The sequence below is a fragment of the Athene noctua genome, chromosome 28, assembly GCF_965140245.1.
Source record: "Athene noctua chromosome 28, bAthNoc1.hap1.1, whole genome shotgun sequence".
NCBI lineage: Eukaryota > Metazoa > Chordata > Aves > Strigiformes > Strigidae > Athene > Athene noctua.
The window spans coordinates 6,137,541-6,271,287 of record NC_134064.1 but is presented as its reverse complement, the minus strand read 5'-3'; the positions used below and the strand labels follow the sequence as shown (position 1 = coordinate 6,271,287).

At 59.4% G+C, this 133,747-nt stretch overlaps 10 protein-coding genes and 1 long non-coding RNA gene across 13 annotated transcripts; 6 read left to right on the top strand and 5 right to left on the bottom strand.

Moving 5' to 3' along the window:
- Positions 1-1,369: 1,369 nt before the first annotated feature.
- On the top strand, positions 1,370-3,635 carry ADRB3 (adrenoceptor beta 3). The gene is made up of 2 exons (XM_074928603.1): positions 1,370-2,646; positions 3,596-3,635. The coding sequence occupies exons 1-2, from the start codon at positions 1,370-1,372 to the stop codon at positions 3,633-3,635; spliced, it is 1,317 nt and encodes a 438-aa protein (XP_074784704.1).
- Positions 3,636-6,820: 3,185 nt separating this feature from the next.
- LOC141971196 (nucleoplasmin-like) lies at positions 6,821-7,935 on the top strand. Its single transcript, XM_074928363.1, has 5 exons — positions 6,821-6,875; positions 7,062-7,144; positions 7,238-7,357; positions 7,431-7,524; positions 7,850-7,935. The coding sequence occupies exons 1-5, from the start codon at positions 6,821-6,823 to the stop codon at positions 7,933-7,935; spliced, it is 438 nt and encodes a 145-aa protein (XP_074784464.1).
- Positions 7,936-12,689: 4,754 nt separating this feature from the next.
- Positions 12,690-21,411, top strand: LOC141971195 (prolactin-releasing peptide receptor-like). The gene is made up of 2 exons (XM_074928362.1): positions 12,690-13,096; positions 20,778-21,411. The coding sequence occupies exons 1-2, from the start codon at positions 12,690-12,692 to the stop codon at positions 21,409-21,411; spliced, it is 1,041 nt and encodes a 346-aa protein (XP_074784463.1).
- Positions 21,412-23,127: 1,716 nt separating this feature from the next.
- Positions 23,128-34,571, top strand: RAB11FIP1 (RAB11 family interacting protein 1). 2 transcript variants are annotated; one of them, XM_074928619.1, is made up of 5 exons: positions 23,128-23,507; positions 26,236-26,678; positions 27,090-27,882; positions 32,184-32,289; positions 34,083-34,571. In XM_074928619.1, the coding sequence occupies exons 1-5, from the start codon at positions 23,167-23,169 to the stop codon at positions 34,299-34,301; spliced, it is 1,902 nt and encodes a 633-aa protein (XP_074784720.1). In that variant the 5' UTR covers positions 23,128-23,166; the 3' UTR covers positions 34,302-34,571. The 2 variants fall into 2 exon arrangements, with proteins under 2 accessions (XP_074784720.1, XP_074784721.1); XM_074928620.1 differs by having other exon boundaries at positions 26,236-26,682; positions 27,130-27,882.
- Positions 34,572-34,694: 123 nt separating this feature from the next.
- Positions 34,695-37,124, bottom strand: LOC141971334 (uncharacterized). Its single transcript, XR_012635269.1, has 2 exons — positions 36,946-37,124; positions 34,695-36,723 (listed from the first exon to the last, which is right to left on the bottom strand). It is a non-coding gene; the product is annotated as an uncharacterized LOC141971334 (long non-coding RNA).
- A 612-nt stretch (positions 37,125-37,736) lies between these two features.
- On the top strand, positions 37,737-40,898 carry BRF2 (BRF2 general transcription factor IIIB subunit). Its single transcript, XM_074928367.1, has 4 exons — positions 37,737-37,897; positions 38,441-38,500; positions 38,813-39,134; positions 39,757-40,898. The coding sequence occupies exons 1-4, from the start codon at positions 37,744-37,746 to the stop codon at positions 40,442-40,444; spliced, it is 1,224 nt and encodes a 407-aa protein (XP_074784468.1). The 5' UTR covers positions 37,737-37,743; the 3' UTR covers positions 40,445-40,898.
- Positions 40,899-41,034: 136 nt separating this feature from the next.
- ADGRA2 (adhesion G protein-coupled receptor A2) lies at positions 41,035-60,874 on the bottom strand. Its single transcript, XM_074928366.1, has 19 exons — positions 60,531-60,874; positions 53,191-53,262; positions 49,463-49,534; positions 49,306-49,377; positions 49,042-49,113; positions 48,774-48,937; positions 48,484-48,697; positions 47,981-48,145; positions 47,300-47,501; positions 47,061-47,210; positions 46,766-46,927; positions 46,157-46,366; positions 45,884-46,085; positions 45,477-45,685; positions 45,232-45,359; positions 44,908-45,031; positions 44,648-44,793; positions 44,368-44,457; positions 41,035-44,114 (listed from the first exon to the last, which is right to left on the bottom strand). Exons 1-19 carry the CDS (start codon positions 60,776-60,778, stop codon positions 42,896-42,898), a joined length of 3,921 nt encoding a protein of 1,306 aa, XP_074784467.1. The 5' UTR covers positions 60,779-60,874; the 3' UTR covers positions 41,035-42,895.
- A 119-nt stretch (positions 60,875-60,993) lies between these two features.
- Positions 60,994-63,066, top strand: LOC141971194 (uncharacterized). The gene is made up of 3 exons (XM_074928361.1): positions 60,994-61,026; positions 61,100-62,020; positions 62,114-63,066. The coding sequence occupies exons 1-3, from the start codon at positions 60,994-60,996 to the stop codon at positions 62,330-62,332; spliced, it is 1,173 nt and encodes a 390-aa protein (XP_074784462.1). The 3' UTR covers positions 62,333-63,066.
- A 2,817-nt stretch (positions 63,067-65,883) lies between these two features.
- PLPBP (pyridoxal phosphate binding protein) lies at positions 65,884-70,794 on the bottom strand. Of its 2 annotated transcripts, none has more exons than XM_074928688.1 (8): positions 70,686-70,794; positions 70,109-70,216; positions 69,869-69,904; positions 69,201-69,276; positions 68,904-69,038; positions 68,563-68,735; positions 67,857-67,955; positions 65,884-67,586 (listed from the first exon to the last, which is right to left on the bottom strand). In XM_074928688.1, the coding sequence occupies exons 1-8, from the start codon at positions 70,779-70,781 to the stop codon at positions 67,449-67,451; spliced, it is 861 nt and encodes a 286-aa protein (XP_074784789.1). In that variant the 5' UTR covers positions 70,782-70,794; the 3' UTR covers positions 65,884-67,448. The 2 variants fall into 2 exon arrangements, with proteins under 2 accessions (XP_074784789.1, XP_074784791.1); XM_074928690.1 differs by having other exon boundaries at positions 68,563-68,705.
- A 1,219-nt stretch (positions 70,795-72,013) lies between these two features.
- On the bottom strand, positions 72,014-84,905 carry ERLIN2 (ER lipid raft associated 2). Its single transcript, XM_074928443.1, has 11 exons — positions 84,738-84,905; positions 84,545-84,626; positions 84,101-84,147; positions 83,572-83,633; positions 82,570-82,695; positions 80,612-80,685; positions 80,150-80,208; positions 78,777-78,868; positions 78,346-78,435; positions 75,980-76,059; positions 72,014-74,905 (listed from the first exon to the last, which is right to left on the bottom strand). The coding sequence occupies exons 1-11, from the start codon at positions 84,842-84,844 to the stop codon at positions 74,696-74,698; spliced, it is 1,029 nt and encodes a 342-aa protein (XP_074784544.1). The 5' UTR covers positions 84,845-84,905; the 3' UTR covers positions 72,014-74,695.
- Positions 84,906-98,372: 13,467 nt separating this feature from the next.
- Positions 98,373-100,554, bottom strand: ZNF703 (zinc finger protein 703). Its single transcript, XM_074928460.1, has 2 exons — positions 100,342-100,554; positions 98,373-99,966 (listed from the first exon to the last, which is right to left on the bottom strand). Exons 1-2 carry the CDS (start codon positions 100,552-100,554, stop codon positions 98,587-98,589), a joined length of 1,593 nt encoding a protein of 530 aa, XP_074784561.1. The 3' UTR covers positions 98,373-98,586.
- Positions 100,555-133,747: the final 33,193 nt, after the last annotated feature.

The window sequence follows — 133,747 nt, the reverse complement described above, 5'->3', positions numbered from 1 at the left end:
GAAAAGGACGAGTCCAGGGCTCGGCCCCCGGCAGAATCGCTGCCAGGGCTGGGAGCTGAGGGGGGTTGCAGCAAGCCCTGGTCTGGCTGCTCGGAAAAACCAAAACAGTCTTGTAAAGATCAGGCTTGTAAAAACGGGGCTCTGTCTCGCTAGCTCATGAATGGGAAGAAATGCCAACTGGATAATTTTTTACACATATTTTTTTCCACTTTGTCAACATTCCCCCATCTGGCTGAAACTTCAAAATGCCATATTTGGAGAGCGCCCCTCTTAGAAGTTCCAGTATTTGTATAAATAGCTGATAGTGAAAAAATTACCCGCTCTGGAGTCTGCCCAGGGGCCCTCAGGAGGAGTGGAGCTGGGGGCAGCGGTGGGGCAGCCCAGTGCCTCCCAGTCTGAGGTGGTTCCCCACTGCCATGTGTGAGCGGAGGAAGGGGGGGGTGTCTCCAGAGCCCCAGCACCCACCCAAATGCATCAGCAAAGGTCCGTCCGTTCTCCTCCATCAGCTGGGAAGGAGGTTTGGGCAGTAAACGTGGAAGTGAAATGGTGACTGTGAGGTGCCCTGAATGTTGGGGGGACGGGGGTGTCGCTGTCCTCACCAGGGACAGCCTGACCTGGCCAGGGAGAGCCTGAGCGTGGCGAGGGGCGTACGGAGAGGGCGCGTGGTGAGGGACACGTGGAGAGGGCGACGTAGCACGGCCCTGGGGTGACGGTGAGGGGTTTGGAGCAGGGGGTGCAGGGCGAGATGCTGAAGTGCAGGGAGAAGGACCAGAGCAGGCGGTGAGGGGTGCACAGAGGGAATGGGGGGCACAGAGGGAACGAGGGGTGCACCCAGAAGGACCAGGGCACGTGGCGAGGGGCTGGTGTGCGCATGGCACGGTGCGGGTGTGGGGAGAACAAGGACAGATGGTGGGGGACCGGGATGCACAGAGAGGGGTGCAGGGGGCGCGGTGAGGGGTCGGGGTGCACGGAGAGGGGCTGGGGAGCAGTGTAAGGGGCTGGAGGGCACGGAGAGGGGTGCAGGGGCACGGGGAGGGTCTCCTGGGGAGGGGCGGGGAGGCAGGGGAAGGGTGCCGGCAGGGGCAGGGCGCAGGGCGAGGGGCCGGGGTGCACCGCGGGGATGCCGGCGGGGAGCGGGGCGGGCCGGGGGGTGCCCGGCCGGGGCGGGGGGGCGGTGCCGCAGCCCGCTCTTCTTTCATTGATGTCCGGAGCGGGGCAGCCCGGGGCCGCCCCCCCGCCTTTAAAGGCTCCTCCTCCCCGCCGCGGCCCCGCCGGTGCGCCCCGGGGGCTGCTTCGGGCTCCGCGGGGAGGCGGCGGGGCTGCGCCCGTCGGGGGTGCGGGACCCGCGGCCCCCCCCAGCCCGGCGGAGATGGGTCCCCTGCCCGCGGGCAACGGCAGCGCCTGGGGGGCGGCAGCCGCGGGCAACGGCGGCAACTGCAGCGGGGCCACCAGCCTGAGCCGGCAGTGGGTGGTGGGGGCCGCCCTGAGCCTCACCGTGCTGGTCATCGTGGCCGGCAACTTGCTGGTGATCGTGGCCATCGCCAAGACGCCGCGGCTGCAGACCATGACCAACGTGTTCATCACCTCGCTGGCTTGCGCCGACCTCATCATGGGCTTGCTGGTGGTGCCGCCGGGGGCCACCATCCTGCTGAGCGGCCACTGGCCCTACGGCACGGTGGTGTGCGAGCTGTGGACCTCGCTGGACGTGCTGTGCGTCACGGCCAGCATCGAGACGCTCTGCGCCATCGCCGTGGACCGCTACCTCGCCATCACCTCGCCGCTGCAGTACGAGGCGCTGGTGACCAAGGGCAGGGCGCGGGCCGTGGTCTGCCTGGTGTGGGCCATCTCCGCCTTCATCTCCTTCCTGCCCATCATGAACCACTGGTGGCGGGACGGGGCGGACGAGCAGGCGCTGCGCTGCTACGACGACCCGCGCTGCTGTGACTTTGTCACCAACGTGACCTACGCCATCATCTCCTCCACCATCTCCTTCTACGTGCCCCTGCTCGTCATGATCTTCGTCTACGTCCGCGTCTTCGCCGTGGCCACGCGGCACGTCCAGGTCATCGGCAAGGACAAGGTGAGGTTCCTGCAGGAGCCCCCCAGCTCCAGGAGCAGCCGGCGGAGGCGGCCGTCCCGTCTGCTGGCTATCAAGGAGCACAAGGCGCTCAAGACCCTGGGCATCATCATGGGCACCTTCACGCTCTGCTGGTTGCCCTTCTTCGTGGCCAACATCATCAAGGTCTTCTGCCGGCCGCTGGTGCCGGATCAGCTCTTCCTCTTCCTCAACTGGCTGGGCTACGTCAACTCAGCCTTCAACCCCATCATCTACTGCCGCAGCCCCGACTTCAGGAGCGCCTTCCGCAAGCTGCTGTGCTGCCCGCGCCGCGCCGACCGCCGGCTCCACGCCGTCTCGCAGGACCTGCAGCGCTGCCCCTGTGCCTTCAGCCCCCGGGGGGGCCCCGCGGAGAACGGCAAGGCGGCGGCCCCCGGGCGCCCCGGGGAGGACGGCGAGGCCGGGGGCAGCGGCAGCAGCAGCCGGGTGGAGGAGACCAGCCTGTCCTGGGGCAGTGGCCACCGGCAGCGGCCCCTGGGCGAGTCCCAGCTGCAGGGCACCCAGACCACACTGTGCTCCCAGCTTGACGAGTAGGTATTTGGGGGGGGGCCCGGGGGACCAGCCCTTTGGGGTGCGGCCAGGGGGGGCTGTCGGTGGCGGGGCCGCGGTCTGACGGTGCAGTGTGGAGCTGGGGGGCAGGCGGACCCCGGGGCGCGTGGGAGAGGTGCTGGGGTGTGGGGCTGGGAACCCCTGCCCTCTGCCTTTGGGTTCCCCTAAAACCCCGACCCCTCTGCTGGGCTGCAAAACCGGGGTCGCACCTTCTCCCTTCCTGGGGGGGCCCCCAGCGCGGCAGGACGGGGTCTGGTGATCCTGGGTAAAAAAACCCGCTGGTGGTGAGAAGGGAAGGGCAGGAGCTGAACAAGAACGTGTCCCAAAGCCGGGAGTGCCGCCTCCTCCCACCCCCCCGCGCTTTCTGCTGTTAAAGAGGGGAATCGCGGGCAGCCCCTCCGCAGCGAGGCCGCCAGCCTGGGCTCTGCCGGTCTCTGCCCCCCGACGGAGCGTAAATCTGGGACGGGAATTGATTCTGTCGCCCTCCGTCCCTCGCTGCCCTCAGCCCCACGGCCGGGAGACGGGCGGCCCCGTGCCAGGGCGGGGGGCTGGCAGGGGATGCCAGTGCTGTGGCTCTGCCCTGCCAGCCCCCCGCCTGCACCCTCATACGGATTTACACCTCCCTCTGCAGATTACAGGGCGGGGCTTTTTTCCCCCTGAGTTTTTTATTAGTCTGACAAAATTTGAATTATTCTGGTTACTGTGGATTTTAACCGACTTTCTCTGGTCCGAAACCCCTCCTGAGGCCTGAGGGCAGGAGCGGCTCCTGCCAGCCGGCACAGGCAGAGCTGCAGCCGGCAGAGACGTGCAGACAGAAAGTGTTTCGTGAAGTTGCGTGTCCCGAGGAAGGATTCATCCACCCTGGGAACACAGGAGAGTAAATCGTGGGAAAGGTCTGGGCTCGTCACGCACTGTGCTCTCCCGTTCAAGGTTTGCCAGCAGAGAGATGCCAGCGGGTCCGTCCGTCTGAGCGGGAGCAGCGAGAGCCGGGCAGACGGTGAGCGTGTGTCCCCCCGGGGGGGGCTGCGCCGGGGCCGGGGCCGTCAGCCCTCGCCGCGTCTCCTCCGCCCGCTTTGGCCGGTGCCTGCCCCGGGGAGCGCGGCCTCTGGCCTGGCGCCAGCCCGGGGCTCCTGACGCCTCCCTGCCCGCCCCGGGACGCTTTCGCCCCCGTTGGGGCGGCTGCCGCTGCTCCAGACCTTCCGCGTGGCCCCGTCCCGGATCCCCCAATTATCCAATTTACTGTGCACGCTGCTCCCCTTCCTTTTCCCCCTTTTTTTTTTTTTCCCCCCGGGGTGGTGGCGTCCGGTCCCTGTCCCCGGGGCTGTGTGGCTGTGAGGGTTGAGCCCGGTGGGTGATGCCGCGTCACCTCCCACCCTCTCCTTGCAGGGCCGGGTGTTGTGAAGGGGACAGAGGAGCGGCGCTGCGGGTGACGGCGCTGGAAGGCCCCCCCGGTGCAGGCACCAGCCCGGAGAGGAGAGGGGGTCCCCTCGGGAGCGCTCGCAGGGCCCGAGGAGCCGGCTCCCCTGTGCCGTTGGTGCTGGAGAGCTGGAGCCCGCCGGGAAAAAGCTCTGGCCAAGAGGCAGAGCATCCTCAGGGGCGTGCTCGCAGTGGGGACGGGGGGCGACGCTCTCCCACCCGGGGGGTGTTTCTGGGCATGGCTGGCAGCAGGCCGTGGTGGCTGGCGGCTCTGCTCTCTTGGAGGATGAAGGACCTCATCGCCCCGGGCTCGCGGGGCTCGGGGCAGCCCGTCGGGAAGGGGAGAAGAACCTCCCGCAGGCACCAGCCGCAGTCCCGGGGCTGGGGGGTCCCGGGAGCCGCAGCAACGCCTTCAGCGAAGGGGAAGCGCAGGGGAGCGAGGGGAGCTCTGAGCACGCGGGACCAGGCAAAAAAAAGCGAATTATGCTCTTAAATCTCCTCCTTCTCTCCCTCGCCGCTCGGGGCAGAGCACTGGGGCAGATGCCCGTGTCTCTGTGCCGCTCGGGGGTGGGAGGGGTGGATGAGGCCGGAGGAGCAGCCGCAGCAGCGGGGTCGGGCGGGGAGAGCGCTGTCACAGGGCGGTTTCCATCCCTGCGGGATCGCCCGGGCCCGTGGGGCGCGGGGGCCAGGGCAGGGGGTTTAAGCTCTTGTTTTAAAGCCCTTGGTGCTGCCAGTGTGGCGGGAGGCGGCAGGGCCGGTGCCACCCCCAGGTGCAGCCGTGGGTGCTGAGCCCGCGCCACGCGGCCACGCAGCGACCTCGGGGATAACGGTGGCTGTAGATACGTCACGGTGACTGTAAAGTTTCTGTCCTGTTTTGTCTCCCCCCACCCTCTGTGTGAAATAAACCTTCAAATCTCTGCGGTGCCTCCGAGTCTGTGCCAAGCAGAGGGACGCTGCCTCCACCTGCCCGGGGCTGGGGGGCGCATCCCCCTCCCGGGGCTGTGGCTGGCAGGGCCCGGCTGGGTGGGCAGGAAGGGAAAAGCCGGGCTCTGGGCGTGCCAGGCTGCCAGCCCCGCGCCCTGCTGCATCTCCCCGGGCTCCCTGGCAGGCAGGGCTGTCCCTCCCCAGGGCTGAGCACAGCAGCTTTGTGCCCCCCCGGGGGTTTGCCAGCGTGGGAAAGCACCCGAAAGCGGGCACCGCCATCCCATCACACTCCAGGGGGTTTATTCCCACGTGAACATTTGCTTGGGAGAGGCAGAGCGCCCCGTGTCAGGATGATGCTCAAGGCTTTGGGGCACCCCACGTACCCACAGCCCCCCGAGCTGCCCCGGCCGCCATGGTGCTCCCCGGGAGCTCGTGCAGAGGTGCCCAGTGCCCCCTCCCAGTGCCCCCTCCCGGGGCCGGAGAAGTCCCAGCACCCACACGGAGCCTGCAGGGTCTGGGTGCAGCCCCAGGGACCAGGGTGCTGGGGGTGTCCCCTGCTGGGGTCCTCCCTTGGTACGTTTTGCTTTTAACAGCCAGCAGGTGTGAAATCCCTAAAAAAAGGGAAAAGTGAAGCTCTGGCTGTTTCTGTTTTGGAGCTTCAGACCTCGTTTTGGTGGTTTTTGGGGGGCTGGTGGCTGATCCCTGCAGCTGACCCTGAGCACAAGCAGGTCCTGTGCGTCCCCCAGCCCCCCCCCCCGGCCTCATCCTCCTCAGGGTGCCCTCGGTGACCCGCCGCCGAGCCGAGACCCAGCCCAGGAGTTGTTCATTAGCCCCCCAAAAGCCCTGGTGTTAATGAGCAATTTCCCGACGCCCAGGCAGGGGGTGAAGGGGGGGCTGTCCCAGGGCATGGGGGGCCCTGGGTCTCTCCCGCATGTCCTCGTCTCCAGTCCAGCTGCTGGGCCAGCTTGTCTAGAGGGGCTTTTGCCAGGAAGGGTTGGACCAGATGATCCCTGAGGTCCCTCCCAACCCGGGATTGTGATAAAGTTTGCTCAGGTGGAGCTGCTTCTGCCTTCAGGCTTAAATGTTTGCTGCGGGCCCTCCTGGGGGGTGATGGTGGGTGCATTGGTGCCACCTGCCCCCCCCAAGCACCTGCGCTGGGTTCCCAAGCTGCACCCCCCGGCGGGGTCCCCTTGGCTTTATCAGCAGCCGGTGCTGGGGGCTGGTGCCTGTTGCTGTCTGGGGGGGGGTTTGTGTTCCCTGGGGTTGCTCTGAGGGGTGGGGGGCAGCTCCCCCGATACCCTAGTCCTCAGGCTGGGTTGTGCCGCTGGATTAAGCTGGTCCCTGGGGCTCGTGTGGTGTTGGGGGGCCCCCGAGTGCTCTCTCTGTGCGACGCTCCTTGGAGGCGTTTGCCACGGCGGCGCTGCGCTGGGAGGGTGCAGCGACTGCCCCGAGCCGCCTCTGCTGCGGGGACGCTGCTCCCCTCGGAGCTGGTTTGGCCTGTAAAGGCATTTAAGTGGCTTTTCCTTTCCCTGGGGACTGCCCGAGCAGCTGAGCGGTTTTATTCTCCGCTCAGCAGTGCTGTCCTGCCGGGGGAGGCTGCGCCTGCTGCTGTCACCGCCGGCAGAAAGCGAGCGCGCGGGTGTGAGCTGCCTGCGCGCTGCCTCCCGGCTCTGGGGGACCCAGGGTTTGCTCCCACGGCTCCAAAGTCACGTTTCTTCCCTGTGTTTCTGCTCCAGAGCAGCTGAATGCTGTTCTCTCTGGTGTTTGCTCCCCAGGAGCTGGTTTCTGCTGCCGGCGTTGGACCCGCTGCGGAGGATGAGCAGCTCCTCCTGGTTGCTGTCGGAGGAGAGGCCTGTGGCTGCGCTGTGGGGTACGGAGCTGCACCCCCCGGGCCGCTTGGGTGGGACCTGCGGGTTGGGGGCACAGTGGGTGTGCACGGGGGGTGTTTCCCCCTTTCCTGTGGTGTGGGCGCCCAGGGAAGCCTCCCTGTTGCTTTCGGCTCGCCCGAGGCTTGGCCGGGGGGGCACAAATGCAGAGTCCGGCCGTGTCCCCGCAGGCTGCCAGCTGACCACGGGCGCCCGCAGCTGCGTGGTGAAGGAGGACGATGACTTCTTGGAGCACTTGGTCCTGCTGAGAACGGTGAGACCCGGGCTCGCCGGAGAGCCTGTGCCCCAGCAGCGGGGCCGGCTGACGGCCGGGCTCCTTGCCGCGGGTCTGTGCTTGCCTCCGCAGATCTGCCTGGGGGCCGACGCCAGGGACGAGCTGCACGTGGTGGCCGTGGATTCGAAGAACACCTACGGAGAGCACAAGCCGGTGCCCATCGCGGCGCTGCGCAGCTCGGTGCTGCCCACGGTGAGGGCGGCCGTGGGGCGGGAGCTTCGCCCCGGCCCGGGGTCGGGGGTCGCTGAGCTCTGACTCTTTGCAGATCAGCCTCAAAGGTCTGGAGCTGGTCCCTCCCGTCACCTTCGTGCTCCAGTGTGGAGCGGGGCCAGTCTACCTCAGCGGGCAGCACGTCACCTGTGAGTGGCACCGAGCTGTGGGGCCGGGGCGGTGGGGGCTGGGGGCTCCGCTGGGGGCGCTCCGGGGTCCCACCGTGGCTTTAGCGGCGGCTCGTGCCCTCACCAGGGCAGTTTTGCCCCAGGGAGGGGGGATTGCTGGGCTGTGGGGGGATCGGTGCTTGTCTGCGTTCGTGGGCTCGGTGCCAGCTCTGCCGCTGCAGGGAGGGACGTGCCTGTATTCCCGGGGGGGGGGATCGCTGGCCCTGCTTGTGGCTGGGGGGTTTTGCCTCCCTCGGTGGGGCAGGGTCACCCCCTCCCGCTGCAGCTCTGCACCTTCTCTCCCCAGTGGAAGATGATGCCGCGTCCCAGCCCCACAAGGAAGAGCTCTGGGAGGAAGACGCGGGCGATGAGGATGACTGCGGGGCAGTGTAGGGTGGCCGCTGCTCTGAGAAGGCTCCGTGGGGCTGGTGTGGGGCGTGACAGTGGGGACACCCCGTGCTGGAGCTGCAGGTGCCTTGTGCCAAACGGGACAGATCCCTGCAGGGGGACACAAACTCTCTGGGCTTTTGAATATCATCCCGTGTCTCCCCTCCTTGTTGTCCCCCCGCCCTGTCCCACCATGCTCGGAGAAATTTTTCTTCTTCTTTTTACTGCAACAACACTGGGGAAGTGCGAATACCCCTGGGCTGTGTTCTGGTGCTCCGGCACCGGCCTCTCCCTGCCCACTGCCCCCAGCCGCTCTCTGCCTCCTCTCAGGAAAACATATTCCATGTGTGTAACCACCGTGATGCTGCGGGTCACGGCTCCAAGCCACGGCTCTGGGGGCCTGGGGGTCCCAGCAGCAGCCCCTGGGGAGCTGCAGGCTGCTGCCAGGGCAGGAGGCTGGGGGTCTCCCAGCCCCGTTGTGTCTGGAGGAGGAGGAAGCTGCCCCGTGCTCTGCCTCGGGGCTCGTGTGTCCACACAAGCTCAGTGGCCTCTCTGGGGGAGGACACGATGCTCTGAGGCCGAGGTGCTCGTGACCCCCCCCCCCGGCTCAGCCCTGGCACCAATTATCCTGCGAGCTCCCTTCTAACAGCCCTTTTGTTCCGGCTCTGTCTCCTGTTTGGATCAACAGGGCAGAGCTGCGTTGCTGCCTTCACGGCAGCCCGGGGAAACGCGGCCAAAAGCCTCCCAGAACAAGCAGCCACTGCGATAATACAATTACAATTCCTAATTGAGAAAATTGCCCAAATCCATTATAGGCAGGATGTTACCTGGCAGCAAGGTTGACTTTGAGGGGAGCCCTCAGTCTGCAGGTGGGGGGGCTGGGGAGGGAGTACGGGGGCTTTTTCTTTTTTTATATTCCCCACTTAAAATGGAAAAAGCCGCAGAGCCGAGCTGGTCGGCGGGTGGGGGGACGGGTGGTGTCATCAGGCTGTAATGGCTGGGGAGAGGCCGGGGGGGAGCAGCTGCCAGCCCTGACGGGCTGCAGCGTGTTGGCCACTGGCACGGGCTCTGCCCGGCCCCGGGGCCACGTGGGACAGGATCCCAGGGACAGGATCCCAGGGACAGGATCACACGCGGCCTTCGCCCCGGGCAGAGCCTTCTCGGGCATCACCTCCTGCAAGGCAAGTGTGCGCCCCGACCCCCTCCCCGCGCGGGGCTTTGGGCCGTGCCCTGGGACGGGGAGCAGGAAGGTGCCGCTGTGCGCAGCCCCGAGCTCGGGGGGTGAAAGGGGGGGAGAGCAAAACCTTAACGAGCAACGAACTCATCCAGCCTCGCTCCCAGCACACAACACTCCGTGCTACTCCCGGAGAGGGGATCAGAGCCAGGGCTGGGGCGTTTCTCATGGAAATGGTGACTCCAGCCGCTTTTCCCCGGGATCGGCTCTGGGACCTGTCGGTGTGACAGCGTGTGGCCCGAGGGGTGAGCCCCGCTGCCAGGGCTGCTCCGCGTCTCGTGGGGGCCAGAGCGTCCCGCGGCCCCTCTCGGGGGGTTCTAGGGGTGCTGGGTGCAGATGGATTCCTTGCTCCCCTTTCCTCGGGCGCTGTGCAGTGGGAAGCTCGCTGCTCGGCGTCAGCCAGCAGCTGCATCAGGACGTTTCGCTGGGCGCAGATTAAGCCCGAGAGAAACCCAGGAATGGAAGAAATGTAAAGCAGATTAAGGTCAGAACCAGAGGATTTGCACAGTGGCCTCTGACACCCAGAGCGTGTCGGGAGAGCTCCCGGCACCGACGTGCACAAGCAGCAGCCGTGGTGCTGGCTGACCTGCGGGCGCTTCCCCGAGAGCGGTGGGAGCCCGGGACACGGCCCCCCCGGCCCTCCCAGAGCGAGGACTGACTCCCCGGTGGGTGCGTGGGGACAGAGCTGTCCCCCCATGCCAGCCACAAGCCTGGTCTGCAGGACAGCGTGCCCAGCCCCTGCCGCAAATGCCGCGGGGACCCCCCAGAGCCACAGCTGGGGGCTGGAGTCAGCTGGGGGGGAGATGCTCTGTCCCCGCTCCTGCAGCCCCTGGCAGCAGTGAGCTCACCCCGTCCTGCAGCATCTGGAGGGCTTTGGCATAACCATGGCAACTGCCAGGTAATTAATAGCCGAGTCTCGATGTCATGGAGACAAAACAGGCCCAGACAAGCCCTCGGTCACGCTGCATGTGGCTGGTGCTGTGTCCACCCACCCAGCACCGAAACGGGCTCTGTTCCCCCCCGCCAGGGTCGTCCCCTCGTCACTCTCTGCCAGGGGTGCAGGAAATGCTCCTGTTGAAGCTAAAAGTTGCTTCAGAGCTTTTTCCCAGGCTAACTGGTTCCCCAGGAGTTTGTGGGGCTGATGGGCAGGATGGTCCTGGGCTCAGCCCCGGGCGCTCGCAGCACCGCAGCCCGCCGGGGCCAGGAGCCGTTCTGGGGCGGCTTTGCCGGGTGCCTGGGATGGGATAGCGGGTGCACGACCTCCACATGTTCCCCGTCACACCCCACAGCCCAGGGGGGCGGCGTGAGACCCCCCGAGAGCCGGGGCTCAGCCGGGTTTTGTCTCTGCAGAACCGTTCGGGGCTGGACCCTGCGCCGCCACCGGGCACAGGTCGCAGCCTCTCCCGCCTTTTTGCACGAGCAAATTCCAGTGAACGACCGCAGGACAGCCCTTTGATTTTCTGCGTGAGCGGCCAATTATCTGATGCGTGAGCACCCCATCAGCTCACCCGCGAGCACCCAAGTAATTGCGTGAGGGGTTAAACGGTGCAAACCTGGGTGCACGCCTGAGCGCCCCGTTAACGCCCTTGGGTGCCCGGCTACCCCCAGTGTGACCCCCCCCTTATCTCAGGGGTCTGGTGCAGGGCAGAGAGGGCAGGAGGAGGCCTGAGCCTGGGGGTGTAGGAGACATTTCCCCAAATAGCTTTTAATTACCTAAATTTTCTGTGGTCTCAATAGTCACGGCAAGGATGAGGAGCTTGTGTTAACTGCAATAAACTAAATTAAGTAAAACTTCCCCCAGTTGAAATTATTTTGCCCCGATCCCCCTCCTCACCGGGATGGCTGCTGAGGGGGGCACTGGGGGGGGGGTCTGCTCCCCTCTGCAGCCCCAGGGCAGCCCCCGAGCAGGACCCTGCCCAGCTTGCGGGGGGGCAGCTGCCTTGGAACGCTGCTGGGCTGAGCACAACTTAACTCTGTGCCGCCGGCGCCGGGTTTGGACACGGGGCCCTGGGTCTGGGGACCCGCGGCTGGGGCTCAGGAGGAGGCTTCTGCACATGGTACTTTATTTACGGGAGGGGTTTTTTACCTGATGATGCTCAGCCTGTAAAATCCCTCCCCGAGCAGAACCAAGAGCGGCGGGGGGGCGGCTTCACGGCTTTGGATCCAGCTGTAAGCGTTCGGTAAGAGGCACTTTGTGCCCAAACGCCTCTCCTGCCTCCGCACGCGCCCTTCGAGGTCAGGCGCCTCACAAAGGCGCGGGGTGAAGCGGGCACGGCGGGTGGAAGTTGATCTAAAAACCCCCCCTTAATGCAAATTGGGGCTGTGGAGCTCTTGGGGGGCTGCTGAGACGCGACACGAAACTCCGCGGCCGGGTGCGGCTCCGCGCTGGGCTCCCCTGGGGACTCCCAAAACCCGCCCGGTGCGTCTCGGTCTGAGCGGGTCAGGTACGTGAAGGCTTGAGGGTGAAATAACGTCTGGTGCGGAGAGCAATAAACAGGGCGGGAGGTCCTGTGCTGGGCGAGAGCGAGGGATAGCGTGGGAAATAGCCCAGGGAATTAAAGTTGGGCCGCGGCGGGTGGTGAGACGATGCAGCGGGCGGGGGGCAGGTGGGGATGCGGGAGGGGGCTGCCCCGGGCAGGGGCCCGCGGGGGTCCGGCAGCGCGCTCTGTGCCGGGGATGGGGAAGGTGCTGCCTCTTCCAGGACTGATCTGGTTTTTGCCCCCGAATTTCCTCCTCGCCCCCCGTCCCGTTCCCTTCGCAGTCGATTCCGTGACAACCCGGCGGCGCTTTCGGTGGGACCGTGCCGGGGTCTCCGGAAAGGTCTCGGCTGAGCCCCCCGACCCGCAGCGGCGGTGGCGGCGCCCGGGCTGGCTGCTGCCGGACTCGGCGTCCGAGGGGAGCCTGGCTCATCTCGTGAGGGGGTGGATGAGCGGGGTGCAGGCGCACGAGGCTTTGAGTCAGCGCAAAAGTAGCAGAGCGTCTTTATTCGTTTATCCATTAACGTCGTTTGTTATTTCCAGAAACATTAGGAGCTATTTTCTGGCTCCGCTGCCGCTTCCCTTTTCCTCCTGCCAGCAGCTTTCCCTCCGCGCCGGCTGGGCTGGGGCAGAGGCAGGATTGCTGCGAACGCTTCGTTAGAGGGGTGTCAGGGAGACCAGATCTCGGTAAGTGCTTTTCCCGAGCCCGCGCACAGCCCCGCTGCTTTCCCCCTTCTCCTCTTCCCCCTGAGCTGTAACTGCTGTTGCGCTTGGGGCTGTCTCTCCCTCCCCGTGCAGGGCTGCTCGCCGGCATCGCCCCTTTTCTGAGCCGGATTTTCCATTTCCCTCCCCGGGAGCCCCCAGGACGAAGCCGCCGTCCTGAGGAGCCTCCCCGGGTGCAGGGTGGGGGGCAGCCGCAGCAGAGCCGTGATGAGGAGCAGGATGCACCCCGTGGGCCCCTAAAACAGCTGCTGGATTTTGGGGTGCTGAGGCTGGTCGAGTCAGGGGTTTTCCCTCCTGCCTGCAGGCAGAGGGGCTGAGCCGCAGCCATGGAGGGGGACGGGGACGAGGCCAACGCCACCGTCTACAAGCTCGCCCTGCAGAACCGCCCCAACGCCAGCGCGCAGTTCACCGGGGTGCAGCTCATCCAGTCCTTCAAACCCCTCATCATCCCCTGCTACGCCCTGGTCGTCCTCGTCGGCATCTTCGGCAACTACCTGCTCCTCTACGTCATCTGTAAGACGAAGAAGATGCACAACGTCACCAACTTCTTCATCGGCAACCTGGCTTTCTCCGACATGCTGATGTGTGCCACGTGCGTGCCCTTCACCCTGGCCTACGCCTTCAACCCCCAGGGCTGGGTTTTCGGGAAGTTTTTGTGCTATTTTGTGTTTCTGATGCAGCCCATGACGGTTTACGTCTCCGTCTTCACACTCACGGCTATCGCGGTTGACAGGTAAGCGGTGGCGGGGCGGGAGGTTTGAGGGTCTGGGTCTCTCCCCCCTCGTCCTCTCGAGCTCTGCTCAGGGTGTTAAGTGCCAAAACACTCAAAATGGGAAACGGGAAAATCCAAGGGATCTTGGCAGTCTCTCTGCAACCTTCTCTTTAGCGTCAGGGCCCAGTCTCGGGGGGAGGAAGCGTAGCGGGGTGCTCGGCCGGCGGCCGGTTGGCATCGGGAAATGATCTTGTGCAGTTTCACGCCTGCCTGTGCAAAGCCGCCTCTACGGAAACGGGTCCGTGCTCCCGGCAGGGACGGCTCTCGCGCAAGGGCTCCTTGGACTTTCCACCCGATTCTTCATCCTTTGCTGGATAAACGTGCAGCCCAGTCACGCCGCGTTCTGGCCCCCGCGTGGAGAGTGCTTGGGCCTCCCTGAGTGCACCTGGGCAGGGTCTGATGGGGGGGTGTTATAAAAACCGTGTTTCCATAGAGACCTCCTCTTGTAAATGATGCTCCAAACCCTGCCGGGATGGGTGCGATGCCGGCAGCACGGAGAGATCCTCTCATGCTGGTTTGCCTCTGCCCCTGGGGGAGAGCAGGGCTGGACCATCATGGGAAGGGAAAAAGAAAAAAAAAAAATAAAAAGGGGAAAATTTGAGCTGAGAAAAGCCTGGACTGCCGGCAGAGCTGTGCTGCCCTCGTCGGGGGCTCGAAACATCCCCAAGAGTGCTGGAGTTCTTTTGCTCTTCAACAAAGCGCCTTTTATTTTTTGGGGGTGAAAACGATTTGCTTGTTTCTCCTGCTCAGGAGGCAGCCACCGGGTTACAGTGTCCTCAGCACGTTCCCAAAACGTCATCGGGATTTGTCGCAAAGGGATGATTTTAGCCCCAGTCCTCCAGTTCCAACGCGGGCGGGCGCAGCGGGGCTTTGCTGGTGTTATAATCAGACAAAGCCAATTTTTATAAAAATATATAATTTTATTTGGGTTCAATCAATTGAGGGTGGGAAGCAATAGGCAAAGCAGCGCTGGGTGCATGGAGAGCCGCAGCTCTGCCACACGCACCCCGAATTTCAAAAACCCCGCGTTCTTATACTCTTGTGTCATCGTCTTTAACCAGTCTTTCTCGTCAGATGATTGTCCTGCTCTTTTTCGTTGGGTCATTTGGGTTGCTGGGGTGCGTGTCCTCCTCCTGTTGGGTCTTCTGAAAGTTTCGAAACCTTGGTCTCTTGGCGCGCTTTTCTCCTATTGGATTTTTTTTTTTAAAGCCTCATGATCTCATCCTTTTGGCGGGCTTTTTTTTTTTTTTTTCTCTCAAACAGAAATTACTTATCAGTTCTTGGTGGAGTTTTTTTTTTTTAAGGCATAGTTACATTGTTCCCATCTAATGTTAGGTGGGGTTTGGGAGACACGGTTCCATTGTTCCAATCTGAATGGCCCATTTTACATTTAATTGTCTAACATTTACAGGTCGTTCAAGTGTACCGTACCGCCTTGCCCCGCCCAGCAGATTAGGTACAGTAGTTTTATTACAACACCCACCCTGCTTAATTTAGCAAATTAGTTACAATAAATTATTACAATCCCCCCTTTTTTTTTTTTTTTTTTTTTTTTTTATACCCTAATTTGCTGGTTAAGCTTTAAAATAGCTTCTCTAGTAGCCTCTAAAAGGGCCGTATCTTCTGGTTCAGTCTCTAGTCGGTGTTCTTCTTGTTGGGCTAAACCAGTGTATTGTTGCCTTAACATCATGAGCTGGACAGCTTCAATCCTGTTCTTAACAAGGTTAATTAATTTGTTCAAGATACAAAGTCCAAAAGTGAGAATTAATAACAAATAATCAGGGATCCAGTTAAGGTTGTTTTTATCTCCTAAAGGACTGAAAACTTCATTCAAAATTATCATTTATCTGTATATTGCAATACCAGGATCCCATATCATTTTTCCATACACAGGTTCGATTATAAAAGCTATTTCTGTATAATTTAGCATGTTCAGTTTTATTTTTATCTGACCAAAATCCCTTGAATCCGTTGCTATGTCCCTGTTCATTAAGCCATAACCATATATAAATACCTCTGTCTTTGTTGATCAATTTATGTGTAAGTGTCCACTGGCACTTACTCTCCCCTACATCAGTTCCTCCTTTCTGAGTTTGGTTCACACAAAATCTGCCCTGATTTGGAAACTGGATTGGCCATGCTCCGTTTTCTTCCCAGACAGTGTTGTTAATATCACTGTAATTACTCACAGTCTGCGATGGAGTAAGGGGTACAGAGACCCACGGCCAGCTGGACAGTCCTACAGGTCCTCCACAGACCCAGCAGTGGCTTCGATTGAAAGTTCTGCTCATTGTCTTGGCTAATAAAACAAACTCATTATCTTCAAGGGGACCATATGGAGTACTTCGATTTTCTGTATCCATTACAGGGCTGATACATATAATTAGGAGAAAAAGGAAACCCCTATAGTGAGGTCCGGTATGGCACATTTTTCTGTTTGTCCCTAGACCCACCGGGTTGCTGCCAACGGCCGGGTGTTTTTCTTCTCAACAGCAAAAATGGAGGCCAACCCGGTCTTGCCCTCACTTCGAATTTATTTTTAGTCTTCTCCTTTTTGTAACTCTTATTCAATTTCTTATTCAACTGTATACAACGGCTTATACACTTATTTATAAAGCAGACACCACAACTTATTATAACAAACATTCAGGATTTTACAAAACTTCATAAGAAATACCTTAAATGTTCTGGTTACCCACATAGAGTCCTTTAATTATTCAGTTGGCCTTAATCGGTCCATCCCTTTGTTGATTCCGCTGCATTCGAAGCTTTAGGTCTCCCGGCGTTGATTCAATCTTCCACTGAGGCTTTTCTGTAACCGGTCCTTTCACCCTGAAACTCGAGTCCACCCTCTCTCAGCAGTTCTTACAGCAGTTTTTGTGGTTAACAGTACTCGGAATGGTCCTTCTTATCCATGAGATAAGCTTTCCTCCTTCCAGGTTTTAATCATTACTTCACCTCCAGGTTGTATTTTGTGTACTGCAAATCCTAAAGGAGGTGTCTGGGCTAATATGATCCGAATTAAATGCTCTTAGAATTCCAAATCGTGGCAGAATTTGTTCCAGTACTATTTTGGTTACTGACTGAGCAGTTGCTCTGGTGGTAGGGAAGGCTTCTACCCAGTGAGTTAATTGATCTACCATTACCAGCAAATATTTATATCTCCCAACTTTTGGTGTTTCTGTGAGATCTATCTGGACCCTCTCAAAAGGTTGATAAGCTGTTTTCCTTCCACCAGCTGCGGTCTGTCTCATAGTTCTTTTATTAATCCTTTAACATGTTAAACAACCGTATGTAGTTTGGTTTGCAATTTCATATATTCCAATGCAGCCAAAATATCTCAAGAAATGATCACTCAAAGCCCTAGTGCCCCAAGGACTTCATTTTCTACAATTCGTAATTTAGATTTTGAAACCTTTAATTTATTTATTTTTTTTTTTACAAAGTTCAGCAGTTCTATAGTCCCCATCCTGACATCATTCTCAGTTTGTCCAGCTATTAATAAATAATCTACATATTGTAAAAGCTTTATTTTTGAGGATGGCTTGAACGTCTGCAGTACTTTTTTTTTTTTTTTAATGCCTGCCCAAAAAGGTTAGGCGATTCTGTAAACCCTTGGGGAAGCCCTGTCCCTCTGAGTTGTTGTTTTCCATTATTAGATGGATCTTCCCATTCAAATGCAAAATAGTCTCTGCTCCCCTTGTCCAGGGGGGGGTAGGATCAAAATGCATCCTTTAAGTCAATTACACTGTACCAAATATAGTTAGGGGTAGTTGGTTCAACAGCATCGAGGGGTTTGCTACCACAGGGAAACGAGCCACAGTTTGCTGATTTACAGCCCTGAAATCTTGCACCCATCTGTAAGATCTATCTGATTTAAAAACCGGTAAAACAGATATATTATATGGAGACATACAAGGTTCCAATGTGCCTTTACTTAATAATTCGTCTGTAATTGGTTTCAGCCCCTCTCGACCCTTTAGGGGAATGGGGTATTGTTTTATCTGAATTGGTGTCTCCGGATCAATTATATCAATTTTAATAGGCTTTATTTTAAGCTTTCCAATCTCTCCTTTTGTATACCAGACTTTAGGATTTATCTGTTGCTCGTCTTTTCCCATTAATGTATATTTTTTAAAAATTTTTCTTGTACTATTATTTTTTTAATTTCAGCTTCTGGTAGCAATAATAAATCCCCTCGGAATATTTTTTACAGTTGATTTTTTTTTTTTCCGCACCCCTATTTGCTGAAAATCCAAACTCTTCTCTCTGGGGCTTCATTTTATTTTTATCAAGCACTCCTTTGACGCCTTTGTCCCCAGAAAACAGAGCTCCCGACTCCGTTATTCTTCTTTAAACATCCTTTTATCCTGCTCCTGTTTTCTACAGTTCTGCTGTAAATGTCCCTTCTTTCCACAATAATAGCATGCTAATTCGTTTCCTCTAATTACTGCCCCTTGCTTTTCACCACCCAAAGCTGCAGGTAAAGCCATTAGAATGAGATCTCAGAGGTTTCTCTGACTGCTGCAAATATTTTCGCCTTTGCTTTCTGCTTTTACACTTTCTGTGTTTCTTTTAATAGTTCCTGCAGACTCCGGTCTTGCAAATTGTATACTTTTTCTAAATTTTTCCTGATGGCACCTCACGAATTGGCTACGAATTGAGTGGGTTGGGGGGTGTGTGTGTGGTTTTTTTTTTTTTTTTTTTTTTTTTTTTTAATGAAGCCTCTCCCAAGGGGCGTGTCGGCTCTACCCCCGAATACATTTGTAAATTCCTTCTTAATCTTTCCAGCCAATCAGTGGGTGATTCATCTCTCCCTTGATGTTCGCTAAAGACTATATTAATGTTTTGCCCCCGAGGAACTGCTTCTCTAATGCCGGCCACTGTTCAATTTCTGAGGTCCCTCATATTCTGCCGGCCCTGTTCTTGGTGACCCCAGTGAGGGCGGACACTGGGCCAGTTCTGACCCGCCGGCGGCCCCGCTTGGTTTTGCAGTTCCCACAAACACATTCCGGCTGGTCTAATCATTTGCCTTTCCTTGGTTGTAAATAAAATGCTCTAAAATGGACTGTACTTCTTCCCAGGTGTAAGTATTGGGACCTAAAAATTGATCTAACCTCTCAGCTACTCCGAGAGGATCATCTAATAGTCCTTTTTTTTTTTTTTTTTTTTTTTTAATTTCGTCCATCGGAGGTGTTTAACGGGACTGCCACAAATCCGATGCCTCCTTGGTTGCCTCCGAGGGGCACCTCCCGTGAGGGATAAAGACGCTCCCTCAGTTACGGCAGTTTTACCTCCTGTACCTGCAGCCGGAGGCAGAAGGGAACCGCCGGGGGTGTTAAAGCCGCCGGGGCTGTTAAATTGAAGTATGGGGGCGGCAAGTTATCTAGTGGTTCCCATTCATCATCTTTCTCTGTCCCTTTCTTGTTCTTGTCCCCTTTTGCTACAGATTTCTCATTCTTTTTTTAGTGTAAATATTGAAACTGGATAGGGACGTGAAGCCCTGATCCACAATTTTGCGTAATCACTTTCTTCTTGACTAAAAGGTCTTTTTGAGTGAACATATGTACATAAAGCCTGGCAAATCCAGTCTTCAAAAGATCCAAAAGTAGGCCAGAAGACATGTGGTTTTAAAGGTTTCTTTGGCCATTCAACCATACAATATTGGACTAATTTTAATTTACTTTTTCCTTTTCTAGGACCATCTTCATTCCAATTTCTAATCATTATGCCTAATGGGCTATCTGGTGGTATATCTGGTAATTTATTCATTTTTTTCTGGTCCCGGTTTTTTGATTCTCTTTGACCCATCTAGGGGTTTTACTGTGGCAGTTTCTCTCACCCTTGTAGGGGGTTAGATCCAGGGAGCTGAATATCTTACCCACCCACGTACCTCCTGGGAATTTTATACGGCAATTCCTCTCGCCTGGGAGTTTTCTATGGCAGTTCCTTTTGCCTTGGGAATTTTCTACGGCAATTCCTCTCGCCTTGGGAATTTTCTACGGCAATTCCTCTCGCCCTTGGTTACCTGTGAGAGTGTCCTGCGGGGGGGCTGAACCCTTTACCCACCCGCGTACCCCTAGAACCCGTGCTCCCACCCACGAGTCCTATAGGATCCGCTTCGGTCCTTCACCGGCCAAATCCCTCGCGGGAGTTTGGAACCGCGGTTAGAAGACCTCCACACTCGATTCGGAACTCAAATCCTGGCTCCAAAACTACTTTTGTTTCCAAAATGAGGTTCCGTCTCAATCACACTCTCACACACAAGCAACCGAATCCCACCCAACCGAACGGTGTGCCTTATCCTCACGACTCCATCGTCTGCGTTCGGATCTTCGCGCACCAGAATTCCGGGTATTAATACTGCGGTCTTTCCTTTGGAGCTCCGATTCTTTTGACTATTGCTTCTCTTTTTGTTCGTTGATCTCTGGAGACTGACCCAGACTGCTACTTTCGAGCCACAATCTGTGGGGCGCCCCTCGAGAAGCCACAGTCCAGGAAAGCACACTGAGATCACGTCGGGGTCACCAAATTGTTATAATCAGACAAAGCCAATTTTTATAAAAATATATAATTTTATTTGGGTTCAATCAATTGAGGGTGGGAAGCAATAGGCAAAGCAGCGCTGGGTGCATGGAGAGCCGCAGCTCTGCCACACGCACCCCGAATTTCAAAAACCCCGCGTTCTTATACTCGTGTGTCATCGTCTTTAACCAGCCTTTCTCATCAGATGATTGTCCTGCTCTTTTTCACTGGGTCATTTGGGTTGCTGGGGTGCGTGTCCTCCTCCTGTTGGGTCTTCTGAAAGTTTCGAAACCTTGGTCTCTTGGCGCGCTTTTCTCCTATTGGATTTTTTTTTTTTTTTTAAAGCCTCATGATCTCATCCTTTTGGCGGGCTTTTTTTTTTTTTTTCTCTCAAACAGAAATTACTTATCAGTTCTTGGTGGAGTTTTTTTTAAGGCATAGTTACATTGTTCCCATCTAATGTTAGGTGGGGTTTGGGAGACACGGTTCCATTGTTCCAATCTGAATGGCCCATTTTACATTTAATTGTCTAACATTTACAGGTCGTTCAAGTGTACCGTACCGCCTTGCCCAGCCCAGCAGATTAGTTGCAGTAGTTTTATTACAACACCCACCCTGCTTAACTTAGCAAATTAGTTACAATAAATTATTACACTGGTCTGGGACTCCAGCGCGAGGAGCCGCCGGGGCGCGGGGCTGGGCCGGGGCGGGGGGCAGAGCTCCGTCCGTCCGCGAGAGCCGCGGAAAATCAAACGGTGGCCTCGGGAGACACCTCGGTGGGAGCTTTCTGGGGCCAAGCCTTGGTCGTAAGGTGAGGGGGCGCGGAGAGGAGAGGAAGGTGCTCGGGGGGAGGAAGTAAAAGAGGAATTTTCGGCTTTTTGCTGCCGCTCGCCGAGGGCTGCTGCGGTCCTCGAGGCAGGGCCGGGCCTGGCTGCCCCCCAGGCTCCTGTGACCCTTCCACAGCGCCTGTGGCAGAGCCAGGGGACGCCGTCACCCCCCCCCGTCCCCAGCCCTGTCCCAGCAGCCGCTCGGGGCCGTGTCCCTGCTCCCAGAGGCGCCTCCCCCCACCACTGAGGGGCTGCTCTGGGGCCGGGTTCCCCCGTTTCTCTCCCCGCAGGTACTACGCCACCGTGCACCCCCTGAAGAAGCGCATCTCGGTCACCAGCTGCATCTCCGTGGTGGGGGGCATCTGGCTGCTCTCCTGCGGGCTGGTGGCCCCCGCCGTCGCCCACACGTACCACGTGGAGTTCCGGCAGGAGGGCTTCGCCATCTGCGAGGAGTTCTGGATGGAGAAGGAGACGCAGCGCCTGGCCTACGCCTACGGCACCCTGATCGTCACCTACATCCTGCCCCTCTCCGCCGTCTCCCTCTCCTACATCTGCATCTCGGTGAAGCTGAGGAACCGGGTGCTGCCCGGCCACCCCACGCGGAGCCAGGCCGCCTTCGACCGCCTGAGGAAGAGGAAGATCTTCCGCCTCATCGTGCTGGTGGTGGCGGCCTTCGGGGTCTGCTGGCTGCCCATCCACGTCTTCAACGTCATCCGGGACATCGACATCGACCTCATCGACAAGCGCCACTTCCTCCTCATCCAGCTGCTCTGCCACTGGTTCGCCATGAGCTCCTCCTGCTGCAACCCCTTCCTCTACGCGTGGCTGCACGACCGCTTCCGCGGGGAGCTCCGCAGGATCCTCGCCTGCCAGCGGCACATCGGCCCCGCCAAGGGCTGCGGGGCGGCCGGGGCCGCGCTCTGAGCCCCCCGCTTTGCCCCCGGGCTTTGCCCTTCCCGGCGCGGGGCTGCGGCGCCTCGCGGGGTCGTTATTTTAAATTAACGCAGGGAAGGGGCCCGCGGGAGCGCGGGGAAGGCGCCAGAAGCGTTTTGCCGGAGCGACAGCCGTGAGCAGCTGCCGCTTCCATTAAACGCATCGCACGGCTCGTTAAATCCGTTCCCGCGTTTGGGAAAGGGCGTTTCTCCCGTGTTCAGAGAAGCGTCGGCGCTTCCGCGGGCGGGGCCAGGCCTGCCGCCCCCCGCACGGCCCCCGTGTCACCCGACAGCTCCCGTGCCCCTGGACACGCACCCCCCTGTGACACCAACACACACGCGCCCACCACACCCCCCCTGTACCTACACCCGTGTGGGCCACACACCCTTGTACACCCTGTCCACGCTTGTACATACACTTGTGCATGCTGCACACACCTGTTCCTACACCTGTCCACCCCTGCACACGCCTGTGCACACTCATCATACACCTGCACAGGCCGTGCACTCTGGTGCACCCCTGTACAGACCTGTACACCCCTTCACATACACCTGCACACACCTGTACATGCCACGCCCCCTCTGCATACCTGTACACCCCTGCGCGTGCCACACGCTCTGGTACACCCCTGTACCTACACCTGTACACGCCGCACACCCCTACACATACCCCTGTACACCCCTGCACACACTTGTGCATACACCTGTACACCCCTGCAAACACGTACACCCCTGTCCCCACACCCGTACATGCCACACACTCTGGTACACTCCTGTACGCACTTGTACATACACCTGTGCACACTTGTACACCCCTGTACATACACCTGCACCCACCTGTACATACACTTGTACACACACCTACACACCTCCCTGCACACCCCCCTGCACACACACATGTGTACAAACACTTGTACACATCCCTGTACACACACTTGCATAGGCACTGGCACACACACCTGTACATACCCCTGTACACACACCCCTGCACACACACGTGTACACACACTCGTACACATCCCTGTACACACACACATGCACACACAACTGTACATACACTTGTACACATCCCTGTACACCCCCCCTGCACACACCCGTGCACAGCCCCCCCTGCACACAGACAGACACACACCCCCCTGTACACACACACACACTCCCCTGTACACAGACACCCCCCCAAACCTGTACACACACACCCCCTGCACACACACATGTGTACATACACTTGTACACATCCCTGTACACCCCCCCTGCACACACACCCCTGCACACAGACACACACACCTGTACACACACACCCGTGTACACACACCTGCACACACACTTGTACACATCCCTGTACAACCGTGTACACACACCCCTGCACACACACGTGTACACACACTCGTACACACCCCCGTACACCCGTGTACACACACACCTTTACACACACCTGCACACACACTTGTACACATCCCCGTACACCCGTGTACACACACCCCTGCACACACACGTGTACACACACTCGTACACACCCCCGTACACCCGTGTACACACACCCCTGCACACACACGTGTACACACACTCGTACACATCCCTGTACACACACACCTGTACACCCCCCACCTGCACACACCTCCAGGCCCCGCCCCTCCCGCAGGCCCCGCCCCTGCTCTCGCGAGAGGGGCGGGGCGGGAGCGCACCGGGGCCGCACCGGGCACCGCCGCCCCGCTCCGCTCCGCTCCGCTCCTCTCCCGCTCCCGCCGCCATGTCCGCCGCGGCCCCGGCCTGGGCGCCCACCCACGTCCAGGTGACGGTGCTGCGGGCGCGGGGGCTGCGGGCCAAGGCGGCGGCGGGCGGCGGCGGCAGCGATGCCTACACCGTGATGGCGCTGGGCCGCGACAAGTTCTCCACGTCGGTGGCGGAGCGGTGCCAGGGGCAGCCGGTCTGGCGGGAGGAGGCCACCTTCGAGCTGCCGCCGCCGCCGCGGGCCGCCGCCCTCCGCCTCACCGTGCTGCACCGCGCCCTCGTCGGCCTCGACAAGTTCCTGGGCCGCGCCGAGGTGGATCTGGCGGCGCTGAGGGCCGAGGGCGGCCGGCGGGACTCCAGGTGGGCCCGGGGCGGCGGGACCGCGGGGCGGGGGGGGCTCCGGGCCCTGGGGGGGCTGGAGAGAGGGATGGGGAGACCAGGGAGAGGGGTTTGGGGGCTCTGTGCCGTGGGGGGGCCGGGAAGAGGGATGGGGAGACAAGAGAGAGGGGCTGGGGGGGCTCTGTGCCCCACGGGGGCCGGGGATAGAGACTGGGGGGGCCCTGTGCGCTCCCCGGGGCCCGAGGAGAGGGACTGGGGGGCCCTGTGTGCCCCATGGGGCCTGGGGAGAGGGATGGGGGGACCCCCGTTCCCCGTGGGATGTCCCTGTGCCCCACGGGTGTGTGTGGATCTGCGGGGACCCCTGTGCCCCACGGGGACCCCCTGACGCCCTGGGAGGGCCCATGGGGTGACCCCTCGGGGCAGGGGCCCACAGCTCGGGGGGCCTGGCACCCGCGGCTGCCGTCCGGTGGCTTTTCTGGCAGCTCTGCCTCGCGCTTGGCCTGGGGTTTGAACCCTGGGAGCGCCGGCAGCGGCCGCTGGGAACGGGCAGAGTGACCCCGGGAACTTCACGTCTTTGAAACGCTTTCGCCTGGCAGGCGGCAGCCAGCTCTTGATGGTTTTTTAATAAATAGTTAGAGCGCGCGTGAGAGTCGGTAACCCACGGGCTGACACCGACCGGGGAGATGTTTCCTTCAGCGCCCAGCGCCAGCTCCGTGTCATGCCTGCTCCTTTGAACGCAGACACGGGCGGCTGTGCCCAAGTCCCCGGGGCGGTTACTGGGAGGGTTTTACTGGGAGTCAGCAGCCTTGTAATGGGGCTTGTGGTGGCGGGTGAGTCACCTTCCTCTTGCTCACCCGAGCAGATCCAGGTATGAACACCGGCTCGGCCGACGCCGAGATCTGCGTCGTGTTTCCTGACGGCTGGCAGAGCCGTCGGGGTTTATGAAGCCTTAATTACAGCGCGGCCTTCGTTAAGGTTGTGTCAGGCACGGATGTGTTTACAGTGCGGAGGGGTCAGGGAGTCAGCCCTGCGAGGCCAGCGTCCTGGCTCATCCCAGGCTCCTCCTTTCTTTGTGCCTGGGCCAAAGGAAAATTGAGGGGGGTGAAAAAAGATAACTTTGATGCTCCTGGGAAAACTTTTGATCTTTCCAGCTGTTGGTGTCGCGTCCCCCCCAGCCCTGGTTTCCTGTTTGGAGCCGTTTCTTTTGTCATCGCGTAGCTGCCGTGGTGTACAGCCAGCTGGTTTTATTCGGAAAATAAACGTGCGTTGATTGGCAGGTGCACGCTAACGTAACAAATTAATGAGATTCTATATTTTGGAGGTTTGGCGGGGAGGCTGTGGGTACGTTATTTGCTTTCAGCCGCTCCGAGGCGGACGTGGCGCCGCGATCCTCCAAGCGACGGCCCCGTGTCGGGGCTAAGCCGCCTTTCGCTGAACACGTAGTTTGTATTTTGGGTGCTGTCAGAGCAGGGCCTGCTCTTTCCCCGGGGCAGAGAGCGTGCAGAATGGATTGTGGCGCCGTACGAACGCAGGATGCTCCCAGAAATCACGCGCTTCAGAACAAAAGTGCCCCGTGCTGGCTTGGCGCTGCGGGACTGCGGCCGCGGGGACCTGACGAAGCCAAACACCTTATAAAATCCCTTCCCTGGTGCTGGCGTCGGGTCTGAGCATCGGCTGTGGCGTGGTGCCTGAGCGTCCCTTACCCTCTTGTGTGTTTCTCAGCAGCACATTTTGGAATTCTTCTCCCCCAGTTAACGCTCGTTAGTTTTGAATTGTCTCTGAAGCAGCTTCCCTGTTCCCACTCTCTGTCGGCGCCTTCAGAGGACGGGGCTGCAAATTTGATGGAGAGGCAGGTCATGCTCTGTTCGCTTCCCTTATTTCCCGTGCGGCAGCCGGCGAGGAGGGAGACGCTGGTGTTTTCTGGGCGGCTTTTCCTACCGGTTCTGCGGAGTCGGGAGCTCTGTGGCTCCGGCAATAGACAGAAAATCTTGGTGGCGCAGCGCCGATAATTTTCTTTGCCAGCCCTGCTGTGGTTTGAGTGTCACCGAGTGGTTAATCGGGCCCGTGTGATGATGGAGGGGTGGGTTTGCAGTTTAGGATACCCCGAGCGCGTGTTTAACGGGCAGCGCTCGATGTTGTGGAGCTGCCTTTCAGAAAAGGGGGAAGGTTGTGTCCGTGTGGAATGTCCCTCCTGGTGCACTCCAGTCCCCAGCTGGCAGAGGCGAGTGGAAATCCCCAGCCCGTCTGTGAGGCTTGGTCTGCCTCTCCTCGGGTTGATTAGGGGTTTCTTAGCTTAAGAGGCATTAAGATAGCGACTGAAAAGAGGCTGGAATGAAAGGTATGAGGGCGTGGGACGTGTGTGCAAGCTCCCTGGTACCAGGTCAGCTCTCTTTCGAACCCACTTCAAAGTCCAAGCCTCTGCGGGTTTCGGGAAGCCAGATAAAAGCACAGAAGAGGGCAGCCGAGCTGAAATACAGGAATTCCATGTTGTGTTTCTTTTCTTCTTTTTTTTAACCCTTCCTGGTCTGGGTTTTAAAACAAATTTTGCTAATTTTCTATTTGCGATAAGAAATGTTTTCCTTGGTGCCTGAGGCCATATGATTATGACATAGTTGTAAGATTAAAGGCTTTTCTTTTTTTTCCTAACACTGTAGTCTTACTTGATTTTTAAAACATAAACACCCTCTGTTCTAAATTACCCGGGCCTCTCAAAAACTGGTTTCTAAAAGGAATCTTGGTGTTTCTGCAGGTGGTACAAGCTTCGCTCCAAACCAGGGAAGAAGGAAAAGGAGAGAGGGGAGATCGAAGTGGATATCCAGTTCATGAGGAGCAACATGACAGCCAGTATGTTTGATCTGTCCATGAAAGACAAGTCTCGCTCTCCCTTCGGCAAGCTCAAGGACAAGCTCAAGGGGAAGAGGAGCAGCGGCCTTTCCGACACGGCCTCAGCGATCGTTCCCAGCACCACTCACTCCCCTGCTGACAGCGAAGATGAATCAGTCGAGAAGGAAAAGAAGAAATCGAAGTTCAAAACCCTGTTTTCCAAACCTGGCCTGCAGAAGACCTCCCTCTCCCAGTCCATGTCAGTCCTGCCGACGCAGCAGCCTGTCACCGAGAGGGTTCGGCTCCGGCCCAGCGACTTCCAGTCGCGGTGGGACGACGAGGAGTCCGAGACCTCTCCGACGTCCGACAGTGAGTATCGGCGCTCGCTGCGCTGGAGAAGCACAAAGCCTTTCTGCAGAGGTTTGCCTGCACTTGTCAGAGCACCAGCTAAATTCTCCTCGCGGAACAAACCTGCAGAAAGTCACTTGTGTGCGCGGCGGGCGGTAGGCGCAGCCAAGCTGACCCGGGGGGACGCGGTGCTGGCTGGGCGGCCCACGGGACGTGCTCTGTGGTGGTTTTAGGTCACTGAACGGCGCGTGAGACCTGTCTGCGGAGGGCTGGCGGGGTCGGGGACCCAGCAGGTTTGGAAGCGGCTGGTGGAGTCACGCTGGGGATTGTTGCCGCAGTCTGTTAGTGATGGTGAAGTGCTGGGGTCAGCAGTGAGTGTCAGAGGAAAGGAGGTTCTCACATCTTGAATTTCTCCCCGTTTATTTCTTCCAGAAGCCTTTGGAAATGCCCTGGAAGAGAAGTCGTCTCCTCCTGTATTTAAATCTCGTAAAACAGCTACTTTGGACAGCAGGCAACTCAACCAAGTAGCCACTAACCACACCAAGAGAGAAGGGCTCTCTCTGTTCAGTGGCCTTAAATCCAAAAGCGATCCCGTGTCCAAGTCTAGTCTGTGTATCAATGGCAGTCACGTTTATATGGAAGAGAGCACGACGAAGGACAACACTCCAGCCTCTTCCCCCTCTCCTCACAACTTCAGGAGGAAGCAGCTCTTTGCTTCGGAAGAGAACCTGTCTTCCAGACCTGCTAAAGGACCTGAAGAGACGGGAAGAACATCTCCTAGTCACGCCTTCTCTGGGTCTGCATCCTTGGAGACCTTCAAATCTATGACATTGCCGTCATACAGATTGCTTGGCAGCGAAGAATACCTGGAAACCAGCGTTCCTCCGAGTGTCGAGGTTATTAAAGAGACCAAAAAAACGGACCACAGAAAGTCTGCCTTGCTCTCCCTGGTCACTGGGAAGAAGGAGGCGGTGAAGACCAGTGATGCTGAGAATCTTCCTGGCAGGACCCTGCAGGATGAGGAGAACAAAGTTCCAGAAGCAAAGAGTGAACAAGAGGCCAAACATCCTGAAATTCCAGCAGATTTAAGCAGAGGGAACCCTTCAGAAGGCAGTCACCGTGCAGAAGAGATCTTTGCAAATAAGCAGCCGCTCAACCCTTTCGAGGAAGAACGGAAACCTGAGAGAGCTCCCGCGCCGGCCAAGACCAAAGCTGTCAAGCCCAGGTGAGTGGCGTTTGCTTCCGAGGCTGCTCCAAATCGTGATGAGCCGCGGGGGCCGCAGGCTTTACCCGGGCTGCTTCCACCCCAGAGCGTCCTGCCTGCCCCGTGGCTTGAACCTGCCCTTTGGGCGCTTTGATAACAAATAACCGCTCCAAGTTCTTTCTCCTTATGAGAGAGATCCATGGAGGGGTAAGTGCTCCGTGTAAGTGATGCCGAAATAGTGGTTCTCTGAGCGCAAGCGTCTTTGCAGGTACCGTAGGGGTGACTTTTCTTGCTGGATCTTTTGCAGAAACTAACGTTCTTCTGAGCCGTGTGGCCCGAACTACCCAGGGGCTGACATACCAGTTCTAACGTCTCTACTTTTCTCTTCTGTGTTTGGCTGTGGTCTTCAAAAATGTTAATCTTGGAGCCCTTCTGCTTTTGCTGTTGTTCACAGCAACGTGAAGGGTGTTTGTGTGAATTGGTACACGAGGCTTTTTCGGAAATTCTGCTCCTTTATCCTTCATTTTTATATATACATATATATATATATACACACACACGTGTGGTTTTTATATATATATATGGGTGTGTCCTACTAATAAGGCTACATTTGGTGTCTCTTTCTAACTCTTTATTTTCAGTTCTTCTCGTGTTTAAACCTCCTGCATATGAAGTGTCATACTAATTGCTTGGGGTGCAAAAGATGAGACAGTGCTACTGCAGTAACTCTGCGAACCCTACAGCAGAAGTGCTCCGACATAAACCGAGCGCTTGGCAGAGACGCCTTTAAGTGTGCAAAGTCTGTCTGATAGGCTCTGGGGTCCCTTGCAAGTGTAACTCATCTCCAGCGTTAGGAGTTGATGGAGTCTGGTGCTAAAGCTTGTCTGTTCCTGCCTCGTGTTGCATCCACAAGTGACATGCGAGTTTTTTGTCCCTTTTTGCAGACTGGGCGTGTCTTCAGAGGAGGAAACCAAAGCCACGCTTCCTACTCTTGCACCTGATTCCCTTCCTGCTTTTCTTTCTGTACACCGGATCAGTAGTGACAATAATCCTTTTATTTCTAAAACGGGACAGAAAGTCCAAGTGCCAGACTCTGAGAACATTACTAGTTCTGCATCTCTTCCTTCTCCTCCTTTTGCTGCAGGGCTGCTGAATGGCAAGAACCCCTTTACTGCCGAGTGGGACCGGGCATCCGCAGCCCTGGATCCCGAACAAATCGCCCATTTCCCTCCATCCCATCATCTTGCAGCCTCTGTTCCCAAAGCGCCTCTTCCTGGGCAGGTCTCTGGTAGTGGGAATAATCCTTTTGCTTCTGAGTGGGGGGAGAGCTCTTGGGGCCGCAGTCCCGAAAGCTCAGATGCGGGACCTTCCCGGGGTCCCTCTCGCCTACCTGCTCCTTCCCTCCCCTCTGATTGTCATTTTAATGACAATAATCCCTTTGTGTCCAAGCTTGGGTGGGGAGCAGAAGCGCCAGGTTTCGAAGCTGTCGCCAGCTCTTCCCCTTTCTGCTCTCCTCGTGATGAAGACTGTTCCTCAGCACAGCACCCTGCTGAGCTGGAGCGCTCTGGTCGCGGTGCTTCAGGGAGCTCTTCAGACGTGGCTTTAACTGGTAATGGCAAAGCTGGATCAGAGCCTCTCGCACCTGGCAGCCCTGCTCTGGCTCCAGAGAAGCAGCACGATTCTCCCCAGCTTCAGGTTGGGAGTTCTTCGAGGAGCGGGAAGCTAGAGAACAGGAAATCCCTGTCCCTTCTCCCCGATGGGTCGGGGGGTGTCCCAGCAGGCGGTGAGGGTGTGGGTGGGCAGGACGGTGAGAGGCAGCGCTCTGATTTCCGTGAAATGTTACTTACGGGTTCAGGTGCAGCAGGAGAGCGAGCAGGGTTGGCTCGTGGGCTGGAAGCGGGGCAGTGCCCACGGTCAGAGCTCTCTGCTGACAGCACAGGTCCCACCCGAACCGGCGAGGCCGCTGCTGGGGGTGGAAATACTGAGCCCGGCACAAAGGACGAGGGCTTCGTGTCTCTCTCCGAGGGTAGGGGTGGCCTCTCGCCAGAGCCGGGAGCTGAAGAGGCGCCTTCCCCCGGGAGTGAGCTGAAAGAGAAGCAGGAGATCTTTGGTGAAAAGAGATGGCAAGAGTGTGTGCCCGTGTTAGAGCCCCGAGCAGCTCCGCTTGATAAAAATGACTCATTTTCTCAAGGAGGAGCTGCCAGACCGACCTGGGGAGCTGCCCCTCGGGAAGCCGGTGGGGGGGGGCCTGGCGCTGGGGCCCCGGAGCCAGCGCCTCGGCTGTCCGTAACTCCCAGCAAGTGCTCAGCAGTTTCTGCAGCTGGTGAGTTAAGTGGTGACGTGCGTTCCTCGGGCGACAGCGCAAGATCTGCGCCTGGGCTCCCGTTACCTCGTGATAAAGGCTCAGACGATGCTCACGGGTGCCTCCCCCAAAGTGGCTCATTAGAGACTCTCACTCCCTCAGTGGTGCTCAGAGATGACAGCACTAACAGGCGTTTAAAAAACAAAGGGGACGACGATTTATTTGACTGTCTTACAAATCTAAAGTCTGCCATTCCCTTTACTGGAGACCGTGGCTCCAAACTGGCCGGTCTTCCAGTTATTCTGGAGGGAGGCTCTGATGACGAGCTGCTGGGTGACTGTCAGGAGAACTGTGGTGTCACTGCAGGTGATAAAAACGTTTCAGAGACTGGAAAGCAGTCCCTAGGTTTAATGCCTTTGCATGAAGAGCTGCAAGAGTGCTCTGCTGGCGCCCGAGTGACCCCGGCTGCTTGGGGAGGAGGAGGAGGAGGAGGAGGGAGTGCTCCTGGTGCTGGCGGGCCCCCTGTGCTGCCTGCCCAGGCGGGTGGTCACACGGCCAGTCACCAGGTAGCTGACTCGGGCTCGGGTGTCAGGTCTCATTCCAGGGGGTGTAGTGGTTGTTTTGAGAAACAAGAACTGAAAATGAGTGCAGGCGATGAGGAGCGTGCAGCGTGTGACTTCTTTGAGCCTTCTGCTTCCTCTTCCTCCCTGTCAAGTCCTTGCCAGCCCTACTCTTCCTCTCATTTCCCTCTCTCTGACACCCCAAGTCGTAGAGCAGAGTCTCCGAAAAAGCCAACAGCCGAGGGCTTCGCAGATAAAGCAGGAAATTCTGGCAAGAAGAAGCTTCTTCAGGCACGGGTTTCACCCTCTGAAACATACCCTAACCAAACTCAGCAGAGTGGTGAAACCGTGTCTCCTAAGCACAGGTGAGAACATGGGAAGAACACGGAAGTGTCTCAGTGCTGGCGTGAGCCCTGCGTGTCCTTCCCCTGAGGGCAGAGCTGTCTCCAGCTGCGGGGATTTACTGGGCTCTGCAGTGACCTGGCATCGTCCAGCTGTGACCTCCTCTGGCCCGTGGTCTGTCAGCGTCACTGGCGCCAGAGAAATCGGTGTAATTAGGGATGCCCAGAGCTCCAGGGGACCTGCCATTCATCACATTCTCTTCGGGAAAATGTCAGGGACACTTGGTCACGGTTTAAGAAACAGGGTCACTGCACTGAATGGGGAATGGGCTGCAGTTCAGCCCTTGTCAGCAGCAGAACGGTCCCGGGAAGGCTGCTAAACCGGGGTGCTTGCTCTCCTGCCCGAAGGGGCTCCTGAGCCGCGCAGCGAGGCGCAGCTAAAGCCCCCAGAGCTCTGCAGCTCCTGCGGTGCTGCGGGACGCGAGGCACAGCGCTGCCGACCCGCCAGCCCCGGCCCTTCGTCCGCAGCACCCCGGGGTCTGGTGCGCTTCTGGGCCGGCATTTGCCGAGGTACGAGTAAAATGTTCTTCCTGTACTAAAATTGGCACTCAGTCCTGCTCGAGCCAATGAAGAGGGCGCCTTTTGGCAGCTTACAGCTGAAGTTCAGACTGGAAAAGGCATCACACGTGCTTGTCCCGGGATGGTGGATGCATTTGTGTGTTGCAAGAACCACAGATGTGTTCTCGTTAGGACGGTCAGGCTCAAACACTAGTGTGTGAGCTCCGAGGAACTGCTGCCGTGTCCTGCCTTCTCGTGTAGACAGACCTGCCTTTTCTTTGCGAGGAACCGTTCGGGATGGGTTTCCCTTGTCACTGCTGCTTTATCTCCTTAAATCAATAGGGACGGTAGGAAGAATACTGGGGTATACTTAAAAAAAAAAAAGCCTCTAGGTGAGACACAAATGCTTTGTCTTCCTGAAGCTGAATCTCTTAGCTCTCTGGAGATAAGGGCAGGAGTTTTCCCCAATTTCTTGCGATATTTGCTTTTAGTCTGAAGATCTGCGTAGTGCTGGTGTTACGTGTACTGCCTCAATAACATGAGCCTGTTTTAACGTTACAGACTCCATCCTGTGAAGCCAATGAATGCCACAGCAAACAAGTCTCAGAGTAAAAACCTGAATGTCATCAGCACGATGAATGAAAAGCTGCTCGAGGTGAACATGAAGGTATGGAGGACAGTGGCACGTTAAACCAGAAGTTAAGCATTAAACTGAACAGAATTTGTGTATTCAGGATAATTTGCATAGGCTCACGTCTCGTATATCCTGAGCAGAAAGGAACTGTGGTTATTAGACCGTGAGGAGCATGAACTTCCCTTTTGTCAGTTCCCAAAGGTGGAGACAGTCTTTAAATATTTTTTTTTTTTTCTTGCAAACTGATCAATAATAGAATTGGTGCCTCTTGTTGGTGCAGGGAGCTGCCTGACTTGGATCTGCACAGAGGATTGGACAAATTGGTCACTGTTGTCAGACGTGATTAGTCCCCAAAGCTCATTTTCAGCCCGAAATAAGTATGTGGCTCTTAAAGCTGAGAAGGTGGGGAGAGCAACCTTGGGGTGGCTGTTGCCTTGAAACGTGCTGCGTTAATACCCTGTGCAGAGTGAGAGAGCAGGCGCCTGCCACTGAGGCACGGCTGCTTCCTGACAGCGTAGCTCTGCAGCTTGTGTTGTCACGTGGATTTAAAGGAGCTTTTTGCATAATTTTGGTCTCAAAAGAGACCCCCAGGCTTGAGGTGTAGCTTAAAAGCCACATTGATCAGAATGGCTAGAAGCATCTCTGGGTCAGCAGGGAAGAACCCTGCGCACCGTTATTGTCCCTAAGGGGTTTTTGGGGAAAACGAAAAGCTACTGAGGAAATAACTGTGGTGCCTCCTTCTGGCGGCTAGTGGGAAGGAAGAAAATGCGAGTGAGATGAATCAAACTGACGAGCTGCTATTCTGAACGAGTTGAAAACTTGTAATTAGTATTCCGTTCTGCGTAAGACGTGGTGCCCGGTGCAGCCACGCGAGCCTCCTGTACACGTGCTCTCCGGGAAAGAAAAGCCTGGGCTGGGGTTCTGGTTTCCCGTCCCAGGAGGTGGCGGGAGGAACTGGCAGAAGCTGCTGAGTGCCCGTCAGATTTGCTTAAAAGTTAAAAGCAAACTTTTCAGAGAAGCTGCGCTGTGTTCTCACAGCGATAACTACAGTAAGAAGGAAATGCCAAAGGCCTCAGAGGTTTATTGCTGCTTAACCTGAATTTGGTGTGTTTTAAACAACATCTGTCCCGGTGCTCGTCTGCAAACGATGGCAGGTGGTGGCGCAGGGCTGTAAGCTCCGTGTGTCTTCCCCTGGGGTCGGCAGGACGTTCTTTCAAAGTAAATTGGAGAAGAGTTGAATTTCAGAACTGACACTGTGCAAAGATTTTATGCTAAAACCAGTGGCCTGGTCACCATCCCCCTCGCTCTGAGCCTGCCTCCTATTCTGGTGCGACTGCCTAAGCTCTGTAAATCGTGTCTCTGTGCCATAAGGAGCACGCGCTGACTCTGAGGCAGTTGCTGTTTTTTCCTCCAGATACCTTTGAAAAGCTGTTCCGCGGTCTGGAAGTGCACGAGGAGGTAGTGTTTTGTATGGATTTTCCCAGGCTGGGTTTGCTAACGGCCCAAGGGGCTCTGTCGCAGAAGGCGTGCCTGGCCTGCCAGCCTCGCCCTGCCGTCAGAGCCTTGGCTGTTGTGCAGCTTGGCTCTGGGCAGCTGGCTCTTCCTGATCCTGGTTGATGTCCCTGAAAGATGGTTTGGATGGAACTTATTTATTAAAAGTTACAAAGCACGGTAATACTTCTGAAGAGCAGCTGTGGTTCTGCAAACCAGTGTAACGTTGTTCATTGGTGCTTTAAATCCCCCAAGCCAGCTCCCAGCTCCCGTTCTGTGGCTGTTTGGAAATGCCTGTATGTCTGTAATGACCCTGCCTTTCCTCCCTCTCTCAGAAATACAACCCTTCAGATCCTGCCTACGCTTACGCTCAGCTAACGCACGATGAGCTGATCCAGCTGGTCTTGAAACAGAAGGATACAATTACCAAGAAAGATCTCCAGGTACGCGAGCTTGAAGATTACATCGACAACTTGCTTGTCAGAGTCATGGAAGAAACCCCCAACATCCTTCGTGTTTCAACGTCTGGAAACAAAAAAGCTGGAAAGATGTGAGAAAGCTTGAAGCGAGGGCTGAATCCCCGCCAGCGGAGTTTGATCAGTCAGCAGCCGATGTGAAGTGGGTGGTACCGGCTGTGCTGCCCACAGACAGTGACCTCTTTCCTCTTTCTGCCTTGAGCAACTCTCAGTTTGATCGGTAGTGACAGCAGGTCTTGTATGTGGAGTCCAGAAGTGGAGTCAACTTACCGTATTTATTTTTTTGGTTTCTTCCCATTCTCTGGGAAGATTCTTTCAGGCATCTAATCCAAAGACTGATGGTGGTAGGAAGGATGAAGGGTTTTTGATGTGTTTTGCTTGCCAGCAAGGCGCTGATGATCCTTTATGAAGCTGTTTTTTAAAATGGTTTTCTTTTGTAGCAGCTTTGATAGATCAATTACTCTTCTTTCCATATCTTAGGCTGTAGTGCAATATGAAATCTTATACCTGTGCTTGAGAATTTGATTGTTTTTTTTTAAAAAATTAATAACTACACTGGAGAAGTCCAAAGATGTGTGCTTCAGACCAGGGCTGTGTGGGCTGGATTTTCAAAGTGATTAATGCCCTGAAAGTTGAATGCAAGTTAAACCTTAGACTGGAGAGGACGAAGCAAAGCTTAGCTGATCTCATAAAGTACATATTGCTTCAGAGCAGTTCTCCAAGGGGAAGGTTTACAGGCTTTTTTGTTATCGGGAACGCCGAGGTGTCGTGGTACGTTTGGCTACCATGGGAATGGGAGCAATGAGCTGGGGCCGAAGGTGCATTTTAAATCGGAGGCTGTTCTCTTACAGGCTTCAAATTCCTGACTCAAAGGTCGCTCAAACGAGAGAGACAAAGGTACACCTGGCTCCTGTAGTCTTAACTCGGTGTGGATTTCACAGTACACGTGCGTGGCCCGTGGCCCTTGCTGTAAGGGAGTTCTGTGGCGATTTTCCCTCTACACCACTGCAGTTTATTAAATTTAAATATCTTGGGTTTTGGAGCTGGGGCTTACCCTGGAACGACCTCCAAAGGTGATCAGCCTTACAACACTTCCTTCTGGGCATTCCTGACACAGGCAGGAGAGGAACCAAGCCGCCCTCCCCTGTCACGGCACTGGTGCTCGGGTCTGGTTTGGTTTTCTTTGTGACTTGCTGCTCCGAGCGGAATGAAAATTCCACAGAGCTGAGAGTGCTGCTTTTGCTAAACAGCCAGTGCCTCTGATTGCCTCTGAAGTCAGAAGGGTCTCTTGGGTCATTCCTGGCTTAGCTCCAAAGGGGTGAGTTTCTAACTCAGTTTTTCTACAGCAAAGCACTTTATCGAGGGACTAGACCAGCTGATTGACTATCAACCTCTTTGTAGGCTGCTTACTATTTTCTTATAGTAACTGTTTTCATATAGTTTCATATATAACACTGAAAACTGCTGGAGACTTCTCAGATACTGTATTTTTGTAGTGAAAAGTAGTTTAATATATTTGCCTAGAGATGTATACATTCACTGGAAAATTCAAAAAAATGCTGTTAATTAGCTTTTTATTACTGTAAACTGACTAACTTCCAAAGCCTGGAGCTTTTCTGACAGAGCTGGCCTTCACAGGAAGCTTGAGCTGAAACAAGCCTTAAGCATTAAGAGTCTCCTAAGACTTCAGGTACTTTTGTCTAGTTTTATTTTTATTTGAGCGGATGTCTTCAGTGAAGGGGTTATTTCTTTTCTGCTGTACCCTCTTCTGTGAATGACGGGTCTGAAACGCAGGTCTTAGTGGCATCTTCCAGCTCTTGGCTGGTGTTTTTAATTTGGACTGGTACTGGTTGGCCTTGCTGACAACTGCTGCTGCTTCTTGTGCCTTGAAATAGTGGGGAAGATGAAGGATTAATTTGTTCCCTCCTTGTGCCTCAGTGGATCTCTGGAAAGAAACAGTTGCCTATACCTCACTAACAAACTTGTCTTCTAGACTTTATTCCACAGCTCTCTGATGTTCTAGGTCAGAGAGTTGGAAAAACCAGTTGTGCCTTTGAACGGCGGCTGAATGGTTCAAAAAAAAGTGGTTTTATCGGTGGTCGTAACTGGGCACGTGGGAAGCAAGGCCGGACTCTTGCTTTTTGCTCATTTTAAAGCAATATGGGTGCTGCTGAAGGCACCGTGGTGCTGCCTGCAATGCTTTGGAGCGTGGATTCTCTGAAGTCTGGGGAATGTGCATTCCTGGTGGCAAGAACGCTACAGACGCAGAAAGGAAGCGTGGTATGGGCTCTGAAGTGTTCTCCTCGGAGGTGAAGCCTTAAAACTTGTAATATCCTCCCCTGGCAACTTTTTTGCCAGCTGCAGCCGTGTCCGTTGAGGTGGACCCCGGGTCGTGTCTGGCTTTTGCCCCGGGGTGGTTCTGTGGTGGCTGCAGGCATGGAGCCTGCCGTGGGGTCACGCTTCGACGTCCACGGATCGCACGCAGAGCTTGTACCTCGGTCTGGTAGGGGCAACACTAGTTAAAGCCTTTCTTTGGTGTAAGGGGACGGCATTTTACGTCCGTGCTTCACCTTGACTCTAAGGGCCTTAAGAATCAAATGTATTGTTTTATTATTGAAGGATCGGAATGTATTTTTCCTTGTTCGTGGTGTCTGCTTTCAGCCTGGGTACCTGTTTGTTTTTAAATGCCTCTTGGTTTCATGGAACACTAAAATAAATATACCTTAAATCCAGTGTTCTGATCGCATTGTCTTTTTTCCTGAGAGAGTGGTTTCAAAAGGGCCTCACATCCCCTCCGCGTGACCAGCTCTGCTGCCCAAAACTCCTCATCCTCAAGGTATTTTTGGGCGGGTTCCATCCCAGCGAGCTGCCTGTGCAGGAAGTTCACGGTAAACACCTCGCGGGGTGGGGAAACCTGATGGACGAGCTCATCCGCATCACGAGAAGCGAGAGTTTCTGTGAAGCAAGAAAAAAATGTGTGAAAGGTTCTCGGCCAGGAGCCAGTTCAGTGACCCCAGTCCCAGCGCTGGTGGTGATGGCTCGGAGATGGCGGGCAGGGGATGAAAAGCGGCAGTCAGCCTCCTGCTGTCTCGGGGCCGTTCAGCCCCAGCCCTGCCCGCGCCATCCTCCTCCTCCTCCTCCTCGGCGCGGGGGGGCCGCCCGCAGCGCCCCGGCACCCGAGAGCTCCACCGGCGCCCCCGAGCTGGGCCTGACGCGTCCCCCGAGAGGCCGGGTTTTACAGTCCGGCGCTTCCCCGCCGAGCGAGGCGCGCGGTGTCCGCTCCGCCCCTCTCCCGGCTCCTCCGCGGCTGCCCGGGACCCGCCGCCGCCTCCTGCCCGGGGTCGGTGCGTCGGCCCGGGCGGAACTCGCGGCGCCCGGAACGCGGCGGGCGGGGGAGGGGCCTCGGCCGGGCGGGCGGCGGTACGGACCGCGGGCGGGCGCCGCTATTGGTGGGCGGTGCCGGGTGGCCCCGCCCCCGCGTCCGTCCCCTCAGCGCTCCGCTCCCGCCCGCCCTCCCGTGATGGCGGCGCGGGGCAGCTGCCCGGCCTGCGGCTCCGCGGCGCTGGTGGAGGACTCGCACTACGCGCAGCAGCAGCTGGTCTGCGCCGCCTGCGGCTGCGTCCTCGCCGAGGGGCTCCTCACCACCACCTACGCCGAGGAGGAGCATCTCCGAGGTGCGGCCGCGCCCGCCGTCACCGCGGTTCTGAGCCCGGCGGGGTCACCGGCGCGGCGCGGGGAGCGTCCCGGCAGCGTTTGCAGTCGGCCTGGGGCAAAAGTGCCGGTGAAAAGCTCGATTTGACCCTTCCGAGTCGGTCTGAGCAGCCAAGCGCTCCCCACGCGGCCATTTTAGTCAGCCCGGGGGTTGTGTCCTCCCACACCGGGCCCTGCTTAGAGCCGCCGCTCTCGCCCTCCCTCCCGAAGCGAAAAACCAGCCCTGCCCTGCCGGGTTTGCGCCTTGGAGCCGGTGCTGAGCTCCTCGGTGGCATTTAAGTCTCTTGAAAGCGCTGTGGAGGAGCTCCGAGGCCATTTGCTGGTTCTGGGATGGCTTGAAGGGATCCTGCTCCTCACTAGTACTTACCCTGTGCTGCCCCCTCTAGCTTAGTGCCCTCACAGGCCTGTCGATTCTGATAATGGGCATCTGCTTGCCCGGACTCTGCGTGACACCGTCCCCCGGGGTGACTGCGAGACTGTCTGCCCTAACACTCCCTGTTTTTCAGAGGTGGCCTATTCCCAGAGCACTGGCCAGAAAGAGCAGCTGAGCCGCTGCCTGCAGCGAGGTAAGAGCGTGCTGTTCGCTTCCCTTCACACACAGATTCTCTCTTGCTGCTCTAGTTTGTTGAACATGTTTCTAATGCTCTCTAAAGCAGTAAAAGCCTTCAGAGCTGCAGTAAAGCATGAAGGTGGCCGCTGGTTCTGTGTCCAGCCAGTGCCTGCCTTCACCAAACCGCCACACTAAGGGGTTTGGGCGATATTTTCACGCTGGGCTGCTCTCCTGCCTTTGCCTGGGGCTGGGCGAATGCTGCCTGTGCCGTTATATCGTGTTTTGGAAGCTGCTTGAGCTGATCTTTAAGACCAGTGTCTTCTCACAGGGATCAGGCGGGTCCAGGATCTCTGTAAAGTCCTCCAGCTCCCGACGGTGTTTGAGGAAACGGCGGTGTCGTACGTCCAGAGAGCTCTGCAGCACCCCTCCTTCCACCTGGTCAGTCTGGAGAAGAAGGAGCTCCTGGGGGGCTGCTGCGTCTTCGTGACTTGTCGACAGCACAACTGGCCCCTGACGATGGGGACGATCTGCTCCCTCCTTTACGCGAAGCAGGAGCTGTTTGCCAGCGTCTACCTGAGCCTGCAGAAAGAGCTCGAGCTCTCTGTGCCGGCCCTGAGCCTGGCGGATCTGGTGAAGACTCACCTGAACAGGTAACGGGGCCCCTTTCAGCCGTTTCGGAGTCTGTGTTTGACACCAGAGGGTGGAAAAGCTTCTGAAACGCAGCCGTGGCCAGGGCAGAAGTCCGTGAGCGCAGACGGAGTGACCTGTGCTGCTGCCTGGGCACGTTGTTGCTGAGTGCTCTAAGGCAAAACCAGATCATCTGGAAAAGTATTCACAGCCCCCTGTGCCGAGGGGGGGGGCATAGCTTTTGGGCTGGCTGGCAGTGCGGGTGCAGCAGCATCTAAAATTCATGAGTGGGAGTGCACTCTGTTGTCCCTGGAAGGACAAACTCCACCGGGTTCTCTCTCCAGCCGGTGGTCGTAGCGTGGCAGAGCCGCCCAGAGGGGGGTGTCAGCAGGGCTGGTGTGGGCTGGGGGGAGCAGCCCGCTGATTTTACCGACTGTGGTGGCTTTTGTGCCTCCTGCAGCCTGGGCTGTGGTTCTTCTCTTCCTGCCCCTTTCTCCTCCGTTTGGAGCACGGGCAGCGCAACGCGTAGCGAGGTAGCACGAGCCCTTCGCAGGGTGGGGGGTGTTTGTCCTAAAGGACCTCACAGCCCAGCCCCCCCGCCCGGCTGCATTCCCCAGGCGCTGACGACGCCCTTTGCTCTTCCAGTTTTCGGCTGTTCCAGCACGCGGCTGACATCCCGGCCCCTTTTGTGGAGAACAAGGAGAAGGTGGTGGCCCGAACGATGCAGATCGTGGAGCTGGCCAGCGAGACGTGGCTGGTGACCGGCCGGCACCCTGTCCCCATCGTCACGGCCGCGGCGTTCCTGTCGTGGCAGTCGCTGCAGCCGGCCGCCCGCCTCGCCTGCACCCTGGCACGCTTCTGCAAGCTGGCGGGCGTGGACCTGCCGCCGCCGGCGCACCTGAGGCTGAAGGAGCTCCTCGAGATCCTCCTGAGAATGGCCTCCCAGCTCGCCTGGCTGCGGGTGTTTAACCTGGACAAGAAAACTGTGGTCAAGCACATCGGGGACCTGCTGCAACACCGAATTTTCCTGCTGAAAAGCGCCTTCTGCCCGGAGGATGAGGAGGAGCAGCAGTGTGCGGCGGCCCCGGGTGAGGCCTCCCCCGGGTCAGCGGGGGGGGCAGTGCAGGGCGGGGGCTGTCCCTCGGCGGGGAAGCGCCGGCCCTTGCTGCCGCCCTGCCTCGTCAATCCGAGGAAGAGGCTGCGCACGGCAGCGCCGAGCGCTTCGGACTCTGCCGTCACCGGCGAGGAGCCCATCTCCGACGGCGAGATCGAGCAGTACCTGCGCGGCCCGGAGGAGATCCGGGCCTTCAGGAAGGCCCAGGCCTGGCTGTGAGGATGGTCCATCCCAGCGTGGGCCCGGGGCTGCAGGGGCTGCGGCACCAGAAGTGTGAAACCTGCTGGTGACGGAGCCGTCGCACGACGAGGGAGCGGGGTGGTGGGGAGGGCGCGGGCTCTGTCCTCTTCCGTGTTCTGGACCAAAATGGGGCTTTTTCTGGAGTGACTGCTTTGGGTTGTGTTACATTTCTGTTAGAAATAAACAGGAGTGCAGGTGCCAGGGCGGGTTTCGGGGTTCTCTCTCTCTGCAGCCTCTGGTTAAAGGTTTTGGTGTGTCCCAGCCCTGCGGGGCGGCGTCGGTGAGGCCTTACAGCGGGGTGAGGCCCGGGGCAGGCCTCCAGCACCTTCACCGACGCTGCTTTTCCGGGTCTCACCTTCTTGTGCTTCGCCTCCTTCGGCAGAATGGGTTTGTGAGGGTCACGGAGGCACCTGAAGTGGCTGGGACAGAACGACCCCGTCCTTGGTGAAATAAGGGAGGTGAAAGCGCTGGCGATCTGTGTACAGTGCTGCTGCTCCATCAACACTGCCCGCTCCCTGCCTGGCCACCTGTTGTATTTGAACACAAATTCTGCGAGAAATACCAGTAGATCTTGGCAGATTGGCAAATCTTTAATATATTAAACAAAACATATCTGCTAGAAAACATTCTATTTATATAAAAATGCAAAAAGACCCCTTTAAAGACATTTCTTTGGCATACTTTCCCCTCCCTCCCCCACGTATATTGCAAGAAGCTCTCTGTTGATATGTCATTTGCTTGTAATGTAAACAGACAAAAAAAAAAAGTGTAATTAATAATACAAAGCTTTTTCTATAATACTGTCACAGTGCAGCAAGCATATATAACAACTCAGCATCAGCACGACCGTGTAGGCTGCGGTCTCGGCAATAAGGATCTAAACTGTGTTAAATACCGGGGGCAGCGAAAGGTGGTTGAAGCCGGTGGTTGGGCAGAGAGGGGGAGGCAGGCGGGGAGCGGCAGGGTGGGCTGGGGGCTCCCCGAGGGTTGCTGGAGGAGAGAGAAATCCACCACGAAGTGCTTTTTCCTCCACGGCCTTGTGGCTCCCCGGCCCCTGCCTGCCCCTCGTGGCCCCTCGGGAGGTAGCTAACTAATTAAACTCATTTGCACGCAGGAGAAAACTGGGGCGGGGGGGAGGCTGAAGGGCAGAGGAGGCACCAGGCTCCCATCCCGCCGCCTCTGTGTCACTCGGGGCCGACCGCCGGACACGGGGTGACATACAGCCCCCGGCTGCGGGGTACCCCACCTCCCCGTGGGCTAAGAAACCTCCCCGAGCCTGCTGCTGCCTGCAGCGGGGCTCAGAGGCTAGGAAAAAAAAAAGGGGGGACTTGTTTATAAATGGGGAAAAAATAAGTGCTTATCCAAGTTCCTGCCCTTTGGATGCATCAACGGGAACTGCCCGAGGAAGGGCCCGAATTAACTGGCGGCATTCTCCCGTTTTCTCAGGGACGGCCCCAGCTCCCCGGCGCTTTCCTCCCATCTTAGAGGAGGCCGGTGGCCGGGGGCGTTTCTCTGCCTTCCCAAGAGCCAGCCCAAGTATTTCCTGAGCACGCGGCCCCGGTTAAGGACGAGGCCCTGCGCTGGGTCTCTGCCCTTTGGTTCTTTGGTGCTTTGGGAGAGGGTCAGTCTCAGCTCCGGCAGCGCCGCGGCTCTGCCAGCCCCCCCGTGGCGTAGCCTGTGCCTCCGAGGGCTCGGGAGCCTTTTCTGGGCGTGATTTCCGCGCCTGGCACCGCAGCAGCACAGACGCGCCTCGGCGCCTCGGCTCCGCTCACCTTGTGCTTGCTTTGCAATATGGCTTTTACCTTGGCAGCCGCGTAACCCACAGGGCTAAACGCCGGCGTCTTAACGCACGCGGATAGAAACTTTTGCGTGTAAAAATTTTTCAGCCGGAGAAGCTGCTCTCTGACTGGCTCCGAAGCCGCCTGGGGATGGCACAGGCGTCGGCGTGGCGATGCCCGTACGTGAAGGGCACTTGGTGTGGTCCCCTCGGAGGGACTATTGCAGTCACGGCACCGGTGGGCCAGGGCCGGAGAACACTGGTCGGTAACGAGGCACTCGCATCACTTACTGATCTGTCTATACATATATACATTCAATAATATAGCTTTGAAAAATAGACATTTGTTTCCTCTGTATAATATAAAATAGCATTTAGGCTCAGTCTGAAGTGACATGCAGGAGCGATTAACGTAAGGTTGCAATTCAGGCTGCTGAAGAGCAAGGATTGCCTTTCGCCTTGAGACCCCGGCGCCGCCGCGGGAAGCTTTGAGCCTCCTCTGGGGGAGCGGGTGGGCCCGGGCTGAGCCGGAGCCCCCGGCCGTGCCGCCCGTCCCCGCTAGTGCACGTGGCGATTCCCGCAGCGCCGCCTCCTCGCAGACGCTCCCGGAGGAAAACGCGGCGGCGCTGCGGCCGTCCGGTCCTTCCCCACCTTTACACGGTGGTTTCGCTCTTCCAGAGGCCGGTCTTCATCCCGGCCACGCTGTCGGCGCTGGCCAGGTTGATGTCGTACTTGCTGCCCTTGAGGCCGCCGTTGTGGCTGGCCACGTTGAGGGGGTAGGACCGGCGCTTCGCCTCCTTCTCGGCGGCGCCGGCTTGCCGCAGGTTGTCCCTGCTGGCGCTCCTCCGGCGAGCCTCGGCGAAATCGGGCGCCCGCCGGCCGCCGTCGCTGCCCTCGGAGTGGCTGGGCGCCGTCTCCCCGTCGTGGGGGCCCCGCGGCGCCGCGCGGCCGCTGCTGACGGGGCTGTTCCTGCCGCTGGGGTAGCTCTCGGAGTGGCTGTTGTGGAGGCTCCCGCTCTCGCTGGAGGGATGCTCCGAGGAGGGGCCCCGCAGCATTTTCAAGCGATGGTGCTTCCCGTCCCGGCACTGCTTAGTTCTGCCGCGGTGGTTCCTGCGGCCGTGGAGGTTGCTGGCGTGTCTGCCGGCACCGCCGGGCTTGCTGTCGCCGGGGTCCGGCTCCAGGCAAGCGGCCGGGCGAGCGTCCGCCTGGCTCTGGGCTACCTGCAGGTTGGTGAGCTTGCAGCGGCCCCCGGCCGAGCCGGCGCTGCTGGGCGAGGAGGAGGAGGAGGCGCCAGAGTGAGCCGCCTCCGGGTCGCAGCCGATGAAGACCTGCGAGCCGTCCTCGGGCACCAGCCCGGGGTGGACGTACGCCTGCATGGGCAGCGCGTTCCTGTAGGAAGGGCAGCACGAGAACCAGGAGTTGAGGACGTCGCGGCGCCGGAGGCAGTGGTGGGTGAAGATGAAGAGTCCCAGCACCACGGCGGTGATGCCGTAGAGGCAGCTGAAGACGATGTTCAGGTACCAGCGCTGGGACACGGCCATGGCGCCGAACGTCCACAGGGCGACGTACAAGGCGTGGGTGGTCACCAGCGCCCAGAACTGCACCTGCAGCGAGTGGACACCGTCGGCCTCGGGGCAGGGCGGCCCCGAGTTCAGCGTGACCGAGATGGACCCCGAGTCCGTCAGGAGGTCACTGGTACCCCCCAGCCGCGGCGGCGGCGGCGGCTCCGGCGGCTCCGGGACGTCTTTCCGGCGTGATGGTCGGCACTGGAGGCTCAGCCCGGCGCAGAGGAAGTAAATCCAGGTGACGAGCAAGATGAAAGCCACGGGGACGTAAAAAGCTCCCAGGCTGGGCCGCCACACCAGCCAGCAGCTGCACGGGAGGGAAGGGCCTTTGATGAGTACCTGGGTGCCCGCGCAGCCGGCAGCCACGTGCGCTGCACTGCTGGGGCTCCGCGGAGGCCTGCTGGCTGCCGGTTCTCCCTGTGGATTGCTCTTGGGGAAAAAAAAATCTCACCGGCCTTTCCCCAAGCTTGCCCGAATTCCTGGTGCTACCAGATGCCCTGCCCCGGCGGAGCGAGGCCGCCCGTTTGGGGAGGGAGGCACGGTCAGGCAGGGACACTTACTAGGGGTTGTTGTCGTGGTAGTTGTGGATGTTGACGGCTGCCGTGATCCCGCAGATGATGAGGGGGATCCCGCCGGCGATCAGGTAGAACCTGCACGGGGCGGGGGAACACACGGTGTCACCGCACACCCAGAGGAGCCCCCGGGAGCGCACGGCAGGGCTGCGGGCAGCGCGGGCAGCACGGACGAGCCCTGCCCCAGCCTCTGCATGTGGGGCTGGGGAAGCTCCCGCGGGTCCCTGCTCCCCCGCGGGGCCGCGGCGAGGGTCAGGGGTGTCGGTACCGTAGCATGGGTCTGGGGGCCAGCTGGGACGCGTCCCCGTCCGGCTGCCGCGGCGCCTTCCAGGTCAGCTCCTTGTAGAGCACCCTGGCTTTGACCGCCATCCACAGCAGCGTGGAGAGCGAGGAGTAGTGCAGGATGATGCCGACCTGCGGGCGAGAGCGGCGGCTGGGAGGGGGGAGGCCGCAGACACCCGGCCGGGCGCGTCCTCGCGAATGGCAGAGCGGCCCCGGGCAGCGGCCGCCCCCGTCCCCGGTACCCACCGCCTGGCAGACGATCAGGTACCCGGTGAGGGTGATGCCTCCCGCGAAGACGGCGGCCGTCATGGCGATGTGGAAGCAGAGGTTAAGCAGCATGTGCCAGCCCTTCCGCGGGATGAGGATGGTGCTGGAAGAGGCACAACGGGCGCCCGTCAGCTCCTGCCCGGCACAAATCCTGCCCCGGGGGGGGGCTCCGACACAGCCCGTCCCTGCCCAGGCGAGGGAGCGTGGCCGGTAAGGGCGTGCGCGGGGGCAAAGCCGTCCCCAGGCCCCTCCGGCCGCCTCCCCCCGAGGCCAGCCCGCGCCGGCGCCGAGCCGCGCGCTCACCCGTGGTTGACGATGTAGGTGATGATGGTGGTGAAGAGGCAGAGCAGCAGCACGGCCGTGCAGGTGTACATGGCGGGGTGCAGCACCTCCGCCGCGCCTCGCGCCTCGCTGGGGAACCCGCTCAGCTCCTGCGCGGCGCGGCACAGCCTGTCAGAGCTGCCCCAGCCCACCGCCGCCCCGCGGCCCCCCGGCTCCGCGCCCTTCCCGGGCAGGGCTCCCGGCCCCGTTGCTCGCCCCCCACCTACCATGAGCACAGCCACGTTGCTGAGGTGCCGGCAGTGCAGGGAGGTGACGTTGGGCTCGCGGGCGGCCAGCTGGCAGCCCTCGGCGCTCCATCCCCCCATGCCCCCCAGCACCTCGAAGTTCCAGTACGCGGCCACGGGGTCCGCGCCCTCCCCGGGGTGCCGCAGCGACACAGCGACCGGCTCCGACAAGTTCCCCACCCCGCAGCCGTCTGCAACAACAGAGAAACCTGGTCAGGAGGACATGACACCCCTCACCTGCACCCCCAAAGGAGGTTGCCACCTGCCCACGAGGGGCCCAGGGATGGCAGGAGCCCCCGGGCACACCCCAGGGCGCCCCATGGAGCTCCATCCCCCAAGAAAAGCCCCACGTAGGGCCCCCCAAGCCCCCCGCCAACAGCAGCCCTTACAGGTCCCCGCGTAGATGACTGGGGTGGCCACGCTGCGGCGCTTGCCGTCGTCGGCCAGGCGGGAGGAGTTGCCCGTGCTGCAGAAGAGCTTGCCGTTGCGGAAGACCAGGAGCTGGAGCTTGCAGTCGGCCAGCGGCGTGGCCGGGGCAGGGCTGGCGAAGAGGCTGGGCGGCAGCTGGATGGAGGCCAGGGCGATGCTGTTCTGCGGGCGCACGGTCACTGGTGAGCAGGGATCACCCCCCCGTCCCCCCCTGCTCCCCGGCTTACCCGTACCTTGATGTGGAAGCTGGTCAGGGAGACGTTGGGGCGTCCCGTGGTGCAGCGCAGCCTCAGCTGCTGGTCGGGCACAGGCTCGGCCCCCCGCTCGGCCGGGGGGGGACGCCCGGCCGGACCCCCCTCCCGCCGCTGGAAAGCCACGCAGCTCAGCCCCACGTAGCTCTCGGGCTTCACCACGTACGCCTCGAAGGCGATGTTGCGGGAGTTCTGCCAGGCACAGTGCCGCGGGGCGGCATCAGCCCTGGCACGGCCAGAGACCCCCCAGCATGAGCAGAGACCCCCCCCAGCATGGGCTGTAACCCTTGGCATGGCCAGAGACCCCCCAGCATGGCCACAGACCTCCCAGCATGGCCAGGGACCCCCCACCATGGGCAGTGAGCCCCCCCGGCATGGCCACAGAGACCCCCAGCATAGCCAAAGACCCCCAGCAAGGAAGAGACACCCAAGGCACAGCCAGAGCCACCCCAGCACGAGCAGAGACCCCCGGCATGGCCAGAGAGACCTCCAGCACAGGCAGAGACTCCACACCAGCAGCCCAACCACCTCCTCCTCCCTCTTCAGCCCACCCCCCCGTGTCCAGGCAGCCCCCCCTCGCCCCCCACTCACCACCGCCATGTGCTGGGAGTTGCTGCCGAGCGTGTGGGCAGCGATCTTCTCGAGGGAGCGGACGATGCTGGTGCAAGCCTTCTCCTCCTTCTGCGACATCCACAGGATGTGGTCGTCCACCAGCATGATGTTGCTGGCCATCTCCACGATCACGTCCGTCAGCTGCGAGGGCAGCAAGCGGCTCCGCAAAGAGCTACCGCTGTCCCCAGTGGCAAACACCCCAATTCATGCTTTTCCACCCCAAAAATACCCGGCGGGGCTAGGGCAAGCAGGGGGCCGGAGCGGCGCTCGTTACCTGCTTGATCTGGTCCACGTAGCCGATAAACTTCTCTATCATCTGGGCCACGTAGAGGACATCAACCATGTCCGAGAAGTTGGCCGCCTCGGCCGTGTAGACGCGGAGCTGGTGAGCCAGGGTCAGGGCGTTGGAGGCGTTGATGGGCATCTGCAGAGCGGCACGGCCACGGCGGGGTGACGGTCACCAGCTGCGACAGCCCCCCGGCACGGCCGAGCCCCCCCCGCTCCCTGGCTCACCAACACGAAGGTGTAGAGGACGCGGGTGATGTCGTTGGTGTAGAGGCAGTGGGAGTAGTCGCCCTCCTCCCAGCGCCCGGCGCGGTCGCAGCGCCGCCACGCCTGCTTCTCCGCCGCCGAGCCGCTGCCGGCCGGCCCCGCGGCGAAGGGGTACTGCAGGCAGGGCTGGTAGGCCGTGATGCCGGCCAGGGTGCGGGGCCACCTGCGGGCACAGCCACGGGGTGACCGCGGGGCACCCACCGCTGGCACCCCCCGGCCCGCTCCCCCAGCCCAGCCCCACGCCACGGCCCCCAAATCCCCCCCTTGGCGCCGGGGGGTGTGTGTGTGAGGGTGATGCTGCCCCCCGCCCCGTCCTGCATCCCGCTCAGCACAGCGCTGAGGGAAGCAGCAGGCGGGGGGCAATGCTAATTTAAGCCACATTGACTGTCCCAGTAATTTATATTCCGTAAGAGCCTCGCCGGGGTTACGGCGGGCGCCCGGAGCCTTTCGTCTCGTGCCAGAGAAATTCCAACACCTCCGCCGCTGGAGCCGGGCTGCGCCGCCGGCACGGGAAGCCCTTCAAAGGCGCTGGCGCTCCCCGCAGCCGCTAATCGCTACCAGACGCCCGGTCACCTGTGGGGACCCCCCGCCCCGGCACGCACCGCTCGCACCCTACGTGCCACGCGCACCGCCGGCCCCCACCTGAAGTCCCCGCGGTTGTTGGTGACCCGCTCGGCGGGGCAGTAGGACGCGGAGGTCTCCAGCACCACGATCTCCACCTTCTTGCTGACGTTGCCCTGGGAGGTGGAGACGGCGCATTCCCACTCGCCGTTGGCGGAGACGTGGATGTTGGAGAGGATGAGCTCGCTGCGGGCAGAGGGGACGGGCTGGCACGGCGGGTCTGCCCCACTGAGAACGCGGGGCAGCGGTTTCCCGAGCTTGGGGACGTGGAGGGACACACCACGAAGCAGAGGAGGCGCTTGGCATCCCACCCACAGCACCTGGTACCCACAGAACAGCAGGCCCTGCGGCCACAAGTGTCCGTCCCCATCCCCATCCCAGCTCTGTCCCTGTCCCCATCTCCACCCCAGCCCCATCCCCATCCCATCTCCATCCCTGTCCCCATCCCACATCCCCAGCTCATCTCCATCCCCATCCCCACTTCCACCTCCACCGCCGTTCCCATCCCCGTCCCCCTCCCTGACCTGGTGATGAAGGTGCAGTCATGGATGAGGCTCTCCTCCACGATGACGCCCGTCCGCTCGTCCTCCTCCACGGGCTCGCGGTTGTGGAACCACCGGATCTGGGTGCTGTTGTCCAGGTAAGTGGCGGTGCACTGGAAGGGCAGCCGGTCGCCCTGGAAAACCACCTGGCGCAGCGACGGGATGAGGTGGTGGGTGTGCAGCTCCGGGGCGCCCGCTGCGGGGGACACAGCCGGCGGGGTGAGCCCGCGCCCCCGCCCGCCGCCGCCGCCCCCGCCCCGGCCCCGGCTCACCGCAGCGGAGCTGCCCGTCCCGCACGCTGCGCAGGGGCACGGCCTGGAGGTGCCGGGGGTAGACGCACGCCGTCCGCTCCGAGATCTGCGCCGAGCGGTTGCGGGCCCAGGGCAGCACCCAGCGCAGGTTGCAGTCACACGTCAGGTACTCGGTGGCAAAGTCCCTGCAAGGGCCGGCGTCACGGGGCGCCCGAGGCACGCCCCAGCCCCGGGGCTCTCTGGCAGGGACCCCCCCTCCTGATGCCGAAATCCTGGGGCACAAACTCACACGACTTTCAGGGAGGGGAGCTCGTCAAAGACGCCGGGTGGGAGGCTGGAGAAAATGTTGCCTGACATGTTCCTGTGGGACAGGAGGGAAGGGCAGTGTGGACGGGACCGGACACCTCCCAGGCCCCGCACACCCCGCGGCAAGGGTGGGCACAGGGCGTGAGCCCCCGCGCCAGCCGCAGGCAAAGGGTAAGGACCAGCCTTGGGCCACGGCGCAGGGACGGCCCAGGGGGGCTGGCCCGGGGGTCCCCAGGGTGATGCTTACAGCCTGAGGAGGTTGGGGAGCCCCTGGAAGACGCTGGCGCTCAGGCAGCCGATGCGGTTGTTGGAGAGGTCCCTGCGGGGCAAGTGGAGGGGCCGTCAGGGCTGGGGGTGCCCCACTGGCCCCGGGGGGCTGTCGGGGGGGCTGCGCTGGCACTTACAGACGCTTCAGCTCGGGGAGGCCGAGGAAGGCGCCCGGCTGGACCGTGCTGATCAGGTTGTTCTTCAGGTCCCTGCGGGGAGACAGACACAGACCTCAGGAGCCCCAGTGGGGTGGGGGCACGAGCGCACCCCGATCCACCCCCCCCAGCCCCCATCTCCCAGGCGCAGGTTCCCCAGCAGCCCCAAGCGCTGCAGAACCCCCCGCAAGAGCCTCATTAGCCGCTTTCCATCCCATTTCCCTCTCGGCTCTCCGAAGGGCGCCGGGGAGGCGAGAGGCCCCTCCACAGGCCGGCGGTGGCCGCCGTCGCCTCCTGCGCAGCCCCGTCCCGGCGCGTTATCTCCGGCGGGCGGGGTAAGACCACGCCGCAATGGCCAGCGCTGAAAGGGCTTTGCGGCCCTCGGGAAGCTCGTTTGGGTGATTAGCCTGATTGCAGGCGCGTATCTCATCGGAGGCTCGCCGGGCGTGCGCTGGCGCGGGGCGTTGGCTGGTGGCTTCGGTTGCTCCGTCCACAGCCCCGGGGACCGGTGAGGTGGCTCCTGCCGAGCACCGGCACTGGCCGGGAGAGGAAACGGGATCCACCTGGCAGCGCCGCGGTTGTTTGTAGCGATCTCCGGGGTGCTGGGGTCACCCGCTGCTCCGTGCGGGGCCCCTGGGAGGGGGCAGTGGGGCAAAGCCTTGGGGCAGAGCCGGGGGCGCAGGTGGGCACGGGGGGTCCCACCGGCGAGACACGAGGAGCCGCTGCCGTGAACACGCAGAGGTGTTTTGTCTCCGGAGGAACAGTCACCCCGCTGGGGTCCCCGGGGAGCCCCAAACGGGCCGGGCGGGGCGCGGGGGTGCACGGCCCTGGGGTGCAAACCCGCGGAAGGGAAATGGTGAGGCCTTCCCGGCCGGCATCACCCCCGCCCTGCTCGGCCGACGCGACAGCTCTGCCCACGCCTGGCAGCTCCGACGGAGCGGGAGTGCGGGCAGGAGTGCGGGCAGGGTGCGGGCAGGGGTGCGGGCAGGAGTGCGGGCAGGAGTGCGGGCAGGGTGCGGGCAGGAGTGCGGGCAGGGGTGCGGGCAGGAGTGCGGGCAGGAGTGCGGGCAGGGTGCGGGCAGGAGTGCGGGCAGGGTGCGGGCAGGAGTGCGGGCAGGGGTGCGGGCAGGAGTGCGGGCAGGAGTGCGGGCAGGGTGCGGGCAGGAGTGCGGGCAGGGGTGCGGGCAGGTGAGTGCTGGTGCTGAAGGAACAGCTCCGCTCACCTGCACCGCCAGCAGCCGCTGCACCAACACCCGCCCCGCAGACACCCGCCCCGCAGACACCCGCCCCGCAAACACCCGCCCCGCAAACACCCGCCCCGCAGACACCCGCCCCGCAGACACCCGCCCCGCAAACACCCGCCCCGCAGACACCCGCCCCGCAGACACCCGTCCATACGCACCAAGAGGGACCACCGGTGCCAGCCCCTCTCCCCGCCGGGGAGCAGCCCAGGTCCCCAGGGACCCCCAGACCCCCCTCCCCGCACCCACCACCAGCAGGGCCCGCAGCGGTCGGGGACGCAGCGGCCAAAACCCGTCCCCCGCCAAAACTTCGCACCCCGGGCTCTGGTCTGGGGGTTGGGGGCTGCAGGGAACCATCGCCCCGGGGTGGGACCCTCCGGGGGCTGCGTGGGGCCCCGGCGGGGAGCCTTCCTCGCTCAGGAACATCCTCCCCGCCGGCCGGGGGCCCGGGGCTGCTGCTGATTTACGATAAGGCTCCTCTCTCCGCACTGCGGTTGTTTGCCTTCGCGTTTCCGCTGGCCCCGAGCCCCCTCCTCCCCCTGCCCCCGCGGGGTGACGCGTCGCAGCCACGAGAGCCGTCGGCGACGCGGTGCCACGTGCGCGCGGGGACCCCCCTGCCACCGCGGGCACCCTGCGCGGCCGCCGCCTCGGGCCTCGACGCACCCCGAGCCCCCTCGCTGCCCGAAGCCCCCCCCGGGGGAAGCGCTGGCCCCGGCGCAGGGCAGGAGGTTCCCAAGCGGGGCTGCGCTAATGAGCGCGGCCCCCCCAGCCGCATACCGGCCCCGCTCAGACTCATTAATCTCATTACGCCGCTACAAATCACCGGAGATGCCAAGCTGCGAGGCCGGAGAGGGGCGGCGGTCCGTGGGGGGACCCTGCACACCGCTGAGACCCTGGGAACGGGGGACCCCCGTCACGCTGGGACACCAAAGCCCCCGCAGTGGGCACCCAGGGCGGGCGGGGGCCCCAGGACGAGAAGCGAGGGGCCCCCGGAGCCCCCGCCGCGTCCCGCCACGCCAGCGCTGTCGCTCCACGGGGCACGTCTGTGCCACGGCCCCAAACCGACCCGATGAAAACAATTACGGCTCCTGTCGAGAGCAATCAGGCGCGGCGCGGCGCGATGCCGGCCCGGGACGGGGGAGCTCTGCCCGCTGCCCCCCCCCCAAAACCCGCCAGCGCTCCCGCTCCGACGCGCGTGGGGCCTTGGCGCAGCAGAGATGAGCGGGAGGTGACACGGGCGGGTGCTCTCCCAGAGCACGGAGACTTTTAGGGGGTCCCCGGGCACCCCGGGGGCTGCAGAGCCGCAGTCCCCCCAGGGTGTTGGCCCCCCCGGCTCTGCCACGGCCCTTCCCAGCGAGCACAGCGCCCGCGGTGGCCCCGGCTGCTCCCTGCCCGCGCGCACGTTAATCCCCCCGTTAATGAGAGCTCGGTGCCAGGAGCAGGAGGAGGGGGAGGAGGTGACGCCACACCTGGAGCCATGCCCGCGGTGCAGCCCCGTGCCCACCAGTACAGCCCCGTGCCCACCAGTACAGCCCCCAGTGGGCACCACTGGGCCCCACTGCGGGCCGGGGCAGGTGCACGGCCTGTAACTCGAACAAGATCCGCGTTAATAAACGCTTCCTCGTTTGGGCTAACGAAAGGCAGATTCTGCAGGTCCCGCTGCCCGTGGGGAGCTCCCCCTGAGCCCCACGAGCCCCCCGGCCACTGTTGTGGGGCTGTGACTGACAGACCCCAGACCCGCTGCCGGCCAAGTGTGGCTGCAGCGGTGGGTGCCCAAGGCCCGGGCGTGCTGCCTGCCCCTGCCTGCACTCTCCGCTGCCCTCACCTCCCCGCTGCCCCTGGCCGCCGCCCGGCCGCACCCAGAGCGATGCCCGGAGAGAAAATCCCAGGGCAGGGACCCACCGCCCGAGGGCAGGGGACCCCCACAGCCCAGCCCGGGCCGCCCGGGCCGTGGGGGATGCCCAGGGTCAAGGCCACCGCCACACCGGGTGAGCGCCCGGCGGCAGGAGCCCACCCGGCCCCGCTCAGCGCAGGAATGTGCGAGACCCTCGCGGGGCCGCGGCGGGGAACAAAACGCCCTCAGTGCGCCGGTCCCCGCTCCTGCATACCTACGGATCAAACCCATCTGGGGGCCATAAATCTCCCCTTATTACAGCTCCCTCCATAGAGATGCCTTTCATGGAGAGATAAGAAAGTTGACTTTGTTCGGGGGGACAATGTCGCTTTTCATACCAGCCCCCACGGAGCGCGGCCCCCCCCGGTGCTTCCCGCCCCAGCGCAGCTCCCGGGGTCCCTGGGATGCCCGTGGGTGCCAGTGACAAACCCTGCGCTCTGGTGCCGGCCCCACCGCGGCACCCGGGAGCGACGTCGGGAGCAGGACCCATGGGGTGCTGCTGGCACCCGCCCCGCAGAAGCCCTGCCGGCACCCCGCTGCCCGCCCTGACCCCCAGCCGCCCGCCGGGCACTCACAGCTTCTCCAGCGCCCGCAGCCCGAAGAAGGAGCCGTTCTCCAGCACCGTGATCTTGTTGTTACTCAGCAGCCTGTGGGAAGAGCAGAGGGGCAGCCCCGTCACCCGACCTGCCGGGGAGCCCCAGCCGTGCCCCCGTGACCCGCGGGGCTGGGGAGGGAGCGGGGACGGCCAGCCCCCGCCCTGGTTGTGCCGCCGGGACGGTGGCGGCGATGGTGAAGTCCCAAGGCCAGGTTTGCACGGTCGCGTGGCCATGCCGGGATGCCGCGCCGTGGCCAACGTGCATGGCAGCTCCGGGCTGGAGGGGCCAGGGCCGTGCCGGCTCCCAGGGCATCGCTGTGGGCCTGGGTGCAAGGAGCTGCACGTGTGGGCAACAAGGTCCCCACCCCAGCGCCTGCCCCGAGAGGGCACCCCAGGGACCTGCACCCAGGAGGGGACCCCACGGCACCCCCAGCTCTTGCCCCGCACCGACCTGACCCCCTCTGCTCACAGCACTGTGGCTGTCGCGGGAGCCTCGGAGCCCTGAGAATTTATTCCACAATAAAGAGCTCTGCCATGGGGGCCCTTGCGGGGTGACAGGAGAGGGAGGGAGGGCACAAGCACCCCACAATTCAGCCGGGAGCTCATTAAAGCACCTCAGTGGCAATTAGCAGAGCCAGACCCCGGCCCGGGGACAGGAGCCGGCTCTCGGGGAGCAGAGGTGCTTCCCTGGAGCTCCGGGGTGGCCGCGGGGGCACCGGCGGCGCTCCCGCCGACAAACGTCACCCAAAAGCAGAGCGGGGGCAGGTGCCAGCCGGGGCCAGGAGGGCACCCTGGAGCCCCGGCCGGGGGAAAAAAAGGCTCATTGAGGGCCGGAGCCGGGGCTGTTTACACACGGGGGGGCTCTGCGGCCCGGCTGAATGGCGGCTGTGTGCGGCCGAGCCCCGGCTCCCCCGAACACCCACCCTGCGGCCGCCGCCGCCAACCGCGCTGGGCTCTCCCTGTCCCACACCGGGGCTGCCCGGGGAGCGGACGGGACCAGGACAGCCGAAACCCCCGGAGCGCAGTGGCGGGAAGGGTTGGGGGGCAGCCCCCCGCTCCCTGCCGCGTCCTGCGCTAACGAGGAGCCGCGGGGCCCTGCGGCCTGGCCGGCGGTGGGGAGCGGAAGCGGCCGGCGGCCCCACCGGCCTGCAAATTGCTTCCACACGCCGGCGGCCGGAGCTGCCGCGGCCGGGGCCACGTCTCGCCCTTTCCTCCCTGCGGGGACCCTGCCTCGGCGGGGCCTGGTCCCCCGGCCAGCTCCACGCGCAGCCCCGCGGCCCCGCCCGAGCGGGGGGCGGCAGCGACGCTCCCGGCGTGGCGATGGCGGGGGCTGTTGCTCGAGGCCCCAACAGCTCCAGAAGGTTTTCATTCCATCGGCAGCGGATTTCACAACCCAGCGAAACCTCCGCAGGCTGCGCGCGCAGGGGGGGACCTGGGGGCTCCCTGCTAAAGCGAGGGCAAGCAGAAACCCCCGGCTGGGGGGGCCGAGCTGGGGTGCGTGAAGGACCCCACTGGAACAGCCCTGGGGGCTGCACGAGCTGCGAATGCAGAAACCAGACCCTGGTCTCACACCTCCCGTGCCCTGGGGGCGCAGGGGGGTCCCCAACAAGGATATGCGGAGCCTTTGGGCAGGGGGGAGCCGGGCACCCCTCGAGCAAGCCAGACCCAGCCACCCCAGGGCCTCCCAGAGCTGAGCCCAACTGGGAGCGCAGCCCCCAGGGCTGAGCCCCGGCGTGGGCGACGCTCGCTTTGTTCACAGACCCCCGGGACCGCCCGCGCCTCCGCCATCAGAACAGATCTCCTGCCTCAAAAGGCCCCGCTCCGGTGGGATCGGCCTCCCCTGGGCTCTGCAGCCGCGGGACACCCTCCCCGCGGGGCACTTGGGCCAAGGGTGAAGCCACCCCCGGAGCCCCCCGGGACCGGCTGTCGGGGACCCCTGAGCCACGGGCACTGCCCGTCCATGCGACGCCCTGCTGCTCGCCACCCCGTCTGCCCTTCCTTAAGGAAAACAGTGCCTTGACCAAAACGAGGGTTTGTCACACAAAAACTGCCCTGACAGCAGGGGTTTGACTGAAAGTTTTCTTCCTGACAAAACTTTTATCGATCCTGGCTCTTCCTTTCCCCATCCTGTAGAAGCCAGCCGGGTCGCGTTCCCCTGGTACAACTCACATCCTTAGCCGCGGTTTTATTTTGTTTTCTCTAGTTTTATGGATATTCTGTTCCAAAATGTTTTCTGTTTTGATTTTTTTTTTTTTTTCCAGGAAGTTCTCATCAGGCTCCACGGGATTTTCCGTTCCCGTGCGTCCGCAGGCGGCAGAGCCGAGTGTGGGTCCCGGCACTGTCCCCGCACAGGAGATGAGCTGAGAAACGCCAAAATACGACGGATAAGTGTGTCCGCGAGGCCACCCCGACCCAGCACACGGGGGTCAGGGGTGAGCAGCCCCCGAGCTGCTCCAGGGCAGCAGAACCCCACCCTGGGGCCCAGCCCTCGGCTCCTCATCCTCGGCAGCGCTGGCAAGCGCCCCGCCAAGAGGTGGTCGCCCAAAACCCAGCCCAGCAGCCACGCGCCTGGGAAAAGTCCCGGGGACTCCACGCACGCCCCCAGCGTCCTCCCCGTTCGAATCGGTGCCTTCATCCCGCCCCGAGACCCTCCGGCATCGTGGGGTGTGGGCAGGGGGGCAGCTCCCGGGACATCCCCACCCCTGCCACAGTAATCGGCTGCTTGAGCGACGGCTGGAAAAGTCTCTCCGGACAATGTGGGGGTCAAGGACCAGAGCGTCGAGTCAAATGGAAGCGATGGGGGGGATGCGTGACGGGGACGGGGGCAGCGGGAGGGAACCCCCGGGGAGCATCCTCCCACCCTGGGGGGTTCAGCATCCTCGCTCCGACCCGCCCGCGCCGAGGCTCTCAGGGCTCGGAGCCCTCGAGGCTGCAGGCGGGAGATAGAGAGATCCCTTCTTCTTCTTCTTGTCCTTTTTTTTTTTTTTTTTTCAATCTCAAAAAGAGCCAAAAGCGAAAAAAACAAGATTGTTTTTTCAAGCGTGCTGGAATCCACTTGGATAAATAACGGCTCCAGAAACTGGGCTGCTGAAACAATAAACTTCCTCTGGACCCAACCAAAAAAGGACGCGGGGAGACGGTGGCTCCCCAGCCCGGGCAGGCAGGGGAACGGCGCAGGCAGCGGCACGGAGGTTAATAAGGGGGGGCCGCGGTGGGGGCGGGGAGGCCGGCTACGCTTTGCTCTCCAAGTGCCTTAATTCAAAGCATATGCTCGCAGCAGATACGGCGCAGGCTGCGCCCCGAGCAGAGCTCGCTGCTTTGCAGAGGGATTTTAGGAAGGAAAAAAAGGGGCCCTGGGGCTGGCAAGAGGTGCCGAGGGCTCCAGCACCGGGAAGGGCTCCGGCAGCGTCTCGGGGGGGACCCCGCATCTCCCAGCCCAGTGGGGCCGGAGACCCCCCAGACCTGGTGGGAGCTGCCCCCTCCCCACTTTGTTTGGGCGCTTGGGGGCTCTTCCCCTCCCCGTGACGTGCCCGGGGCGTTGCCTCCAGTTTCACGTCACGCCGGGCTATTTTGGATGGTGAAAATTATTGTTCCAACCCTCGGCTTTTGTTAGCACAGGAAAAATAAGCCCCGGAGAGGAGGCGAAACCTCCCCGAGCCGACGCGCGGCATCGGGGCTGGGATGCTCCGACGCGACCCCCAGCCCCCGGAAACACCAAACCTGCCGGACCTGCAGCCCAACAAATAACAAATAAGAAGCTGAAAAAAGGTTTGAAAAAGAAACCATCTGCAGGGCCCAGGATAAACCGGCCTCGGAGAGGGGAGTTCAAGTAGAACTGGAAATTGGTCATAAGTCAAAGCCCTCTATTCCCTGCAGACAATCTGTAATTTCAGTGCAATCAAGCTGTGCACATAAATGAGGCCTGGGCTGGGATTCCACATCTGGAAGAGGTTTGGGCTCCCGCCTGTGTGACAGCGGGGCCGGCCGCGGCCGGCGTGGCTATCTGGGTCTCGTTAGGGTACAGGGCTTTTTCCATTAGGTGATTAGCACGGGGGTCAGCTGGAGGGGGAGGGAATTAAAGCCTTGTTAATACACGTCTGCAGAGCCCCGGCACCTCGCAGCCATGCCGGACGGACGCCCCGAGAGGTGCCAGATCCCCCGGCCCTGGACCACGGGGAGACCACAGTCCTGGGAGACCACGACGGAGGGGCTGGGGGATGCCGTGTGCCCCAGGCATCGGTCTGCAGGGCTACGAGCCAAAAAAAGGGGAAAAGCCAATCTGCTAGGGCTGGCATCCCTCCTTCCTCCCCGCGAGGGGGCAAGAACTGACCTCCAGGTATAAAACAGGGCGGGTGTCAGAGCGCCCTGTAACGCCTGCTGGGGGTGCACGGGGATATCGGGAGCATCGTCCCGCTCGCCGGACGCCACAGCAGCTCCCTGCCCCGCTCCGCGGTGAAGGCGGCACTTCTGCCCTCACTGCTCCTGGCGCGAGTTCCTCGGGTGGGACCGAAGGCCGGCAGGACACGGCCGGCACAGCCAGGGGTGTTTAGGCACGAACCCAAGTGCCCCAAGCCCCTGCCCCGCCGCCACCCTGCAACTCAAGGGGCTCTGGCACTGGAACCCCGGACCAGGGCCGCCGGTCCCCAGCACCCCCGGCTCTGCTCCCCGCCACCGCGGCCTCCCCACATGGAGTTAATTTCTGCAGCTCCACATCTGCGGGCACCGCCGGGGCCGCGGAGCAGCGCGCGAGGGGCCGAGGGGAGAGGAGAGGAGCCGCGGCTCCGCTCGGCGAAGGGGTCCCGGTGAGGAACCGCCACGTTCCCCGGGACACGGTGGCCGAGCCCAGCGCGGGCTGTGGGGCAGGTCCCGGGGCCGTGGGCGCCCCTCGCCCCCCGCTCTGCCCGTCTGCAGGCTGCGATGCCAGCGAGCGTTTCCCAGGCGCGGGGGGTAAATAAGCAGCAGCTGCCACGGAGGCAGCCCTGGATTCCTCAGTGCAGGCCTAATAATTAAAGATAAATAAAGAAGTAAATTGAGAGTGTGGGAAAAATCCAAATGAGAGCCAGAGTGAGGGACGGCCGGGTGCCCGTACACCCCCAGCTGTCGCCCGGGTGGCCGGGGCAGCAGCGATCCCGCGCCGGGAGCCCTCGTTAGCGCTAACGCGGCCTCCTCCAGGCAAGGCCGGACGACGGCTGGAGCCGGGCTCCGCTGTTAAGCCTTTTCCTGAACAAAACACACCACTCGGTGCCTGCGACTGGGGCAGCGCCGACGTGGAGCATCCCCGGGGTGCAGGCGGGACCGGAGCATCCCTGGGGACAGAGGCAGGAGCCCTGCCCCGATCCGGCTCACCCGCGAGGCTCAAAATTTGCCAGTCCCCAGCGGGGCGTCCCCCGAGGCACGTGCAGCCCTTGCCATGTGCCCAGGCCCTGCGGCCGCCTCCGCTCCCCGCCCGCACCCCAGCAGCTCGAGGAGACGCTCCCAAAGCTGGAGCCTCTGGTTTTGATTGTTCCATCTGGAAAGGGTTTAGAATAAATCATGTTTACTGCGCGCGAGCAGAGCCCAGGGTCACCGCATATTTGTAGGTTTCTGCCTACGCCTGTAGGTTTCATGTCGCGTTTTAGTGGGATCGTGTAATGCCCTAATGCTTCGGCACGGCCATCCCGGCCCCTCCGAGGGAGCCGGCACGGGGGCTCCAAACCCCCCCGTCCCGCCGGGCACGGCCCACCTCGGCCGCTCCGCCGGCGCGGGGCTGCAGGGGGGCTCCACAGCCCGGTTACGCTCCCTCACGCTGGAGAAAGCACCCGGACGGGCAGCTGAGGGGACCCTTCTCCCTAACACGGACTGACAAAGGACTCAAACATCCCTGCGGGTGTCACCGGGGTGCTGTCGTATAAGGAAGGGCCGTAGGAGGAGAGAAACGAAGAGGAAAGCCCACCCGGGCCTCACCTGCCCTGCAGCCTCCCAGCGTGCCCCCGCCCCGGGCAGCCCGGGACACGCGTCGGTGCTGGCGCTCCGGGCTGATCGACGCTTTTATCGCGACCGTCGCGCTCCGGCCCAGCTCGCGGCAGCCGCGTGCGCAGGCCTCTCCCGCGGCCGCGCTCCACGCACGGGTAGTGCCGCCGGTTGGGTGTCCCGAGCCGCCACCCCCTTTGCAGAAAGCAGCCGCTGCCCCCCCGGAGCGAAGCCCCTTTGCAGCACGTGGGGAGCCAAGAGACGCTCGGAAACAGCAGCGGCTCCGGCGCGTGAGCGGCCACGCGGCCAAGCGGGTTCAAGCACGCGAGAGCGGACGGGAGCAGGCGCGCCGCAGCCCCCCACCCTGCCCCTCGCTCCGCAGCCCCCCACCCTGCCCCTCGCTCCGCAGCCAAGAGAACCCCCCGAGGAGCAGACGGGGAGCGGCCAGGCCGCGGGCGGGCAGGCACGGCCGCCCCCGCGGGACGACGCTCCGGGAGACTTTCCCTCCAGCAACGGCGCTGCCGGCCCTGCCCTCCACAACCAGATTTTAATTCAAACGTTTCTGCTGGAGTTATAAATAACCCTGCAACCCGCCGCTGCAGCGAGCAGGCGCACGGGCTGCCAGCGCCGGCCGAAACCCCGACACCCCCCCGGCACCGAGGGCCCGAGGGAACTTTTCGGAAGCGAGAGGCAGCTGTAGCCCCTCTGCGCAAACCCCAGGCCCCTCGCTGCCCCGGGGCGACTCCCAGCCGATGCTCCCCGAGAGAGCGGCCGCCTGCGGCCCAAACCGTCCCCCCCCCGCGCTCAGCCAGCCGAGGCTGCGGGGGGAGCGGGACCAGGAGCCCGGTGCCTGGATTTCCAGCTCCCGTCCACGCCGCGACCGCGGGGCCCTGCCCCTTATTCCACCCCCCCCCCCGCGCCGCTGGGAGTTCGAGGGTCGCGCAGAGCCCAGCAACGCTTCCGTCGGTGCGGAGCCGCTTCTCCAGGGGGAAAAATAACTGAGGAAAGTAACGGTTCGCGCTGCGCCCCCCCCACCGCGGGACTTTGTCCCCCGTCCCCCTCGTCCCCGCCAGCACCTGCCCGCCCGTGGGAGCGCAGCCCCGGGTGGCTCCACCGGCGGGGGGGGATGCGGGGGTCTCCCCGCTGCGCGCTGCTCCAGGGCCCCCCCCCCGTCCCGTCCCTTCCCCGGGCCGCCCCCCACGAGTGGGTTCCCATCCCTCTCAAGGCGCAGCAGATGTCCGGGGCTGAGGGGGGGATGCCCAGGGCCGGGGGGGGATGCCGGGGCGCGGGGAGGATGCCCGGGACCGGGGGGGGCGATGTCAGGGGGTGATACCCGGGGCCGGGGGGGCGATGCCGGGGCGCGGTACTCACAGCGTGGCGGTGCCGTCGGGCAGCAGGCGCGGCTCGGGGGGGGCCGGCAGCCCCCCGCCGCTGCAGACCACCCTCCGGCGGGGCGCGGCGGGGCCGCCGGGCGCCTTGGGCCGTTCGGCCGAGCACTTGCAGCCCAGACTCTGCGCGGGGCAGCTCCGCGCCGCCCCCCCGCCGCTCCGCGCCGGCACCAGCGGCACCAGTAACACCAGTAACACCAGCAGCGGCACCGGCGCCGCCGCCCGCCGCATGGCCCCGGCCCCGGGGCGACGGGCTCCTCCGGGCTCCGGCTCCGGCTCCGGCTCCGCCGCCGCCCCGCTCCCCGGGGCGGCTCCGGCGGCGCCGCCTCCCCCGCTCGCCGCGCTCCGCCGGCCCTGGCGCCTCCCCCGCCCCGCCCCGGCCCGCCCCGGCCCCGGCCCCGCCGCGGGCACCGGCTCGCCTCCCCCCCAGAACGGCTGGGAGAGGGATGGGGGTCCCCCGGGGCCGGGGCTGGAGCTCCGTGGGGTCCTGGAGCTGCGAGGGAGAGAGACGGAGCCGCCCGTGGACAGGGGCTGGACCCCCGTGGGCTGCAGCTCAGAGGGGTCCCGGGGCCTGCGAGGGAGAGAGCGGGACCCCCGTGTGCTGGGGCGGGACCCCCGTGGGGTCCCACAGCCCCACGAGCCCCCGCGGACCGGAGCATCCTCCGGGGCCGGCGGGTCCCGAGCGGAGCCCCCGGCAGCAGCGGTGAGGGCCGGAGCCCTGCGCGGCCTGTACGGGACCTCGCTGTAGCACCCCGGCCGCGACGGGCCCCAGGCGCTGGGTCCAGGGCAGGGACACGCAGGTCCCACGTGCCGGCACCCCATGCCACCGAGGAACCCCCTGCCCGAGCTCCCGCAGCCGCTCCGACCCCTCCCGGCCTCCGCTCCGCCATTAACCCTCTTCCCTTCTCGCCTTCCCCCTTCGCTTCACCAAGTTCAAGATTTTTCTTCCCACTCCTCCCTCCCACGTCCCCTCTGCCTCCAGCGCTGCCCCCAGCCCCCGGCCCCCCCCGGGGCTCAGCCCCGAGTCACTGCAGCTTCAAATCAAAAGGGATCAAAAGCAGCAGCGAAGTCCCCGGGCCCCCGTGCCAGGGCGCGGAGGAAGAGGGTCATGGAAGGACGACGAGAGGCGACTCTGGGAATGCGGTTTCTCCCCAGGACCAACAGTTCCTGGAGGGGAAGAGAAATTTACTCCTTTCTCCAAATAAATACGCCTTGCTGCGGCAGTGGGCGTCGGAAGGAGGGGACACTCCTCGGCGCACGCTCCCGAGCTGGTTCCACACGACGCGCTGTGGTGCGGCCGCTCCTCAGCTGCTTCTCCAGCTCCTCCCTGCCCCGGCGCCCGCGGCCTCCAGCCAGGCAGGGACAGGGACCGAGGCCCCGGGGCTCCTCCGTGGGCAGCAGCACCCCCCGCAGACCCCCCAGCCCCTGGGGTCAGCCACAGGGCCCCAGAGCCCCAGAGCCCGGCATCATCCTGTTAGTAAAAAGCCGACAATCAACAGCGTACCCACATCTCCCCCCCTTTTTTTTTTCTTTCCTTTTTTCCACTGAGCAAAATTTCCACTGCAGAAGCGACTCTCCCGTGCTCAGCGCTGCAGGATGCTGGTCCCAGATCCTGGAAGAGCAACAGGAAACTGCTTGTGTCCAGTATCCGCTCAGAGATCCTGCGAGCATCTGCTCAGCGTGAAACCCCTCCCCAAAACCCAAACAGCGACTGTGCCTCCCACTTCAAAAGCTGCAGAAAGCACGAGTGGTTTTTCCTCCTCCTCCTCCTCCTGCAGCAGATGAGCGTGCGGGCCGGAGCCCACGGCTCTCCCCGGGTGCCCCAAACGCATGCCAAGCCCAGCCCCAAACGGGGACACGATCCCAAATGCTGCAGCACACAGGGCTCAGCCACCTCCTGCCGCCGGATCAAGCCCTAAAAAAAGAAATTCTTGTCTCCCAGCGCTCAGGCGCCCGCAGCCACCGCGCCGCACTGCCCACCCCTGCGCCCGTCAGCGCAAGACGCGAGATTTGAGCGTCTCGTCCCTGAGGGAACGGCCCGATGCCGCGGTGCCGAGGGCCCCCGAGCAGAGCCCAGGCTCGCAGCTCGAGCGGGTGACCCGCCTGCTCCGGAGCGCTCTCCCCCCGCGGGATTCTGCGTTGCCTCAATGGCCTGTTTGGTTTCTCCTCTGTGGGGAGAGCCGGGGAGCTGCTCACACTCCTGTTCCTCCCGAGCTCTGACCTTGACCCAAAGCACAGCCGCTGCCCCGCTTGGCCTCCCTTTCCTTGGGGCAGCAGCTCTGCCACCGGGCCGGGAGGGGCCCAGGGAGCCCCCAGCGTTCAGCCGAGAATGGGGACAGGAACGGGACTGGGCACGGAGCTCGGGCCCTGGAGGGTGTTGGTCAGTGCTGGCAGCATCCAGGGGCAATCAGAGCTCTGGAGCTGTCTCCACGACACATTGAAGCAATCAAGCCACTGTACGTGGTCTTCAGAATTTCAATCTCCTATAAAAGCACCTCCAAGAACAGTCGAAACCTTGTCCAAACTACTAACAAATGTGAAATACCCGGCCCCAGCCCTGCTACGAGGGACGAGCTCAAGCAACACTTCCCACATGCTTCAAGCCCGACGGAGTTCATGTTCTTTCAACTACTTCCAAGTCCCTCTTGGTGCTCTCCCAGCCCCGACCCCTCCTGATGCCTCCTGCCCCGGAGAGAACAAGGCAACCTGTTTGAAACTCCATCACCACGGACGTGCCGGTGCCGGGAGCCAAATCCCCCTGCCCCTCGCTCCCATTCAAAGGTAAAAACGCTCCTCAACCGCTGCAGGCACAGGGAAAGACAACAAGCACAGGACTCTCTAAAAATTCCTTTCACTGGGATCCAATAAAAACCTTGGCAGTTGCCGGCCTTCCTGCCGGAAACCCGATATCCCAGAAATAAACACACTTTCCACTTTGAAGGGCTGCAGCGGGCTCTGCCCCGGGCCGAGCGGCTCCCGGCCGCCCCCGGGCTCTCACCTGCCCGCAGCATCCCCGGCCGCAGCGGGAGCCCGAGGCAGAGCGGGGAACTGACCCAAATCCCCCGATTTTCTCCAGCAAGCCGAGGCCTGGCTGCGGCAGCGGGTGCCGCGTCGGGGAGCAGGCGCGTTGGTGCCCCCCCAGCCCTCCCGCCGCCTCCCAGCACATCTGCTGCCTGCAGCGCACCCCCAGCTCGCGCCGCGATCTGGCAGGGAGGCCAAGCTTGGCTCCAGACACCGCAGCACAAAGGATATTATCGGATAAAAAATAAATGAAGCCTGGCTTTGTAGGGGAAGGGGAGCGAAGGACGCCGGGACTCTCACCTAAGGGGTAACCGGAGCCTGCAGAGCTCAGCAGCTTCAGTTTCTCTAACAAGAGAGGCTGCTGCTTCTTCCCCGAGGATGAGGATGGCCTCGGGCAGGCAGCCCGTCTCCCCAGGAGCCCGGAAAGGAGAAGCAGCAGCACATCACCCCGTCCAGCACAACCGGCAGTTCTATTCCTTTCAGAGGCAGCCAAGTCTGCCCACGGACGCTCCCCAGCCCCCCCGGAAGGTTTTTCTCCGCGGCACATGGGAAGCGCTGCTCCGCGTGCTGGCACGGCTTGGGGGGGGGTCAGCTGGGCCAGCCCCCATCCAAGGGGCAGCGTGGAAACAAGGGTCACCTCGGGGGACAGCCAGGAAAGCCGGTGCCTCTGCCCCGGGAGGGGAGACGGCGCCTGCGCCATGGGCCGGCAGCAAGGGCCGCGGGTCACGAGGGAGGAGGAGCGCCTCTGGCCCACAACCAGGCTCCGTCTGCCGGGCGCATTCCTCCAAGGCAAATATTGACAGTGACATTGCCCCGAGGCGCGGGGAAGGAGAGCACTGCTGCTTCAATAAACCGCCCGAGAGCTTTTAATAGACGTAAATAAAGCTGGGGTGGCGGGGGGCCGAGGTGCCTGCGCGGGGAGCGGTTCATTAAGAGGCCAGGGAGCCTTTCATCTCCCACTCCTTGGCTCCACGGCAGTGACCAGCAGCCCCCATCTGCCGGGTGACCTCTGCGGAAGGAGTGGGTGGTCTGCGCCCCGCTCCCCCCGGGCAGGTGTCCGGCAGCACCTCGAGGAGGAACGAAGGTGCCGGCGGGCGCCGCGGGCGCAGCCACGGGAGGAGCAGGGCAAAGCTCCGCGGCACGACACGGTCAGGAAGGGAAAAAGCCTGCTGGAAGCGGGACGGGCGAGAGAAGCAGCCGCAGGGCAGGGAGCAGAAGCTGACGCCGGTCTCCTCGGCACAGCACCCAAACCGCTCCCCGCAGGCCACTGCGCGGCCCGGCCGGAGGGGAGGGGGTCCCGCAGCAGAGAGCACCCCCAGAACCACCGAGACACGCACGGTCCCCCCGGCCAAAGCTGAGGGAGTCCCAAACGTTTTAGCAGACGCTACGGAGGCAGCTCAGAAATCCAGAGGACCGTGCGCTCTCCCGAGCCAGGCCGCTCCTCTGAGCCAGAGCGCCCGGGCACGGAAACGGGGACGAGCCTGGCCCAGCCCCGCAGCCTCACCTCCCCGTTTACACACCGACTGCTCCGCTAGGCTTGGCTAGGGCCCAGTTTCAACTCGGGAAATAAACACAAAATGACTGGAAGAGGAAAAGCAAAAGGGCACGTGAGCCAGTGTGAGCCCGTCCCGCATTCCCGCGCGGGCAGAGCGAGCTGCAGGTCAGTGAGGGGCGAGCAGAGCTGGGGGGCTTGATCCCCCCCTCAGGCTCACAACCCCGGGGCTGTGTCAGCACAGCAGCCGATCGCCTTCGCTCCTCGCTTGCTGCGGAGAGCTCCAGCCGCGTTCGAGAGCTCCAGCCGCGTTCGGCGGGCAGCACAGGCGCTGCAGGGACGCTGCAGTCCGTCCACGCTGGAGCCAAATTCTGCCAGAGCGGGCGTCCTGCCTTCTGTCAAATAAACCAAAGGCTTTAAACGTGGTGAAATCTGCAGGTCTGCGGGCAGTGCGCGGTGCTGAAATTGTGGGGAGAGATGTGGAAGAGGAAGGGCTTCGCTTCAACCGTCAGGTGGGAAATGAGAGTTAATTTTTGAGGCTCATTTTCGATCCCTATCCGTCAGGCGGCCAAGGAGGGGCTGTGCCTCCCCCGCGGGCCAGGGGAGCAGTGCCACCCAGAGGGCTTCTCCAGAAACACCTCTCACCCGCCGGCACCTCGCCCCGCTCCGCAGAGGGTCTTTTCTCCCCTTCCCAGGCCAGCGCTGCCTCCGCCGTCCTTCCAACCACCCGCTCCCTCCAGCCCCGGCCACGCAAATCTCACTCAACCGCAGCTCCGCGTGAGGGGAACAGCTTCAGCGACAACTCAGGGCACTGACAACGCTGGAACGTAAAAATAACATCTTTAATAGCTTTATGGTTGGCACAGATGGTATTAAAATTCACCACTTTTTGTTAATAGACTATGAAACACCACATGGTGCAGTGCCGAGGGCAGCTCAGACTGCACGTTGCTTCTAAACCACGTAGCTATGACAGGTTGGTGTTAGAGTTGACTCTTTTCATTTACATTCAGCGTTTAGAGTAAAACCAACAGCTAGATTTACTAGAAAGTAAAACCAACAGCTAGATTTAACCACACGCACACAGAGAAAAGCCTGGGAAGGATGTTCCTGCTGGCAGCCAATGTCTCCTCCTCTTCACAGCACACAAAAGCCCCAAAACGTGGTTGAACACAGGTTACAAGAGACTTGCTGTAGCTACCGTTGGCCAAAACCAGCACGAGACAGCGCAGGAGCTTCTGCTCACACCCGAATGAAAGTTACTGCACTGAGAGTCCCGTTTCCCTCCTCCAGAAGCCAAGGCTAGACCAGCGCTTAAGATATCAAGAGGCAGCCTAGGAGCTCTGTCGGTGGCACTAGGATTTTTTTTTTTGCAGGAACCTAGAACACAGTGGAACAGTAATACTTGACTTTCTGAAGTACTTTTCCCGCAGGGCTTCCAGCAAACCGCGCTGCTGCCCCGTGCTCATGCAAATATTCTCCTCGTACAGATGCAGACGGGGCGGTGGAGGCACCCGATGGTGAAGTGACTTGCCCTGGAAAGCAACAGCGAGCCGATGGCAGAGCAAGGACCTGGCGGAAAGGCCCCTTTCTGACCCAAAAAAGAACGTACAGCGTCAAGAACTACTACGCAGGATGAAAATAACTCCTAACAACACGTCACAAGAGGGGAGGGGGAAGGTTGAAAGCATCCCAGATCTCAGCAGACGCAGAACCAATGGGAAAAGTTCGCAGTGTCAGCCTGAAAAGAACAAACATAAGCTCCAGCCGAAAAGACACTCCCACGCTTGTGATCTGCATCCAAAACGTTCCGCCAGGATCTCATGCTGGCAGCTGTGTTCCTCCTCCGTCCTCGGGTGCCTGCTGTCTGTTCAAACGGGTACGGCCTCTCCACTGTCCCAGTCTGTCTCTGTCACCGGTTCTATTCTCTCAGTAGTGACCACGCACAAAACTTGTATTTGGGGAAACATTTATACGTCGCTGGCAAGATTATAACTTGTTTAATGAAAACTTTAGTCCTCAGTGAAAAACGTAATCACTGACACTGCTGCAGATACATCTTCCTCATTAGCAGCTCCGTCCTGGCAAGTATTTAAGTTTGTTCCCCTCAGTTATCCAAGAGTCACTGTTCTTAACGACCCCGAAGGAGCCAAGCCACCACAGTCACTTCCAACCATAAATTTTCTTATCATTTGTTGGTTATAAAAATTTCCCATTTCTATGGGTACTCTATAATCACAATAAATCATGAGGCATTTCTGGCCTCTGTTCTGTTCTGAGGAATTCCCTCTCACCATCATGATCGGTGCCGATACAGAGGGAGGTGAGGATGCATAGTGAGGTCTCCCATCATCTGTCCTCTCTCGAGGCCACTTTTTTTTCCCCCATCTAATGACCCTGCACTGTCAAGGTCTCCGTTTTGCCTTTTGTTTCAGCAGGGGCCTTGCCACCACCTGCTTTGTTGGAATAATCTCGCTCTCCGAAAATAGTGCTTCCAATCCTGACGTTTGTGGATCCAACCTCTATCTATGAAGAGACAGAAAGGAGGAGTTCAGGGGGGGCTGCCCCCACACTCGCCGTCTCCCAGGACGGGTCCCCGCACTACAGCCGGGGGCTGTTCTGAACCCCAGAACCCCACCCCAGGGCCAGGAGAGCTGTTTCTCAGGGAACGGCCCCGTTGGGATCTCCAGCCAAGGTGAGGCCCAAGAGGCCCAGATGGGCGACGCTGGGCTGGGCTTTGGGGCGCCCGCTGCTTGTCTCCCGAGAGAAAGGGGGGCAGGAGGAAACCAGACTTACTGCGTGCTGGAAGTCCGTGGACATGCCCATGCTCAGCTCCACCTTCTCAACGGGGAGATTGAGCTTTTCACACACTTCCTGCCGCAAAGACAGCAGCATCTAGAAGGCAGGAGGAAAGAGGAGAGGATCAGAGCTTGAGAGCCACGCCAGCTCAGGTTCAGGTTTCACAGATCTCCGTTTCTGCCTTCCTTTGAAGTCTCCTTCACACAGAACGTGAAGCTCCCACACTTCCCACTGAAGCTGGCTCCGCAGCACCGTGACAGCGCCTGGAAATTTCCCGTTACAGGCTACGTTACTGACAACACGCACACTTACAAGTCTACACATTGCCTGAAGACATCCAATTATCACACCAGCGTGACAGACGAGGAAGGCAGACCCAGTTCCTCTGCCTGATGCAGCCCTGAACACTTGGTGTGCAAAGGGCGGCTGCAAACCTCGTCTGAACACAGCACGGAGGATCCGGGACAGCAGTCGCTGCCCTGCCAACACCCTGGCTACAGCTTCAGAGAAACAAATGCAAACGGGCACCGGGCCTCTGCAGAAAAGAGCCCAACAGCTGCGTTATCACCGGTACTTCAGAGCTCTGTACTGCTCTGAGCAGGAGTTTCTGCTGAGAACACCCCGTCAGACTGACAGCTGGCCCGCACGCCGGTTTGGCCGCGACAGGCGACAGGCAGCTGACATTTTTCGTAGAAAGTCTTACCTGGAAGTCGGGATTTGGCCCCTTACTGAGGTCGTGCCCAACGCTGCCGATCGTCATCAGCCCCACAAACTCCAGGCTTGGACACTTGTTGAGGACGTGCTCCACAGCCGCCGTGGTGTCTCTGGGAGGAAGGCCGTGCTTACCTGGCAAAGAGCAGGGAGATCTGTGCCAAGCTCCGCCAGAGACCTCCCCTCCCCGCAGCCAGGCAGAGCTGACAGATGAACAAGTTTCACCTCAGCTCAGAGAAAGGCTGTAAGAGCACAAATCAACCCATCCCGTTCAGGTTGCTTCCATCAAGCCAGCAGGAGGAACCTGTACATCAAGAGAAAAAACCCACTTACTGTCTTCTCCACTCGTGTTAACTTGCACCATGACCTTCAGCTTCTGCGACGCCCCTTTTTTCTGCCATGAGCTGTTGACTCTGTCAGCCAGTTTCACAGAATCCACCGTTTCCAACATGAACAGGTTAGGGACAGCTGGGGAGAAAACACAGGCTGAGGGCAATTCTGCTGGTGCAGAAATTTTTGTACCTACGACTCGGCTCGCTCTGGTGAGTTAATGTACGTGAGGTTGTTATTATTTGAACACTGGAAGACTATCGCCCACAGGGTCACTGCACATAAGAATCAGTGGTTTACCGATCAACTTGTTGACGTTATTTTTCTGCAGATGGCCAATAAAATGCCACTTAATCTCCGGACAAGAGGACAGAATCTGAAAGCAGAGAGGAACAGTTAGGTTTGAATGGCAATTCCCTCTTCCCCCACACAGTCCTTAAGTCTTAGTTTTCCCACAAACAAAATACCAGACACCCAATCTTCTTCTTTTGTTTACCCTGAGAGACAGGGCCCAGGCAGTGTCGTGGTGTGCACTGAGATTGCTTCACAGTCTGGAGAGGAACAGGGCTGTGGCTGCAGAGCGTTACACAGTGAACGGGGAAGGCAAAGCTCTTTTGTAACTGAACAATCACAAAATTATATGTTTTCTCCAAACTGAGTGCTACCATTTTTTTCAAGGAGGACTGCTGTGTCTCCTACAGCAGAAAGCACAAAAGGTAACGCACTGTTCAGACAAATACTTTATGACTAAGGTTCACGTATTCACAGAATCCTCCGGAGCCAGCAAGGCAAGGAGGGGGAGCGGGGCAGAAGCAGAGAGATAAGACTAACCCCACTGTTTATCTGAAAAGACAGGGATCAAACAGCCTCCATCGCCAAATCCCTAACAAAACCCAGGACTTTTCCTAAACAGCTCTCAGGACACAGCTGTATAAGAAGAGAGATCATATAAGGAACTGAGTACTCACTCTGGAATCTGATGCCTTTTCTAGCAACTCTTGAACCTAGGGGAACACAAGACAATCTCTCGTTAGAACCACGCCAGGCCTGCCTGCACCGGCAGAACGGTCTCTCTGGAGTGGATGTTCCTGGGGCCAACGCGCGCTCATGAACCCCAGGCCAGGGGCCTGAGCCTGGCTCCCCACCCGCGTCGGGCTGCCCGGTGCGGGGGGACCCACCCGCACACCCGGGGGGCCCAGCCAACTCACGTAGTTCTCCCCGAAGCTGCGCTGCCCGTGGCTGTAGGCATCGATCACCATCTCCGCCGGCTTCGTCTTGCTGACGGCCACCAGCCGCGGCTGCACGGCCGGGAGCCCCTGCAGAACGAGACGGGGGTGCTCGGGGGAGGCTCTGACCTGCCCCACGCAATCCCCAGCGTCCTGCAGCGCCCAGCCAGGCCCCGCAGCCCCAACTCAGGTGGCCCCAGAGCCTGGGGCTGCCGTGGGAGGGGGTGAGGTGGCCTCCATGGGGACGAGGGGCCCGTCCCTACGCAGCCCTGACCCTAGTGGGGGGGAGGCCTATCTCTGAGGACCATGATGGGGTCCTGCCTCCTTTGCTGGGGGGAACAGGGGCCTGCCTCTATGCTGGGCCCGTCTCAGCGGTGATGGGGGCTGTCTCCATGGTGACGAGGGACCTGCCCTCGCGATGCGGGGCCCGTCTCTATGGTGATGGAGGACCCGCCGCCATGGCGAGCGGGCCTACCCCGGCGGGGTACGGGCTCCCGCCCACCGCCGACGCGCCCCCGGCCCCCTCCGCGCCCCGCCGGGCGGCCCCGCCGCCCCTCACCTGCGGCCTCCGCGCCGCCGCCTGCTGCACCTGCTCGGTGACGGCCCGCAGCGCCGGGCCCAGCCCGTCGGCGGCGGCCATGCCCGCTCTCCACATCCCCGGGCCCCGCCCCGCCTCTCCCCCGCCGCGCCGCCAATGGGATCGCGCCGCCGCGCACCGCCGACCAATGGGAGCGGCGGGGCGGGGCCCGCCGCCATCTTGGTAAGGTCGCGGGCGCCATGGCGGGAGGCGCCGAGGGCAGCGCCAAGGCCCGGCCCAGGGGCTCGGGGCCAGCCCGGCCCGACCGCGCTCCCCGCGGGCTCCTGAGGGGAGAGCCTGGGCCGCAGGGCCTGGCGGGGGCTCCCCTTCCCGCCCCGCACACCCGTCCTGGGCTTTGGCCAAAATTAGTGGCAAATCCGGGGTCCCGGCTGCAACAGCTGCGAGCGGCCTCAGCGCTGTCTCTGCCCCAACCTCCCTTCTGCGGGAGAGGGGAAGGTTCTGCCACCTGCAGCTGTGGGAGATCTGGGCGAGAGGCATCTTTCCGCTAGGGGGAAGGCGTCTGCAGAACCCCTCGGGATCGGGAAGAAAATCCGGCAGCCAAGAGCCTTGTTTGGTCCGTGGGCGAGTGCTGCCCCTCACGACACCACAGAGCTGATTTTGACCCACGTACCTCGCGTGCTCCACGAAAAAAACCACCCCAAACCAAAAAAGTCCACGCAACGCACCCCCAAAAAACTACATTCTTCCCACCTGCATGAAGAACAGTCTTCCCCGGGGTGCAAATTTGAATTATTCCAGGAAAGAAACTTCATGAAAGCGGGGCAGGTGACACCATTTGGCGCTGGGGAGCGCCTGGAGCGCAGCCACGCAGGCGGAGAGGGCGCGGGCGGCCCCGGCGCCGCGGACAATGCCAGCCTTTATCGCGGCGAGTCAGCCGGAAAGAATGGGAAACTGCCAGCTGGAACCCATTAGCTAAAATATTTGTCTTAATGGGCAGAACTTGCACTCCCTCCCCGTATTCTGAGCAGCGACAGTATTTACACAGCTGTTTAAAAATACCCAGGAGGGTCCTGCCATTTGTCTGGTAAAACGTGACAATGATTTTCTGCAAACTTTACCAAATCCTAGATGTTTGCCACTGAAGTCTTGTTACTGTTTTTCACCGATCCGATTAGCAAAACAAGGCTGGAAGACGCTCGCAGCCCTCCTCGACTCACCGGAAAGGGAGCAGCAGCCCCGCGCAGCGGCACGGGAGGCACGGCACCTTGGGGCTGCCCCTGGCAAACCTTCCCCTGCAGACACACCTGCGCTTTGTGTTAAAGGTTATCCATAAAAAACCCAGGTGATACTAAAATTGAAGGCCATTTTATTGTCATAGCAAATACCAAAATAAAAAGGCTTTTAATTCAATACGTAGTAAGATCAACGACTGTACTGGTAAAGCATCGCCATGCTCCCGCCAGCAACTCCCAGGTATCAGCAGTGCCACAAACGTGTGTTTAATTTTGTTATACAGAGCGCTTTGAAAACTCAGATCTTCATTTCCATAACCCGAAATCTTGAAATGAGGACAAAATGTCCGATAAATGCAACAAAGATTTATATGTAGTGACATATCTACTCTGGAAAATTAAGGAAATTATACAAATGATGAAGAAACCTGAATGAAAACGCAACAGTGGATTCTGGCTTGTGAAAATTATATGAATTAACTTTGTTTTTGCTTTTTTTGCTGTTATTACAGTTTAACTAAATTACAAGAATACCTTAGCAATAATGTTTTCAATTACAAAAAAAAAATCATTAAGACCTATTTATTCCAAACTATTGTCTTGCTGTAGAGTCATACAAAAACATTTTATAATACCACTTTGGCTTATTTGGGTCTTTTAATTAGTGAAGAATACTCATGTAAAAAGTTGGGTTTAGTTACCAATGGAAATCTCTAACATGAGTGTGGAACAATCCCAAATGAGATCACCCTCCAAGGTGTAGGTACCATTACCTCACTGCTTTCTGTACTCCCTGTCCATCACCTCCCTGCAGGGAGCGATTTATAAAGGGCTGCGTTGTCGACCGGAGCACATCCCTCTGGAGATGGAACTCCCCTTCGCTCGTCTTTTCCAACAAATACAAAGACGACACACAGGAGACGGGACTTTTCTCCAGCAGAAACTGATGCTTATCTCTTATTTTGTGTTTTCAAATATCAATAGTCACTTTCCTAACAGGGAAAACTGAAGTAAAAATACTAGAACCAGCAGCTGAAATTAATCAGATTTCTCTCTTAGTGTGATCGCCTTATTAAAAAGGCTAATGCATATTTAAAACACTGAAGAACAAAACCAAGTGTAGTAGGTAGCAAGTGTTTGGGGCACAAGTTTGTAAATGCAATAGGCTGGTCTCTGACAACTAAGTTAGCACTTAAACTTGCATCATCTCTATTAGTATGTTGGCTGCAAATTATAACAGCAATTAATAAACAGGCTTTCCTGCCAAGTGGCAGATGGATTAGGGAGAGAGAAAAAAAAAAATGTTCTCTCTAGGTCTGAGCTTTTGTCTTTAACACCCCCTCAAGTTTTGCACGTGTGTAAAATAAAACCCTATTACCTCTTTGCATCTGGTATGTGAAGAATTCATCAGTTTTCTGAAGTGAAAGGTACATTATACAGCATTGTTCTGAGCAAAAAAGGAAAATTTCTCTTTGGACAGTTCAGAGACAAGAGGTTCTTTTCTTTGCCCTGGGACTTTTCAGTACGATGTTTTGTGTCCTTTGCTACTGGTAAATCTGCCTTTCACGAGGTCTGTTCAGAAAAAAAACCCAACCCAAACCAACAGTAACTTGGTTCCATTCATTTCAGTTTACCTGAATGTCCTATTTCTAATAAGACACTGTAAACACTAAAATACAGTCAGTCTTGCAGAGGCAGATAACGTCCTGTAATGACCGCGGGAGGAGTCATTCCAGCAGTTACTTGCCAGCAAGGAGTTTGTAAAAAGCAAAGTCAGGGTCCCTGAGACAAAAATTCTTTTCTCCCTAGTTTTTCTAACTATGACAGCCGTGACAAGTACCGTGCTTGCAGCCTGGTTTCACTGAAGATCAAGTCCAATTATCCACTGGCAGGACGCTGCCCCCATCAGCATACCTACACCCCCCAACTAGCAGCTAAACCGCTGGGAAGAGCCTCAAAGCACAGACTACTTTGCCCTCCTCAAATACGACAAATGGAAAACAAACCAGTGTTAAGATGCAGAAAATGAAGAGTTTGGGCCACTACCTGCGCGACAGACGGTCTAAGGCTTAGATCCCCCCATGGTAAGTAGGTGACCCGCAGGATTTCAGCTGAACTTCTGTAACTCGCTGCGCGCGTGGTCTCAGCTGCCCTACCAAGGCAAAAACACATCGGCTCAGACCTCGGTAAAAGGGGGTTTTGTGCATTTGCTACACCCTGCACTCAGGACGGACCTGGGGCACAGACAGAGGCCGTTCGGTGGTCCCAGTGCCCCACACAACGGGCACTAACCTGCCATCTGGGCAAGGTCCGGGCCTTCGAGCAGACACACGTAGTGTACAAAAGCCTAGCACCTTTTGTTTTTTAAAAGGGGATTGAAATAAAGTATGCGAAATTTCCAACAAGAAAAACAAAACAACAAGTTGTAGCAGCAATTCCCCTTCCTCCAAAACCTCAAAGTTTCTTTACTGCCAACTGCTACGAGCCACCTCAACCCAAAGGGAAGCGCCCACCTAAGCTGGCTGTGGGACAGCAGCCTGCCCAGCCTCTCCAGAGTCACCTGGTCTGCGTGTCCAAGAGCAGGGAGAGGTGTGTCTAGAGGACACACCTGGAGCTGGCTGCTTAGAAGTTATCAGAAAAAACACCCCATGAATACCAAAGTCTTTGGGTCTAATTGTCATAGAAAAGATCGAAAGGATTAAATCTGATTCATCTTTTTCAGTACAGGAAAGGGGGAAAAGAAAAAGGAACTTCCCAGTTCATGATTTTTTGATATAAAATGAATAGAAATCTTTCTTTTCAGTTGACGTTATGAAGTAGTTTTGTGTCCTCGCTGGTTCCTGCCCCGTCCTCTTCTTGGATCCCTTCTGCCAGCCCCTCTGCAAATTTGGTCTGGCTCCCCGCATAGTCCATGAACATGTTGGGAATATCTTTGCCGAAATATATCTTGCTGTTTGCTGCGATAGCCTTGTATTTCATCAGCTGCAAGTACTCAGGAGTTAACTTCAGCTGCACAAAAAGAAAACAGATCACCAACAGCTCGGATTCAGTCAAAAGCAAATTTCTGTCAGGAGCATGCGAGGCATCTCCTTTTCCACACCACTAGCAGGCACGCTCATCCTCTCTTCCGCTGAAAAGACGGAGTGCCCAGATGAAGGCTCTCTTTCAGTATGTCTAAGTGAAGCTCTAAATCCCAGTGACTAAATGGCAAAATGAGAAAGTGATGGAGGCAGCTGGGGAAACGTTCAAGCCAAATGTACCGGAGATGGAGATGCTCGAAAGCACATAACTCACTGAGAGCCCTTGCAATGCAAGCTACCGGAGAGAAAAATACAACTGGCTTTTTTCCAGAGAGTAGATTGACGAGGCTGTTTCGGAGAGCAGAGCTCATTCGTTCAGGATAATGACATTATAACAGAGAGGATAGAATAACCGGGACAAAACCTGTGCACAAACATCCCAGACCTCTGCCCATTCTCACTGACCCTTACAAAAACTAAAAGTCTCCCTGCTGGGATGTCCTGGGAACCTGCTGTAGGCAGCAACAACCGGGCAGTTCAGTCTCTGTCTCCAGGGGGTTTTGGGGGGTTTTTTGCTTTTGCAGTACCAAGGCTTTGCCAGGCTACTTAGCCTGGGGTATAAGATCAGCTCCATTTGTTCTTCACCTGAACACCCGTTTACTCGAAGGCTGCCTGTCACTCTAGAGATGTCCCTGCTCTGATGGCTCGCCAGCTCGCAGACCAGAATGAACCGACATTTCTGGTTACAACAGTGTGAAAGGGCAACGCTGAAACTGGTATTTTATCTACAGAGGGAGCCACGGCCCCATCAGCCAATAGCAGAGCTGTCTCCAGAGATGACCAGATATTTTATGTATCTTGACCTAAATTCGTCCGTCCAGAGAAGAAAATGAATTTGTAAATAAGGATCTAATTGTTACAGCCTCGAGGAAAATTTTTCTGAGATGGCGGCTTTGTTTTGCTTTTTGACTTACCCAATAAGACACAACAAGGAAACAATAAACACAGATTGGGTTTTTTGCTGAGTGTTTCTATCCAGTCTAGCGTGAGGGAATGACCATACCTTGTTAGCCTCGGCTACTTTCATAGCAGTGTAGCATTCAGCGTCGGCTCTTGCCTTCTCTCTCGCAAGAAATGCAGCATCTGGAAGAAGACACATGCTCTCATATTCACTTTTTTATTTCCAGCCATTTTAGCACCATTTGCAGCTGGAAACTTTTTAAAGTGGCCAGTACCACATCTGAACTGCACTGGACACAACGAGGGGAAAAGGGAACAAAACGGGAAACCCAGAAACGGGATCTCAGTTTACATCTAAAACGCTGCTGGATGACGGCACTGAAGAAGTGAATTGCATCTGCAGCTGAAGACCTCAAAGCATTTTATAAACATAAGGGTTTTATTACTCCCCCTGTCACGCGGACTGGGAACACTCTTTCTTCTCTAGCCAGCCACTAACTCCCGTGCTGAAAACGCAGCAACTGTTCCACTGCAGGAGTGGTATTTACCCACAACATTTGCACAGGGCTCCAGGAACAGCACAAGCAGACTGCTCTGCAGATGAAGCCCGTGACTGTGAACGCAGTTCCCCAGATGGGATGTTGTCTGGGATACTGAGGTTAAGGTTCTGGCACGTAGAGGCAGGCGATTTTAACCTCTCCAGGCTCTGCCCCTCGGCCAGATGTTGGAGACTTGTTTCTCTGCAGCATCAACAGTTGTGTAAAGGGTCTGATCCTGCAGGACACTGAAATTCCCCGACTCCCAGCAGAGACATTTAAGGAAAGAAACACTCTCCCTTTTTGTATTGCACTTTTTTCCCCTTTTGTTATCTATGCCGTGATAACAGCGGGGTATCAGTCCCCACGTTAAGGTAAGGTGAGCGTGATCTGTCTGGTTCGATGGGATCTCCGACTCTCCTGTGACAGGCAGCCACCCGACTGTAGTACCTGCCAGGCTGGGTCTGCGAGTTGCACAGCTGGATGAACCATTTGTTTACCTGCACTACCAGGGGGTCCTGTGAGCTCCTACGCTTCAAAACCATGTAAGCAACTGCATGGCTTGGCCCATGACTTCTCTTTTTTGGCTACAGGGAGTGGTCCCGCTCGGAGACACCGGAGAGAACAAGGGAGACAGGAACCCTCCGCCAGCACAGAGTCACACTGAAGGCCTGACACCCGGGGACACTCATTTCTAAGAAATAAAACCCACCGTATTTCTGCAAAGAGCTTCCTAATGAGAAGCTGCTGATCTGTAAAACTCTTAATTGGTTCCTCAGCGGCCTTCTGCAAAGCTTGACAGGGCCTAGAATGAACGTAACTGAAAATAAGGCCTTGGCACTCTGGGCTGGGAATGGAGAGCCCTTTCCAGGCCCTGGAACTTCCTCGACAAAGGATTGTATCAGATGGGTGGGGGGACATCTTAACAGTACAACCTCCTAGAAAGATCACCTCAAGAAAGAGGGTTTCAAGAAGCACAGTCTGCAAAGAAACATTCCTACTCCCTCCTCTGGTCAACCCTAGATCCTAAAAGTAGTTAGCTGCAAAACTAAAGGAGGATGAAAAAGCAAAAATGTAAAACAAACAGAGATATTACAGGGTTACTGGTTAAAGCAAAATACTACATTTTCAAAAGATGACACTCTCCTTCCCCTTCTCTCAATCTTTACCAGTTGGAAGCTACATAACAGACCCCCGCTGTTGTAGTGTGTAACAGCCAGACTTTGTTTGCTAAATATTTCACGCTACACAAAAAACTAAAGCTAAATCTGTGTACGTCTTCTTCCGAGACAGGTGCTAGAAGAATCCTAAGCAAGAAAAGGATAGAAAGCTTCCACAACCCTGCCCTACTGCAGATAATCAAGAGATTATCTTGCAGCCACAAGAGACGTGGCTGCCCCCACAACACTGCACACCAATATTTTAGGACGCTTCCACTTCTCTGCGAGTCTGCAGCCATTATCCAAAACCTGGCATGGCTTCTTTTAGGAAGACACCAGCCCGCCATTCCCTTCCGCCGGACTTGTGACAACTACACTTCCCGCACTTACTTTAAATGAAGAATCACCTACGAATCTGGAGTCAAGCTTCACTAACTTTGTCACTGCCCAAATATCCTGCACGTCTTCTACTATCCTGACCCATCTGCCCCACTGAAAACTCCACTGCAAGACAGGCTGTGAAAACGCCGGGAGAATCTGAGTATTCAGACACATTTATTCAGAACTGCAATGCCTTACAAAAGGTACCACGTACACGGGCTCAAATGCGAGATTCAGAGCAGCAACTTCACCCCTGTGAACATCGGCCTGGACTGAAGAACAGAGTCAATGCACACCCTTCAAGAACTGCTTAACTCCATGGCAAAATGCTTCAGGCACTTCAGATAAAATTCACCCCAGAACATTGACTTACTGGAAAGCTCACCGCTCACCTTCGATCTCGGAAATCCGCTTCTCCGTTTCCTTTTCCATCACTTTCTGTCCGTAAGTTATTTCAGCAACTTGTGCAATTTTTTCTGCCTCTGAAATGAAAAAAGAACGCAGCCATGCTGTTGTCACACAGTCTTCCTAACGCCAGAAGCAGCTTCACCCATGAAAGTCCTCCCAACCCGCTTCTGGCAGAAATAAATTGTGGGAAGGGGAAGAATTTTCAGTCCTCAGAAGGCATCGGTCTACGTTTGTGGGCAAAGCTGGAACCCACCCGAAAAACATATTGAGTTTCTCTGCAAGAGTTTCAGATCAGCAGCAAACAGATGCAGCAGAGAGATCCCCAAAAGCGAATCAGGTTCACCCCTCCCTGGTGCCTGGGCTGCTTTTGGTGCCCACCCCACCGCACGCCCCGCAGTCAAGCAGAGGTACAGACCGATGAGAGCTTTCTTCCTTTCTGTCTCCGCTTCCTTCTCCACCACCTTCTGCTTCTGGGCTGCAATCAGCAGCTTTGTCTTCTCACTCTCCCTAAGGAGCCAGAAGCAGCCAGTTACAACGCGTGAGCTCCCTGCGGTGTGTGGCCTGCTGCATCTCCAGGATGAGCTGCTGCCTCGGCCCTCTCTCGAGCACCGGGTCAGGGCAGGCAGCAGGCGGGAGCGACTCCGTGTACCTGCACACACAGAGCTTTTTTCCTAAATCAAGGCGTCTTTTTCTCCCCTCCACAGCAGGAAGAATTTTCCACCGAGATGGTGTGAAACACTCCCTGCTACTCTCTGCAGGCTGCCACAACACCTCCTACAAGAGGCAGGTCACAGACCGTACATGTCTAAGTTTTTAGGGCTACTGTTAATGAGGAAATTATTTAAACAAAGAAATGAAAATCCTCTAAAAGCCTTGCCCACACAGATGGTTATTCTTCTTCATTTGGAAGTATCCAGCTTTGAAATCTTCCTTCACTCAATCAAACGGCTCTGTGCGTTTTACATGCCAAAGCCTTTTCTATCTTACCGTTTGGTACGTTCATGTTTTAGAAGCGTGTATATAAATAAAACGCTCCTGCTCCCAATCAGGGAAGAGAGATTAGAGACAAGAAGCCTCTCTCAACGCATAGCAAGTCTCTCTCAACACACATCCTGCTGTATTTACGGCAACAGGTAACAGGCTGATTTGGGATTCTGCCTATCATGACCACACCATGCACGACTCGCCACGATCCCAGGAGGTCACAGAGACACTGGGGAAGCAAAATGGATCAGAGGGAACTTATTCTGGCCTACACAGAGTGCTGGCAGAGTGCTCAGAGAACATAAGCACTTCTGAATGATCAAGTGCAAGGGAAGGCAGCTGGCTCAGAGCATTGAAAAGGGATCAGTATGTCAAGTGCTATTAAAGAAAGTTATTTCAAAGCTTTGCAAGTCTTCAGCCTGTTGAATCAACAGTTTCTCCATCCCAGTCAAACAACAGGATTAGTGGTGGAATCTGTCCACCTGCCACTCACTCACACGCCCTGGGAGGGCTCTTTGAAAGAGGGCCAGTGTCAAGAGGAAGGAGCCCCATGGCGAGTAATTTCTGTGCTCAAGTGTTCAAAATGGAGAAGTATCTTCCAAGTCAGCTGTGCCCTGGCAGGCGCTTCCAGTGACAGCCACGTGCTCATCTGGTGCAGCCTCACCAGAGTCTTTCTGCACGGCAGCACGGGGCCGCGAGCAGGCCTGGCAGAGGGCACTCCGATCACTGCACGCTCTGAAAACACATTAATCTGGATGACCGATTCCTTTTGGTAACACAAAGGTGCAAGTCTCAGGCACTTACATGAGCTCATAATTCCTCCGGATTGTTTCAGGGATGTTTGGCTTTGTAACTCGAACTGCCTGGAAAGAGAGACCGAAGAAAACATAGGCAAGCAGCCAACAATCAAAAGCCAAATGGCCCCCGAGGCTGCAAAGGGAGGGGGAGCTAACACGTAGGGCATGCTCTGCCACACAAAGCTTTCACATGCTGCAGAAGTCGTGACCAGAGCAAACACAGGACTGAATGATCTCTTGACGTGACAGGAGATTAGAACCCGGGTAAACCAGTCCCCAGAATAACACCAAGAAACCCAAGACATCAAAGCTATGAAAGGATGGAAAGGATACTGATCTCATCCCTCAAGTTAAAGTCTGTATTATAAAGCAGTTTTCTAAAAAAGTTTCACAGTTTCCTATTTCCTTTCAGCCCTTACCCCTCCTTAATATCTGCACCTTAGTTATCTCAAAGTGGAATCCTGATTACCTGTATAATTAATCCAGGGGCCATTGTAGTTAGGTCTTGCTGTAAGGCCAGTTTGAGGTTTTCATCAATCTGATCTGATTGGGGGGAAAAAAGAAAAAAAGTAACAAAAAACCCCACAAGGCAGCTTGCTGTCAACATGTACAGAATTAGCTGGAGTGACTCAGATTTCTCATTCCTGGAAAATCACTACAAATCTAAATTTGATGTAGAAGTGCTGGGCTGAGAAGAACCATCCCTGACCCCAAGGCAGGTTCCCGTCTCTCTCAGCACGTCAACCAGCGCTGACCAGCACCAAACACTTGGGACAGACTATAGGAAGAAGCCAAGCATAAAATCAAAACTCCTTCCCGTTTCCCATAACCTGCAGTCTGGAATCCTTCCGAGCCAGAAGCGGCATCCTTACAGTAAAGAATCTCTGCTCTAACCCACTTCCCCACTGACATCCTCTCAACTAGGTCCTGAAGTAACACGGCCCAGCTAAACTGTGACTGATTAGGAACGGCATCTGCGCCAGCAGCAAAGAAAATGGAAAGGCAGAAACGTGAAATGGCTGCATTAGTTATTTTAATAGGCTGCAAAAAACTCATCGGTAACGTCTGCTTGGCTCTATGGGTAACGGTTAACTCCAGCGTAGCCAAGAAATTTCCAAAGGAAATAGAAAGCAAAGCCCCGGTTCAGTGAGCAGCTCTAAGGACAGCAGTGCTTCCAGTTGGGGCCGGCTGAGAAGCGCACAGGGAAAATAAAAATGTAACGGCCTTGAAAGTGATCCCATCACACTCCTTGATCATTTGCTTTGGTCCCAGTTTAGCGATCTGGAACTCACACTCCTAACGAAGTTCAGCCAGGAGTCCGGGAAACAGCTGTTATCAGTTTCCTGCACCTGCTCGCAGATGTGGGGGCAGAGAACGACCTAAGGCTGCTGGAAACGGGCCGTGCCCCACCGCGGCACCCCCGAGCCAGAAAACATTCAGCTCAAACAAAGAGTTACACGGGAGTTTATACAAGTTCCTTCTGTGCAAATCAGCGGCTTTGAGTCCATTTCAAGCAGTTGTCGTCAGCAGCTGCCGACATCTGGAGTCTCCATCGCCAGAGAACCAGTACACCCGCCAGCACTCCCATAAAGGAACCGGGGGGGGGAACCGGGCCCCAGTTCTGCAGCTTGTGCAGAGGCCCGGCAGGACGCGGAAAGCCCAGCCGAGCAGAGAACAGGAGTTCACAAACACCCCGTGTTCTTTCAGGCACGAATTCTGTCCGTTTGGGGTCCTAAACCACTCACAGCAACACTTTCCCCCCAGTCAGCACTGCTGTGGCGCTGAAACGCTGCGAGGGATTTCTTGTCAGTGCAAAGCCATAAATAAAACACTCGGCACTGGCAGCGATTGGTCTATTTCTACCAAGAAACCACAACTTTTCTTCAGAGTCTCTCGCAGCGTGTCCTTCCAGCGCCCGTGCTGCCCCATTTCCCAGCAGCCGGAGGCGGGGGGGTCAGCAGGCCCTTGCCAAGCAGCCCCGTTTCCCAGCGCTCGCTCGCGGCGCCGGGGCGCGAGGCAGCTGATCAAACCCACAGGCCAGGGAGCGCTCGCTCGCACTTTCTGTAGCAGCGCAGAGCAGAAGACTGCCTCTTCCATCTGGACTAGCAAATGCTGCCACTGATTCAACAAGTCACATTTGCTAAACACACAAATAATGCTGCAGAATTACTGCTCCTCTCCCTAAAGCCCCCCGTTCCTGCTGGCAGGTTTGGTTTTTTTTTTTTTTCATTACAACATACTGAAGCACTCAGCACCAAAAGATAACAAGGAGTAAATAACTGTAGCTGGCTAACAACCCCGATTCCAAGCAGAACAGACACTGGATTAATAAGTAAAAAGCCCATCAGTTGGGGCAGTAAGTTCTGCACTAACAGACCATGCTAATGACCGACAGAAACATCACTCCAACGGCAGAAGGGGGCTCACCGAACAGCTCGATGTAGACCTCCTGCAGCGTGTGGACGCTGCAGAACTGGTTCAGCTCATGGTGAATCTTGTTGAAGATGAGAGCTTTGTCATAGTCGGCGGTGTAGTTCTTCACTATGTCATATACTACAAAAAACCAAAACAAAACAGCTGGGATGGAGGGATGGCTCAGGTTGGGCCGAGCACTTGCAGCAAAACTTTGTGGCCCAGCCCCAGCAGGCAGAGCCGCAGCGACACTCTGAAATGAGGAACCCACCCCCAGGAGAATTCTGCACCGCAACTGCTTTGTTCAGGGAAGTTTTATTTAGCGCTAATATTTCCTAACACCCTGCCCGGTATTCTGTCACGTGCTTTGTGAACAGAAGGACATTACCCAGTGCCAGCCCTCTCCGCAGGACCTGCAGATGCGCGTGGGCTGTGTCTGAGCTGCAGGACAGAGAACGCTGCCCTACCCACCACGAGTGACGGGCGTCCTGGGGCTGGCAGGAACCAGAGGTCTCCAAGCGGGCAGCGACGAGCCAGGCGGTTATACCACGCTTGTAACCAACAGGACGTTAAAAGTCAACAAGTTTGGAAAAAAAAGGCTGCATAGGTTGTTCTCCTTGGGTCCAGAGGCGGCCTTCTGCCCAGACACGTGTCTCCCCCACCTCTCGCACACATCGTTATTCAAATCAGTTCTTCACCAAAGCGTAAAGCCCAGTGGGGCCGTAATAATACAAATAACGCAAGTGATGGATGACGTGCAGGTATTAGCGAAGCAGCTAGCAGCACAGAACAAGTATGTGCATGAAATAACAAGCACACAAAACGTCTGGGAGAACTGGTTTAAAGTTTACGCCCAGGAAGTACAGGGCTTTACAAGGTACACGGGGGACACCGGCGGTAGGCCCAGCTCCAAACCAAAGCGCAACCACGGGCAACCTCTTCACCCCATCACACACCAGCAGGAGCACCAACAGCTCCTCGGGGCTGGAGCTGCAGGGGCACAGGGGAGGAGCTCACCTGCACTCTGGATGAGGAAATTCACCACCTCGATTCTGTCGAAATAAATCATCACTCCTCCACTGCCAGAAGAAGAAAAAGGAAGAAAGAAAATGAAGTTTGCTGAAGGCCAAGCGCTCTGCCTGCGCAGCCGGGCAGCTCTGAGCGGGGGACACTCCCCTCTAGCGGGCTGAGGCTGCGGCTCGCCAGCAAACCCCCAACGCCCCCCGCCGCGCACCAGGCTCCTGGTTTCAATTACACACGTCTCCAGAAACTGGAGCATGAAAACGTGGGCCCAGGCTCAGAAAACTCAGTGCAGGCCCTGAGGATGGCGGCACATAAACCATCCCAGCGGGGTCGTCAGCGGGGGGCAACGCATCACTGAGACTTTCAGCGATTTCATCTGGGGGGTGGCGGGAAGCGCAGCCCGGGGAAACAAATCTACATGTTTTGAAGCATTCTGGAGCAATCGGTGGGGAAAAAGGGGAAAGGATCCAAAGGTTTCCAGCAAAAATTAAGGACTGCAGGAGGTATCAGCTGAACACCTCACCTGGTACCACAAGGAACGTTCTTCACTTCATCTGTCTGCAACGTGGTCTGAAGAGAGATTTAAGAAAAGAGGCTTAAGAGACAGGATTTTCCCTGCGCAAACCCTACGCGCTTCTAAGCGTATGAGACAGCCGCAGGTTTCTTCCCACATCCCCCCCTTGCACCCCTCGGGGAAACCACTAAAAGCCAGACCCGAACCTGCCTCGCTCGGTCCCTCGCGCAAAGCTCGGCGGGCCGGTCCCGAGAGCCGCTTCTCCCCCGGTACCGGGCACAAGCACACGCCGCCACCACCGCGCCCCCCCAGCCCAGCCCAGCCCTGCCCCGGCGTTCACCACAGCGGCTCCCGAGCCACCACCCCGCGCCTCCGCCGGGCCCGGGGCGGCGGGACACCCGCGGAGCCCGACCCACCCCCGTTCCCGGCGGGCGGGCAGCGGCCCAGCAGCACCTGCACTGACTTGTAGGACGTGATGAAGGGCAGCATGAGGTGGAATCCGGGCCCGCTGGTGGAGGTCAGCAACGCCCCGCCGCTGCGGAAAGGGGGAAGGAAGGAAGGAAGGAAAGAGAGAGCCGTGAGAGGCGGCCTGCGCCGGGCCCGGCCGGGCGGGGGGCCGGGGGGGAGGCCGCGGGACCCGCCTCACCGGTAATAGACGCCGATGTGCCCCTCCTCGATCTTGTGGATGGCCGAGAGGAAGGCGGCGGCGAGGAAGCTGAGGGAGAGCGCCGCGATTGCGCCCAGCTGGGCCATGCCCGGCGGCAGCGGCGGCTCCCCCGGGCGGCGCGGCCCGTTCCGCCGCCCCGGCCCGGCGCCGCCGTGACGTCATCACCGCGCGACCGCCCCTTCCGCCGCGCCGGCGCCCCGCCAGGGGGCGCTGCAGGCACGGGAGCCGCGGGGCCGCGGGTTCGAGACCCGCCCGCGCCGGCGCCCCTCGCCCCGCAGGGTTGGGGGGGGTGTGCCCCCCCGCACCCCGCTCCAAGGTCGGGGGGAGCGGGAAAGCGGCGTGTGGGGGTGCCCCGCCGGGCCCCCGAGGCACCCGCGGAAGGTTCTCCCCCGCGCTGAGCTCTGGCTCTCGCCTGGGGGCCATCACCGGCCCCCCCGGCCCCCCCGTGGGCAGACAGAGAGGCAACAGCGGGACAAGTGACAGGCCGGGCGAAAACGTGTTAAATCTTCCACCTCTGTAATTGTTGAAGGGGACTTAAAAAACATGGGAGAGACGTATAAAATGTCAATAAAGGAGAATAATTTGATCTTTACACTTGATAGACCTCTGAGGGTCACATATAACAAACCTGTCAGGAGGATTCGGTGCCGTTTAGAAATAAGGAATGAAATATCCGTGATATTTGTCAATCCAAATTTTACAGCTCTTAAATAAGCGCAAAAGGGCGCCAGAGATGAAATACACCCTGTATTAGGTTTGGTGTGTTTTTTTTTTTTTTTAAAAACGCTTGCCCAGATTTAAGGCCTTGATAAAATGTATTAAATCTTTAAAGGTTTTAATGAATCTAGTATGTGTTTCATAAATCAAGCACCTCTGCTCAGCCCCCTCTCGGTTTAATAAGGGTAAACTAGGAAATTGCTCTGAGCTGAAGCAAAATACATTCATATAATATTGAAAAGTAATAGATTTTTAAATGTGGGGTGTTCTGGCTTGCAGGCGAGGTTTTGCTTCATAACAGCGGCGCTATATCATTACCCTGAATGGGAAACCAGCTGTGGCCACGTGTTTAACAGCATCAAGATGTGAACTAGCACAAAGGTAAATATTATTTGTAATAATCCTGAAAAAAAAAAAAAAAAAAGCCAAAAAAAAATCATTACTTCTTGACCCGGGGCCAGGAACATTTGGTGGTGTCTGTGCCATGGCTCTCTGGTTTTTAACAGCACTTTTTTTTTTTTTTTTAATAGGAACAAATGGTTTATTACACCCGCTTCTCTCCGGCACTTGAAAACTTTTTCATCCCTACCCCGTTCCTCCCCGCCCCGCTGCAGTGGAGCCCGTATAAAAATATCTCGCAGGTTTTACTGCGCAGTTAATTGAGACAAGTTTGAAGGTCTCTGAGCGCTCTCGTTAGCGCCGCGGGCCCGGCCTGCCCGCTGCCCCTTCCCGGGGCTGGCAGGGGGGCAGCCCCCCCGGGTGTGCCTGGGCTTGGTCACTGCTGGAGAGCAGGGAGGGTCCCCCCACCCGGGGCACCGAACCCCCCGGGGCTGCTCCGCTGTGTAAAAGTCTGTCCAACCTCATTAGCTGTCACAAGTAACAATGCCGGGCTGGCAATAAAGGCAATTTCAAGCCTGTTGGCCATTAATCACCGCCTGACAGTTGTGAATAGGGGTGGAAAAGCTCCCCACGGTTCCTGCTCGGTGTTTAAGGTTACCTCCGTGCGCAGCCGGAGCGGTGGGGTGGAAAGCTCTTGCTCAACAGTCCTGTCCCCATCCCGGTTCCCTTCCCCATCCCATCCCATCCCCAATCCCATCCCATCCCCATTCCAATCCCATCCCATCCCCAACTCCATCCCACCCCCAATCCCATCCCATCCCCAATTCCATCTCATCCCCATTCCAATCCCATCCCATCCCATCCCATCCCATCCCATCCCATCCCATCCCACCACCCCATCCCTGTTCCAATCCCATCCCATCCCCATTCCAATCCCATCCCACCATCCCATCCCATCCCATCCCTGTTCCAATCCCATCCCATCCCACCCCCAATCCCATCCCATCCCAATCCCTGTCCCCATCCACTGCTGCTCCCAGCACCCTCGGGCACGGCCCGGCTGACGTCCCCGCACTCTGGCACCCCTGGAATAAGCTGCTCTAAAAGACAAACCCGGTGCTTTGGTAACGGCGGTGCCTAATGACTGTTTAATACCCTGTTTGTGAAGTGCCTCGAGGACGAAACGCGCCCTGTGAGCACTCGGTGCAACTCACGGCGGCCCCGCTGGGCCTTCACCTGGTAGCCAGGAGCCGCTCTGGGGTCAAGGGGCCCCTCGCCTGGGTGCTGGCTGACGTGGTGACCTGTTTATTGGCCTGGGGAGCCCTGAAGTCATCTGTCAGGACCCCAAAACGGCCAGCGACTGTTGCAGCTCTTACCACAGTACAGCAGCAGCAGGGAACAAATTTGCACAGGGTTGAAAGTGCATAAAAAGTCAATTTTTTGTTTGGCTGGGGAGGAGAGAGAAAGCTGCTCCCCAGCCAAACCCTAAAGGAGCAGCTGAGCCTGGCAAGGGAAATCCCTGGCAAGAGCCGGGGCTGTGGGGGGCTGTGGGGGGCTGCAGGGCGCTCGGCCGGGCCCTCGCCCGCTCTGACATGGCTTTGAAAGGGAAAGAAGGTGGGCAGAGGGACGGCGTGGGGGGAAATACTTAACAAATTAAGTCTATCGAACGTTATTTGCAGATTATGGTGCAGAATTGTGTTAAAGTATGTCCGGGCTCGTTACATGTCAGTGCTAACAATACAGCACTTGGCAATCAAGGCAGTTCTGTGGCGTTGGTCATTAATCATCCTCTGACAGTCCTGAGCTGGAGCGGAGGAAACCGCTCACATGTGCTCGCTGCACCTCTTTACCCTCGCTGCAATCGGGGCAGGAGAAGTTTCCTTTGAGTCGCTGCCCACGCGAGCCCCGCCGGCGGGCGATAAGCGGAGGGTCCTGATTTCACGTCCCAGACATTTCGAGGGGCGCTTGGGGCAGGCAGAGAACAGCGCCGGCATTTCTGCCACTGCCGCGACATCTCACGGTGCCAACAAGCTCTCAGGGGAACAACCCCTCTGGGAAGAGGCTCTTGAGAAAGGGTCAAAATGTGGCATTTCGGCAGCGTTTTCCTCTTCATCCTCCATCCTCACGCTCCACAGGCTCCTGCTCACCCCCAACCTCGGGGCCGGGGGGTTTGTTCTTGGTGGGGACGGTCCCGGTGGGAGCCAGCGCCGCCGTCCTGGCACAGCGGAGGGGAACTCACCATGAGGCTTCGCTCCACGCTCCGCGTCGTCCCGCAGACGCCAGTGCCGTGGCCAGGCGCCAGCGTGCCAGGTCATCCTCCCAGTAAATAAAGGAGCAATGTTTCCAGCCCCCCGATGCTGTTTTCTAAAGGGAAATGATTAATGGTGCTTGGAAACCACAATTCATCCCGGGAAAGAAAGTAGATTTACCCGAAACATGCGTGAGAATTAGCACTCAGATCAGCTCTTAGGGCAGAGGAGGGGAAGCTAATGGCAAACAGAGCCCGTCTGTGCGCGGGGGGAGAAAATACCCTGTGAAAAACATGGGCTAGAGAAGCTGAGATGGAGTGGCTGCCAGAGGCAGTGCCCCCCCGGGCTGGAAACCTCCTCCCCTGTCTCCTTCTGCCCTGCAGCCAAGATGGTCGCGGCAGAGGAGAAGGGGAATCTCGCCGTGAGCCTCCCGACACGGCACGGGCGAGGGTGAATTCTGCTGGTGGGACCCAAACTGGTCATTCCCAAACGTCCCGGAGGTACCGGGCCCAGGGAGAGGCAGGAGGGGTTTTGCACAAGACCCCAGAGAGTTCCTGACTGCAAATGCCAAATGCTTTAGAAAAAGCCCCTTTTCGAGCTGGGGGGGAACAGTCTCACCCTGCTCCTGCCGGTGGGAACCACTGGGATGGCGCTGGGCTGCGCCACGGCAGATCCGAGTGTCGAGCCCTCGCCGCGATGCTCCGGTTGTCCCCGCAGCAGCCATCGAGGTGCTTCATCCCTGGGGTGCAGGAAACCTCAGATTGGGGCAAAACCCAGTTTTCCTCCACGAGGGCGGGAGGGAAGCGGCCACGGCGGCCTCGGCCCGGAGCTGGGAGCCGCGGCATCGTCCCCCCATCGGCAGGTCCGGCTGAGCCACAGGAACGAGACAGGGGCCGGCGGGTTAGGAAACGCACGCAAAAGGCTTTCAAGCACAAATCCTGACCTGGCTCCAAGCTGCTGTGCTCTCCCCTGCTCAGGGGCTGTGCAAATGCCGGGAGAGCAGCGAGGGAGGGGAAAGGGCTCCCTTGAAAGGAAGCAGGGACCGGTGGCACGGATTTATCACCCAATCCCAGAGATAAAAACAAGATCTCTGCCTTGATCTCTGCTCTGGATCAAGGCAGTGGCCGGCCCCGCGCAGGTCCTGTCCCGTGAGCGGCGTGGAGGAGCTCGGAAAGGGCTCCAGGAGGGTGATTTATTTGTGGGATTCCGGGAAGGGCTGGGGAAGCCTCAGCGAGGTGCTGAAGCCCAGGTCAGGAGTCAGCCCTGTCTCGGTGATATATTTAGAGCGGGATAATGTAAGCGACAGGAGGAAAAAAAAATGAAAAATCCGTGGAGGAGGTGCAGATCCATCCCCTTGGCCGGGGAGTTACTGGATGATCTGAGCCAGGGAACAGATAGTTGGATTTCCCTAGTTTCTCCCTTCAAATAAATCACAACTCCAGAGCCCTTTAAACTCTGCAATATGATCTGTTCCAATAAGGAAGGGAATGAAAGGCTGCGTCTCTCTGGAAGCCTCCAGAGCCATAAATCTACTATGTACAAACACATACCAGATTTCCAAGTGCATTTATTTTATTGTATTGTTTTAACAGAAAAATCAAACTGCAATAAACTCAGTCCCTCATTAGCTGTCTCTGTGTCCAGGCCAAACGCTGCTAACGAATAAAATCAGGACAAAGGAATGTGGCTGTCGGTCAAAAGCCCGGCTGGGCGCTGACCCCCCCCGAAAGGCGCTTCCCCACGAGTCCCACAGAGGCAGCAGGATCGGGGGGAGCCGAGGGGCCGGCGCCTGCACTGCCCATCGCTGCGGGTTCGCTGAGGCGTCACCCCAAATCCAGAACCACCCCCCTGGGACCCGGCACCCCCGCCATGGATCCGGCACCCCTGTCTGGCCCGCGCCAGCAGCTGGAGTTTAGTTTAGGGGTTTCTTGCAGTAGTTTGGTGTGGTCCCCGATGTTGTACCCCCAGGCGAGCCGCTAAAGAGCGGCGGGAGCAGAGGGCGGTTTGGGGGGGACACGCGTGCGTGCCCCCGCCCCAGCAGGCTCCGGGACACTGCCCAGCTGCCCGCGAGGAGCGGCTTGAGCTGTGTCTGAATTCATTAAGCACCGGGTCAGACAACACCCAAACTGGCAATGGGGGCAGTTTCGGAGTTGTTGGTCATTAATCATCCGCTGACAGTCCTGAAGGGTCCGGCTGCTCCGCTGAGCGCGGCTCTCCGGGGGGGACGGGAGAGCCTGGGGACGGGGACGTGCCTGGCACCGCCGGCGGTGTGGACGGCGCAGTCCCCAGTGATCCGCACGGAGCAGCCGTCGGGTTCTCCCGAGCCCCCCGAAGCCACCCCGGGGGGACAGACACGGAGGGTCCAGGCACGGAGCCACGCTGTCACGTCCCAAGTGTGGGAGATGCAGCGACTTGGTCTGATCCGGGAAAAAAAATAAAAGGAAAATAAACCCTGAGCTGCCCGGGAAGGAAAAAGGAGCCTGTCTGCAGGATTTATGGCGCTGGTGCGGCCGAGCCGGAGAGCCCAGAGCAGCGCCCGCGCCGCGCGGGTCCCGCCTCAGCCCACGGAGAAATTCCTTACTTATTGAATCACATTTGTCATCCCTAAATACATATGCAGGCCCGTGTTTCTGAATCCATAAACATCTTTAACTAACTCCGCTCAGCGAGGCCTCTTTCAGCAGTAATTTATATTTAACTTTTTCCATATGCGGGGCCTGTCGCGTTGGTGTCATTTCCGGGAAAACCAGGGGGGCTTGGGGGGAGCTGGGGGGCGCGGGGGGAGCCGGGGGGAGTGCAGCGTGTCTTGGCCCGCTGGAGCAGCCCAGCTGCTGGCACGGCGCGAGAAATCCACCCGGCAGAGCCAGTGCTCATTAATCATTTGAACTACTAAACTGCCAGCTCCTTTCAAGATCTTTCAAGAAGTGTTTTCACCCAAAATAGAGTTGAAAACGCGCCGGGCCCTACTTTCAGAGTCTCATCCATCTGGCCATTATGGGGAGTGTCAGGCAGCTCTGACAGACAAGGCTGCTCTGTTCGAGGGGCCCCGGCTCCCGCAACCTGTCATATCGTGGGGCTGATCGCATCTGACAGCTCCATTTGTACCTACCCAAGAGATAAAAGGGCCCTTCGCTGCGGCGGAGAGAAGGGCACGGGGGAGAGGGATGAGCAGGGACACCCTGGGGCGGCGGCGGGATGCCGGCAGCGTCCCTGTACCCCGCTCCACCCCACGTTTGCACCACAGAGAGAATCGCCCCTTGTCCCCTAAAACCCCATCGCTGCGCCGTGCTGGGGGGCGAGCTGCCGGCTGCCAGCCGTGCAAAGGGGGTGCGACCTGGAGCAACAAAAGGCCGGGAGCCGGAGGGGCTCCTGCGCCCGCTGCCCACGCTCTGGCTGTGCCGTGGCTCGGGGCCGAGCTCTCCCCGTTGCCCTGCCGAGCCCTGGCCTCCATCTCCCCCCACACTCACCTGCGAGCGTGCCGGGTGCCGTATGCAACCCCCAGTGCTCAAGCAGCGTGAGCCAGACCCCAAAACCAGCACGATAGACCCCAGCGCCGCGAGAGCTGTGGCCTGGAGGGCCGCGGGCTCTGCCCCGCGCCAGGACGCACCAGCAGCGACCCGAGCTGGGGCTGGGACTCCGGGCAGGTTCATCAGGCAGCCGTGGACCAGAGATGGTGGGCACGGGGGTCTGCCGGTGCGTGCCGCAGGATTCCCCCACCGGCGCAGAGCAGGCAGAAAAGTTCAGGAATTATCACGGCGGCAATCGGGGCTGAGCACGTCTGTGCAGCTGGAGGAGCGGGCGAGGTGTGCGCCCAGCAGCTGTCCCTGATACAAAATTCAACCAGAGCCTAAGAGACGTGCAGAAACCCCAGAAGGAACAAAGGGCGTTTTGGCTCCATTTTCCAGCAGCTGGGGCAGCAAACTCCCCTTCCCGGCCCTGCCGTGCAAGGGGTTGTTATCTGGGGCAGGTTGAGCAATAATTTTCTCGCAAACCTTGGGTTGCTCCACGCCTGTGACAAATCAGCAGCTCCCCGCGAGCCCGGCTCGCACTTTGCTTCGTGGCAGACACGTTTTCCACAGAACACGGCTCTTCCCACCATGGAGGGACGACCTGGCCGCTGTCCCGCTCCAGCCCCACGGATGTCACTGAGGAAACTGGAATGAAACCCCACGAAGGTAACCACCGCTCCAGCAGAAACCATCAGTCGCTTCTGTGGGAGCTCTGCCTGGCAGAGCGGGGCCCCCGGCCTCACCGAGGGGGCAACGGGCAGCCCCATCCTTGGGCGGCTGCTGGCCCCAAGCCGGGACAGCGGAAGGGTTGACTGCTCCCCACTCCCAGCCTGGTGAGGGTGGGAATCAGGAGAGGAGCGTGGCGTCAGCCTGGTCTGGGTGGCAGCGAGCAAACGAGCCAGGAAAGAAAAATGCAGCAAATCTTTTGGGTGCTTCCAGTCTTCCCTGTCCTCCCTCCCCAGCAGGAGCGCAGAGAAGGCAGCGAGGGCTTAGCAAGAAAGATCCGGCACATCTTTAAATGCTTCAGTCCCCCGTCTCCTCTGTCCTCCAGTCTCAGAGCACCCCTCAACCGCCCCCCTTGCGGGAGCTGCTCACGGCGAGGCGGCACCGGGACCCCCAGGCTCCCACCGGTCCCTTTTTCTTTGGAGCAGCAGCGTCTCCCTCTCCCAGTGAGGCACTGGTGGCCGGTGGAGATCCGTGAGCTGCTGCGGTGGGCACCGGCGTGGCCCCGTGTGCCGCTGGCGAGCTGCCCTCTCGCAGACACGGGGGACAAAAAAAGGCCGTTTCAGCTCCTGGCTCCGATGGGGTGTCTGCGGGCCGGCTCTTCTAAAGCCCCCCCAAGCTGCCGGGTGCCCAGGACGGTGCACGTCCTTTGGCTGCCTCTGGGTTTTAGCGGGCCGGGAGGGACGATCCCGGCGTTTGGGACCACGAGGTGTTGGCGGAGGTCGTGCGGCAGCTGCGCGGCGTCGAGCGCGTCCCCAGGCTCCGCTCCACCCGCGGGCTCAGCTCTGCGGCAGCGGCGTCCCCACGGCTCCTCTCGCCAGGCACCTCCCGTGGGGGTCACGGCCCCCCCGTCCCGTCCTGTGCCCTGCGCTGGACGGGGGGATGAAGTCACGGTGAAGCTGCTCCGGGAGGCTTCATGAACACCGGGTTAGAAAACATTATGGTCTGTGGAAATCTGTTTGTTATTGTGAATATACTCTGTAAACTGAGCTGTCAGCCCAGCGACTCCCCCAGCGTCCTCCAGCCAGCGTTTAGCTGCAACATTTGTGTATACAGAATTGCGACTCTTCAGTTATTCATCACGATAATAAACAGAGAGATAACAATTAACCGTGCATCGCGGTAACGAGCAGATCACCGACACGTGCGCGGGTGTAAACCTGCGCGAGCGGGGCCGCGCTCTGCGGGACGGCTGCAGCCCAGCGCCGCCCTGGGCTCCCCCGCGGAGTTCTGCGGCCTCCCAGCGGCCCCCGACGCTGCAGGAGAAGTGGGGAGACACGGCCACGGGTCACGCCGGGCACCTCCCATGGGGTAACTGCTGCCCAACCCAAACTGGGCGTCCCGGTGCGCTGGGGGGGACGTCGCTGCGTCGCTGTTGGAAGCTGCCGCCGGGGCCGCCGGGAGGACTCGCGCCGCACACGGATTTACGGCCGGGGAAGCGACGGCAGCGGCTCCTCAGCCTCGTTCCAAGGCGTGTGAACGCCCTTCTCCCACCCGCAGCGTTCTTGGTTGCCGTAGTGCCCCGGGGCGCTTGCCCAGGCTCTTCTGGCTTGCGGGGGGGCTCCCTGAGCACCTCAGGGTCTTTGCTCTTCTCCACTCGCCTCCTCCAAGGCCTCTCGTCCTCTCCGCTGTCCCGCCGCTCAGGCTGCCTGGTGGCAAGCCACAGCCCCGGGCAGCAGGAGCTCTGCCAGGGCCGTCTCCGAGCACGGGTCTGTCGCTGCGGGGCTGCTCTGAGCGCACGCGGGACGAAGCATCCCCCAAGCAAAGCCCTGACCCCCGGGCCGGGCGCGGGAATGCCGGCGGGGGGACAGGAGATCTCCGCACCGCTCGGGCCAGGACAAACACAGAGCCCGTATTCTCCGGGGCTTCCACCAGGGCTCACGCAGAAAGAAAAGCTGCTTTATGCAGCCGAGGAACTTCTCATCCACCCACCGTCGGTTCTGCTCCGGCCCTTGCCTCCGCAGCCCGACCTGACCTCCTCTTGGCGGGCGCCCACCAGCCCTCGAAGACTCTGTGCTCCGGTCTGCTCTCTGAAACGCCTTGTACGCCTGCAGGCAGACACCTCTGCATCACCTAAAAGACATCGGGGGTTTGCGTGCAGGAGAGGAAGGAAAACAACAACAACACCAAAAAACCGGCCTTGCTCTTTCATTCACGTATTTATTAGGTGGACAGATCATTTGCGGTCAGATGGGCTTCGGGCTTTACAAACCGGGATATTTATACGGCACGCAGCTCGGCGGAGCTGTTCTGCGTGTGCGTCCAAGTCATTCCTTCCCCAGCACAAGGTATAATGTTGCCTTTGTTCGGCGCCTCCGAGGGCCCGGCACAGCAAAGCTCGGCCGGGCTCCTCCGCCGCGCCCGCACAGCCCCGCACGCCCGCCCGCGCCCCGCGCCCGGCCCCGCTCCCTCACACCCCCCCGGCCCCGGCAACTGCCGCAATAAATCAATAGGAAAATAGAGGCTGCCAGTTAGACTAAACAAGTGCATTTGCAAGGATTGCTAACCCTCATTAATCACTCTGACAGTCCTAAAAACACATTTCCCCTTTAATGACTGTATTTGGATAATCAGAGCCTTTTCCTCGTGGCGCGGGGTGACTGACGGCGGCTGCGATTGCGGCGAGCGCCGGCACCGGGGTCACCGGCGAGTCAAGCGCTGGAGGTCGCCGGCAGCTCGGGGCTGAGCCGCAGAAGTTGCTGTTGTGCACCGGGGACGGGGGGGGCCGGTGCAGCCCCCAACACGCCGGCCCCGTGTCCAACACCCACCTGCCTTACCCCACCCCAAACCATCCCCTGCCAGCTGCGTCCGAAAGGGCCTTTTTTTTTTTTTCTTTTTTTTTTTTTTTTTGTCGCTCTGCCTTCCCTTTAGGTGACTTTTGCCTCCTGGAGAGGTTTGAAACCTCGCACATTTTTCTGTATAAATGATGCAACACATTAATGCACAGCACATTATGAAAATGGTAATTCAAACCCATACAACTCTAAATTAAGCCATACATTATCCGACCCACTCAGCCATATATTTTGTAGAAAGACAGGATTGAATCAAATCAAACCGAAACTGTGGAGTGCAGGTTGTTAGACAGAATGATTAATAAAGTGCATCCCAGTGCTCTTATTATAAAATGAATTCTGCAATAACCTGGGCATACATTACATAGGGAGTTATTTAATATATTGGCAACACAATCATTCCCTCCCAGATAAAGCCCCCGAGTGCCGGCTGCTATCAGATGATACTTTGCAGTGTCTACACAGTCTGGCCCCGGTGCTGCAGTCTTTAGGGAGGGAAAAAAAAATTCCTGGGGGAACCTTCTGCGCGGCAGGAGGAATCCGAGCAGCCTCCAGCTCCCGCCGTCGGCGGAGGGAAGGCGCACGGGCTGGGAGCTGGGAGCATCCTGGTGTGAGGAGGGGTTTGGGGGCACGGGGGAGATGGATCTTTGTGCCCAGCAGCTCGCCCTGCCCTGGGAGAAGGGCTCCGGTGGGACAGGGGGGCTGTGGGAGCCCCTCGGCCCCTGCCTGGGCTGCTCCGCGGCAGCAGCTCGCCAGCTGGCTCACGGCACGGCCACGGCAGCCCCGAGACCCAGTGTCGGCCGCGCTGGGCTAGTGCGCCTCGTGGATGGCCACGGGCACGGCGGCATCGCCCTCTCGCCCTGCGGCTCTCCCCGGCCGGGGGAGAAGCCCCGCGGCACGCGGCTACGGCCGGGGACAAGCACGGTGGCACAAACCGCCGCGGCAGGGCCCCGCGACAGGCGCGGCATTGCGGAGCGGCGGCTCGGGAGCCGGGATTGGCGCCGGGGAGCCGCGAGGCCGACACGGAGCAGCCTCGCCGGTGGGAGTGGGGGCCCCGTCCAGGGAGCAGCGATGCTCCCGAGGGGTTGGGGGCCCCGGCAACGCCTTCGAATGCCACCGCGCAGCTCCGCGGCACAGGGGACGGCGGCACAGGACCTGCCCCACCGCGACACGGCCAACGTCGGCCACGACGCCCAGAGCCAAAGGGTTCAGCATCCGGCGGGGACGCGGGGAGGGGGGACACCGGCGCGGTGGCAGCAGCACCGGCCTGGCCCCCCTGTCCTGCCGGGCTGAGCAACAGCCTCCGCAAAGCCCCCCCTGTCCCGAGCCCAGCCCTGCTAATCCCAGGCCCTCGTCCGGCAAACGTCCCCCCGCGAAGGAGCGGGACCACCGCGGGCAGGGCCGGACCCGAGCCACGGTCGCAGCGGGGGCAAGGGGTAGCCACGGACCCGCAAAACCTGCCTCCCCCCAGCCGTGGGGAGCTCGGGGATGGTGCTGGCCACCCCCCCGCCAGCCGAGGGGAGAGTGGCCCCCCCAGCACCACCAGTCTCCCCCATTTGCAGCGGGAGAGCCCGGGCAGGGCCCTCCCCACCGGCCGCATGCCCACGGCCACGCTCGCAGGAACAGGCCAAAAAATTAAAAAAAAAAAAAAAAAAAATCCCACTGGCAAAACAAGTCCCCGTTTTAAGCGCATTATTTTTCAGCTCAAAGGACACAAAGGAATTTAAACACAGGGCATAAGGCAATATAGCGAAGGCAATTAACTGGGATTAATTGCATGACTCACCCAAAATGCAACACGAGTAAAGCGCTCAACGGCAGGGGAAAAAAAAAAAAAAAAAAAAAAAAGTGATGTGGGGCAACAGGAGCACGTGGGATTTCGAGGGGGAGTGGGGGGCACGGCCGGGGGGTCCCGCAGCAAAGGGTGGGCTGCTGCTGGAATAAAAGCCCCTTCCTCGGGGCACGGGGTGGGCGGCAGCGGGGCCCCCCCGCCGGCAGCAGCGCCTTGCCGGCCGCGGCTGGGGTGCGCGGTGGGGGGCAGACGGCGTTTGTCACCCCCCCGCGCTCCTCGCACCGACAGAGGAAAGATTTGGGGATGGGGGGGGACACACACACGCACGGAGAAGCCCCCGCGCCAGCTCGCAGGCGCCCGCGCACCCCCTCCGCGCGTCCCGCACCCCGGTTCGGGTGCAATTCCACTCCCCCCCCCCCAAAAAAAAAAAAAATAAAACCCGCCCGAATTTCTGCAGCGGCTGCAGCGATGCGATTGTTGCCATCGCTGCCGGGGGGGGGGGGGGGGACACAGACACACACACACGGACCGGGGGGGCTCTGCCATCGGTTATCGAGCTCCATCGCCTTCTCGAAGCTTCCCCCGCCGCCACGCACGAGAAACCCGGGCGCTGCCCCCCCCCGGCCACACGCACCCGCGCGAGGAACCGGGGAGCCCGCGGACGCCCCTTTTTTTTTTCCCCTCCGGGAGCCCCCCCCCGGGACGGGCAGCGATGCCGGGGAAGTTGGGGGGGGGGGGGGTGTGTCCCCCCGAGCCGGGTCCCGGCACCCCCGGGGAGGGCGGGGGGCTCCGGGGCTCGCGCCGCCGCCGCTAGATGGCGCCAAGAGCCCGCGAGCCCCCCCGGTACCGGCGGGGGGGGGGGGGGGGGGGGGGGGGGGGGGGAGACCGGGACGAGAGAAGACACCACAGGGTGAATATAACCAAGAGTCATTTATTAACAAAATCAGACTTACCACGCCGGAGCTCATCCACCCGCCACGCTCGCCGCCCTCCCGGTGCGCACCGGTCCTGGAGCCGCCGCTCGTCGGGGTCCCCCCCCCTCGGGGTGTCGTGGGGAGGGGGGGACACACAAACACACACGCACAAACACCCCCGGTCCTGCCCCCCACGGCGGGTGGGGAGCGGGGGGTGCGGGCGGGGCTGCCCGCGGCGTGGGATGGGGGGCGGGGGGCGGCCGGGTTTGGCCCGTCTGTTCGCCGCGGCCGCCCCCCGGCCCGGCCCCGACACATTGCAAAAAAAAAAAAAAAAAAAAAAAAGGAAAAAATAATAATAATAAAAAAATGACATCTGTTAACTTTACAAATGAAGAGGAACAGAATCCCAGAATGATAAACACGGAGAGGGAAGGAGGAAAATGCCTTTTTTTTTTTTTCCTTGTGTGTCAGGAGTCATGCAAGAATTTCTCAGGGGGGGAAATTAAGAAGGGGGAAGAAAAAAAAATTTAAAAAGGAACAGAAGGGACAAAATAGGAAAAATAAAAGCCCCACACCTGCAAAGTAAAGAATTTTTTTCTTTTTTTTTCTTTTTTTTTTTTTTTTTGGACACAGACTTTTTGCATACCATTGATTCATTGGTGTATTAATGCACTTATATTCCCAGCTTTAAGCTAACATACAGTAAATAAATACACAGTCCAAGGAGGGAGCGGGGCGGGCTGGGGCGAGGAGGAGGAGGAGGAGGAGGCTGGAGCAGGGGCTGCCGGAGTTACTGATATCCCAGTGCGGAAGCTGAAGTTAGTCTTTGGCCGTAGAGCGCGTACGGAGAGTAGTAAGGTCCGGCGGCCGGCAAGGAGGGCACCGGCAGCGCGCCGGCCGTGGGCAAGTGGCTCTTGCCGTAGGGGTGGTACCTGTTTAGTCCCAAAGTGTGTGGGCTCCTCAAGGAGAGCGAGGCCGGTAACGTGTTGGGGCTCCCGGGGGCGGCGGGCGGGAGGTGGAGGTGGCAGGAGGCCGCGGAGCCCAGCCCGGAGGTAGGGTAACCCGCCAAGAGTTTCTCCGCCCCCGGCAGGGCTGTGTGGGTCCGTAGGTGGGTGAGCAGCTCCTCCGAGGTGGCAAACCTCTTGTCGCAGGGTCCGCTGGCAGACACCCAGTTGCATATGTGGGGCAGGGGGTCGTTCTGCAGCATGAAGCCGTAGGTGTAGAGGGGGTGGCCGGGCAGGCTGGGGGTGCCGCTGGAGGAGAGCGTGGTGTGCACCGAGTGCAGGGGGTGCGTGGGGTACACCAGGGGGTATCCGCTCTTCAGGCTGCCGGGGTCGTGCACGCAGCTGGAGCAGTTGCTGGAGCCCAGGTGCGAGGCGCTGTGGTAGCCCAGGCAATACGGGTCCCGGCATAATCCCTGCATGAAGGAGGGCGGCGAGGCCCCGGTGAGCGGGCTGGAGCTGGGCGGCTTGCCCGGCAGCCCCAGGGCCCCCGGCAGCTGGCTGCCCACCAGGCCCGGCTTGGTGGGGTCCAGCCCGGGCACGAACTGGGACGGGTACCCGGCGTAGGCGCCCACGATGGAGCCGTGGTAGCCGATGCTGGAGGGCGGCAGCGGGAAGACGGAGTGGCCCGGCTTGTAGGGCGAGACGGGGGCCACATGGCCGGCGGGCGGCAGGGCGGGGGGCTCCGATTTGCGGCCCGAGGGGGGCTCGCCGTGCGCCCCGGGCTCCGCCACCCCGCGCCCCAGCCCCCCGCCCGTGCCCTCGGGGCTGGGCTTGCCCGCCTCGGGCTCCTTCTTCTCCTCGGCGCCCTTGGGGTCGGCGTGCTGGGGCGAGGCGCCGCGGGAGCCGCCGGGCGAGGCGGCGGCGTGCGGGGGGAACGGCGGGCAAGCGGCGCTGGGCACCCGAAAGCCGGCCTTGTCCGCGCCGCCCTCCTTGCGCGGCTCCCCGCCGCCCTTCGAGTAGGGCTTGAAGCTGGACTTGTCCTCGGGGGGCGCGTCCCCGCTGCCCGGGGGCTTGAGGGCGGCGGGGCGGGCGGCGGGCTCCTTCTCGGCGGCGGGCAGCCCGGCGGCGGCCACGGCGTTCAGCTTGGAGGAGGGCGGCGGGTCCGGTTTCCCGATCTGCGAGCAGGTCTGGGCCAGCAGCGCCAGCGGGCTCTTCTTGGCGTCCAGCTGCGGGCGGAGCGGAGCCGGGTCAGGGGGGGACCCCGACGGCGCCCCCGGCCTCCAACCACCCCCCCCCCCGGCCCTTCCTCCGCATCCCGCCCCCCAAAATCCCGGGTCCGGCGGGGTCGGGCCCGGCGCTGAGCCGGGGCGCGGGTGGATGGCGGTGCTGGGGGGGGGGGGGGTTGGGGGGGCGATGCGCCCGGCCGGGGAGAAGAACCGGGGGGGGGGGGGGGGGGGGCAGCCGGGCTGCAGAGGCGGCGGGCGGAGGGAAGGAGCGGCTCGGGGCGAGCCGGGAGCCCCGGGAAGAGCCCGGCCGGGAGCGGCGGGCAGGCGGGAGCCCCGGGGTTGGGGGGGGGGTTAGGGGGGGCGGCGGGCACTGACCTCGATGGGGCTGACGGGCGTGGAGGAGAGCGGCTGGAGGTACTCGGGGTGCAGGAGGTGGCCGCCGTGGGCGCTGAGCATCTTCAGGACGCGGATGGGCAGCCGGCTGGCCTGGCGCAGCGGGTCGGCGGGGGGCGGCCGGGGCGACGGGGCGCCCGCGGCTCCGCGGCTCGGCGGGGTCCTCGGCCGGGGCCCGCCGGGGGCACCGCTCATTTGGTGGGGGGGGGTGGGGGGGGGGAAAGGGGAAGGGGAGGGGGGGGGGAGGGCGGGCGCCGGGCTCCGCGGGGCCGGGCCGGGCCGGGCGGGCGGCGGAGCGGCGGCGGCGGCGGCCCCGGCGAGACGAAACCCTTCCCCGGCCCCACCGACACGTCAAATAGCCCCGATGGCGGCCGCGCTCCGAGGGGGCCGGCGCCGCGCACCAATCCGCGCCCGGCCGGGCCCCCGGGGCGGGGAGAGCCGCCGGTGGGGGGGGCGAACCGCCGGTGGGGGGGGCGAACCGCCGCCGCCGCCCCGCGCCGCGCCGCCGCGTGGGGGAGAGACGCCCACGGCCCCGCCGGCGCGGAGCGGAGCGGGGCTCGGTGCTGCTGGCACGGCTCGGCACGGCATGGCACAGCCTGGATGGCACGGCTCTGCTGGCACAGCTCGCCATGGCATGGCACAGCCTGGATGGCACGGCACTGCTGGCACGGCTCGGCACGGCATGGCATGACACGGATGGCAGAGCACGGCAGGGATGGCGTGACTTGGCATGGCGTGGCACTGCCGGGATAGCGTGGCGTGGCATGGTGCTGCTGGCGCAGTTTGGAATGGCATGGAGTAGCCCAGCTGTCAAGAGTGTGGCGTGGCTTGGCATGGCACGGCACAGCTTGTATGGCGTGGCATGGTGCTGCTGGCACAGCTTGGCACAGTTTGGCACGGCATGGCATGGCTCAGATGGCATGGCATGGCACTGCTGGCTCAGCACGGCATGGCATAGCTTGGCTGGCAGAGCATGGCACGGCATGGCATGACTCGGCATGGCACAGCTGAGATGGCAGAGCGTGGCTCGGCTCTGCTGGCACGGCCTGGCACCGCCTGGCACGGCTCGGCTCAGCTGGCACAGCTTAGCATGGCCCAGCACGGCTCCGCGGGCCCGGCCGGGCTGGTCACGGCTGCGCTGGCACACCTTGGCACGGCCTGGCTGCCGCGGCATCCCACGAGCTCAGCCTGGCGCGGCTCAGCACCCTGCTGCGGCGGCTCCCGCAGGGCCCGCACGGGTCCCACACGAAGGTTTTTGTGCCGCAGGTGCGGTGCCCGCCAGCCGTTGGATCATTTCTCTCCGCGGCAGCGAGTGCCTCTCACGGCTCTCGGGGCAGCGACCGGCCGCCACCGTGTCCCGCCGCCAGTAAACCCGCAGCCGCCGGTGGGAGCCCAGCGCCCCGGTAACGGCGCCGACCTTCACCCGGTCCCACAAAAAGCAGCAATTCCCCCCCGTGCCTACAACCCCCCTTCCTTTCAGGGCTTTTCTACTTCCTCTGGTTTGCAGTCTTAAAAATTTGCCACTGTCAGTGCAGACCGCTGTATAACTAATTAAGCTTCCTAACAATTAACTTCCTATTTCTAGTTACCTTTTCCAGCTGTCTTTGAATTAAATTCACAGACCCCTGGGACTCCACAGGGGTGGGGAGGCTGAAAATCCCCGTCCCACCGCCATCAGCCTTGAGGAGCCGAGGCCCAGGGATAAATCTCGGCGCTTTCCCCTGGTCTCGCCCGGCCTGGAGCAACATCCAGTGTGGGGGGGCTGCGGGGTCCCGGCGGGGCTTCCACGGGGAAAACGGGTTTGGGAGAGACGTGCAAAGGGATGGGGACGTGGTGTCATGGGAGAGAGCTGGGGGGGTGAGTACTGAAAACCCTTGGCCTGGGGAAAAGGGATGTGGCGTCCTCGGGAAAGGGAGGCGAGGAGCTGGGCGGGTGCTCCACGGCGAAGGGCCCCGTGTCACGTCCCCAGCGGCGGCGGAACAAGTGTTTTGTGCGGGGGGCTGGTGTCATCGCTGCGCTGCTAAAATCAGGGCTCATCTGGAACAAATTCCGTGCCGAGCGCCCGAACCCACCCCTCTGGCTGGCGCCGTGTGCCACCCGCGTGTTTAGGACTCTGGATGTTCGACATTTTCGGGTTTTCCTCTGGCCGAAGGAGCATCCTTGGCCCAGGGCAGGGCCATGGCGATTGCTCGTGGCAGAGCCGGGGCTGGTGGGAGGGAACCGGCTTCCCCGGGGCTGTGCCCGCTCCGGGCAGCGCCGCGGCACAGACCCCCCTCCGCCCTCCCTGGGTTTGGGTTTCAGTCCCTCCCGCCTACCCAGAGAGGGAGAGGGGGAAGAGGGAGACACACAGACACCTCTAATTAATCATATTAACTCCTGACAGATGCTTTATGTTCCAACAATGTTGCTATTATTAAGTTCATGCGGCCACCCCTCACCAAGCCCGTCTGCGCCAGGTTCTGGGAAAAAAGGCTTTGCTGGATTTCCCCAGCGAGCACCGGCATCGCCCCGGTGCAGCCCGACGCCAAGTCCCGCTTCTCCAACCTCTATCAATCACGCCGATGGTCAGACCTGTCAATTTTCCCTCTTTGTGAGGCTTTTTTCTTCTTTTCCCCCCCCCCCTCCCAAAGCTGACCGCAAGATTGATTCAATCCGGACAGCGGGGATGTAAACGGAGAGGCGCTGCCTTTCAAAGGAGCCATTCAAGTAAGGAGGAAAGGGAAAAAAATCTTTCCTCAAAGTCACTCGAGTTGTACGCCAACAACAACACGGCCTTAACAAAATAACATAAAATAAGGTGGGACAAGTGCGTAAGAGCAGCGGCGGTGGGAGCCGCTCCCCGGCGGATGCTGGAGCGGAGCGAGGGCACGAAGCGGCGAAGCCCCCGGGGCTGCCCCGCGGCCTGGCCCTGCCCGGCGCTGGCGCGTCCCAGAGTGTTTCTGGTGCCAGCGCGTGTTCGCTGGGGCAAAACGTCATGGAAGGGCCGTCGTGGGTAACGATGAGTCCTGCTCGGTGTCAGCGCCCTTCCCATCTCTGGTTGTCTTCTGCCTTCTAAAATCCGTGCGGGTCCTGTTCTCATGAAGGGCAACAGCGACCAGAGAGAGGGAAAATCAAACTTCCTTGTGCCGGGTCCGGTTCTGCTCCGCGACAAGTCTCTGCTCAGAGAACGCCCGCCACAACGGGCGCGCGGATCAAACAAGCGAGACCACTCGCCGAATGAAAGTAACGGGGGCATCAAACGAAAAGCAAAATATTTGGAGTAAAAGTAAAGCCAAAGAAGACAAAAAGCCTCCGCGAGCGCTTTCAGAAATGACTGATGATATTGTCGCTCCCTAATCGGGGCTTGCCCCACCTGGGCTGCTCTGAAAGAGGTTTTATTTTTCCAAGGACGAATCCCAGCGCAGAGCCCTCGCAGCGCTGATGGACTCTGATGTTTTTGCAACCTGCAGAGCAGGGCCGTGGAAGAGGGAATTGTGTTTTTCTTTACGTTTAAGAGCTTTCGGCTCTTGGGGTGACTCCCAGGCCGGGCTTTGGGGTGACACACACTGCGGGGGTGCCCCTCGCTCCGCAGGCCCCTTTCTGGCCTCGTCCCACCGGTTCTGGGTGGTGCAGGAAGGTACTTTCCAGAGGAAGGCACACACGATGCTCCAGGTATTTTTTAAAGACGAGAGAAAAGCCAACTAGGAAATGAGCGATGTGCAGGTACTGCTGGAAACCCCCTCGGCCCCAGCCCTGCCCGCGGAGCTGCCTGCGCAGGGCGCGTGCCCTTCGCGCGGGGCAGGACAGCGAGCTGACTTCTAGGAAACTGCTGTCTGAGGCTGTCGCTGTACAAACCACGGCCTTAGACACGTAAATATTAACTTAAATACGTAAATATTAACTGCATCAAAAGAAAGTGTTTTTCCTGGGGAGTCAAGTGTGTTGCTTTACCTGCCCACTTCTCAATACCCTCTCCAGCTCCGCGACACGTTCTGGATCCGCAGAACGTTGCTCTGAGCCCTCCGAGCTCTCCGTCTGGCGACTCGGGGAGACGCCGGCTCCGGGCACGGGCACCCCGAGTCCTGGGGGAGCCACGGGGGTGCAAAGCGGGTGGAGAAGGAGAGAGGCACCAGAGCGCCGCAGCCCACGCGGAAAATAGCGGTGGGGTAAGAGGAGACATGAATTTAAATCCCTACAACTCGTCCAGCATCTCTCCCTCTGCCACGCTCGTCCCCGGGAATAAACACCTTCCCCGTTCCACTGCTGCTGGGTGCGGGTTAGGGGGAGCGGGGAGAACCCCTGGGTGCGGGTTAGGGGGAGTGGGGAGAACCCCTGGGTGCGGGGAGAACCCCTGGGTGCGGGTTAGGGGGAGCAGGGAGAACCCCTGGGTGCGGGTTAGGGGGAGCGGGGAGAACCCCTGGGTGCGGGGAGAACCCCTGGGTGCGGGTTAGGGGGAGTGGGGAGAACCCCTGGGTGCGGGGAGAACCCCTGGGTGCGGGTTAGGGGGAGCGGGGAGAACCCCTGGGTGCGGGGAGAACCCCTGGGAGCGGGTTAGGGGGAGCAGGGAGAACCCCTGGGAGCGGGTTAGGGGGAGCGGGGAGAACCCTCCTCGCCCGGCACAAGCGGGACCTGCGCAGGGGTGGGCACCGTCGCCCACCTCAGCGAGGGGCCGTTTCCCCGGGGACGGGGCAGAGGCGGCTCCACGACGCTTCGGAGAGGCCGAGCGCTCAGGCCGGCACTTGCTGCCCACCTGAGATTTCGTGGGTGAATCCTCCCCCGCGGCCACCCCGCAGATGAGGCGGAGGCAGTCGCAGCCCCCCCAGCTGCCGAGTCAGCGCTTTCCCTGCCCCGCTCCCGTCTCCCCCGTCCCTCCTCTCCCCGGCGCCGCGCGCGCCGAGGCCTCGCTTTTAGCTGCAGCGCAAGTGCATAAAAATGATCTTATTTATTACAGGAGACATGTTTTAAAACAACTGACAAAATTGCAAGATGTAAAACGACAAGCGAGCGCTTTTTCTTTTTTAAACCCATATAGACTTCTGGCAATGATAAAAATAGTGTTTTCTTTTTTAAAGTTGGAATTAATCTTTCTTTCCAAAGCAATCGCGTAGCAGGAAAAGAAGGAAGACACTTAGATATTAACTGATCCTCGCTGGGTGATGGTTACTTATTGAATAGCCGGGTGCTCGCTTTCCTCCGCAGAGCGATTAACGTTAAAGAACGGCGCGAACATTAAAGCAAAAAAAAAAAAAAAGGTGAGGGGTTTCTTTTTTTTGTGTGGGTTTTTTTGTGTTTTTTTTTTTTCCCCCTCCCCTGTTCCCTTGATGTGTGACTAACAGCTGTTTTTCTGTGTGACAAACCAGTGGGGCCTTCCTGTTGTTGATGTAATGAAGCTGTTTCCTGGTGTGAAATTCTACGGGATAAATTGCAGGAGGGGGAGGAGAACATCCCCCACTTATCAAAGTGCTTCGGAGGGGAGGGCAGCGGATCAAAACAGGCAGCGGGGCTGGCGCTGGGTCACAGAGACTTTACTTAAGGCTTTTTTTTTTTTCTTTCTTTTTTTTTTTCCTGTTTATCTCTAAGTTTCGTGCCGCTGCGGGGAGCGTGACGCTCTCCACAGCGATGGGTTGTGAGTCAGGAGAGTTTGGGGCCTTTTCCCCAAGGAGCCGGACTTACCGAACATCACGGTAGCGCTGCAGAGAGCTGTACGAAGCAGCCTAGCGTGTGTGCCTCAGTTTCCCCATCTGTGAAATGGGAGGGCGACGGCGACCCACGACGTCCCTCGCCATGGGAGCGGAGGGAAGGGCCCCGCGGCACCGGCCCCCCCAGAAGCGCCGCGGGGACGCGGGCGGTTCCCTGCGCTGGCACCGGCTCAAGCGCTTTTGGGGGATCTGCCTCGGTGGGTTCATTTAGTCCTCAGACACCCACAGAAAAAAAAATCACTCTTACCTCTGTTTTTCTTTTTTTCTTTGCCAGTATTAGTTAATTAAACTATGCAAATTAAAACAACTTAATTTCTATAATATCAAGACCAGAGCCTCAAACCATTTGGTGTAGCTCATCTGGCATGTACGTTACATAAAATGTTTGGAGCGGCTCTAATAAAAATGAAAAAGGCTGTAAATCAAGTTTAATTTATTCATTTTCTGTATGGTATGAAAGCATGCCAAAATCAGATTATTTATGAGCCCTTCATAACAATAGGCATTTTTATTGGTTGCAAATGACAAAAGGGGTTCTCAGAGGGATTTTTTTCTTCTTTTAAATTTTTTGAATGCCTTTTCAGAAACATTTATTTTTTTGGACTCTATGATCTCAAAGAAAAATGTTTAATCATTGATACAGTAAAAATAATTTATATTTAGATACTGAAAAACACATCAGGCTTTAGAACATAAATACACGGAGCTAATCCAGCCCAAAGGCTCAGGCGAATGCTGCACCACAGGTTAGAGAAAAGAGCTGTGATTTATACCCGCTTCCTTAAATTTCCCATTAAGAGTATAATCTCCCATAAGTCTTTCAGAAAACGTCTGAGCCAGTTGGGTTTTTCCTTTCGCTTCTCCAGATCTGTTTGGTGGTCGATGGGCGCGCGCGTGCTCTGCGTGCGCGGTCACACGCGTGTGCCCACGCGCTCTCCCGCCGGTGGCTTTTCTCTCTCTTTGCCCCTCCACGGCTAAATCACAAAATCTCTTTCTCGGTGGGTCGCTGAACCCCCTCCCCGAGCTCTCGTACAGGTGGGGCAGGTCAGCGGGCCTGGCGCGCAGAGAATCACGGATAAACCGGCCGCGGGTTGGCTTCTGCCTCCCGCTCTCTGGCTCCTTTAAGCCCCGCTTTGTCCGTTTTCTGGCACAGCTGGACCCAGCGGTGGGTTTGGCGACCAGCGGGGCGGCGGAGGGCAGACACTCACCGTGACGCTCGTGTCGGTGTCGTGGTGGCCCCGTCTGTAGCGTGCGGTGACGGGGGCGAGGGCGCTGGGCCTAACGCCCCCCCCGAGCCCTCTGTGCCAGCACGGAGCGTGGCACCGCGCCGGTGAGGAGCCTGCGGCAACCCAGAGGGCAACGTCCCTCCTCTTCGAAATGTTGGGGAGCGGTGTTAGCCAGGGCAACCTCAAACCCTCAGGTTTTGGGGGCAGAGAGCTGGGCGGGAGGGGAGCGCCCGCAGCCCCCCGCAGAGGAACGGCGTCCCTCCATGATGGGGACAGTGCCACGGGGACGCGGGTGCCCCCCTGCCCGCAGCATCCTGGGCCTGGTGGCCAATGGCCGCCCGGCAGCGGGGAGGAGGCAGGAGGACCCCAAAACACCTCGTGGAGGTGGACAAAAGCCTGGCTGGGTTGTGCGGGGAGGTGGTTTGGCTTTGCCAGAGGGCTCTGGGTAAGTGTGATGGGGAGGGGCAGGGAGACACCCCCTCCCACAAGAACAGGGGCTTTCTCTGTGCCCAGCCTGGCTGATCCTGACAAAAAAAAAAAAAAAAGAAAAAAAAAACAAGAAGAGAAAAAGAGGGAACCCCCTCCCCAGGAGAATTAGCATCCAGGATCTGTCAGTCACTGGGAGCTTTTGGTAAAAGGGGCCCCTTGTCAACCTCTGCCTTTGATGTGACTGGGACGGAGGTGCTCAATTAAAAGCCTATCAGTCTGTAAGTAAATCAACGCCTATCAGGCTTGTCACATCAAACAAACGATTATTGCACGAACCCGCCCACCCCATTAATCTGGCTGTTCCTTCTTGACAGCTCAGGGTCAGGGCACTGTAAATCCTGCACTGGATTGCAGCCACCTGGAGCAGGATTAAAGCAGCCCCGCAGCATGTGCTGCTGCACCCAAGGACTCCCCGGCGGCTGCGGCGGGGGGTAACCTGTGACCCCGGCGGCTCTGGGGTGCTCGGCGCGGCGCTGGGGTCCCCGTCGGGCCTGAGCTGTGGAAGGTACCACAAGGCCGTGGCAAACGCCGGTTTGTGTTGGCCTTGGGGATGGTGGCACTGAGAGCTCAGCACCCGGCTCGTGGGTGCTCGGCACCCAGCGCCAGGCCAGTATCGCCAGCGCCCGTCTGGCTGCCGAGGTGAGGTGGAAGCAGCTCCAAGGTGGCTCTGGGTGGCTCCGGGGAGCTGCTGTCCACAGGGACGGTCGCGCCGCAGCCCCAGGCTCACACGTTGGGGGTGTTTGGCCGCCGTGGCCTCGGTGGGCTGGCTCAGACCCCGCCCTGAGCTCAGCGGGTCGCCTGTGACCGCGGGCAGGGCTTGGACCTTGGGGAGCCTCCTGGTAACTTCCAGGTGGAAGGAACCAATGGGTTGAGCTTTGGGGTGCTCTAGGTCTGGATGAGCGGCAGCGATCCCCGGGGTCACCGGGGTTTTCCCATCCGGTCACTCAAGGCAACTGGGCAGCAACTGGGGCTCCTGCCCTCACCCGCTCGGACCCACCACGGCTCCGGCACCGCGGCCTCGGAGCCAACGGGGAGGAGGGTGCTGGAGCCCAGCAGCGGGCGGAAGGCGGCCGGGGCCGAGAACAAGCGGCTCTATTCAAGGGAAGGCAGAAGCCAAACTTTCTTGAAAAGCCTCTGTGCTGCGGCGGGAGCAGCCTCGGGGCAGCCGGAGCTTGTGATTCCTGCACACAGAGGCAGAGGCTCTTTTCATTAAGCAAAAACCGAGCCTCAGCTCACACGAGGGCAGCGACAGGGAGCGGGGCGAGCCCCGGGGAAGCTGCAGGTTGTGTTTTGGGAAGGGGCTCAACGCCGTTGTCCCGCCGAGGGCTCTGCGGTCCCCCTGTGCTGGCTTTGCCCCCATGGAAGAACCTGCACCCCCCACGTCTGAGCCCGGCTGTCCCTGGGCCAGCGAGACTTTCGGCCTCACGCCTGGGTGGAGGGATCTGCCCCACGCGCGGGCCCCGGCCCAGGGGAGCATCCCCGGGGGGCTGGTGACGAGAGGTGTTATCCTGCAGCCGGCAGCAGGATGCTGGGATGGGAGGGACTTTGCTCCCCTTGCTGCCGAGGCCTGTTATTAGCATCTTCCCTCTCCTGCGGAGCCCGGTGCCTCGTGTGCAGCTTTGGCTCGCTCTCGCCGCGCCGAGCCGCCAGCCGGGGCTGCCCTGCCCGTGCCGAGGACGGACGCCGGCTCTGAGGGCTCAGGGGGGGCAGCGCTGCCCCGACACGTGCGGGGCTGATCTCCCTGCCTCAGTGTCCCCGTCTGCAGCGGGGCTGAGACAGCACTCGCTGCTCCCGGGGGGTGCCGCAGCCCCACCAGGCCGGGATCGCAGCGTGTCCGCGCGCGGGCGCTCGCTCGGCGCTCGCCGAAGAACCAGGCGCAGCACCGGGGGACGAGCGGGTGTCACCACGCGGCCCCGCGAAGCGCGCGGAGAAAGCGAAGCTGCCGCGTCCATCCCTGCCTCGACGCCCCCGCCCGCGCCAGGAGGGGGAGGCGGGAAAGGCGAGGCCGGTGCGAGCGGAGGTGACACCAAAGAGGAGACAGACTCTCACCGCACATTTGATACGGTGGCACCAGCCCTTTTGGCGATAAGGGACGGCCATCACCCCTCACCCCTGCCCGCGCACCCGCCCGGCGCCCTCGGCTCTCCCACACACGTCAAGCAACACCCGCTCGCCCCGGCAGATAAGCACCATCGTGCCTGTGTCCCCTCCGTGCCTGTGTCCCCTCCGTGCCTGTGTCCCCTCCGTGCCTGTGTCCCCTCCGTGCCTGTGTCCCCACCATGCCCGGCTGCCTCTGCCCAGCCCCGGCCCTGCCATGCCAGACACTGGTGGGAAGGGGGGAAAGAAAATCCCCTTTGTCACCCGCTGCTCCCACCCCAGCACATTTCACAGGGGAAGAAGAGTCGGGGGTGCACGGCCCGGGGGATCTGGCCCTGTGGAGTTTATCTCCCATAGATGATCAATGCTGAGTTTAAGTAAGGTTTATTGGTATCTGTAATTTAACATGACATATTTCTAACACGAATTACTCTGAGATCATCATGTGCATAAAATATGACAGGAATCTTTTAAGTGCAAGCATAGTTCTCAGTTAATTTAATAAGTGAGATGGAAAATGGAATAGCATTAAATTTAATATTTTACATAATGCTCCTACACTTCCTTCACTTGCTGCTGGCATCATTTGTTTTCCCTTCTTCCTCATTTACAGCCTGCTCAGCCCAAATTGCCCTGGAGCCCGGCCAGGGAGGGGGGTGCTGCCCCCTCGAAGGGCTGCGGTGAGCCCCCCAGCGCTGTCCCCACCTCTCCCCCACCCCACGCAGAGGGAATGGGGCGCTCGGGGTGCCCCCTCGCCTCTGCTGCCCGCAGCCACGGTCCTTGCGGGTGCTCGGCGTGTGCCTCGCGCTCGGCGCCACCTGCGACCCCTGGGCCCGGGGATCCGAGTCCCGCGGCTGAGCCATTTCGGCCACCGGTCACCGCGCTCGGGTCCTTCCCGCAGGTCTCGGCAGAACGACCTGTTTCATACGCCCCGTGCTGGATCACCACGCAGCTGCCCTCGCCGCTGTGAAACTCAACTCGCTCTTTATTAAGAAAGCGGTTTCCAAGGTGAGCCTGCAGCCAGCATCTGGCCCCGTGCACACAGGCACGTCCAGGGATCTTCCTCCAAACCCTCCCCGCTCCCCTTCGCCCCCTCCTCCCGCTCCGAGCCGGCAGCCACCAAGAGCAGAGCAGCCGCTCAGCGCGGGGACAAGGCCAGGCCTGGCGCAGGGCAGCGCTGCTTGAAGCTGGCGGAGCCGTCGCACGCGACGGGCCCGTCCCGCCATCCGCCGCCGGGACAGAGCAGGGTGGTGCTGGGCGGAGGTGGGGGCTCCCTCCCTCAGACGGGTGCTCTGAGCAAACAGCCTTCTGCCTCGTGGGTAACGCGGCTGGAGGTGGGTAAGGGGTTAATTCAAACCACACGAGCTAATTTACAGGATGTAACTGCCCCCAGCAAAGCCCACTTGACCCAGCGAGCCCGTCCCCGTGGTGTGTCACTCTCGTCCTCGGCTCTCGCTCGCCCTCACCCCACCACGACTGGTGCCAGAAAATCCAACCTGACCCACTTTTACAAGAAAATCACCCAACAGCCGTGCCCAGGCTCCCCATCCTGCACATGCCAGGACCTGAAGCACCCGTGGTGGGACAAATCCCCCCGAGAGGGATGGGGTTCAGGGGGGTGGAAGCCCCGGGGCCGCCCTCACTGGGGTGGCGGCGGATGCTCCGCGCCAGGTTTTGCGCTCGCCGCAGGATTCGGGTGCCCGCGCTGCAGAGGGGATCGATACGGCTCTTAGCCTTGTCCCTTCCCATTGAGCCTCGGCGCGTGATTTAAGGGGCTCCGGTAACGTGCGCTGCGGCCGCGGACAAGGTGTTAACACCGAGCTGGCGGGGTTATGGCTGCAAAGGAGGTGGCAGGGCCGGCGCAGGATTGGTCCCTCCAGCCCTTGTCTGCTCTGGTTCAAAGGGTTCCCGTGGCTGCGATGAAAGGAGGGTTGTTGGAGGGATTACAGCGGGGAGGGGAGGCTGATGCTGCTGGGAACGGAGCGAGCTCTTTATCGGAGAGTAGCAGAGCCTGACAGCGCTGTAACTCTCTCTTCTTAAGGAGATGAGCTTGCAATAAACCAAGGAGCACATTAGAGGTAACGAGACAAAATGGCAGGGTTTTGAAAGCCCAGCAGAAGCAATAATCCAGCCTGGAACAGAGAGAGCACTCAGCTTACCTCTGCCTTTTGGAAACGCTGCCGTGTTTTTGCAGCGCTGCCAGAACAGTTCTTTACTGTAACTTGGAAAGTCTCGGACGCGGGTTTCAACACCTCGCTCTCACACCACATAATGCAAAAGTTAATTCTACTTTCAGGCTGATGTCAACATTCCCCTTTATTGCCACAGCGAAATGTGAAGACTACATTAATTTGCATTTGCTGTGTGCGAGTAACGCGTTCCAGATAATCACGGTAACTCCTCAAAGGTATAGACGAGAATTTCCTGGATAATGTGCTGGATGGAAAAAGCTGATGGGATCCAGGAGGAGGAAATGGCATTGTGTGTTTTCATAACTCCACCTGGAAGCAGCGCAGCCCAGAAACACAGGCTGCAGTGCTGCAGAGCTGGGCTGGGCTGGGCTCGCCTCGCCGTGGGGAGGGCGGATTCGGGGGGCCGGGGGGACACGGGCATCGCTTGCTGGGAGAGACCCCCGGGGGCCAGCAGAAGCAGGGTGTAAGGAGCCACCACGGAAAGCTGCGGGAAGGGATGTTCTCCTCCCATAAGACTTCTAACACCAGGCGGCTGCTTCTCCATAAAACAAACAACCCATCATTAACCAGGAGCCAAACAATTATTACTTTAAGGGACGTGCTGAACACATAGATGCTTCGTCTGAGATAGTAACGAGCCTTTGTCTATGGAGCCGAAAAATATACCGAGCCCTGGGTGCCCGCACAGAAACTCGCCTCGTGCCTGGCAGTAAATTAAGGGGCCTGAATTCAGAGGATCCTCCCGCACGTCAGCGCTTCGGCCGGGATATATCAGCCGAGGGAATGGATTTTCCATCTTCCCTGATATATCTCGTGCCCCAGACGACGGCAACGATCGCACGTCAGAGCTGAAGGTTTCACGGGGCTTTGCGCACCGATGGCCGGGCTCCGGGGAGCTCATCCCCGGGGTGCGGGGAGCAAAGCTGCGCGGGGAACCGGGCTGCCGGGGCACGGGGCTGGCTCGGGGCTGCGGGAGGGGACGGGGCACCCCCACGGGTGGGATCCTTCCCCTGCCCCGTCCCCGTGGCTGCGCTGGCGCCCGCCCGGCGTCAAACCGTGTGCGGGGATCCCGCGATGGCGTGTGGGAGCGATGAATTCATTTCCATTTATGATCTGTTATGATGATACCCCTGAAGGATAAAAGTCTATACATAATAATCTCTCTCTTCAGCTTTGTTAACAACTTCAATTAACAGAGAGCTGTGTAATGCTTCATCAGCCGTTTGGATTACAGATGAAATTAAGCCATCATATTTATGAACTACGCAGTGAGTTCGAAGAGGACTCCACATATTTTACATTTAATAACTTGCCCTCTCATTTTATTTATAACGTTAATAATGATTTGGTGGCTGCTTTGGGGGGAAAACATAAATGACAATGTGAGGAAGCCGGGCGGGGAGGGCCAGCGGAGCTGCGCCTTCGAGAAAGGGAGCAGCGCTGTCAGTGCCCAGCCATGCACCTCCCCGCTTCGGCTCCCTTCGCTTTTATTTTTGATTAAATTGCCCTGTGAACACAGAGACTTCTGCCTTGTAATTGCTTTCCACTCAGCACTTTCAAAACCCAGGCTGAGGGTTAATGATGAAATCCTGTGGCGTGGATCCGTCGCACCCCCCGGCAGCCAGCACCCCACCAGCGGCCCCGCGTCGGGGCGGGGGGCAGCAGATTTTGGGTGCATTTCATGAATCTTGACCCCCAAAGGGGGATGGATGCCCTGACTCTCAGCTGAAGGGCCTTGCCGTGGAAAAAAAAGGAATAATTTTGTCCCCTAGAGCCGGGCTGGGCAGTGGAACCCGGCGGAGGAGGGCTGCCTCTGCACCGCCCCTTTCTCCTCACCCTTCCTGGCCGCCCGCGCTGGGCCCGACCTGGGCTGGCACCTTGGTGTTGGGGCGCTGGTCCCTGCCAGGGCCTCCCTGCTGGTGCTCTCGTTACCCTCCTTCCCAATTAACCTGCAGGCTGGAAACACGTTGCGGTCCTCCCAGCCTCTGTCTGGAGCACTGGCACGCTGCGAGGCTGAGCAAGGTTAATTAATTTGAGCAAAGACTGAAGCCTAAAAGATGGGGAGCAGCGCATTGAAAGATGATGGCTGGCAAAAATCATTAGAAGCATCTTTCAACAATCTATATACTGTTATCGATCCTGTTATAGATCATGTTCCTTTCCCCTTTTTTGCAGGATCTTCTGGATCGATACAGCAAGTGCATTGAGACTGTAGCAACACATTTAAAACCTTATAAAAGGTTATTTAGTTGCTAACAGTGCAGCAATTTCTGCAAAGCCTGCCAAAAGGTTACAGCTTTTTGGGCATCATAAATTACAGACGACAGGGAAAAAAAGTAAGTGCGGTTTTCTTTATTGTCTCAATGATGGATGGGCTCCTGAACAAGACACAAAATACATCATATCACCTTTAATGGGACCACATTTCTGTAGCCATAACTCACAATTTTAAAATAGAAAATGGTGAAATATGGCGTTGTATATTCCACTCCTGACATATTTATGAGTCCTTCCCTTCTTATAAATACAGTGATTGCTATTTCAAAGCAGCATGTCAGGTATGAGCAGAGCACAAACAGCTGGTGCGATTGAAAAATTATAGCCAGAGTTGGACGTTTTCAAAAACTCTCTCTAGCAGCAGTAAATTTACAATGTTTGCACTAACTGTTATTAAAACCAAATCCATATCTTGGCAACGGGAATCCAGCGCTCGGGACCAGCTGGGGTGACGGTGCCGCTGACAGCCGGGGTGAGCCCAGGGGCTGCTCCTGGGGAAGCATTAAAAGGCGCTTTGGGGGCCCGCGGCTCCGGCCGGGGGTCCCTGGGGGGACGCGCCGGGGCGGTGCCCGCGGTAGCCGCAGCCGCTGCTCCGTGCCGGGCACAGCCAGAGCCGAGGGGCCAAACCTGCAGCGGGTGCCAGCCGGGAGCTGGGCGTGCTGCCGGGCTCAGCGCTGAGCCCCCCGCCGTGGGCAGCTGGGGAGGGGACGGGGGGTCCTGGGCACCGTCTGCGGGGGGACAGAGCATCGCCGTGCCCCGGCACGGGCGGGCAGCAGCCGCCCCATGGCCGGTGTCGGCTGCACCCCAGAGCGGGCTGGCTCAGAGCATCACGCTCCAGCTCTGGCCTCTCTCGAATTTATGCTCCAGTCTGTAATGGCAGTTTAATGTTACGCTAATACACGCTTCGGGTCTGGTGCCATTTCTGTATCATTATTTCCATTCATTCGGCAGGAGGGTTTTACTAGTAAATACCTCGTGGAAGAAATAATCCTGCCAAGAGCCCTCCTGAGCATCACTCACCCCTGGGAGCAGGGGGAATTCTCTGCCCTCATTTAGGCACACAAAAGGCCTCTAATTAGCTTTTTGTTTAGTCCGATTATGAATGTGAGTTTTGACCTTTCAAAGTGATTATCTTTTGAAGCTAACTAATTTGCATAACATCAGTTTCTAAACTACATACACAATCTAGGACCAGACTTTTTTTTGCTGTTGTTCATTCCTTCTCCATTTTTTAATTTTTTTTTTTTTTAGCAGCAGCTACAGCCAGCTGCCGGGCTCTGTGTTTGGGCCCCGGGTGAGGCCCTGTCCGTGTGCTTGGCTCAGCTGCAGTGGGGCAGATCTCCAGCACCTCAGGGATTGGGGTGCACCCAGTTTTGGGGCACGCGGGCTTCCCCCCAGCCCTTGCCCAGAGCTCTGGCCCTGCTGCCACTGGGAAATCTCATCGCCTTGGACGATGTTCCCCTGCGGTCCCGCTGCCACCACCAACGCATGGTGCCCCCCAGGTCCTTGGGGACCCCCCGCTCCCCAGCAAAGCCCAGGGTCCTTTGGGAAGCCGATCCCCGGGTGCAGGGGCGACACCAGCCCCAGCCGACGGCACGGACACGGCCAAGGTCACCGGTGGAGGAGCGGGGAACAATGGGCTTTAACACGTTCTTTGTGGGAGCTAAATTCAAAACTCTTTATCACTGATTTACATTCCTTTATCTGGGCAAAGCCCTCCAGAGGTGCATTTTATTACCCTGGATTATTAAACAAAAACTTTCTGATAATGAGGCGCCGGGATCTCCGCTGTTGCCTTCGGCAGGGGAGCCCGGCCGCCAGAGCCCCGCTCCTGCCGCTGCCGGTTTATCAGCCCCTTGCGACGGGGCTGCCTCTATCTCTGCCGGCGATTAGCCCGTCCCGCGGCGAGAGTTTGTGTCTTCCTGGCCCATCAATAATAGCAGATAAATCGTTGCTTTGGGTAAGTCTTCCTGGAGAGCGTCTCCCGGCACGATGCCTCAAGGGGCTTCCTGGGAAGGTGGGGGGAGCAGCCAACATTTCTGGAGGTAACAGCCCCCCTCTCCTTTCCTCCCCTCGCAGAAGGGGGCCGCGGGCTCCACGCAGGACTAAGGCTGAGGAAACCTTGGCTCTACACCCAGCTCTGGGAGAAACCCCTGTGTGGTTGGAGGCAAAGCCGTGTCCCCCCTCTCCCCCTCAGGCCAGACCTCCAAACCCCCCAAACCCCCCCCCGCATCCCTCCTGCCCAGGTGGCAGCTTTGGGCCCGAACACCCCCGATCCCCCCGTCCACGTCCCCGTGAGACACAGACACGCTGCCGCCATCCCCAGCACACGAGTCCCCTTCCTCCTCGCACTCCTCCCTCCCCAAACCAGCGTCTATAATATTTTCTTTCCTGCACACATGCAAGGACCTCTGAGTTGACTGCTCTGTTTTATAACATTGCTGTTTCCTGGCCTGGCTTTATTACATCTGTTCTTTGGGGTATGGTGTTATAAATTGGGTATGTGATGACGTGTAATCACTAACTGCAAAGCCAATACATTTTCGCTGCAACAGCAGCAAGACAAATAAAGGCGAGCAGGAGAGGCTGGCGAGGCTCTGACAAAGGGAGATATATACACCAGCACAGCCACAGATAATTTAAAAATCTGATTGGGGATTGAAAACAATGTTATCCTAATGGAGCTGGCTTCGCTTTCTGGGAGAATGACCTTAGTTTTTGGGAAGGGTTCTTGCTAAGAGGCCCAGCTGCATCTCCAGCTCTGTTTTGGACTGCGTGGGGCCCGGCATGGCCCCAGACGCTCCCCAGCCGTCCTGCCCCCCCCCGCACAGGACCAGGGGGGTTTTCTGGGCGAGAGCCAAAGCCCAACCAAGGCTGTTTCCCAGCAGTATTGGCCTGGCCGCTGCAGGCTGGGAGATTTCTGGAGGGCAGAGCCCTGCCTGCCTGCCGCCCACTGCAGCGCGAGCAGTCGGCGTCCTCGCTCCCCGGTGGTGAAAGCTGAAACGCTCATCTCACCTGGGGAGGGGCTGGCACATCCCCGCTCCTTCCCCCCGGAGAGCGGGACCCTCCCGGCCCCTCGCCCCGTGTCCAGCTCAGCTGCTCCAGGTGCTTTGTCCTGGCGGGGTTCTCCAGAGCCCAGACTGGAGAGTGGTTTAAACCAGCAAAGACTCAGCCTGCTATTTTTGACCTGCGATTCAGAGGCGCTTCATGTCCACTCAGAAATAGTTTCCGTGCTCGGGCGCCCGCCTGTGCCTGGCGAGCCATTAAAACGCCTCTTCGCCCTGTACCTGCGCCGGCTGCGGCTGAGTCAGTGCGGGGCGAGAGGCAAACCCAGCCCCAGCTTTGGTGCAGGGTGAGCTGAAACTGGCCCCAGGACTGTTGTCCTTAGTAGCAATAATCACTTGTGCAACTGTGCAAATGTGGCCGGTGAAGATGGGATGGGTGATAAATGGGAGGGAGTCAACCAGCTGCAACTTAAGATGTGCCTGTATGCTGCTGCACCGGTTTATCATGATAAATGTCATCAGAAAATCAATTCTCTGTGTACTTTTGGGAATTACAACTATCATTTTGGTGTGATTTATTTGCTGTATAACATGGACAAGGGCTCTTTGTTCATCATTTTGAAAGTTCATTTAAAATTGCTTTGAGTTCTTGGTTTTCTGCCGTGACACGGCCGATGGGTATCTGCTCTCCTGTGAAATATGGACCGAGGCAGAGGGAGGCCAGGCTGGGAGCTCCGTCCCCCCCCCACATCCTGCTCCTGCAGCTGAGAGGGTCACGGGAAGCTCTGCAAAACCTCCTCACAGAGAGCGATGTCGGCGGGGACATCTCCTCCAGGAAACCAGCAAAGGGACAGCCCCAGCGCCCACTTCTTCGCCGGAGGAGCAGCGACGGGTTGGGACTTTCTCATGCTGGCACGGAATGCTGGGCCCAACCTTCCCTTTTTCTTTTCCACGCCACCCACCAAACCTGTTTGTCCTGCCGTGCTGCTTGCTGGGGAGGCCGAGAAACTTCCCATGCTCCGAGCACGGGGCGTCCCATCTCCATCTCACCTCAGTCTTTGGGCTGATGGTGCTGGTAGGAACCGGAACGCCGCCCTCCCCGGGTGTCCCTCCCGCCCCAGACCTCTCCCCTGTTGCTGCCGTAGCCGGAGGGATGGGGTTGGAGGTCCTGGGGGACGCGGGGATGGGGTCACGTCCTGCGCCAGGCTGGCCGGGGGGGCCGGGGTGGTGACTGCCAGCGCCGGGGACAGAGCAACTAAAAACCAGCCGAGTTCAGCTTGTTTATCCGCAAGCACGGAGGCAGAGCAGGGAAATGATCGCTCTTTATAAACACCAGGCAGGGGGATGAGCTGTTTAAGTTAAAGGACAATGTTGGCACAAGGACAAAGGGGATAAATTGGCCATGAAAAAGATTTAGGCTGGAAATGAGAAGAAAGCTGAAAATCATCAGCAGAGCGAGGTTCTGGAAGAGCCTCCTGAGGGGGGGGATGGAGCATCCAGCACGCCCAGGGCCGAGCCGGGTCCCTGGGATGGACGCGGAGGTGCTGCTCCCTTGGCGGGGAGCCCCGTGCCCACGCGGCGCCCGCGGCCGGGCCGTCGGAGACATCTCCCACAAAGAGAAGTGCCACGGCTCTTCCAGCAGCACTTGGCCTGCGCAAGACACCGTTTTTCAGCTGGGCGCGTTGCTCAAAGCCAGCAGCAGCCTTCGGGTCTCCATTCACGTGCCTCCACTGGTCGGATCAATACATGGAAACCCCTTCCCTCCTCCCGGCCCGCACAGAGAAGAGTTGGGACCCAAAATGGGGACGACCCGGGGCTGCTGCTCTCCTCCTCTCCAGCTTTCGCCAGCCCTTGGCACTTCCCCTCTGTCCCCAGGTGACGATGTGCTTTAGTGTTCACGCTACCTTCAGCCCACGGTATTTCAGTAAAGTTCAGGAAAACCATCGCTGTATAAATCTCCCAACCACCGGGCAGCTCAAACCTGTCGGGCATTAACCATTTGCCTTTAAAGCCCGGAGCTCAGCCCTGGGATTGCGCCCTTCGAGGAGAAGAGCTCCCTGGGATGTGCGGGAGGGATGTGTGCAGAAGGCATCCCTATTCCTGCCCAAAAACGCAGCCCCCAAACCCTGGGAAAATGACAACTTAGCTTTGGAGGCTGCGTAAGGCCTGATCAGGCCACGTCCCCCCCTCACGCCGGGGCAGCCCCTTTCGCCCGCCCGTCGGACGGGCACCCAGTGCTGGGCCGCCTTCCCAGCGCCTAAAGCCAGCGCTGGCGCTGCACGTGTGTGTTTTTTATAGTTGTTTATACCAGGTGTGTGCTGCAGCGGTGGGGGCTTTAATTGCAAGGAGGAAGAAATGCGCTCGGCGGTTTTGTGTTACGGATTGGAGTGTAAACCTCAAATAAATCAGGCGGGAGGCGGTTGACGGTGAGCAGAGGGGGCTGCGGGGGGCAGCCGGGCCATGGTGACTTTCACCAGGAGGTTTCACTGGGGGCAACGCGGGACCCCCCGCCCGCTGTGCTGCAGGAGGTGCCGCGGATGGCTGCGGCGGCGGTTCCTCCCGCTGCCGGGTTTGCTGCCGGAGGAGCGGCGACGAGAGGAGCGGAGCAGCACCTTGCAGCGCCACGCAGCACCCGGCGCCTTTCTCGTGCTGAACCGTGCCCACACGGGTGCCCACCCTCGCCCCGAGGAGACCGACTCCCCTGTGCACGCCTGGACCCCTCCAGCGCCCCGTCCCCTGCCCCCAGCCAGGCTCCCTTCTGGTTTTCATTACCCTCCTCCGAGCTGAACACAAACAGCCTAATTTGGAATAACAGCCGAGTGAGTGCGAAGGGGAAAAATCCCGCACTCCCCCTTTTCCTGAGCTAATCCCCTGACAAATTCTGCGCAGCCCTGGCTGTGGTCTGGTTCCAGAGATGCCCCTGATTGAAATGGAAATACTCCCCGATCCTCTCCCTTAAAGGAGAAGCTTCCCTCTGTTTATAAAGCCTTCCAGAGAGGGTTTTACGATTTTATTTTAATGGCCGGCCTTCCCTAGGAATGTGGCAGCTGGCTCAATAGCTGCAGGAAACATCGCTGCCCATAAACCCCCTTCGGTCAGAGCGCGCTGGCTGACATTGTCATGGAACGAAAATATTCCTGATGCTTATCAGGGGCCCACATCAAAGGCGCTCAGGCCATAAATCTCCTGGGGACTGTACCACAGAGCCCAAATAAAAGCAGCTCCCTGGGCTAATGGGAGTCCAGAGACGGTCCCGTGGCCCCGGCCCCCCGCGAGAGGGGCAGGGGGGGTCGGGCTGGGGCCAGCCCCCCCAGCAGAGACCGGCAGCGAAGGCTTTTGCTCTGTTGGGTGTGGGGAGAGCCCCAAGCTCATTCCTTGGGGCAGGTTTGCAGAAAAGCTTGGGAATGCTTCCCGGGTGCTGCGTCCTCCTGCCCCTCTGCCTCCCCTCTGAACACGGGCGGGTCGTCCCGGGGCAAAATCTCTTTGGTTCTTGGCTTGGCAAGGGAGAGATCCCGTGTGCCCAGGCTGTCTCCAGGCTCCTGGCACCCAGAGCTGGCAGGAGACATCCCGGCTCATCCCAGCACTCCCTGCCCCAGCACCAGGGCTTGCAAAAATGGGCATTATTTCATCCTCAGCTGGGACAAAATCAAACTTAAACAAAAAAACCCAAAGAGATGTGCACGGGTGTGGGTGGAGAAAGCACCGTGGGACCCCGGGAAGGGAAGCTGGAGCCGGAGCCAGCCCAGCCGCGTGGCTCGGGGTGACCCTGTCGTCCCCAGGCCTGGGCAGGCTGACAGCACATTATGCAGCTTGCCTATCTTTTGTTGCAAGTTGGAGCCAGGAGTATTCCTGCAGATCATTTAGATTCAGGTAAATCAGCGTTTTCCTATCCCAGGAGGATATTTCCCACCAGTTGGGCTGCAGGGTCACCTCCAGGAGCTTTCAGCAGAGTATCGCTTGCTCCGTAAAGACCTTGAGTGATGGATACTCCGTCTCACAGGTAAGTTGTTCCAAAAGTTAATTATCTCCCTGGTTGCTCACTTGGGAATTTAATCACGCTCTGCTGAACTGACGCCCTTACGAACAATTACAGAAGTGCCCAAAGGGGAAGTTTCTGTCTCACCCTCGTCAGCCTCGTTATGCCCCGATGACAGGAGGATTTACACCCTCGGAGGTGCCCCGGCCGGAGCGGGGCTGCCCTCAGCCGCGGGTCTCTCCGGGCAGGATGTCCCTGCTGCCCCAGCTGCCCGGGCTGCCGAGGCCTCTCCCACACGGGAGGCAAGTTCTTTGTATGTGGCACCTTCTCCCTCCACGCGAAGCAGGGCGAGGAAGTTGAAGTCTTGATGAACAAGGTTTAAAATGCAGAAGCTCTCAGCGAGCCAGACACTAATGTGACATCTCTCTCCGGCACTTGCCATTCCCTCCCTTCCATGGCTTTGATGTTACCTTCTTACAAGCTCCGAGACGGCTGTAGGATTTGATCAGGAAATCATGCATGTTAATAGGGAGAAGCAAAGAAATGCAAGAGGTTCCTCTCCCCAGAAATACAAGGGGGTGCCCTGGGTGCTGGAGCCACTCTCCCACTCTGCCTTGTCCAGGTCTTCTGGGATGACGGGAACCGTGGGGCGGGCGCAGCACCGCTACGAGCAGGTTATTCCCGAGTCAGGAGCCCTCGACCAGAGCTGAAACCAGCTTGGCCACAGCTTTAGCTCTTGGCTCCTGTATCTCCTCTCATCCTCCTTCCAAACTAGGTTAGTCTGGCTATCAAGGGAGTGTTGGTGATGTTCAGGCAGGTTTGATATTTAGTCACTGCACCTGTGTTGGATGGGTCTTAATTATTTATAGCTTTCCTATCCTGTTTTCTCAAGTCAGTTGGGAAGAGGTGACAGGTGAAGACTTCTTGCAGCAGATGCTTATGAGGCGGGTGAGGTGCCTGCCGCTCAGATGAGAAGAAAGTGTCTTCAGCAGGAGCAAAATGACAAAGCTACATAGGAGCTGCCTCATTTAATAGTCAGGAAGAAGGAAAAAAAAAAAAACCACCCCTCCTCAGGTCTCCAGAAAAGAAACACATTCCTCCTAAGTAGATGGATGCTTTGGGGAGCAGATGCCTCCCCTTGGCACGTGGAGCCCTTCATTTCGGGGACGTGCTGGGGGTGTTAGGGCCAGGGCAGAGCCGCTGCCAGCCCGCAAAGCTCCGCTGCCACGCAGGGCCGGGGTGAGCTCAGCCCTGGGCTCTGCCAGCTCGGCCTAGGGCTGCTTCGAGGCCGGGTGCGCGCGGTGCTCCTGCGCACGCTCGCGCGGTCAACACGCGCCATCGCCTCTCCCCGTGCCGCCAGCCTGCTGCTTCCTCACACCTGAAGGGAGACGTTCCCGTGGCTCTGCTGCCTCCTGCTCTGGTGACAGGGGACTTAATCTCCGGTGACAGCCAGACTGCTCCTCTTCGGGGCCTGTGTTTGTAACCGTCACCCTGACTCGTTCCTCTTGCGGCTGCAAACAGGGTGGGAAAAAGCAGCGCCAGAGCTCCGGCAGATGCTGCTGCGTGTTTCTCCAGGACGTGATGGTAGATGAAGATTCTCACAGTACCGTGATAATTGCCTCGCCACTGGTAACGTGTGTGCTTGCCCAGCGAGGATGGGAGAGCAGGGGGACCCCGCTCGGGCGAGGGGCTTTGCTACGCCCGTAATTGAGAGCCCTGCGCGGGCTGGTCCTGCCGCTGCAAACGTCAAGTTGATTATTTTAACCACATTAGATCCCTGTTCATTAACATGAATTAATCACCTAAATATTCCTGGGTAAACAAGCTATTAGGTATAGGGAGGAGAGGAAAACCACCTTTAAACCGTCAGGAATCAGTCCCTGCCAGATGTGGGGCTCCGTGACGGCCCGGCCAGCCCCGCGCTGTGAGACGGGGTGTGGGGCGGCGACGAACTCCTGGGACCTCCTGGCTGCCGCCGTTCCAGGTATGACACATACACAAAGGTACCTTTTTATAGGTAGGAAATTATAGGTGCCATGACTTCAAAGGCTTTTGCAACAAGAGCTTTCCCTTTGATAAATGACAGCATCATTAATGGTGATTTATTACCCCGGCTATTTCGACAAACAGAAATAACCAGTTTCTTTTCATTTGGCTTGGTGGGTTTTTTTGCTCTGGGCTACCCAGACATACAAGGTGGCTGGTAACAGCTGTTTTACTGCTGGTAAGACATCTCATTTATTAACTTGTCATCATGTGTCATAAAGTTTAGCAAAATGCTAGATGATTGTGTACTTAAGCTGGGTAATTACCCCATTATTAAAGCTGCCTTCTTTATTTATTTGCTCTTCTGGTGGTTTGTTCCTACCTTTGCTCTACATGCTGCCTTAGTCACAGGGCACAGAGATGCGCTGCCTTGTAATTATCCGTGTGCTGACTTCCACACTGCTCTCAGAGACGTGAAAGGTGTCTCTGCCAGCTGCCACCGGCTCGCTGGTGACAAGGACCAGGCTGCTGCACCGCTCGGCCTGTGCCCAGAGAGGGGCTGGGATGATGCTCAGAGCCCTGGGGCTGCATCCCACCCGGTCCTGGCCCGGCGCTCCGGACGCGCTGTAACGGCAGCGAAACCTCGCCAGAGCGGGGGAAAACGCACGAGCTGAAGGGAGCCCAAGAGCAGGATCTTTTATCCCAGGGGAGGAAGCACCCAGGGCAGCACGAGGTTACTGACCCAGCTGGTGGTGATCGCCTGGAAAAGCATTTCTGCTGTAACTGCACACGCAGTGCCAAGCTTCTAATTAAGCTCCCCGAGATGCTCTGCTAGCGCGGAGACAAAAGCAGATCCACACCTTGATGAAGGAGTTGCCTAGACAGAGGAGAAAACCACTGCTAGCACAGAGATGCTAATTGCCTTGGGAGCTCCCAGAACTCAGGTGCAGGGCTCCAGGAATGTCTGGGACCCTGCCCCAACACGTCCGTGCCCTCTCCCGGGGAGGGTGAGGCTCTGTGGGCACCGGCCCGGCGGGGACGGCAGCTCCGTGTTCCCAGGCTAAGCGAGAAACTCCGACCTTGCTCCCTCCTCTCCTCCCAACCAAACCAGCCCTTTGCCAGTGCTGACACCGAGCTGCCCGGATAAAGCTGGTTAACAAACATTTTATAAGAGGTTAAACATTTGAAACCGCCCAATAACCGACTATTATCTGGGCGAACAGGAGCCGGACCGCAGCAATTGCCTCGCCGGCTCAGACCGGGCGGCATCTGCAGCGAAATGCCAGCGGGTCTGTAAGGGATGATGCAAAATCCATCGCAGCAAGCGCCGGCGGGCTGGCGGCCCCGCAGGGATTATTTCTTCCCAATCTCTTCTCCTAAATCCAGCCTCGCTCCTGCAGCAGAGGCAACGGGGCAACCAGAGCCCGGAGCTGCCCTGTACCGGCTGCTCTCCCACAGCCTGGTCTGCGTGGGAAATAAGGGAGGATTTTACCCTGCTGCAAGGGAGCTTCAGCCACTCGCTCCTGCGCGGGCAACCGGTGTCTCAATCAGCAGGTCCCTGCGGCCAGCGCCCGCTGGGAGAGACTCTGAAAGCAAATGTTAAGTCTTCTTGTTTTCCTTTCTCCAAGGTCAGCCAATATTAAAACTGAGGGGAATATTACCACAAAAATTAAAGAGTACTAAATTCCCTGCTACCCCACACATTTCTTCCTGGTGCTGCTGTGAATGTTGATTAGGGAATTTCATCCATAAATCTGTCTCTCACACGGTGAGAGGTTTTATGTTGTAATTAACAAGTGGCTATTGCACAGTAATTACAAATAGGTTAAGATTCAGTTCCCAGAGCTGCCCAGGGTACAGCAAGGGGCTTTTTTCAGTCTTTGGAGGTGAGCATTTTGTTTAGGGCCATCGCCCCTTGGTGCATCTTGTCCGCGGGGTCAGGACCCACATGGAAAGGAAGGGAAAAGCTGGTGGTACATAGGGAGAGAATGAACCCCACCCTGCGCCCGACACCTACACGTCTGTGCCTGGCCATAAATATCTGTTTCAAGGGATTAGGAGGCAGTTTGGTAAGGCAGAGGCTTTGCGCAGGGGAGAATTGCACCCGTGAGTTTGCATCGGGAGCTGCCCCGGAGCAGCAGCGTGAGCCGGGCTGGGGACAGGCCAGGGGGTGGCTCTGGCTCCGTGAAAGAGGGAGAGGATGAGACGAAGCACTTCAGCCTCGTCGGGGTGGTTTGTGCTCACAGAGCCCAGGGAACGGTGGTGGGGCTGACAAAAATCTGGCACTGCAGAAACCCCCTGTGAAGCCCAGCAGTGAATCTCCCCATTTTCATTTATTAAAATAGCATTTTTATTACAAAGAGATGTTAAAAGTAAAAATGGATGAAATACATTTTACATCCCCCATCGATTTCCCGGGATATTTACAACTGCAGAGATATTGATCTCCTCGAAGTGCCGGATGTGCTTGCTCGTTACGTACGACACTTGCAGTGAGAAAGTATTTTCGGCAAATAAACCACCAAAACCCGCCATATAAATTGATCCAGGAAGGCTGGGGGGCAGGGGCAGCACTGTCCCCTTGCTCCTATTGGGGCTTTTGGCCCTTGGCTCCCATGTGCCCACTGTGCCGAGGGATGGGAGCAGGCGGGTACCGCCTTGTCCAGGGTGCCCAACACCCCGTGTCCCCACAGGCACCAGCCCCCTCCCTCTGCCGGGGTGGGAATGGGGAAGGAGACCTTAACTCACGATTTGCCACCCAGGAGGGAATTTCCTTGGAGTAACCGAAACGATGTTTTATGTGGGATTGAACGTGCCGGGGTTTGTTGCAGCTGGAGGTGAGCGTGGTTGCCAGACCCGACGGCAGGGAGGAAGGGGGGTGGTGAGACCTCAGCGCTGCCTTCCCCACACCGCAGAAACTCTCAGGTGAATCAAAACCCCCTTTTTTGGCACCTCCTGTCCCCCAAGCCAGCCCCCAGCCCGTCTCTCCCCACCTGTGTGCAGCTCTGACTGTGAGGGCGGTGGGAAGCCCCGGCCGCGGTGCCTGGCACAGCTGGAGGAGGTTTTTCTCCCACCTCCCTTTGCTGCACACAAGGCCCAGCCCAGACCCCGCTGCCTTTACCCCTCATTCCAGCAAACTCCCACTGAAGCCGTTTCGGAGTTGCCCAGGGTCCGACCCGGCGCCGCGGCCCAGCACGGGGTTGCAGGAGGGGTGCAAGGGGATGGGTGCACTCCCGCCTCGCCGCCCCTCTTTTGCCAGCCAGGCTTGGAGCTGGCAACACCTCAAATCTCCTCCCGCATCTGCCTCTCTGCTCTGCCCCTGCCCGCCCCGCTGGCAGAAGCGTTGGCGGCCCCGCACACCCGCCGCGGGGCCAGGCCGGCGCAGACGGTGCGTCAGTCGCTCCCGGGGCCAAACAGCCGCGAGCGTGAGCGCGGTGGGAGCTGCAGCCGGCGGGTACCCGGCAGTCGGGCGCTTCAAAGAGCACACAGCGCTCCGCCGGGAACCGCCGCCCTGGCAGCGGGGTTGGCATCGCCAGACGGGCATCCCTAGGGCGCTGCCTGTGCCTTTATTTCCCTCCAAGTCAGCAGGAGATTTGGCTGAGCCCAGCTCAGCTTGGCCCCGTGGAGGAGCTCTGGGTTGGCCCCTGACCCCCATTTTTGGAGGGGAGCCCGGGGCTGGCCGAGCAGCACGTGGCACCGCAGTGCCTCGACCCCGGTTTCCCTGCGTGCCGGGCAGAGCATCGCCTCCGAACGCGGCTTCCAGGAAAGAGCCGACGAGCACGGGCTGGGAAACCGGGTGGTGTAAAGTTTCTGGAGATCCCCTCTGCCGGTGTGTCAGCCCCGATTACATCAGTCAAGTCGTGTTACGCGGCTGATGGGCGCTAACGAGAAGTGACAGACGTGACGGGGAGCGGGCAGGATGCAGGAGTGACACCGCTGTCCCCGAGGACAGGACCCCCCCTTCCCAGGCCGGCTTGGCGCCAGCTCCGTCCTCTGGCTTTGCTGGGGCCGCTGCTGGGCCTCGGCTCAGTGCCGGGGTGCTGGGACCGGGGTTCCACAGCCGTGGCCGTGGCCGGTTGGCTGCGGCAGACCTGAGCCCACGGGGAGCCGCCTGCTTTTCTCCTCAGAACTTAGAACAGGGGCCGAAGCCAGGGAATCCGCTGGTGGCTGAGCCAAGGCTTCCCAGGGTGGCGACCGGCTGGGGGGCTCCTGCCTGAGGAACCTCAGCGGGGCACAAAGGGATGGGGACACCGAGCATCCCCCCCCGAAAACCGCACTGAGCGCCAGGCAGTGCAGAGCCCTGTGAAAGGCCTGGCTGGGAGAGCTAAAATAAAGGGATAGCGGGATGGGGACACAGAACCAAGCAGACAAAATTGGCTCAAACGCCTTCCCTGCGGTCTGTAAAAACCTGGGGGGGTTGTTCCTCCCTGGGTTGCTTTGCCCCCCAACCACGCGGTGAGCGGAACGCGACGGCGAGCGTGGCGGTGCCTCCCGTGCCAGCTCCCGCACTGAGCTGTGGCTGACGGGCTGAAGGGGAAGCGGGCTGGGACACGTTGGAAGTCACGGTGCTCTGTTGTGATCCCGTCACAGTGAGAGCCGGCGGAAAAATGGCAGGATTGGTGCTGGGGGGATGATTGGTGTCGGGGGGATGATTGGTGCCGGGGGGATGATTGGTGCTGGGGTGGCACGGGAGCACCCGTGCTGAAAGCAGGGTGATGAGGAGGAGCGATGTGCCGGAGGGAAGAAGTGAAGTTTTCACCCTTGATTCCACCAGTTCGATGGCCCTTGCATGCCAAGGTCCCCGCAGGACAGCTGCGAGCTTGTGGACACCCTCCCAGGGTGGGAGGTGACGTCCTCGTCCTGCGTGGAGGAGAGGAGCAGAAACAGCTCACGCTGCCGTGTCCACCTGGGGAAGGTCTTCAGCTTCCCCTGAAACAGGCAAAAGGGGCCAAACCCAACATTTTCCCATGGACGAGGAGGATCCCTGGGCTCTGGTGTGGCCGCTGAAACCCAAGCAGCACCTCTCTGTCCGCACCCTCTCCCATCGGGGAGCTGCCTCTGTCCCACCACAGCGCTGGCTCTGCCCCAGCACCGCCCCGGGCACCGGGGGGGTTTAATCAGTATCAATCTTCCCCGACCTTCAAGGTCTGTGGTTATTGACATTTTGTTCCAACGGAGTCAATATTAACTTCTCAGGTCAATAGACAATAAATAGAAAATAATAAGCAATGCACAGTTAATATTGATTTACGATTATTTGGGTCTTTTGCATGAGTTTCTCATAGGCAAAGCAGCTCTGCGTGTGCGGGGCTCGCCCGTGTCGAGGCACGAACAGGGGCAAGAGAGATTCGCTGCAAAGGTTCAAAACGCCCTGGGAAGGGGGTGAGGAGCGAGTTACGGTGGTACCTGGCAGGGCCCTCTGACTGCTTGGAGAGTGCTGGGATCATCTTGCAGCTCTTAAAACATGCTAAAAAATGTTAAATCAAATGAATTTCACCACTTCCCCGCGAGCAAGGCTTTTAGAAAGAGCTTGAAAAGCAGCATTGAATCAAGTTCACGGGGTGTGGGGGGGTGTTGGATTTTATATGTTCGGGGATTTTGAACCAACTTTGTAGGACATTAAAAAAGAATTGCAAAGAGAATTGTGAGACCAGCTGAGAGGTATTGCCTTTTCTGAAAAAAAACCTTAAAGAATAGGAACAGAGGTGACATATTGAGGCCGGGCTGCTGGGGACCGGTGTGCGGCATCCGCGGCGGCTTTGCCGGACTGCGGAGGGGCCAGGGCAGCCCCCCCGGAGGGGGACGGAGCCCATCGCCAGCCCATCACCGCTGGTGGCGAGGCTTCTTTTTTTTTTTTTTTAACTCCCTTCTCCCTTCCCAGACCCGACGTCAGGATGTTTATAAAACTCCGAATCAATTTGAGAGCGGGAGACATTCAGCCGGGGAAGCACCGTGCTGATAGGGTCAGAGGCCCGTCGCCAGCGCGGATCATACACCCTGACGTATTAATTCGAGCTGTCAGGACCAATATGTGTACAAGCGCTCGGGGAGGCGCGGGCAGCGCTTCCCAAAATACGAGGCTCACGTTTCGCAGACCCCGCGCGGGGAGCCGGGGAGCGCCCACGTCGCGGCAGGGGCCTGGGGCGATGCCCACGTCCCCCCGCAGCCCCCCGGGCCGTGGCTCTTCCCGGCGTCCCCGCGCTCCCTGGCTGGCACGGAGGCAGATCTGAGGAGCTGCAGGAAGTACATTTGTTACTGGGAACGCTTTGATATTTCGCATGTGAAACGTCTGCGTGCTGGAGGAGCTCAGGCATCTGGCAGGAAATTACCATGAATCCTGTTTCTCTTAACAGTCACACACACGCCTCCTCACTCTTTTCCTTCCCCCCCTTCTCCCTGCTCACCCCCTCTGCTCGCCTTCCCCTCTCCCCACCCTAGGGCCTGATCCAGACCCCAGGGAGGGTCCCACTGCCCCCACGAATCCCTCCGACCCTCCCCAGTGGCCCTGCTTGGCAGCAGAAATCTTTCAGACTTGTAAAAAACGTAAAAAACCCTTCCCGTGTTTGCTGGGGGGCTCTGTGGGGTCAGGCTGCCCGAGGGCACCCCGCTGTCTTCATCAGACGGCGCTACCTGGGGGGGAGCAGAGGCATTTGGGGTGCTGGGATGGGGTCAGGTCACCCTCCGCATCTGCAGCCTCACGGGTCTTGGCTCTCGTCTTTGCTTCGGGGGGCGGAGGTGGAGGCCGACAGCAGGGCCCTCCCCAGGACCTGCAGCCCTCGCACTGGGGACGACGCTGATTTGGGGGTCTGCGTACCCCAACACACCCCGGGCTCCGTGGAGCGCCGGGGGCTGCGGGTGGGCACAGACCTCACCCTGCTCCGCGCCAGCGGTCCCGGGCAAGCGTCAGGAGCAACGTGGGAGCGCCGGCTCCCGCTTCCCTGATCCCGGCCCTCGATAGCTGAGCCGCGGGCTCTCCTGGCGGGATCCCTGACCCGGTGGGAGCCGGCGAGCTGCAGGAGGAAGCCTCCTTCCCTGCGCTCTCCCCGCCCGGGGAGCTTGGCCGCGGATCAGAGGAGCCGTCTGCCTCCCCGGCGAGCGCGGCCACGCCGCAACGCCGCAGCCTGAGCTCCAGACTGGATTTTCGTGTTGCCTCCTGCTCGGAGCAGCCCTGGAGTTATCGGGTCCATCGGGCTGCTGTCAGCCAGCTCCGCTCCCCAGCGCTCCCCTTGCCAAAAAAATTATGACTGTATTAAATGATTTTATTACAGTAAACTGCAGATCGCGCAGTGTAAACACAGGTGGTGCAACGCACCTCGCTTTTAACCGCGGCCAGGCCAGCAGCAGCGACACACCGCGCCGGCGCGGGGGGAGCAGGATCCGGCCCCTGCCTCTCCGCTCCCCAGGGTTCAGGTGGGGTTTGCAGACCCCGAGTGTGTGTGTGGGGGTGCTGAAACCCAGCCAGGACTGAGCCCTTCGGCGGGCAGGCGCAGGCAGAGGCTGCTGCCTGGAGCTGCCCAAGGGGAGGGTGTACGGAGCAGGGCGAGAGGTGCCCGACGGCCAACAGATCCTGCCGGGGGGGACGGGGTGCTGGCAGAGCAGGGAGCCCTCGCAGCAGCCCAGCCAAGGGTGAACAGAGCCCCTTTGAAAGTAACGCCTGGCTTTTAACTGCGACGATAAAAATACCCGCAGGAAGGCCAGCCCCTCATCTGCCGGCCCCCCGTCCGGCTGACGCGCCGTTGAGCACAGGCTCCCTTTCTCCCCCTCTTGCTTTCACAGGTTTCATTTTGGCCTTGATTCCGGCAAGTTTACTGACAGATTACTTCATTTTAACTCTATGGCTTTCCTGTCTTGTGGGAGGCATATTTCTAAGTATCATATTTATCAAAAGGCCTGTGCAAAAACAAGGGCCAGAATTACTCTTTTGATGGTTCCCCCAATAACTACAACCACAATAAATTTTTCAGGCAAGAAAGCTCAACCAGGGACCTTTTGTGACGGGGTTTGGGAGCGGGGTCCAGGCCCTGGGCTGCTGAGCCCCCCCTGGCCTGGCCGCATTCCCCCAGCCCCACGCCGGCACATCTGGTCTCGCTTGTGAGGCTGGTCTTCCAGTTCCCAGGGGTGACATATTTCCCCCGCCTATAACTCTAAATCAGAGCAGCATTTCAATAAATCACAGTGAACACTTATTTATTGGACATAGTTTTGGGGCTCTTAAAGCACGGAAAATAAATTTAATGGAGCGTTTGGAGCATTTCTCCAATCTTTTGAGGGATTACTTGGGGAATTTGTCAACGGAGCCAAGCACAGCAGCTTGATCCAGAGAGATGGGAAAGAAATTATGGGAGATACTCTACAAAGGCCCAGGTGTACCCTAAATCACATCAAAAAAGATTAATGTCAAAGGATTGCTTGCCAGCAGAGTTGATTGGCAGCACTGCAGTTTATTTAATAAACTATCATTTTAGCCAGAGGGTGACTTTAATCTGAATTACATTTTCTTGTTTTGTCGTACGCCATGCCAAGCGATTTATTGAATACTGTAGCATACTTCTTAACCTCAAACACCGAGAGAAAAAAGAAGGAAAGCCTTGAGAGCCCCTGGAAAACCTTGAGACAGCAAAAGCTGCTCCGCTAAGAGGGCAGGAGCTCCGCTTCCTTTGGGCTTGGCTGGGAAGACGTGGGAGCAGGAGTCGGTCGTTGAAACCCTCGTCTGGGTTTCGCACACCTGAAAGCTCAGGGAGGCGCTCGGCGGTGCAGCCCCATGCCCCTTCGCTAACTCGCAGCCAGGTCGGGTTTCAGAGCTGTCCTGACTCCCAAAACCCCTGAGACCAGGCTGGACAGGGCACGGCTGGACGGGGCACGGAGCAGAGACGCGCAGGCACCGGAGGCGTTTGCCAAACTAGAGAGATGGAGGAAGAAACGAGCACATTCCCCACAGATGCCCCGCGCTCGGCTCAGCCTGGCGCTGATGTCACCCCTGGGAAAGCCGGCACAGACCCCCTGCTCCCAGCGACCCGGCCGGGCCTGAGCCCACCGGGGACCTGCCTGGGGTTTGTGGGCAGAGGGAAGTGCCCAGGGGCCTGGTACCCCCGTGACCCTGCAGCTGCTCTGCAGGCAGGTGGGGAGATGCCGGTGTGGGCAGGAGATGCCCACACTTGGAGGTGGGGTGTCCAGGGGGACACAAGGCAGCTGGGGTCCCCCTTGAACCCCCCTCCCACAAAGAGCCAGGGCAGAGCACAGTGAGGGACTGCGGGCAGGGGGCAGAGACCTGCCCCCCCTGCATTCGCTTCTCTGCTTCCTGAAGAGACGAAGGATTGGGCAAAGACTTCCTAAATCTTGGAAATGTTTTAGAAATACCCTGGCTAAAAGGAGAGGAGCCCCCCCCCAGCCTACCCTTGCCGTGCCCTGCACATGCTGGCGATGCACCGGCACCTCCTGCCACCCTCCCGGCAGGAGCAGCCGCGCACAGACGGACGGACAGCAAGGACTAGCACCAGGGGGGGTTTGCAAGAGCCAGGGGCCCGCTGACCCGCAGGGCTCTTAAATAATGTGTTTGTGCAAACAGACAAAGAAATCCTAACTAATAATAATCCTCGTTCCAAGATTATGATTGAGTTTTTCCCCTGTTCTGCTTGATATTTCTGCCAAAGAAAGAAAAATCCTCACTGAAGTCTAGCAGGAAATCCAATAAAATTTCTTCAAAAGATGGGTCTGACATTGAAAAATAGCAAAATTATAAAAGTAGGCCTCAGAAAAGAAAAGGGGAGAGTTATTATATCTGGCACCTACCGAGGGCCCAAAGCTCCCTCTCCAAATGAGCCATCACAGATTGAAAGTGTTTAGCTTCCCGTTGATTAAATATGGTGAAGGACCCGAGGCGTGCCAAGCCTTGGGGATCGAAAGTTTGTTTTCAGTCAGAATGTGTTTTCAGTCAATGGAAAAAATGGTCGGCCTGTGCCGGGGTATGTAACTGAGAAGCCTCAGGTTTGGAGTGAGTAATGACTGCGATGCAGAAATGCGGGAGGGTTGTTAATCATTCGACCCCAGCCCCCGTAATTCAACTCAGCAACTCGCACGACTTTGGAAGCCTTTTTTTTTTTTTTCCTCCCCCTGCTCTTTTTAATATATAAAAACCCAAACGTTTTTGTTCCTTTTTCTTTTTAATTCTTTACCCTGAAGGGAGAGCATCGTCTGCTTGTATCATTATTACCCCCTTTCCCTTCTCGCCAGGTGCTCGGCACAGCGCAGCCGGAGCCGCAGCGTTGCACCGGGCTGTGGCTCTGCGGCGGGTCTGGGGGTCCCGCTCCCCACCAGCTGCAAAATGAGATCGACGGGAGCGACGGCCGGGGAGGGCTCGGCCGGACAGCGAGGCCGGGGCGATGCCGCAGCCGGGACGGGATGGCCCAGGGCGGACCCGCCGGCTCCGGGCACGCGCTCCCCGCCAGCGGGAACCGTTGGCAAA

Coding starts and splice junctions, on each gene's coding strand:
- BRF2 (XM_074928367.1), top strand. CDS start 37,744: ATGGCGGCGCGGGGCAGCTGCCCGGCCTGCGGCTCCGCGGCGCTGGTG. Junction 38,501..38,812: donor GAGCCGCTGCCTGCAGCGAG/GTAAGAGCGTGC, acceptor GTCTTCTCACAG/GGATCAGGCGGGTCCAGGAT. Junction 39,135..39,756: donor GTGAAGACTCACCTGAACAG/GTAACGGGGCCC, acceptor TTGCTCTTCCAG/TTTTCGGCTGTTCCAGCACG.
- LOC141971194 (XM_074928361.1), top strand. CDS start 60,994: ATGGGGGTCCCCCGGGGCCGGGGCTGGAGCTCC. Junction 61,027..61,099: donor GGGGCCGGGGCTGGAGCTCC/GTGGGGTCCTGG, acceptor CGTGGGCTGCAG/CTCAGAGGGGTCCCGGGGCC. Junction 62,021..62,113: donor CCAGAGCCCGGCATCATCCT/GTTAGTAAAAAG, acceptor TTTCCACTGCAG/AAGCGACTCTCCCGTGCTCA.
- ADRB3 (XM_074928603.1), top strand. CDS start 1,370: ATGGGTCCCCTGCCCGCGGGCAACGGCAGCGCCTGGGGGGCGGCAGCC. Junction 2,647..3,595: donor CTGTGCTCCCAGCTTGACGA/GTAGGTATTTGG, acceptor CTCCCGTTCAAG/GTTTGCCAGCAGAGAGATGC.
- ERLIN2 (XM_074928443.1), bottom strand. CDS start 84,844: ATGGCCCAGCTGGGCGCAATCGCGGCGCTCTCCCTCAGCTTCCTCGCC. Junction 84,627..84,737: donor CACATCGGCGTCTATTACCG/GTGAGGCGGGTC, acceptor CCCTTTCCGCAG/CGGCGGGGCGTTGCTGACCT. Junction 78,869..80,149: donor CGGAGGAATTATGAGCTCAT/GTAAGTGCCTGA, acceptor CTGGCTCCTTAG/GGAGAGTGAGAAGACAAAGC.
- PLPBP (XM_074928688.1), bottom strand. CDS start 70,781: ATGTGGAGAGCGGGCATGGCCGCCGCCGACGGGCTGGGCCCGGCGCTG. Junction 69,039..69,200: donor TAACGTCAACAAGTTGATCG/GTAAACCACTGA, acceptor TTTTCTCCCCAG/CTGTCCCTAACCTGTTCATG. Junction 68,736..68,903: donor TAACACGAGTGGAGAAGACA/GTAAGTGGGTTT, acceptor TCTCTGGCGGAG/CTTGGCACAGATCTCCCTGC.
- ZNF703 (XM_074928460.1), bottom strand. CDS start 100,554: ATGAGCGGTGCCCCCGGCGGGCCCCGGCCGAGGACCCCGCCGAGCCGC. Junction 99,967..100,341: donor CGCCCGTCAGCCCCATCGAG/GTCAGTGCCCGC, acceptor CTCCGCCCGCAG/CTGGACGCCAAGAAGAGCCC.
- ADGRA2 (XM_074928366.1), bottom strand. CDS start 60,778: ATGCGGCGGGCGGCGGCGCCGGTGCCGCTGCTGGTGTTACTGGTGTTA. Junction 48,698..48,773: donor GGACGGGCAGCTCCGCTGCG/GTGAGCCGGGGC, acceptor TGTCCCCCGCAG/CGGGCGCCCCGGAGCTGCAC. Junction 46,086..46,156: donor TGACCAGCTTCCACATCAAG/GTACGGGTAAGC, acceptor GTGCGCCCGCAG/AACAGCATCGCCCTGGCCTC.
- LOC141971196 (XM_074928363.1), top strand. CDS start 6,821: ATGAGCAGCTCCTCCTGGTTGCTGTCGGAGGAGAGGCCTGTGGCTGCG. Junction 6,876..7,061: donor GCCTGTGGCTGCGCTGTGGG/GTACGGAGCTGC, acceptor GTGTCCCCGCAG/GCTGCCAGCTGACCACGGGC. Junction 7,145..7,237: donor ACTTGGTCCTGCTGAGAACG/GTGAGACCCGGG, acceptor TTGCCTCCGCAG/ATCTGCCTGGGGGCCGACGC.
- RAB11FIP1 (XM_074928619.1), top strand. CDS start 23,167: ATGTCCGCCGCGGCCCCGGCCTGGGCGCCCACCCACGTCCAGGTGACG. Junction 26,679..27,089: donor GACCTCTCCGACGTCCGACA/GTGAGTATCGGC, acceptor TATTTCTTCCAG/AAGCCTTTGGAAATGCCCTG. Junction 32,290..34,082: donor TGCTCGAGGTGAACATGAAG/GTATGGAGGACA, acceptor TCCCTCTCTCAG/AAATACAACCCTTCAGATCC.
- LOC141971195 (XM_074928362.1), top strand. CDS start 12,690: ATGGAGGGGGACGGGGACGAGGCCAACGCCACCGTCTACAAGCTCGCC. Junction 13,097..20,777: donor ACGGCTATCGCGGTTGACAG/GTAAGCGGTGGC, acceptor CTCTCCCCGCAG/GTACTACGCCACCGTGCACC.